General features: G+C 39.3%; 1 protein-coding gene across 1 annotated transcript; it reads left to right on the forward strand.

Annotated features, from left to right (window-relative positions):
• Positions 1 to 15159: 15159 nt before the first annotated feature.
• SLC24A2 (solute carrier family 24 member 2) lies at positions 15160 to 119337 on the forward strand. Its single transcript, XM_009093944.4, has 10 exons — positions 15160 to 16211; positions 68560 to 68598; positions 69413 to 69521; positions 84304 to 84354; positions 91682 to 91777; positions 93380 to 93465; positions 106959 to 107090; positions 113866 to 113955; positions 114367 to 114533; positions 116564 to 119337. The coding sequence occupies exons 1-10, from the start codon at positions 15279 to 15281 to the stop codon at positions 116811 to 116813; spliced, it is 1953 nt and encodes a 650-aa protein (XP_009092192.1). The 5' UTR covers positions 15160 to 15278; the 3' UTR covers positions 116814 to 119337.
• Positions 119338 to 144179: the final 24842 nt, after the last annotated feature.

Below are 144179 nucleotides of genomic sequence, written 5' to 3' on the forward strand. Positions count from 1 at the left end.
CAATGGCCATAGTTTCTATACATCAATAGACATAACACATTTGGTTGTTTGTTCATTTGTCCCTGTGATAGTTTTGAAACTATTCCCAGAGTCAGATCTAGTTGTTATTATGCACATGGAATTCATGATTATAGATTTCAGAATGGGTCATTTTCTCATTGATCTCAGTGCATTTTCAGTTCACTACATCAGTAAAACCAAAACAAATTTAAATGAATTAATGGAAACTGTCAAGAGGTATATTTAATGAAGTTTAAATTTTCACCTATCTTATTACCAAGTTTACTTTTTACATGTTTTTTCTTCTTTAAACACATGCAAGTACTAACTGTGCAGAACTAGGATGTTTTCACTTCATCTTGGTTCAACATCTACGTTATACATAATCACAGAAAAAAACAGGTCTATGTTATCCAAAAGACATTATCCAAACTTCATGTGTGATGAAACCAAGCAAAAGGATTGCCAAAAAATTTAAACTAATAATACTTTTCTGTGGGTTCCCACCTCCTCCCCAGTACGTTCAGTAAAGCCATTCTTCTGCAGTATTTTCAATCTTGACACAAAAAATTTTATATTAAAGAATAAGAACTTGATGTGAGCTTAAAAGTAAAGCAAAAGTAAAAAGAGCAAAATTATTTGGTCAATGTGTTCTTATTATTCAGATTATAAGAAATACAAGAAAAATATCACTGTCAATGATTAGGATTATATAAAATATCACAGGTAGCATGCAGTGAAAAGATCAGCAGGGAGAGAGTTCTGAAAATGTTATTTTTGCACAGACAGGCTGCTTGGCTGCTGTCCTAGATTTCAGCCTGCTCTAGGTGGAGGTCATGCTGTGGCTAAAGTATTTAGCAAGGTCAATCTGACCAGCTCAGTATAAACCTGGAATAACTCTGCAGAAGTGTAGAATAAGAACAACCAAGAAGAAAACATGGTATTTTTGTCCTGGTTGCAATAATACTAACCATACTAGCAATGACAGTAGTAGATTTCAGGATTTTTTGTCTTTGGGATGATCCTTGGCCATTTTACTTCACTGGTGCAGGATGTTATCTTTTGGGTGATGTTATTTCTTAATAGCAGTCTGAAAATCATTCTGCCACCAAGGTTTGATCCCTACCTTCTCTAGCAGTTAGGTTTTTGTCCTGCTTGGGTATCCAAGTGAAGGTAAACTCTCTTAAATTACAGAGGTGAACACTAAAGAGTTGTCTCAGTTCTCAAAAAATTCTTAGTGGGAGCAAGAGATGATACCTTTAATGATCTGTGTTAATTACATTTTCTTAACTGTATGGGATGAACTCACATATGCTTTTTACTTCAAGAGACAGAGCAGCAATTGAAAGCATCATGTATCTCCCTATATGAGAATGTATGATGATATCAGAATTTTTCCACAAAGGTTCAGATTTTTAATCTGATCAGCAAATTCATAGTTTATAATGTAAAAGTATGCAACTATGTGAAAACATGAACATAAAAAAAGCAGCATTATTGCATACCTGAAAAACAGAGCTTAGACTGCTGTGTGATTGTTTAACAAAGTCTTTCTTGCCAGATACTCTACAATGCATCTTACTTTTGTCTGTGTTTCTCTTGTAGACCTAAGTTTGATTTCTCCATAATGAAGCCAGAAGAGCACATGAGCATCGAAGCTGCATGTGTGTGTAGGGGAAATAATATTTTTAAAGTTAAAGCAGTGATCACCTTTCTAATCAGGAGTTGAAAATGCATTCAACTTCTGATTAGAAATTATTTCTTAGGCAGCCTTTGAAATTATTTCTTAGGCAGCCTTTCTTGGTTGCTTTCTGTATGCTAGGAAAAGCAGTGCAGTTTTGTTTGCTATGTTTCGAAAATATAAACATACTGCTCTTCCAACTTTAACTCTTCTAACTAGTATATAGGTTGGGGTTTTCTTCCACAGAAGGACAATTTTTTTTGTAAAAGCAAGAATTGCCATGCCGATGGTGTTGCACAATTACAGCTAAAGTGAAAGGTGTCATTCTTAACTCTGATTTCAATAAAATAAATTTAAATATTTCCTGTGCATCAGAGGTTCTGGCCAAGCCAGCACCAAAAATACTTACATTGCATATCAGGAAAAATTTGGTCCTTTTACAAAAGTTTGGCATCATTGATTGAGAATTGCATTAGTATTCTGACACCTCAGAAACACCTTTTGGGAAAATAGGTCACAGACCCCTATGTGATTGTTTACCAAAGTTTTTCTTGCCAGATACTGTACAACTGATGATGTCTGACTGTGGGATGTTGCACAATAGTCCTCAGTTTAAGGAATTGCTGGGAAGGTAGATTTCATATTAACAAACCCTGCTGAAACTGGTTCAAAACAGTTGGTGCAAAGTCATATAGGAATAATAAATCATCCAACTCAAATGACACTGGATGTCAGAGTGTGGAGGTAGTTAGCACTGTTAAATAGCAGCTCCATTAAATCACAGAGTGCAACTACAGAGGTTTTTGGTAACACCAATTTGAAAATGGGAATATGTTGTTAAACTGAGGTCTGGAACCTGACAGTTGGAAGAATTATGATGAAATGAGCAAAGCGGCACCCAAAAAACCCAAACAATTTGAAATTATGGGAGCTGCCACATATTTATAAACCTATGATGGAAACTAATGATTGGAAATCATAGGAGTATCATGTAGGCTTACTGAAAGAATGGCTGATACCATTTTTCTTCAGGAGAAAGGGGAAGAGACAAGCTATAGCACATGGGAGAGTCTAATGTTGGCAATACACACATCAACATAACTCAGAATACCAACTGCTACTAAATCACTACCTCCTGAAATTCTTAGCAACTGGATGAGATACTTAGAGACCAAATGTAAAGAGTTATAAAGCCTGATTGTATTTGACAGTGCATATCATAAAATGTTAAAGTAGTAATATGCTTTGGAGAAAACAGGTATGCTATTGGAGCTGAAGCTTTAGGAAGATTTGGAAATCTCGTGGAGGTCTGCTGTAGTGGTTGAACCACTGTGCATAAAAGCATGCATGCTTCCAGACCTTTGGGACCTGCAGCAATTTGTGGCTGCTGGTGTTTGCAAAAGTGCATCCCTCCTCTGGGAATTCACAGCAGTCCAATGAATGTCTGGAGCTGGTTCCCTCTCCTAGGGTAGTCTCCAACATAACGTGCAGCATCCATGGGCCAGGACACCTGTGAGGAGCAACAAGACTGGTCCCTGCCTCACGGCTCCTCTCCTCAGGACCTGTGCCTTCAGGCTGCTCACTTGCCCACAGATCCTCAGGACTGCCCCAGAAGCAAAGTCTGACAGGGCTGTCCCAATACCTACCAGCTGTGCACACCACTTGGCAGCTCAGGCTAGCTTCCTCCTCATGTCTCCATTTCCTCCTCATGTCTCCACTTCATTCTTCATGCACACAAGAAGATATACATATGTATACACATCCACAGAGAACGTGGTACTGCATGAAAGCAGAAGCATCCCGGTCCCAGCAGTCCCTTTCTCACACTTGTGTGTTTTACTTCCCTCTAAAATTCACGGCACATGTGCTCTGCTTACTTGTGGGAAATTTAAGTTTGCTGAACAGCAGATAGATACCGTCTGGCTCTCAAGTATGTTGATTTATTAAGAGAACCCACTGATTTCTGTTCCAAGTAAAGTTTCAGCAAATTAACTCCATAGAATCTGAATTTAGTATGCCTACATAAGAAGTTTAATTTTGGGTTTTAAAAGTTATAATCACCCGTCCAACAAAATTACAGACAGAAGGTGACTGATGAGAAAACAAATCCAGTGAATAATTACACTTCCAGCTTCTGTTGCCAGAAAAGTCCTTTGTTTCAAAGCAGCCAGATTTTCCCCTGTCACTCCCCCAAAGTAAAACATCCATCTGGGATAAAACTGAGTACCAAATAGATTGGCAGGAGTTAAACACCAAACACAAACCCCTGGCAATTTAGGTAAATCCCACAACTGATTCATCCATTTTGAAATCTGGGACTACCTAGGCCACAGATTAAATAAAACAAAACATTTTGTTTTAACAATCTTTATTAAATTGTTTCAGGCCTTTTAGAAGGGACAGAAATTACTCACAGATGGAGCAATTTTGCAGAAGTAGATTTGGCTCTTACAGTTTGCAGGCAAGCTCACACAGGCCACAGAATGGAGCTGGTTCCATTCTAAAGGCACCTAAACCACAAATCCTTTGTTTACTGTGTTAACTCTTACACTGACCCAAATGACTTTCAACCCTGCATGTGTCTGTTCCAAGCTTACTACCCACAGCTAGCATTCCTCCCCAAAATGTCCCTCCAGCAAGGTGCAGCCTCTGCCAGACTACGATTTCTGCCAGTCCCAAACCTTTTTGCATTGGTGCATCTGTACTTTGATACAATAAAGCAAACAGCCTGCACGCAAAGAATAAGATTTGAAAGAGTAAATTTCCATGGAAACCATGAAGCATCAATGCTCATATTAGCAAAGGCTACACAGATCTCTGATACACATGTAGGGCATCTACGAGTAATGAGACCCAGCCCTCTGTGCCTGAACACCACTGTTGGTGCTGCTTAACCCTACAAGTTCTTGCTCCACTTGAGGAATGAGAATGTCCCCTTAAAGGGAAAAGAAAAAGAAATTTGTCCAAAACATGTGAATTAGCCATTTGGCCTTCTTTTGCTGGGAGGAATTTCTCGTCTTTCACTTGACCAAAATTTCAGCTCACAGCCACCCTCTTCCCCAAATCATGCAAAATTGCCATTTGACATGATATTCTGTCCATTCACTGTTTTTCCAAGAAGGTTTGACAGGAAACATATTGCTGGAAAAAAAATAAAAATCATACTGTCATAGGCTGGCCTGTTGTGTTCAGTAGATGCATGGAAAGCAGCCACACTGTTCTGAAATAGCTGTGTTCCACCACGTTCATTTCCAGGCCTGTTCTTCCTAAAGAAATGACAGAAGTGCGCATTACAAAAGGTGAGAAAACTTCAAGAAGGAGCTAAAGCTTTCATCTCAAGACATCCTGCAGTAGATCTGAACATGTTCTTTCAGGTTTTAGGTTGTTCTTCTCTTGCTCTATGCCAGCAAGATGACTCAAAGAAATCTTTTGTTCAGCAAGGGTTGTCAATCATTTGCACTACGTGTTTAGAGAGAGAGGACAGGTTTAATGGACTTTCATTACCTGGGCTCTGCTGCAGCAGTTCCCAGGTGCATGGGGAGTACCACAAGGCACCACTTTGCTTTCTTGCCTCCCTGTTGCCTACAGGCACAGTATACAGAAGCAGACTTCTTTCTCCTTTTACAAGTGAAGACAATGCCCTTACACTAAGCATTTGTGTCTCAAACTCTCTACACAGCCCATACTAAGAAAAGCTGCTGTTTCAAACCCTAAGACAGAGCCTGTGTGCAAAAAGTTGCCATTTGGTTTTGTGAAGAGTATCATGTTTCTCATACTTTGTTGAAAAGCTTGTCCTTGTAGCATCAGCTGTAATAACATCACTGACAAAAAGTCTGTAAAGTCACTCTCCTTTTACCCACTTGGGAGTAGTCAACCTTAGTTCAGCAACAACTTTGATTAGACCCACTTACCCTTTCTCAGAAGACCCAAAATTTAGCTAAACTGATGGATCTAATGCTGTTATTGTCAAGTATCAAGTTTAAAACTGTTCACTTCCCTGCCAAAACATTACATAGTCAATGGCATACCTGCTTCTTACAAGTACGGACTTCCACCTGCAGAAACTATCATGGATGTGTGTGATAAAGGCTTCATAAAACATGTTTATCCTACTTTCCCTAGCTTGTGCTGAGAAATACGAATCTGGAGTACCAAGATTATAAGGGAATCAATGTGCATTTTATATTACACTTATAATGCTTGGCTTCATTTTAACTTGTGTGTAAACGTTAAGTCTCCTTTGACCTGGGGCATGGTGCATATCATTTACTATTATATGACAAGAGATCATTAAAAGGCTACTCTTTCCCAATGATTACAGAAATCAGTAAGGATGTTTACTCATTCTTGGCATTAAGATGGAGCTAAATTGAATACCTTTTCCACTTATATGTAAATTTCATATATCTTAAACACAGCTTAGGAAATAAACCAAGATGCCTCAAGCCAGTGAATATCAATGAGACAGACCAAAACTGCCTGAAAGCAGTAGTAAAACAAGTTTGGAGCAGCACCTTCTCAGATCTTTTGGCAAAAAATACTTATCACTGGAGACTGCATTCAAGGTAGCACTGGCTATTTGGTATTTGGAGGGAGACTTTTAGATTCTGCAGGAACTGATGCTGGTGGTCCAGCTGCAGAGAGTTGCCAAAGTCAACATCTCTTAGATGTGACATAGAACAGAGGTTCTTAGCACTAAAGATCACATATCTGGGAGAAAAATAACCCAACAAAGCCAGATTAAGTAATTGTATCTGTCTTCTTTAATTGTTCTTAATGTAATGAACATATTACAGTGACCTTTAGAATGTCTAATGGGTGATGCATTTAAGCTTTTTGAATATTTAAGCCACCTTCAAATTATGTTTCACTTGTTTATTTCTACCTTAGTCTGTGCACTAGACTGCATCATAGCCAAGAAAACAACCCAACTACTACATACAGATAGTTCCAGATCTCATTTTTGTATTTTGTCTTAAATCTCAACTATAGGGAAAATTCTCTGCAGGTTCTCTTGGACTACTGGGTTTGTTTGGTCTGTTTTTCTAATTCTTAAAAAAAGCTACTACAGTAAATATAAAAGGTCACTGCTCTTTATTTGTGATCAGAATCATTCTACACAATACAGGTTTGTAAGCTTCAGAAATTTAAATAGATTTTGGGTGCATTTCTCCAGAAATCTCTTAATGAATGAAGGAAGATTGCACACACTTCAATTATTAAAATGGTGACAAAGTCTTCCATTTTAAAAAAAATGTGTGTCTTCTAAAAATTTCTCAAATAATCAATTTATTTTGGTTCCAACTTCTATTTTATATTCTGGTTCCAGATCCCACTGTTTGTTTGACAGGTCTGTTTTTTTTCTTTTCATGGCACTAATTCCTTTGTGCTGCTTTAAATCATTCTTTCACCTTACTCTAAAATTCAATATAGCCCAATTCAGTGCTTTGACCACTGTACTAAATACAAAGCCCACTATGTCAGCTGTTCTTTGAAATATTTTTGTTCCTTTTGCAACCATAGCAAATTCTGAAATTCTGTCGATGGATGGGGTCTCTTGTCTACTGACCAGGGCATGCATTAGTCCATGATACAAGCACTTTCAGTGCATGTGTGCAGGACTCTTTAACTGAGCAATACTAATTGGTGCTACGTATGCAAGGACCTAACAATGTAAGAGGGAAATGACTCATTAATTTCTTTTCTTTTCATAGGCAATGTCAAGGGGTTAGCATTGACTTCAGTCATAAAAAGATTTTCTTATCTCTTTCATTTTGCTTCCTCTGTACTCCAACTCTATGCATAGTTAAGCATAGCTCATAAATTCTCAGTTTCAAACCCCACTACTTGAGGACAATTTTGAGTTCATATTTACTTCCCTGAAAGAAATCCAAAAGAGTGTAATAATTTACCTGATAACTTGATTACTGCAGAGATGAAGACAAATAACTTGTAATTCACTGAGTGCAAGGATTATGAGAATATAAGTATAGAGAAATGGTAGAAAAAAGGAATTTCTGTGTGATGATACAGCAACAATGACAATTTAGTTTGTGAGAGGAATATGGTCAGAGGAGACCTTCCCTTCCTCTGGCCAGCTCTTTCTGGCCAATGGCCTAGTCATAAATATATTCTGTGAGAAACCAAGAATTGTAACTAGTATTAAGTTTGACCTCTGCTCCTGAGGCACTCCTCAGTATTAGAAGTCACTGGGAACTGAGGCTTTAAGCAATGTGACACGCAGAACTGCTGGGCAATTGGCAAGGATGCTGGAGTTCATCCACCAAACCAACATTAGTTCCTAACTCTGCTGACTTGCCACCTTGCAGGTGTTCTTACACAGATTATAGTGAAATAAACATTCTTGTTGATTTCAGGTCAGCTCACTGGGGTTACATTAGATACAAGGCACTTCAGAGGAGCAATTTATCCCATCTGAAAGAGAATATAATGTGAAAGCTACAGAAACGTTGCTCCATACTGCTGTGTTTTTTCAGAATTACCCTGTAATTAAAAATAATCATCTGTGTATAATATACCCAGATTCTTTTAGTGGAATTCAATAATGATATCCCACAGAGTATTTTCTTCTTTTATAGCACTAACCATTAGGCTGTTGTGGCTCTGCTCTGAGATGGTCCTCTCAAGCCTAGGTAAAGAGATTTATACTTTCATTGAATTAGACTGTCCTTTAAGGAGACTGGCATGTTATAGTCACAACATTTACAATTGCCTTATGTCTAACTAGTAATTTAAATATTATATTTAAAAACCCATGTTATTCAGTGTTCTGAAAACATGGCCAAAAATCTTTTGTGTTTGAAGTTTATATATTCTCAGTTTATATATTCTCAGTTTATATATTCTTGTCACTTTATTCACTAGCAAAAACTGGTATTTAAAAAAAAGCAGTCAGCTTTAGCCTGTGCTTGCCATGGGGCTGAGTTGCCTGGCTGTGTATTAGAGTCCCATTGTAACTATAGAGTACAAACGTACAGTCCCCAGATTTCTCACCTTATTTATTTCTAAAGACAAACGAATAAAATAGACTAAAAAAAACACAATAAAACACCCAAACCAACAACCAAAGAAACAAACAAACAAACAAAAAAAAAAAAACAAACCCAAACAACCCAACTGGAAACAAACAAAAAACCTCCTCAAAAACTCTCAAAGCCTTTTAAATTAGTTATTTATTATTAAATGTATGTTTTCATTACAATTGATTGTGATATATAATAATAGTACCAAGGCTATTTCAAAACAGATGTGGTAGCAAGTAATATTTAACCCACTGCAAGCTAAACAGAAATCTCAGATGATCTTTGAGGCTTAATAGAAAGCAAATATTAACAGTTGAAGGTAAAGCACATATTTTGCATCTTTTACAGTTAAATCTCAAAGTCAGGCTAGTTGGTGTTATGACAGCAAACTACAATAGTTACAGAGTGATACCAGTCTACATGCCATTTTAGCTTGTGGTATTGACTCTAGTGAAAAATACGAACCATTGTGTATATGCTCATATTTTGTTCCCCAATATCCTGAGTGCCAATAAGTAACACACCTAACTTATGGCACTTGTGGCATTTTGCTTTCTGTATATTAACCTTAGATGTCCTCTTTATTACTGGCTACTGGAAACTTGTTGCTGCAGGTAATTTAAAGAAGTTGGAATAATTTTGCTCAAAATATTCCTCAAGAACATATTACTCAGGTAATATAAACAGTTTCTGCTCTTTAAACACTACGGTTTAGATGCAGTGTGTTTGCTCACTAACAATTAAATTATTCAACATACCAATAATGAAGACCATATCCATGTGTTCCAGTTTTTGTCTGGGATAGAGTTATCTATAAGGGCTGTCTTTCAAATTTGTGTTGGAAACAGTGTTGATGACACAGGGATGCTTTCATTACTGCTGAACAGGGCCGAAGCAGGGTCAGGCCTTTTCTGCTCCTCACAGCCCCCAGCCAGTGTGTGGGATGGGGATACACAAGGAGCTGGGAGAGGACACAGCTGGGACAGCTGGCCCCAAATGACCAAAGGGATATTCCAGACCATATGGCATCATGCTCAGCACATAGAGCAGGGGGAAGGAGAAGGAAGGATTCCTCACCCACAGCTACCATCCTTTCAGGAGCAAACTGCTCCAACATAACCTTACCCTTGGCTAAATACTGCCTCATGGGGCATACTTTCTCTCCCTGGCTACACACATTGAGGTGCTCCATCATGACCTCATGCACCCTTCACGGTGTTCTTGCTGCAGCATGGATTAACCCCTGGGCCACAGTCCTCTCAAAGGTGGTACACACATAACCATGGCCACAGATGCTTCAGGATGTACATACTGTGGCACCGGCATATCCATGGCCACAGATGCTTTGGGGTGCCCTGCTCCCTCCTATGTGTGTGTACATACTCACAGGTCACAGCTGATTTGCAGTGGAGCTCCTGCCGGCCCAGTACAGTAGCGCAGAATGAGCAGAGATGCCCTGGCCATCTGCCAGCCCACGCACATCACCACGGCTGTTATCAGAATCCCAGGTCCAGCAGAATAACATGATCAGCAGCACAGCCCTATGGCAAGCAGTGAAAAGCAGCCACTGACAAGCACCAGGCTCTAATACACAGCCAGGCAACTCAGCCCCATGGCAAGCACAGGAGCCTGTTGATTAATAGCTACGCAGCAAAACTGCTAAAAATTCAATCTAGCATTTTCCAATCAAACATTACCTTGCATCCTTTAATACTCATGCTGGGTGACAAAACGACTATGCTGGTTTAACCCCAGCCATCAACTAGGCCCCACACAACTACTGGCTTACTACCCTACATCAGGACTGGGGGCAGAATCAGAACTATAAAAGTGACAAAACTCATGGGTTTGCAATAGCAATGATTTAAACAATAAAGCAGAAGCTGCACATGCAGGCAAAGCAAAACAAGGAGTTCAATTGTCACCTCCCATGGGTAGGAAAGGGCTCATCCATCCCCAAGAAAGCAGGCCTCCATCATAAGTGATGGTGACTAGGGAAAACAAGGATAATCACTAAGAATATTTCTTGCTTGTTCACCCCCCCAGCTCTATATGCTAAGCATGACACCATATGATCTGGGATATCTTTTGGGTCAATGACATTCAGCCCTCTGAATGTTTTCCCTTCCAGCTCCTTGTGCACCCTCAGCCTTCTTGCTGGTGGGGTGAGGAACAGTAAAGGCCTTGACTCTGTGTAATAAAACCAGTAATAAAGCATCCTTGACTTATCAACATTGTTTCCACCACAAATCCAAAATATAACCCCATCCTGGCTGTTAGAAAGAAAATTAACTATATCCCAGCTGAAACCAGAACCAGAGTTTATATTAACTCTAAGTTGTCATCTTTTCTATCCTGTTTCACTTGTTAAAAATGGCAAAGTGGGAAATAATTTTGATATTTCAAATGTCACCTGTTCCCAACTGCAATTAGCATTTAAAAGCTTAACATCCATTTTCATTCAAATATGCCGCCTCTGTAGTCATGGTAACTTTCTCATCAGCTTTATCTTCCAGCTTTAGAAGGTACTGCCGGGGCACTTAGAGATGTTGTTATTTAGGATTTTTCATTTGACTCCCTCCGCCTTTCTTTTCCAGCACAAAAACCACTTCTGTGCTTGCTTTTACCAAGTCTAAGGTTTACAACAGCAACCAAACAAAAATCCTGTTCCAAATACAAAACAAAAAATCCAAAACAAACAAAAGTTTTACTTCTTGCAGCTTCCTGGAAATAGGAATTGGTAAAGAAGAGTGGCTTATGAATTCAGATGACTTCTCACACATGATGCAGTAAATTACAGATAAGGTATTAAAAAGTATATATTCAGCAGAAATCATCATCCTGAGACTCAACAAAGGCAAGTTGTGATAATCAACAGGCCCCTCTATCAACTGTCAGCCACTAATGACCACCTCCCAATATGAAACATGAAATAAAAGTATACTGCATGAGCAGACTCTGGCCTTAAAGTGCTTTGTGTGTGTGACTCAGCTGCGGCTCTCACTAGAAATCATTGAAATTTTGGCAATAACTTTGAAACCTTTTACATCTATTCTGTGGCCACACAGTTTCTAAGTACAGTACCTGCTGTACTTTGGTGTATCCCATTTTGCCATCTCCTAAGTCTTTGGAACTTATGAGTTCTAAATTAATTAAATTAATGCCAAGGGCAAACTAAGCAGCCCAACCAGCCCAAACAGTCCTACAAAATGCCAGTGTGGAAATATAAACACACTGTTCATGCCAGGCTTACCCTAACAGTCTTTATCTCTCATGTGATTCCTAATAATACCTATAATGTTCGTGCATTATCACTTAAGATAAACTCTTACATTTTTGCATTCTTTGTGAAGAACCAATTAACAGTTATTTTCTGTTTGCTAAAGGATGAAATCAGAGTTCAAAATGAAGAAAGGAGAAACTGTAAGAGGTTATTATTTACCCAAAGAGACTGAGAGTTCACCTCTTACAGTAGGGCTTTTCAGAACGTGCAAAGTATGCCACTGAAAGCAGAGAGGTGTTAGTGAGCTGTATACCAAACTTTTCCCACATGTCAATGGCTGTTCTTACCCAACCAACTCAAATATCCTTGCTCTTGTCTGGGCACTGCATCTTTCAAGGACTTCCACGTGAGGTTCTTCTTAAACTGCCCTGAACCAATCAGGGTCTTCCTGGGATGTTGGCCCGCCTACACTGGATTACTTTGGTTTATCCATGGATTACCAAATAGGTTTTTTTAACAATGGTGTAGAGGAGGAGTGCAACTGGTATTGCAAAAGAGCATCACCTGTGTACTCTAATAGATCTCCAGCATACAGCACAGGAAATTACCTATGGCAGAGCTGCAGTGTAACTGTTTCAATGTTTGTGAATTTTGAAGCATTTGCTTAATGCAGCACAGCTTTTTGGGGAACAACTAATGTTGAAAACAGAAGATCAAAATCGAAGGGGACAGATCTGGCTAAAGAATTCTCCTGTTTTCTCTTGTGTACAGGGCATCTTTATCCTTATCTTCAGCAACTTTGAAATGCAGTTTGAAGAAATTTCTGTTCAGCAGTAAATTAATCATGACAAATAACTTAATCATGGATATGTTGTCTTCCTTAAATCAAAACCAAAATGAAGCGTCCTTATCTTTCATTGTCTGATTTCCCTTCATTTGGCATAAAGGATATTTTGAGCAGAAGGCCTCACCTTTTTAAAAGAGCCCCGCTCTTCGAGGCTTATTACCTTTGCTAGATGCGCTGAATTTTAGGTCGCTTGAAACGGCGCCAGCTAACCCAGGATGAAGGGGAAAGAGAAAAAAAAATAAATTCCTTGCCCCCTTCGCTTGGCCGGTGACCCAACTCCCGTGGGAGCGCGGCGGGCGGGGGCGGGGCGCCGCCTGCCCAGCCTGCGCTGGGCGGATCCCGCTGCCGCCGCCCGCCGCAGTCGGTGCCGCGGGGTTGTGCTCGGGCCGCCCGTCCCCGTCCCCATCCCACTCCTTGCCGAGCCCCTGCCGAGCGGCCGCGGGCCGGCGCGCAGCGCAGCGCAGCTCCGGGTGAGCGCCGGGTGAGCGCTGGCGGAGGGCGCGGGCGGGGCTTGGGCTGCGGCGGTGCGGGGACTCCCATCCGCAAATTCCCGCCTCCATGGGCGGTACCGGCTGCCGAGGGGCGACCGGTGCCCCGAGCCTCCGGTCGGTACCTCCGCGGCTCTCCGCTCTTGGGGCTGGACCCGCTCCCCTTTCGGAGGTGGAAAAAGTTTGTGCGGCGTGGAGCGGAGCTCGGCGGAGCGGTGCGAACTTGGGCTGAGTTAGGCGAGGCTCTGCGGCATCTCCGTGCGGGGACGGGGAAGAAGGCGGGGCGGCGGGGGGCTGCGCTGCGCTCCGTCGGGGTCTGGGGTCCGCCGTGTCGGGAGCGGTCTGGCTGAGCTGTGCCGTGCTAGTGCCAGGGCAGGAGACAGCAGGAGCGCTTCTCCTGTATCCCGTTCGCGTAATGGTCAAGGGAGCGCGGACACCGGCCCGTCGCCGCCGGCTGCGCACGGCAGCGGTGGTAGTGCCGTTCCGGTGTCTTTCCTGCTAAATGTTTTTGTGGCAGTCCGTCGAGTGTTAACTCTGGGGTGGAAAATAAATATCTCTGCTGTGCTGCTGCATCTTGCGGATGAAGTATGTCTCTATGACATCTTAGTGTGGAAACTGTTTGAAAAAATCAGGGGAAACTGAGAATGACTTAATAACTTCTAGGGAGATAACTGCATATAATAGCTGTAATCCTGTAATACGAAGTCAGTTATTCTGCTGATTGACAGAATGTTCAGAATTCAGCACCTGCTACAAATGACTAGAATAAGAGATGTAACAAAGTATTTTTGGGCAGTAATTGTAAAGACTAACATTCAGTTTTATTCAGAAAGTATCTTATATTTTGTTTCATATAAAATACGACTAACTGTGAAAGACAGATATGTAACTAACTTCTACATTACAAACGTTCTTCAAATTCCTTAACTAAAACACCTGTTATTATCTAGAGATTTTTTTTCCTGTGTTAGGAGTGATGTTAGTCAAGAACGCTCATATCTGGCATATATGAATTGTCATTCTTGCATAATTCCTTACCATTTAATTTGTTTCAGGAACAACTCTTGTGTAAATTCAAACAATTTTCTTAAGTATTAGTAAGAGGAGCACTTTTAAAAGGTGCCACAGAGGTATTCTTAGTAACATCCTACATTTATTTCTGAATGCATGACATAGATCAAAACAAAATGAGGGGAGACTGGAAATTTTGTCTTGACTCATCCAAGACAGTGTCCTAGCTCTGATCAGAAGGAAACCAAGTTCTCTCTCTAAACCTGAGTCGATTTTACAGTGGAGCTAAAGAAACTCCCATTTCAATCCTGTTCCAGCATCAGAGTGTTTTGCTCTGTGCACACGTAACATTTCAATTAATGCTGCCTCAGCTGTCTAAAGATCTGATGAGATGCTTGTTACCACTTTGATTGCTTTTCCTGGCACTATTGTCCCTGCATTTGGGGTTTGGACATTACATGTTCATAGTGGAAAGTAATTACAGCAGGTAATAATCTTTGGTGTATCCATTAAAATAATAGTTTCTTCATTTTTGTACAACATCTGGAGATAGTTTTTACCTTCCACTAGGACTTTTTTTTTTTTTTTTTTTTTTTTTTTTGTCAGCAACTGAGGAGAGCAGTGGCTCAGGGGCATATGAGAGGCATAAAATGAATATTGGTAAATTGTTATCCATGGGGTTACTACTTAAACAAACATATAATTGCTGTGTCTGGGGGGATGTGACAGAGGTTTATGTTACATATTCTGCTTCAAATTTTAAATGTAACCCAGTCTGTAAAATGCTTTCATAAGTTTCTAATCACTTCCTGTTTCACTAATATGAATGTTTGTCCTTTTAAGACGAATGAAGAAAATACGTCCTGTGAAGAGTAAAAGTACTTGATTCTGGGAAGACTCTTACAGCATTTCTAACTTCAAAGCTGGAGAAAAGTATGAAGGAACAGTCCATCTGACTCCCTCAGCATCTCACCCAGAACACAAAATGGCTCTTCAGAAAAAAACTGTTGTTGGTGTCTTGGAGGAGTGGTGTTTGGCGGAACCACTGTTCGGTTGCAGGTGGCACCAGAATGTCAGGAAAAAACTGAGACTGATACGAATTGTAGGGCTCCTTGTCAGTGTAGTGGCCATTAGTACTTTCTCACTTTCAATGAGTGCCTTTTTCAAGATGGAGCCACATAGCATGGCGCTCATCAGCAGCCTAGATAGCCAAAAGCTGGTGCGTGGGCACCAAAGAACTCTCTTGGATTTCACAGAACAGAATGAAAATGGCACTCCAGATCCACGTGCTTCTATGAAATATGAAGCTGGACATGACAATGAAACAGATGATCATGCGAAGGGAGAGTACCCCGAGGACCTTTTCTCTCTTGAGGAGAGAAGACAGGGAGCAGTGATCCTCCATATAATTGGAATGATTTACATGTTTATAGCCTTAGCCATAGTCTGTGATGAGTTCTTTGTTCCTTCCTTGACTGTCATCACTGAAAAACTGGCCATTTCTGATGATGTGGCAGGGGCAACCTTCATGGCTGCTGGTGGGTCAGCCCCAGAACTCTTCACTTCTTTGATAGGAGTGTTTATATCCCACAGCAACGTTGGCATTGGTACAATAGTGGGATCTGCTGTGTTCAATATCCTGTTTGTTATTGGAATGTGTGCTTTATTTTCTAAAGAGATCTTGAACCTTACTTGGTGGCCACTCTTTCGCGATATGTCCTTTTACATCATTGACTTGATCTTGCTAATCATCTTTTTTCTGGATAACTTCATAATGTGGTGGGAAAGCGTAACACTCCTGACAGCATATTTTTTCTATGTGACATTTATGAAGTTCAATGTCCAAGTAGAAGAATTGGTGAAGAAATTTTTAAACAGGAACAAGGTTGAGAAGGTAACAACCGATGCTGAAGGAAAGGTTGGTCAATTTTTAGTTGAATTATATGTACTAATGTCCTTATAAGTGCTAAGTCCTTCTATAGCATAAGGTTTCTAATACAGTACAGTGGTCAATATAGAAAAGTTCCGTGTTTTGCTCAAATGTCTTTTTGTTTAATCAAACCGGTATTATTGAAAATAAAAAAAAACAAATGGCCTTCTGGTAAATCAATAGCTTTTAACTCCAGAATTATCCTGATCACATAGAAAGAAAGAAACAAAACGACAGCAAAAAGACATAAACCTTTACTCAGCATTTTGGCACATTGATGAGGTCTGAGCTATTTTTTCCCTAAGCTTTTGGATTAAGCAGTGACAATATCTGGGGAGTATCTTGTGACAAAATTTGGCTTTCTAAAGACTTTCAATGCACTTTTTTCCTCAGAGAAGATGCAAATAATTCAAAAGGTATTTTTATATGGGCTTTTCATCTACCAATGCTGATAGTGCAACATTAACTTTGTGTTGTAATTAGTGGTACTTACATGAAAAAGCTCATGAAAAGAGTGAACACGGTGGCAAAACTCATAGATTGCCTGTTTAAGGAGGATGGTTTCCCATATGCTATTTGCAACTATGCAAACTAATTTTTGTCCACAAGTAGATAATGAAATTTATGCACAGAGGGCTTGTTGAGTCTTCAGCAATTACGATAGTCTTTTAAACAACTTTCTTCTTAAAACAAGCAATATTTAAGGGATCTATGAAGCTGAGCTGGTTAATACTTATGCATATAGCAATGTGTTGCTTGGAATGTCTGGTTTTATTTAACTTTGGGTATATTCATCAGATAAGGTTTTATTATGCAGTAATTATTCAAATTATCAGGGACCTAGCTGCTCACTGGTTTGTTTCTTTTGTTTAGCAGCCATATATGAAATTGTTCAGAAGAGGCACAATCCACCAATATAAGTGTACAGACACATAAACAGGAGGAGAGAGGCATAACAGAGCTGGATATTTTAAAAGTTGTGACAGGCACATTCAGTTTTAGGGCAAGCCACAAACTACCAAAATTAAAACCCAAACAGTCTCATTTTTTTCCTTGTATTCTCTAACCAGGTTTAACAGCTGTACACTTACTTGTAACCTTATCTTTTCCTTTTTGGTTTTATTTTTTCCCAAAAATCAGCATGCTCATCTTTGTCTTTCTCAAAATGCATTATTGGGATTTTATAAGTAAATGAAAAGAAGGGTCCACACCAACAAAATGCTCACCCTAATTAGCAAGGGGCTTCTTTAACTACATTAGTTGGTTTCTAACTAATCTAAGAGTTCATAGAGCACTGTAAATCCTTTGACAGTTAGTGCTAAAAATATGTGATGATAGAAAGACTATGGTATACAAAGCAAACTTCATCCATCCAAAATTGGACCAAAAAAAAAAAAATCTGTAAATCTGGGTCTGAAGCAATTATCAATCTGAAAAGCAACTGCCTTGTGTTGTCCAGACTACAAGGTAAGGAAGAGTAGCTGTATATCACAGTGTTTAATTATTTTCGGCTGAGCAGGAGAAAAATCATTTGCAAGACATTTTGAACGTTATTTATACTTGAAGTACTCTAGATGGACTTGATTTTAAAAGGATACCTCTAGGACCACTCATTATTGTTTAACATTTTAATTACTTACAGTTTGTTTATAATAAAGGTACACAGATTTCAGATGGGGTGAAAAAAAAATCAAAAATTGGCTACTGTTCCTAAAACCACAAGCTTTGCATTTTATGTTTCATGAAAATAGTTTCCTGAATTAAATTTAATTAAAATGATAAAATAATGTATTCATAAATCATTGAGGGATAAAGAAAGATGAAAGATGTTCTAATTTTGCTGCAATTTAGCAAATACGTATTTTCTACTTCCTGGGAAAAATAGCTTCTCAAGGTGTCAGACCATGTTTTTACTCTGTGAGCTATGCTGTAAAGACATATTTTTGAATATTCCACTAACACTTTGAAATGATAAGTCATTATGAATTATTTTACTCTTCAGTTGAACAGCATTAAGCAGGATGAATGAAATTATTTTCTCATAGCAAGGATGTCACAGATTATGTTTTTTGGATAAAATCGCAGTGAAGTTCTCTCTTAATTTATTTGCTATTATTAGACTGCTTTTTAAATTAAAAAAAAAAAAAAAAACAACAAAAAACCAACAAAAAATCCCTCCCCAAACTATTATATATAGTCATAAGCCTGATAGAGATGCTTAGGACTTTCAGCTTGAAGTTATTGTCCAAAGCAAAGAATAAAGTGCTTTTATAGTCTCAGGTCTGGTGCCTCTTAGTGAATTCAGTGCATATGGATGTTTATTTCCTGAATGCTGAGGTTTATAAGTATCACAGATGTTATAGTCTTTTGGTGGCAAAAAACAATTTCATTCCTACAGTGGTAACTGTTAGCCTGGATTGCTTCCACTCATCAAGAGTGTGTATGTACAATTGTATGTATCAAATCAGCATAATGAACACAGAATTTGCAGTCTCAGTTGTTTCTGATGGGAACTTTTTCACTCTCTTTTCCCCCATTGAGCCAGAGAATTGCTAGGCAGCTAGCAATTTGGAACTGGGTGTGTTAAAATCTCTTGAAATATGTTAATTTCAGGAGAGTGGAGAAAATTCTCTTTCCTCTAACCAAAACTCCCTCTGCCTATCTGTTGTTGATTCAGCTGCTGCCAAACTGGCAAGTATTCTGCTAAAAAAACGTGTGTGTCGTATTTACCTTTAAGGCTGTTGTAATCTGAAAGCAGCTCAACAAATTTGAGAAGTCTAAATAAGGCATCATAAAGCAGGATAGTGAAGGGTTAGGTGGCTTATTAGCAAACAAGTACAAAAGAGTAGAAAACTGATCAGATGAGAAACCTCTTGAGATACTAAAATGTGTTTTAATATTAATTTCAGTGCTTTTATTTTCAGCCGTCTTGAGAGGTTGAAGAAAGTTTTACGTACTCAAGGACAGTATTTCCCATGAGGAAAGATATGATCTGCTTTTTTTTGTCTAGCTTTCATTTGCTCTAGGTGTATTCATCAGGCTGCTGGAATGCATGCATATCTCTGTAGATGCCTTTTAGATTCCTGTCTCCATTCTGAAAAATTAAAGTACATCTTTTTGTGCTAGAAGACTGTGACTATTTGAACTTCCAATCTTTTATTCTTTAGTGTGTTGGTTGCTTGTACAAATGTGAATGCAGACAGAATACTCTATATGAATTTCATTGTGCTCACTATTTTCTCTCACATGCTTTCAAACATATACAGTCTGGATTATTAAAGTGTCAGGTTGAGAAAATCTGGTAGCTTCAGTTTTTGGAACGATTTTGTGGCACTGGTGAGAACAGCCTGGAAATCTTTTTGCATTAAGAGTTCATAGGGTTCATTGGCAAGGCTCTCTTTGAACTGTGGATAGTTCTGTGCCTCATGCCACCCCCTAGGAAGCGTGATGGCAGTCTGATACTGATGAACTCCAGAGATCACTGTGAAAAGGATGAAAAAAAGGAGGATAGATGAAAAAGCAGGACAGCATTAAAAGACAGGATGAAAACCAGATGGCTGAGTTCCCCAGTGTAGGATGGCATATGGACTATGCAGATCAAGATGGGTCCCTAACAAGTCACACTGAATGGGACCCACAGTAGTAGGTGCCATCCTGCTGCTGGATATCCCCATATTTCCAGCTTTAACCTATTCTGTGGTAAGATTTTCAGATTTTAGGTAGCTATACTGTGAAGAACAGATAGGTAAGAACTGAGGTGGAGGCTTTGGTATTAATTTGGTATCTTCCTCAGCTGAACAAAGATATTTAAAAACATAAACCTGAAATTTATTATATAGACATGAAGAGGAAAACAGAATAAACTGATGGAAAAACATCTTAGAAATAAGACTTTTTAAATTTTTCTGGTAAGATTTCAGTCTATTCTTCATCTATGTTGGTGAAGATATGTTGAATGTATTAAGTCATGTTAAAACATCATGTGGCACTACATTTCAGTTTTAAGTACTTTTTTTCTTATAATGTAGCATGGAGATCATTGCAGAAATGATTGAATCTGATTGTTCAGTAAATAATTCAAAACAGTTCTGTTTGGCAACTAGGAGAACAGAATGTGGGTGGTGCAGGGATATTGTGCAATGACATCTGTTTCCCTGACAGTACCATTTTAGATGAATAGCTTATGGTATATACAAGACAGTTGCAGCTTTTCTACATTTACAGAGAACTGCATTTGGAAAATGAGCTATTTTTACCAACACAGCGTAACTATTATTTTATTGCCAATTTTGTTGTCTTAAGAAACTTGAATAGCTTGTGGGTGATAGTTTAGGATCCACAATGATCTCAACTGTTGCCACGGTGTACTTAATGACAGTGTTTGCATTCTAAAGGAAAGTAACAGTATTTTAGGTACTTTTTTGCTTGGTGGTTGTATTAGCCCTGCACATGCACATTCACTATTATCATGTCTGATGTAATATGTGTTCAAGGTACAACACAAATTACCTGCATGCACACAAGAAAAACTGAAACTTCATTTTTCAGGGCTTCATTTTGCATCCACAGACCCAGTAACTGTTATCCATAGAATAACCTTTCTTTTCTTTCTTTCTTTTCACTACCAAGAGAAGTTTTTGGTGTTAGTGTTTCACTCTTCTTAGGAAGATTTGACTTTTATTCTAGAGACATTTCTCAGTTGGTCTACTTGTGCAAGCATGTGTATGAGTACAGAGCTATGAGAATCTGGATCTTGCAAGATAGCTGCCTTGTTTTAAGTACGTGTTTGAAGCAAAAACCTCAGCACTGACATTGAACCATCTCTTGTTTAGATAAATGTCTGGTTTCGTTTTGTCATTTTTATCTGCTTTTATTCTCTCAGAAGCTTTCAATCCACTTCTGTTTTAATTTACTGCTAATCCAGTAGCAGTAACTATGAGTTAATTTGCCTTGAGTTTTTAGCATTGTTATTTCAATTTAGGGCTATTAACTAACATAACCATAGGCCGATACTTTATATATGGAACCGTTAGTACAGTGAAATAGATACTATTCTCAGTTTCTTTTAGTGCTTCTCATAATTTATTGACCACAAAGCAACGATTATAGTTTTCACCCCTTTTTGCTAACGAGCAAAAAGCAACAGCATGCAAATATAGTGTAGATTAAATGCTCTTAACGCATGGCCATCCACTAAGATCCCACCCTTGTTAAGTATGACGGGAGAAAGAAGTCTAGAACTGTGCTACCATTAATAAATAGCAAGGGGACAAAATATCCATCAGTATATTTAAAAATAAAAAGCATTTGTAATTAAAAATAAGTCAAATGGTACATCTTAGCGGCTGTGCAAAACTAGCTGTGCTGGCAAATGTTCACCATGCTGTGTGTCAGAAGAACTCCAGACATGGTTAAATTTGTTGTACCAGAAGCTATACAAAGAGAAGAAATCAGGGGACTTCATAAATGCTTTTCCTTCCATCATCTCTGTTTTGGATACTTTGTTCCAGATCCTTCACAGAATGTGGGAGGGAGACTGTGGGTGGAATTTCACCCCAAATCGGTTTACCAGACCTCAAAATATTAGCCAGCTTTGGGGTGCCTAATCTCTGGAGGAGCTGTATTTTAAAGTCAAAAAGAGGTTCAGAAGTCTGTTTTTTGCTTGGAGGCTTGTTCAGAAATGCCAGACACAGGTGCAGCAGTATGGTACTGCTTTTCCATCAGACCCATATTCCTCTACTTTTCCCCCCAATATAGTTCTCATGATTTACCTCTCAGATAAATATTTAACAAAATCCAAAGGCTTTTACAAAGTCTTGAGATTTTAGACATAAGAGTGCTCAACTTTTATGAAATTACATACAGATCTCCCGCATTCACTGCCCATTTTAAGTTGGTGCTGCACTCATCATGTAGAATTTTTGAGAGGCAAGGCACAGTTGGCTCCCCTGCTTTTCTGGTCTTGTTTAAAAGGCGATAGTGACCACTCTACAATATACGTTCTAGCTGTGGATGTGGTGTTTGGGTGGGGGAAGCTGCCCAGGGCAGTGCTTGTTGCAGTGTTGAGGGTGCCACATTTGCCGTGTGTGATGCTCTGATCACTGCTGACTTCAGAGTGACCTTGGCCTTTCTGAGTGGTGACATTCCCCAGGCAGCCAGCACTACACTGCCAGGGCCACAGGCCAGAAAATTAGGTTTGATGAAGTGCTTCTTTCCTACTAATGATCTGTGGTTTTGTTCGTTGTATTAGCAGGAGTCAGTTCTCCACTGCCAGCTGCAGAGGTGTGAAAATAGGCTTTTGTGTGTCCTTTCTCCTTTGATTTTTTTCCCCAAGAATTCATGGATTTTGCATTTGTAGCTATGGGATAAGATTATAACAAATTTGAATTTTTTCGTGGTAAGGGATAGTGTGTTCACAACAAAGAGAGCCCTGCAATAAAAGTGATAAAGAAGTGGAGATCAGGAAAGTTGTTAAAAATAAGGTATATGCCTATGCTTCTCTTGAAAAGATCTGTGTGGGATGAATGAGTATTAAAAGTGTTTTATACATGGCATATAGAACAGATGGGAAGATGTGTTGGAGATGAGTGTAAATGAGCAGCTGTAAAACCTGTAACTCTTAAGACGTTCTATCTAACAACCGCTTTTTCACTGTTTATAAAATAAACTTCAATATAAAAAATAAGACATCCTTATTTCTCCCCAGGCATGTACCAAGTTTTGTCTAACCTGCAAAAGGTGACTAGTGTGATGTTAATAACTCTGAAAAATAAATGGTATTTCCTTCACCTTGACCTAAATCAGCCATGTTCTGTTGTTTTTCAGCCAGCTTTTATTTAAACATCACTTTTTATTATTTAACTTAATGGCTGCTTCCATTAATCTTTGCAGTTGTGTGTGTGCTATTGGCACAAACCAGAGATTCAAATGCTTTCTTGGCACTGACAAGTTTTTTAGAACCTACAATGACAAGATTGACCAAATACTGGGTAATTATAATTAATTTATCGTGCACAGATATGTATCATGAGATATAGGTGGCTTAGAAAAAGAAAGGTGGCTGGTTTTGTGATTTTATTTTTTTTTTAAATTCAAAGCCGCTCATTACATACTCCTGAAAATCACTCTCTGTATCGGTGGAAACCAAATATCTAAATAATGCTTAGCTGTGCATTTCAAAATGCTGGAAATTTGGTCTCTCAAGTAGAATGCCTTACAAAATGCTCCTGATACTTTATTTTTCTGAGCCAGGCACATTTTTTTTTTACTATTTTTAATTTTCCTACCACAGTAATGAGATGATAACCTGGTCTTCCCCAGACTAGGTGCTTGGATAACTGTATGAAATCACTGTTTCCTTCCTCAGGGGAAAGAAATTTGTCATGGGAAAAAGATAAATGTGATTCACGGTACCTGATAGGAAGAATATGATTTGTCATGTATACAACTTTATGTACAGTTAGCATGCCATCAGTCTTTTCCTCCTCACCCAAGCTGTCATTGAGTTGCTGATTATTTATTAAACATGGATGTCCAAGAAGTGATTTAAAGAAGCAGCTTATTTCTCTGTATGATCTTGCAATACATCTTCGCAAGTGTCGTCAATGAAATATCTGGTAGAAGGCAGCACCTTTTTGTATTGCAGGACCTAAGTCAAAACAGTACTGTTGGTGCTCTATTTTGCTTTTGGGGAAAACAGTCAGATCAGATGGTTTGAATTTAGTTTGGTCTTGTTGTAAAGTTGTGTATTTGAAATTGCAATTGTATTGTTAAGTGCAGGTCAGTGTCAGAGGCAGACTGAAAATCCTAAGTTAGAGCAGCCTTAGGGCATACTTTTGGCAAACAAATTGCATCTGACAGAATATATATTGTAGTACATTACCACATTTTGTTATTTTGCAGGCAGTACCTGTACGTTTGAGGAAATTATTTATTTGCTCTCATTGGTGGTTTGTTCATTTACCTGTGTTCTGATCTGAAAAAAGCAAATGAAAAAAAAATGCTTTGTTGGAACAGCAGCCACTGTCTTGCTGGTAATAGAAGTGGGCCTCAGGGCTGGGGAGAGCAATGAGAATTCAGTGTGTTGATCATGTATTTGTTTCTGCAGCAGGTGGAGGGTTCAGAGCTCACGTTGCCTCTGAAGCAGCTTTATCTAGTGGTATAGCTACTGCCCTGCCCTAACCACTTTGGGTGGTTTTGGTGTCCCTGTCAGGTACAATTTCATTAGGGCAGCTCAAAGAACAATTACTGTGAAGTTACTGTGTTTTGCACTATTCCATAACCATTCCCTTGTCGTCCATATTGTGATTTACATGAACAGCCATAAATAGCTGTGATCTTGGAAGACTTCCTTTGAGGTGAGTGTGCGAAAACAGGCTTAAAGGTGTGTCTGTGCAATGATATTAGAACTATGAGGTACTACTCTTGAGGGAATAACAGATTGGTGCAAAATGTTTTCCTGTATGAGGAAAAATAAAGGTAGCAGGGAATTTGTACTACTAACTATGCTGACAAATTAATAAAAAAAATTTCCTTAGGAATTAATCCTGCTTTATCACCTCTTAACCGCTTAATGCTGCGAGTCTAGTCTGAAGTCAGCAGTAATACCAGTGACATTTATTGCATAACCAGCTAGTGTAAACTCTTCACCCTCTCACATTGCTGTAAAACAGCTCTAGCTGATATAGATCGCTGAGGAAAAGGCACGTCTGCAGTCACAGCCTGTGCTTGGTGACCTTCAGGGCATCATTTGAGCCCTGTCTAGTTATGTAGACTTTTACCCAAGGGAGAAGTTTGAAGTTTGCCGGGTTTGTAACATTAGAGGATGAGCACCTCTTTGGGGATTAATCAGATGTTAATTTTGTTGTTTGTTTGTGCTGCAAGCTTTTATCAGATTGCTAATTAAAAAGTCCTTCTTTTGCTACTAGGCGCAATCTCAAAGTTATCATCTAACTAAAATTTATGGCAATCAAATGTTTGAGTGGAAAACCCCCAGATTTTAGAACCCCAAAAATTTCTTTGTCCAGGAGTTGTTTGAAATAATTCATATTATTAGTTACCTATGGATTTTTAAAGTCAACTGAAATAATTTGAAAGCATCATGCTGTCTTACATCTAAATTTGTTTCCATATATTTTTATTTAAATATTCCTGGCTTTCTGCTTTATACCTAGTATTAATTGTATTTATTTACTACAGTTTCTTTTAATTTAGAATGTTTCTGGGTAGAAGCATATTCTGTTTGAAGTCTTCACCTTGGCTGGATTTTTAAATACTGCAGTGATATAAATGTTATCAAATACTCTGCAAAGTCTGAGTTAAGAAGTAGTTAGTGTTTCCTCTTTATATTGCAAGTCCTGGAAAGCTGTTAAGTTTTCCAGATCCGAATGAATTTTTTAGATACAGCGATTCTAGTTTCTCTCCAGAAGTCACAGGCAGAATACCTGAGTCTCCTCTCAAAACCCTTGGAAAAATTCCTTTGAAGTTTAGTCCCAGAATGATCCTGGGACTACATTGCAGAGGAATATTGCCATTGTTTTTTGTGTTCCATTTCTGAAATAAAATCACTACTTGCTGCCGCTCCGAACCCTACTCTGGACATTATTGTGCAGTGATTTTGTAGCCTTTTGATTGTCTCATTGTCAGTGTGTACCAGGGCCATCTCCCGTTCGTGTGTGTGCGTGGGCACAGCCCCGTGTGCGTGTGTGCACACAGCGTCAGTCTGAAAGGCGCCGCCTGCGCTGCACAGGAGGTGAATCAGAAATGGTGCTGCTCTCTAGGATGGTCATTCGCCTGCTTCCTACACCATCTCACCTGTCTTCTGCCTTGTAACCCTTTTCCGTAAGACTCACTCAAATACTTAGAGTTTGTGAGCAGCACATTCCTCATAGGATTGTTCCAGATGAGTTATTCAGGGAAAAATGTCTGTGTTTTCTTCTTAAATATGGATTCTTTCCAAGCAACAAACAACAATCCTGCCTGAGGCTGAGCGCACAATGTACTGAACTATGGACGTATTTTACTGTACCTAATGTATCACATTAATGATTCTTTATCCTGTACCTCTACAGAGATAGAAAAAGGAGGTCTACATCACTGTACTGGGATGATTTCTTGATTTCTTGATTTGATTCTATCATGGGAATGGCCTATGGTGCTATTCTTTGCTGTATGACATTTCCTGCAGAGAAAAGGCATTTCTTATTCAGGTGAAAGACCAACAGCTGTAATTACAGTAACTAAAATTTGTTACATAAGTAAGAAACTGTGCAGAAAGTTGGGGTGAGGATTTATTACTTTCTTCAATTAAAGTTGTCTGTAAGGTGTAAGACCTTTTAAGCAAAGTAATAGAAATGTTTCTGCACCCATTCCTAATTATCTCTTACAATATGTTTGCAAATATATTAGAAACTATTTACAAATATCAATCTTAAAAATTAGTATTTTCAAATATATTAGTATTGAAATTACTTACTGAATTATTTGGATAACTTCCTGTGTCCATTTTGTACTTGCAAGAAACACCATAAGTGTTTCCATAAAATATAGTTTTTGTGTATTTAGCATTAAAAAAACCCCACCAAACCCAAAACAAAACATGCAGCCTCTTCTTTTTAGGGCTGTGGGAAATAAATGGTGATTTATAATCTCATACATAGACATGTGTGAAGAAATACAGACTCTCATCTTAAAATAACAGCAATAGGCTTAGTAACAGGCTGGACTGAATTGCAAACTCATGCCTTAGCTTTGGATTTAAGGGTCAAGATGCGGTTCTCTCATTTAATTGTCTGAGAAACCTGTGGTTTTCAAGCATCATAGAGCATTGTACAGTGTGCTATAGGAAAGTTTTATTTCTGGTTGCTTGGTTGGATTACAGTACGCAAGGAAAAAAAAGATCGGCATATTGATGGCAGAATGGTCTTGAGGCAAAGCAAGAACATTGTGGCATCTGAGAAAAAGGTGGTCAGCCTTGCTGTAAAGAAGCCAGATAGCATAGGCTCTCATTTTGTGTCATCCTGGTTTTCGAGCATCTTGGTAAGCATATCCTCTTTGCCAAAGCTTTAAATAAATGTGAGTACATTTTCTGCTTAAGGATTCTTCCCATCATTAGTATCTCTGTCCTTCTTTAAAATGTTAGGAAGGATAGTAGGGGAAAAAAGTCAAATGGAACTTGAATAAATCCTAAATGCACAGATTTTTATAATTTTAATAATTATTTTTTTCTTCTTTTGTGAGGGAAAGGACTAAACTCAATGAAAGGTGGCTTTGAAGCTGATGACAAGTTTTCCTGTTGATTTTGATGAAAGTGAAATTGAGCCCAAAAGTCAGGACATTGAGATTTATGATCTAGATGCTTCTCTGATCTCTGTGTGCCACTCTATGATTCCAAGCTTCTGAGCTGCCCTCCCTCCATATTAAATCACCCCTAGCAAACAAAGAAAGCAATTTCTTTTGTACTTGTAGCAAGCAAAACAGGCTTTATCAGCTTTCTTTGCCCTTGGACTCAAACTGGAAAAGGGCACTCAGTGTTTCACAGCATGATCTGTCCTGTCATGTGGATTATTGATAAATATCAAAGCAATTATTATGTGGTGGGATCACAACTGTCTTTTTCCAGACCACTGCTAAAAACCACTGCTGGTTTCATCCTTCTTAAGGGGTGCGTCTGTTAAAGGAAAGAGTGGGCATGGGAAAAGTTAGTTAATTCCTTTCTGAAAGGTTGGAAAAGCCATTAGCTATTTCATTAATTAGGTACACATACAGGGACATTTTTGTGAGTGATCTAGTGGAAGAAAACTTTCCTCTGTGAATGACGTACTCTTCATATAGAAAACTACTCTGCAAAAATACAAAGACTAATTTTCAGATTTAGTTGATCTACATTCAGAATTAGCAATGAGAAGCTCAAGATGTAGACAATTGCAGAATCCAGCTCTCGGCTGCAGATTCACCTGGCTTAGGTGTGACCTATGAATATAGTCTCCTCATGTTACTTATGAAATCACTACAGAGAAATAGGCATTTTTATAGTGTCATGGATTCACTGAGGTTGGAAAAAGCACTTAAGATTACTGAGTCCAGCTGGTAACATCATCTGCTCTAGCACTAAACCATGTCCCTAAGCACCACATCTACACTGTTTTCAAGTATCTCCAGGGATGATGGAGACTTTCCTGGGCATTCTGTTCCAATGTCTGACCACCCTTTCAGTGAAGAAATTTTTCTTAGTACGCAGGTGCAACTTGAGTCCATTTCCTATTGGCCTGTCCACTGTTATTTGGGAGAATAAAATGGTGCCCACCTGGCTACACCCTCCTTTCAGGCTATGTAGTGAGTGATAAGGTCATTCCTGAGCCTCCTTTTCTCCAGACTGAACAACCCCAGCTCCCTCAGCCAGTCCTCACAGGACTTGTGCTCCAGACCCTTCCCCAGCTCCATTGCCCTTCTGCGGACACCCTCCAGCAACTCAATGTCTGTCTTGCAGTGAGGGGCCCAGAACTGAGCATAGGATTTGAGGTGTGACCTCACCAATGCTGAGTACAGGGGAACAATCCCTGCCCCGGTCTTGCTGGCCACACTATTCTGGGTACAGGCCAGAATGCCAGGGGCCTTCTTGGCCCCAAGACATACACACTGGCTCATGTTTGCCCAGCTGGGCCACTACTCCACCAATAGGATCATTACTGTAATGTTTGATCCTCTCCTGACCTGGAACTGGGCAAAAATCTGGGCTATCCCTTTCAGCAATAGATTGGTAAAACCTGAAAAGCCATCTCCTGTGCTTTTATTGCAACACTGTGAGTAATTACCACAGTGCTGCCTTTTCTACAACCTGGAATTAAATCAGGTTGTGTGAGGGTGATATCCTGGTGCCATTTAGCACAGGGTCACTTTTGAGATAGAGGTAATTTAAAGTAACTGTTTTTCTATGCTACCGCAGAAGCAAATAAAATATAAGCAAAATACAGTGCTTATATTTAAGTGTTAATCTAGTCTGTGAACATTTAATTTGCTCTCTTTCTATTCAGGTCAGTATGTAGATATTACATACAGTTCCAAACAGGTACTTGGGGCAAATAAGCAATTAAGTGAGTCTTACTGTTATTTATAGAAATGTTATTGGCACTGCAGCCACAGATACTGTTAATGTGCATGTATCCTTGCAGATTGTTCTGGATTATCTTTTTTATAAAATAAGGCATCCTTTTAAGTTTGAGAGAATTACAGTATTGGTTAACTACATAATCCATTCTTTAATTGATCACATTTCTAACCTTCCATGTGGATGACTGAACATTTACAACAAATTAATTAAATTGCCTAAAATAGCAAGGAAACCCTTGTTAGGATCCAGCAACTCCAGCTTCCAATGGAAAAAAAAGAGTGGTTAATTATAGAAATTCAGATTACATTGTTCTTGCTCCATCTGCTCATAACTGTTTTTGGGTGTTTTTTCTTCACAATTAAATGGTAATTGTTGTTTTCAAATATTTCACAATTTAGTGCGGGAGCAGAGCCTGCTGTAAGGAGGTGTGTACATACAGTCCTTAACAAAAGGAAATCAGTTTGCAGTCATGGCTCTTTCAAGCTTGTTTGTTGAATTTCAGCAAGTAATTGATTTTACAATGTCTTGGATCTCCTCACAGTTGTAAAATCCTATGCCTGACTTATTCATTTGTGAAAAAGAACCCAAACCCTGAATGTCCTTGGATGTCATCCCATTAAAATAATCAGTTTTACAACGTCTGTGTGAAGCAAGAAGACAGTGGCATTTCACTGATGAAATATGGAGCATCGTCTGTTTTTTCCTGTTGCAGTGGTTCTGACCATCACCCTATTTTGACATTATGAATGAATTGTCAAAGTAATGATTACCCTGTTGTATCAGTGTAAGGGTTAAAGAGAAAGGCATAAGTGTAGGAGATTAGTATTGAGAAATGGTATTTTTTAAAAGGTGAAATTCTTTCCATTACAATTAGGATTTCATGCCACATTTAATTGTTATACCTGTGCTACTTCATCCTCTGATACTGTACCATACATATCAGTGTCCATTAGTCATGGAAAACCTAAAATTTACTGTCTGCCCTTTGCCAATCCCTCCTTTGAGACATGAGTGCCTTCTTTCTAAATGCAGAGGATGGGGTATGGAGGACTGGCCAATTGTAAGCCTCAGTCCCTGCTCCCTGACCTCTTCTAAGGGCAATGCTGGCCAATTTGTTCACCAAGCTCTTAGAGCAAGGGAAGAATAAAGAAAACCATCAGGTTCTGGTCAAGGAACCATTACTTACCTGATTTCCTAGTATGTTGACATTTCTGCTCCAATGTGTCAGTATTGTCAGGTGCTGTCAGGGACTGAGATTGTTGCATTGCTCTTTCCCAAAGTGTGGGCCAAGAAACGCTTTCTGGCAGCCTGTGAAAGACTGCAATAGCAATAGCAAAGTGCATCTTGACATCAAGAGCAAAAGGATCTGTTCTTTCAACTGCAAATGTCAGCCAGGGATTGTGCACTGCAGAGAGCTGAACAGCTGCATGGGACTGGCTTTCTGCTCACAGTAGATGGATATCAGCATTGTTGGATTTAATGGGTTTTGGATAGATTCAAAGTGCTAGAAGGACTTTGTGTAATTGCAGCATATTCTGTGCAGAAAGTGCTGACCATTATGACATTGTTTGGCATCAAACGCTGCAGAAAAAGGAAGCAGTATTTTCTAACTCATAATGATGTCCTGTACCTTTCCAAGTTTTTGTATTGCAGGGGAGCTATACTGGCCAATATTAACCCCTCCAGCAAGGAGAATTTTGATAGAAATACAGTTTTTCTAGGCTTGAACTATTACTATAATTTACAGTGCTCCTGATTTAAGAAGCTTACCTAAGTTCATGAAAGCATGTGGGATGAATATAAAGCTGAGTGTTGAGCAGAACTGCTAATTTATATGATCTGAAATAACTATGAAATGTATCTGTGTTTATGAATTTTACTTTTGATAAAATGCAGCAGCCTTTCCTGTAAAAAATGCTGCTGCCTTTTTCAGTTTACTTCCAAAATATGGTGCTGCTATCTTGTCTGCTGGGTAAATTTATTCCTTGTAAAATGCAGGGCTCTCCCAGGCCTGTCATGGCTATTCTGTTGCTTTTTGTTAGTTCCACTTGGGTACTGAATGTCCAGGGAAGCGTGAACTCTCCAAACTGGAATTTAGGAGAAAACCTTTTGTTCAGATGACCAGTAATATTAGATACAATACTGAAAAACTAGGCTCCTTATCAGCATAAATAGTCATGCTTCTGGTGTTTGCAAGTGTTTTTCTTCAGCAAGGTTGCTAGCTTCTCCAGTGCAGAATGTATGCCCATAATACACTTGTCATGAAGTAAGCTTCTTCTATTAATTCTGCTATCACATGAATCCCATTCAAGATTATGAAAAGTGATTTCATTTTTTCAGAAAAAATTCAGTCAACCTTGTGCAGGTCAGGACTTCTTGAAACAGTTGGCCATTTCCATCCAAAGTTCATGACCTGTTTTTTTCCAGTTTCACCCTTTATGAGTTTGTTGAAGTAGAAGATATATTTAACAAAAAAAAAAAAAAGTGTAGCGAATGGGATATGTGAAAGCAAAATAATAATTTACTGAGTATTTTTCTTTTCCTGTGAGTCAGGAAAGAACTGTTAGGCAGCTTGTATAAGCTTTCAACAAAGCTGTATCTGAATGAAGCTAAAAAACATCCACAACCTTGAGGCATTAGCAAGTCTAAATTACTATTCTAAATTATGTTTCTAACAAGCTATAGAACTAATCATGACACACATATCAGGGGATCACAGATTAGGAGCCACAGAAATGAGCAAAGGTTTTCTGTTGTAAAATACGCTTATCAGGAGTTGTTCAGAACATCTGTACACACTGTGGCAATTAGGAGTGTTAAGGTTAATATTTCTGCTCATGTTGTTAAAAGATGAGCTGAGGACAATCAAGAGAGGTTCAAATGCCAGCTTTCATAGTGTGCAGTATTTTTCTGATAGGTGCGCAGATGCATTTTAATTTGGTCCAAGATGCACCTTGGGTATGCTGGCTGTCTGTTAGTATAATAGAAAAAAGTAAGTATTACAAGTACGCCTAGGGCTTTTGATCTCTCTGCAATGACAGCAGAGGGTTTCTGCTTAGCAAAGAGGAAAAATCAGCATAGGCAAATGTGTGTGTGTTCCTGCTGTGATGTGCTCCCATTACATGCTAGTCCTTGAGCAGAGAAATTCCTAAATAACAGAACAGTCCGTACCTTTCCTCTTTTTATGTCTGTATTTAAGCCTGCAAGAGAACATCTAGTTCTCAGAGGACAGTTCCTCTGGAAGAACTTGTTACAGCTGCAGAGATTAAAACAGAGATGCTACTTGTCATACTTGCCCCAAATAGATGTAATGCTACAGTAATAATAACACCAGTTCTTCCACAATTAAAAACTTTCTGTGTTTATTAAGAGACTGAAATCAGGATGACAATGTGTAATAGTGCCATCTGGTGACCTTCTTTCAGATTGTGCCGTGAAAATATGTGATTCAACATAAGACATTCCACTTAGAAATAAAACAAGCCTTTAGATTTAACTTTTTTTTAAATTCAAATTCCTTTGAAATTCAGAGTTATCAAGAGAAGATATTTTATCAGCTCATTAGAGATAAATGAGGTTATGCTGTTTAAGCATGTGTATAAAAAATTGGAGTGTTTGTTTCTCTAGTGATACTGATATTGAAAAAATACAATTTTAACGTATCCTGATAGGTGTATGTGTTTTCTTGCTTCAGCTGAAAACTGTGCCAGCCATTGAGTTTGATCAGGAATTCAGATTATTCTTAATGCTATAATGCTTGGTTCTTCAGCAAGTCAAATGACACCTCCTGTAGAGGCCAGCCTTGCTGTTGCTGATTAGGGCTGATCTGTCATGGCATTTGTCATAGGGCTTAATCTCCTGTGGGAGCAGCAGATTCTCCACGCTGCTGCAAGCCGTGTGGCTCTCAGTCTCTTCCTTGATCCTGAGATAATAGGGCTGAAGATCCTTTTCAACTTCTCAGCTGCAAAGAGCCACAAAAAAAAAAAAAAAAAAAAATACAGCCCCCTGGCTTTGCAGATGGGTCGCCTGGAGATCTCTGTATCCCTGCTGGGCCTGCTTAGAGACAAAACAAGAAATCTGATAATGCGTCAGCTAATTGCTCAGCAGCAGTTGGAAAACAAAAGATCATCTTAAACTTTTTCCTGAATATGTTTCCCATTTTCTCCACCTACTTGTTTCTGGAGCGGGGCAGAGGTAAAGGAGACACGGTTGAGACCTAAAGTAAAAGAAACGATTGCATGTACACTGTTATTACTGTAAAATATGGTATCACATTTCCTGCTCTGTAATTATAGTAATTTGTAATAGGGAATGCCATTTACCTGTCTATGCAGATAATTAGTTATCCATGCTTTAGGCCAGAAAGCACTAAGTCCCATCACAGATCTGTCATCAGGTGTATTGTGTACAACAAATAAGTTCACATAAAGGCCCAGATTTTTGTGGGGTGATTTTCAGTAGGTTACCAATGTTGCTAGTATGAACAGAAATGTGCAAATAAGTAACAACTTTTAGCAGGCAAGACTATACTCACAAACAGTGGTAAAAAAAAAAGCCCTGCAAAGTACACATCAGCAAAAGTATTTTGTCCTTCAAGTCCTTAAATTCTGGAAGCCAGGCACCTTTGTTAAATTTTGTAAGCTTGAAAGACAAAATGAATGTAAATTCTGGTTTTAGCTTTCTTTTGTTATTGAAGGAGTTTGATAGAATATACTGCCCTTCTGAGCACAGAGACTATAAGCAAGCTTATTGAAATAAACAGCTTTCATTAAAGTATCTCTAATGAGGTTCTCCATTTAGAATCACACCTGGGCTGAGGCTTACCTACCTCTGGAGATTGTCCAGACTCAGCCCACCTCGGGCAGCTCAGCTGCTATGGGTCGTGTCAGGGCCATACCTTGTTGAACTTAGGAACCTCAAAGGAGAGAGGATCCACACTGCCCTAGGAAATCTGTACCCCTGTTTGGCCACCCTCGTAGTTCAAAATAATTTTATTCCAAAGGCTAAGAAAAAATTTCTTGTATTTCAGTCCGTGCCATTGCCTTCTGTCCTTTCCCTGAGCACTGTTGAGGGGTCTGGCCCCTTTACACCCTCCTGTCAGGTCCTTATGCACATGTGAAAGCTGTCCCTGAACCTGCTCTGCTCCAGACAGACCAGGTCCAGCTCGCTCAGCCTCTCTTCCTATAACATGATCTGTTCTGCTTACTACCCTGAACATCTAGAATGGAAGCAGGCAATTATTCTTTTCTTTCCTATGGGCAAATTTGAGAGTTCAGCCTCTTTCCTGAGGCTAAAAACTGTCAGTATTTTAAGGAGTTATTTTAATGTCTGGGTATTTTTTTTTTTTAATCCCACTAATAACTTCATACTGAATGCCCTCATATTTGTTTTATATTTGAAATTAAAAGGAAGCAAGAAAGGAGATTAGTCTGAGTTGCATACACTACATCAAAGTAAGTATGTAGCAAGCAGAATTCTTGGTGTTAACCTCCCAGTCCAAAACCTCTATGTTTTTAGCCAGGACAACATCTGTTTATATATTGCGTATTAAGTGTTGTAGTTGCTCTTGCTCTAGATCAATGTTTTAGAATTCGCAGAAAAAAACTCATTCCAGTGTATTTCAGCTTAAATAACTGTTTGGAAAGGGCCAACTTGCTCTGCACAGCACAAGGTTTGGGGGAATGATATGGAGAGTTAATGGTGATCTGGACTTTATGCTGCCTGTTTGTGGTATCCTAGCAAAAGCATCAAAAAATGTGTCTATGGAGAGGCCATAAAAGCTCATTAACTGATGTCTGTGAAGAGCATGGTATAAGCCAGAGGTAAACATGTTGTCCTTGTGCAGATGGAATGTGGATGAGTAGGGAATACAGTACTTTTCTTACAGGGCCAATAAGTAAAAGATGTTTGTTGAAAATGCTTGAGATATGTTACTTTTTAATAGCTCAAACCTATTCCTGCGGGTCACTTTGGCTGTCTTGCTTGGGACAGTCTCATAGCTTTCTCTTGCTGAAGAAACCTTGAGTAGTGCAGAGATGAGTTGCTGAAAGAGATTGAGTTGAGATTGAGAGATTGATTTTTTTGAACAAAAAACAAGGTGCCCTAAAGCACCACTAATACCAAATTCTAGAACAGCTGATGTCCATTATAGAAATTGTTTTAAATCTCTGATTTCTGTTGTTTCATGAGCCTGGTATGAGATATCCTTGCAATTATGACAAAAAAAGTTTAACTGAGACTAGACCTACTTTTATTTTTTTTGCATGGTAGTATTTTAAACCAGTCAGCCTAATTGCAGTGTTGTGAAATTTTGCCTTTTTTAATTGTAGACATTTATATGAAATGGCAACAGTTAACATTTTGCTTGCAGAATCATACCTTGGTACCTGGCCAGCCATAGGAGAAAACATATGAAACAATGATGTGACTGTGTTCTGAAAGCAATTTGTTTACCTCCTCTCAAATCCCATAGAAAAATGTACCAATCTCTGATGAACTTTTCTTCAGGCACAACATAAAGAAGAACTAAATGAGCTGTTTGATTATTTTGTGCTGTCATGATGGGTGTCACAGAGGAAACCAAACACTTTCTCTGTGAGCAATCATAAGTATTAACTAGGACTAAGTCAGTGGGTCCATTTTCCATGGAAATGACATCTCATTGAAAACTTGGACTTTCAAGCCACTTTAAACAGCATTAAAATTCAGAGGTTTGCCCAACCTACCCCCATTTTATTTTTGGTTGAAATTACTTGTAACAGAGCTTATTCCTGAGAAGCTAGTATTTTTCTTATGATATAAAAATAATTTTATTATCACATTTATTTTATTAACTGTTTCTTCTGATTTATTCTCTGAGCCTCACAGATTAAAATACTTTATACTGTATATATTGAAATACTTCATATACATTTATAATGCATTATATTTACTCACAGTTTCAGCAGCATTTTATTTTGGAAGGCAATAAAAATACATAGAAAGCCACATGTGATTGCTTTCATGTACACTAAGATGAGATTTATCTGGCATAAGACTCTTGTAGTATGGATACTATGACCTGACTCTCTATAGTCCACAAATAGAAGTAATGAATCTGCAGCGCACATCTAAGACAAAAATTCCTGTGTCACACCAAGGAAGTGGTTTTTTATTCTGTGATGTGCAAGGAAACTATAAAGGTCCATCAGAGTTACATTACTACATTTAAACTTTCTCAGTGACCTGAGAAAAGTTTGTCTTTAATTATGTACTCTCTGCAAGGAATGAAATGTCAATCAATTTCAGGGCTAACTTCAATTCATTCATAGTATCAGCTGGTTTCCTTCCAGTTACTGGACACTTAGGGTCTGACAATCCCTAAATGTCCCTAAACATCCTCTGAAAGAGACAGATAATCAAGCAGGTATGTGAGACATGAAGTGAGGAGCAATGAAGTGCTGCACTTCACCTTTTTAAGGCCCGCCTTATTCCCCAGGAAGGCTCTTCAGACATGGCTTCAGACTCAGTCCTCAGAAGAGTGATCCAGGTTGCTAATACAGGATTGACCTGTGTCTGGGATCCTTTTACCTAGCAACCATGATGGGCAGGTAGGATACAGTTTTCTGGCTAAGGTGTGGCAGGTGTTAGAATCACATTGCCATGAACTCTTAAATCAGACTGAATTTCAGTTATTGCAAGAAAGTGGCGCGTACCTTCAGTATCTAAATCACAGTGCCACAAGGAATTCAAGAATTCACAAAGATTTACCATCCCCTTTGTTCCACAGCAGAAAGCACATCACATCAGAAAGAGTAGAAAGGATTAAAATAATTGACTAGCAATGAGTGATTGCCAAATTCAAACTGTAAATTATCAAGAGGTGGAAGAGGGAGTAAAAAAATCAGCTGGTAGATTGTTGTGGCATTGCTATGTTCTATCTTCTGTATGCTGATGATAGAAAAATATCCTAAATTTCTGCGAAAATAGAACTAGTTTACCGAAGAGTTAAGCAAGATGAATGGCAGCTGTCAAGCCAAAGGGTTAATTTCAGTTTTAATGAGTTATTTAGGAATGGGCAGAATTTATGCCTATGTCCTAAATACAGAAATATTTATAAGAAATCCTCTGTAGATACGCCAGTGCTTAAACTTCCGTAGATATGAGAGCACATTGTAAGCACTGGGACATGATACTGAGAGCAATGGAAACTGGTTTGCTCAGGTCTATCTCACCAATATTCAGTACACTGCAGCAGCAGTGTTCTTTGCATTCAGTAATCAAGGGGCATTTTTAAAGCAGTTGCCTTGTTCAAATGAGGTAGAATTTAAATTGTTCTAGCAGGGAGATTTCTCTGTGTAGGAGGCCTCACTGAATTAGAGCTAACTAGGCATGCTGCATAAATCACAGTGGGACCAAGTAATTTAGTAAAGGGCTCTATGGGGCTGTTTTCAGCAAGGGTGGCAGAAATGTATCTGTTCCACCAGGCACCCTTGTAGTCCTGTGAAGCAAGAACACTTTGTGACAAGACATACTTGCTGTTTGTAAGACCAGGTCCTTCTCTGGTAGCTTGTGCAGCCAGGGGCAGGGTGCCTCATGCTGATGGGCAGTGGCAGTAAATACTCCCATTTACTCAAACTTGATGGAAATGGGAGTATTGTTGTAAAAGCCTGCCCAAAAGCAGCTGTGCATCTGAGGATGCTTTGGCATTTTATCTTTATGTATTACTATAAGATAAAGGCAATGGATGAAGGTAATGGTGAGCTAAGACTATATGATACCTGACTGAAAATGTTTGGGGAAAATTAATTCTTGGACGAGACCTAAGTACTGCTGGATCCTATTTTTATTTCTTCTTTCAAGGAAATGTGCAACATATCTGGGAAGCAGGTTCTTCCAAATACAAATAGGTATTTGGTGGTTCTCTGGGTAGAAGATAATCTTTCTGTCCTCACAGGTAGAGAGTGGTGTTTCACCCTGGATAAAGAACACGATATAAAACCAGAGACTTTCAAAGCAATAGTACCTTCCATTTGTGACCTCTACTAGACTTAATCTTTTTAGGTTCTTATAGGAGGTTATTATATATCATTGTGTATGACAGCTGAGGCTTAGAATGAGGAGAATGTAGAGGTGAAGACAACTTTATTATAAGGGTCCTTAAAGAGTCCTCATCTCTTGGTTCAGGAAAGGAGTCCTCAGACCCTTTTGCATTATCATATTCTTTGCAAAAATCTGTGGAACTTTGGTGAATAATAGGTAATTAATTTTAAGGAAGCTAGCCAGCAAGGATAATGATCCCTCTGTCATATTAAACATATAAAAAGCCTAGTAATTACTTCAAGTGAGTATCTACATGACATCTAGGAATTCAAAGCTGAATTGCTTTATTAACCAGCAGGTATCCACATACCTATCAGGTTAACCTATGCTGGTTAACAAAACTGGGAAGGGAGGCAAAATCATGTTTCACAGAATATGCAGTTCTGAAAAGGTCAGTGTGTCCTGGTGATTCAAAGCAAAGCTGTCTTTTAACATGCCCTTGTCTTTCTGAAGAAGCATCATTTATTCCAGCCATCCAGCAGGAAGCACAAATACTTGATTTAGTATCATTTTAATCTCTTGCTACTTTAGGCACTGCTCTGCACCTTACACAGACTTAGCATTCATCAGCGCTGTTATGTAAACTGAATTATACACCACTTTGTTGAGTGGAGCTTAGCAGAGCAGCTTGCAGCCACAGTTCTGGTACCCGAACAAACACCACATTCTGTAGGTTTAGCTTGGAATGGAATTGTTGACACTATGAGGAGCTGTTACTTGTTTTTTAATTAAAGTCTATATTTGGCAGCACTGCCAATTTGGAAGGGTGATTCTTTCACAAAGTCAAACAGCTGTTTGAGTCTCTCAATAGAAGCAATAGAAACTACAGAATCTGTCCATAGAAACTATGAAATTTTAAATTAATTTTTAATTAAACTGCATCATTGCAGTATCTGTTATCTCATTTAGGTATTGTGCTGATTCTAACCATCAGATAAGCCAACAACAGTGCTATGATTCCTTCTATTCTGGAAACTTCAATATTATTTGGTCACTTGTAGGTGACTGATTTTAGCCAAGAGCAAATTTCTGAATTACAATGAATACTGTTAAGAGAGTTATTTATGTAGAAGTGTCTGCACCCCGTCCTTTTTTAATCCTTCATTTTTATGAACCTGGATTGCTCTGTTTGCAGGCAAGGGAGAGGCAGAGGATGCGGAGAACCAGTGAAGTGAACTCTATGTCAGGGGGGCTCTCCTGCTACTGTTTTTCCCGGGCAGCTTGGCAGCAGTGGCAGTGGTGGCTGCATGGTGCCTGCAAACCTGAGCTGGATTGCTGCACCATAGTGCTTCTGGGTGCTTCTGAAATGTGGGCAGCAGCAACAGAAGTGGCTCTTTGGCAGGAAGGAGCTTTCTCAGAGCCAGGGCTGACATTCAGGATCCAGCCATAAGCTGGGGCACAGAAGCAGAAAAGTGCATCTTCCTGCCACCTGGCAGGAAGGGTGAGGTACCAAAACTTTCTTCTGACGGTGTCACCATACTCACCATGTCCTACTGTCCGTCCCAGTAGGTTCCCCGCTCAGGAGCATGGACTGAGCAGGACTTCATTTAGATGCACTTGTTCCATGCACTGAATGGGAAGCCAGTAGGCCTCAGTTAGGAATTTGGTTCTGGGTTTCTGTCCCTAAGATCCTCCACTCTTGTGAGACCCCACCTGGAGTCTTGTGTTCAGGTCTGGAGTCCTCAGCAGAGGGAGGATATGGACCAGAGGAAACCACCAGGACACTAGGATGCTCAGAGGGCTGGAGCACCTCCTCTTCCCTGTGGAAAAGCTGAGAGAGCTGGGATTGTTCATCCTGGAGATGAGAAGGCTTTGGGGTGACTTACCTGTAGCCTGCCAGAACCTGAAAGGAGCCTGTAAGAGGAATGAGGAGAGACTTTTTAGCAGGGCCTGTTATAATAGAACCAGGGGTAATGGTTTTGAACTAAAAGAGGGTAGATTTGGATTAGATATTAGAAGGTTTTTTTTACAGTGAGGGTGGGGAAACCCTTGAACAGGATGCCCAGAGAAATTGTGCATGCCCCATCCCTGGAAACATTCAAGGCCAGATTGGATGGGGCTCTGAGCAATGTGGTATAGTGGAAGATGTCCCTGCTTGTTGCAGGAATATTCAAATCTACCATCTTTTAAAAGCCCCTTACTACCCAGATAAATACTAAAATATGCTCACAGGCCTGAAGACTTTTGGAGCTGTCCACAAGTCTGTGTAGTCTCAAGTATGCTTTTGCTCAGTGTATATTGCAATACAGCTTGTTTGCTGTGCTCTGCATGGTAGTAAGGGAAGATGTGGAAAGAGAGGTTATTGAAGGTGACATTACTTTCAGGAACTGATAAGCTTGCAGAGAAAGAGCCAAACAGATTTTTTTTCCCCTCATTCATTTAAAACAGGATGGTTTAATCAGGCCTCAAATAGTTCACAATGGCAGTTTTTGCTACAGTGTGACTTGCAAGATAGATTAAATGAATACTCCTGTTCCAAGAAAACGAGATGACGTGTTTAACTCCTGAAGTTCTTGGCTCAGAGGCAATATTTTTAACTGAGGATTTTCCAAATGCTGCAAAGAATTCTGGTGTGCATCTTTATGAATAACTCCTGTATGTCCAAAGTGCAAGCAGAACTCTTTGTAAGATGTGAAAAAAAAAGCTATGCTTTTATTGTTACAATGTATCTGATTTTATGATGTTTATTTTATTCCCTGAGTCTTTTATGTTTTCACTTATAATTCATGAACTCAGTTTGCAAATGAAAAGTTTTCTGTTATTTAATGTTACTGTTTGAATGCTCACTTCATATATAAAGAATATTGTAGATGTTAAGTAAAATTATTTCATGGTAAAATCATTTTTCCATAATATGACACAGTGCTTCGTGTGATTTTCCAATTTATATTAATTGCCTGTAGTAGATTTATGCAAGTAATTAACTGGCTGCTTCTATTGAAACATTGGCCATAAAATGTCCTTCTGTTAGTAAGATTACAATCTATTTTACTAGGTAATAGGCTGCAATAATACAGTTGGTTAGAGTTTGACTGCTTTTATAAATTACAGATTCAACAAAATATTTTAACGTCATTATATAAAACTGATTTGAAGTTAGTCAGCTGTTGTGGAAGTATTTAATTTTAAAAGATTAATTTATTATTTTTTTAATTAAGTGGAATCTGTTGAAATCTGTTAACCATAGGATTAGTTTAAAAGGATTAAAATTTAAAAGCTTACTTTAAAGTGGTAATGCAGCAGACCCATGATGATCCACATATTTCTAATTCACACAAAAATTGTCAGTGTCTCTCCTGTTCTCAGGAGAAGAGGAGAAAGACTTTCTCAGGAAAGACTTCACATCAGGTTTCTGTAGCCAGGTTTGCTCAGCCATTGCTTTTTGTTTCACACAGCTAGTGCATCCTGATGTGTTACCATAAATAATTGCTGAACAGCATGTAATTCCTTGTGCCAGTGTTCTTTGTGGCACCACAGTGCACCTGTGGAGGTGCTGAGCTACAGTTCCCTACAGAGCTCCCCATTACCAGCTCTGATGTTGAACTGGTTCATTTATTCTTCTTGAAATGTGAAATCCCATTTTTGCCAGCAACTGGAATAATTTTCGAGTATCCACATGAAAGGATCTCTCCCCTTTCTGCTCAGATTTTTAGGCCTCAGGTATTGCAGAAAAAACCATGAAATCACAGAATGGTTTGGTTTGAGAGGGACCTTAAAGACCATGACATTCCAACCCCACTGACATGGGCAGGGATGCTATTCTCTCACTCACTCACTCACTCACTCACTCACTCACTCACTCACTCACTCACTCACTCACTCACTCACTCACTCACTCACTCACTCTCTCTGCTCAGGGCCCCATCCAACCTGGTCTTGAACACCTCCATGATGGGGCATCCACAGTTCCTCTGGGGAACCTGTTCCAGTGTCTCACTTACTGTTAGTAAATAATTTCTTCCTAACATGTTATCAAAATCTCTCTGTTTTTTAGTTAAAAAACATTGTCCCATGTCCTATTGCCCTCTGCCTGTGTGAAAAGTCCTTCTCCTTCTTTTTTATGAAATCTACAAGTTTATAAAATATTGATGCTATTGATGTTAAAATCACAGGAAGGGAAATTATTTCCAGTAATAATAAGACTGAGGTGTGTCTGTTCAGTGTCACATAGTGCTTGGTAGTGGTTGTATTTTATCTCATTTCATGCATTCTTACATTCAGGTGCAATGATGTGCAGCAGTTTTATTAGTACATTTTATACCCCCTGTTTTATAGCAACACTAATGAATTATTTGCTCCTGTGATGCAATATTCTGGGGGTTTAGTAATATTGGAGGTTGCTACCTGCGATACTGTGTCAGCAAAGTGTCTCTGCTTGATTCGATGGGAGGTCCTAGGGGAAGGGCACAGAGCAGGCATCATCAGAAAGCTGTTGCACAATGGCTAATTGTGTCTGAAGCTCACTGTAAAAGTCATGAAATATAAATCAGCCTCTCTCACCAGACCTTGAAAAAGAAAAATAGGCATTCTAAACCATTCTTTTTCTAAAGAAACATTCATAGGTCATAATTTCTGATTTACTTCCTTCCCTCTCCTTGCTCCAGAGACATAACTGTTCACTGCTACAATCTATTCTAGCTTCCCACACACACACAGCCCCATCTTTGTAATAGCTCTATACATGCTTTTTGAAATATTAAAGCAAAGGTCACAGTTTTCTAGAAGTCCACGTCTCTGTCTTAGCCAAAAACTTACTACCATGCCACATGATCACATTGCAATACTATTGCTGGCAAAAGAATATAAAGGCAGAAGTAGTGAAAGAAGTAGATTGGCTATGCATTTTTCCCAGGACTATATATGTACATTTATAACAGAGATTTATAACAGAGATTTAGCTGCTATTCTTGCTTAAATTGATTTTCAGTCAAGGATTAAAAAGAAATCAATTATACATTTAAATAACTCTGTAGGAATGCTATGAAAATGTGAGTAGATGCCATCATCAAAAAAGCTTTTTTGCAGTAACTCCCTGCTTAAACAACAGACAGATAAAACAGCTGGAAAAAGGGATAGACACTGCTACACAGTGAAGCCTTGCAGCAAGTAATCTTTGAACTGCAGAGACTGAACTTTTGCTCCTTTCTGAAGAGAGGAGGTATAGAAAAAGGAGAGAATGGGGGGAGGAAAATTTTAGACATAGTTAACATTTTTCATGATAAAATTTACCCCTTACTTTTTATGCCTGAGAGATAAAACCTAAGAGAACAGTCTCTTAAGAAGTGGATTGGGACAGAAGAACATTTGGCCACTGGGAAAAGGAATATTCTCTTCTGGAATTTCGTATCACATGTGCAGTTTTCCCAAAGATGCATCTGCTTGAACTTTCGTTGATCCCATTTCCAAAAGTTTAAAATTCTGCCTTATCAGAAGTTTTGGGGAAAAGTGGATGAGGGTTTTTGGAGGAAGTGGCAGAGATAGGAAGGTTTCCTAATCAGTTTCCTTGCCTGTCTACTTATAAATCCTTAGCATCCATGGATTAGACTGCAGAAGTGTTGGTGAAGGAGTTTAAGGTACCCGCTGTGCAAGGCAAAATGCGACTATCTTAAAGGTGTCTTCAGCCACCCAGGCTCCTTAAGGAGCCTGAGCTTTTGTAGTTTTAAATGTCATCTGGTTTCCACAGTTTGATGCCTGCCAGACCCCAGTGGTATTACTCAGAACAGTACAATGAATGCTTACTTTAAAACAAGCATTCATTCAAACAAATTGAAGTTGGGGGTGATGGTGGGATTTTTAAATGGAAAAACAAAATTGAGAAATGGTGACATCTTCATCTTTTAGCACTCTTTTCAGGTGCACTTTCTCAGCATCACTTGGACTTAAATCTAAGCATTTAGGCATTCGGTGCTTGCACACTTTAGCACTAGTGGTTTTGATGTTTTATAAAATTAGATAAAACTGACTTATTAGAACTAAATGGGGGTTTATGAGTTGGGGTTTTTTGGCTTTGCTAACTCTTTTTAAAACCATGGACAGTGCACCAGTGCCCGTGTATAACACCAAGAATAAGGGGTTGCGACATTAGACTTTCAGTTGAAGGGTTACTTAAATATTCTCATGTTCAAATAAGAGTGTTCAAGGCAGTTGAATACTCCTGTTGTACAATGTTTTATTTCTTTTTAATATTTGAAGGTCATTATTTCATATGAAAGCATATTATATCAGTATGGCCATTTTGCATTCAAATTAATAATTACATTCTTCTTAAGTATCATACCAACTAATTTTCTCCATAAAACCCAAATTAAATAATCTGTTTTATTATTGAAGAATTCCATTAATAATTTTTTGGGCTTCTTGTCATAATTTTTAGTTTGGCCATGTGGGTTTATTTCGCAAAATGTGCTAGGTGAACTTCTCATTTGAACCCAACAATTCAAAGTATATTGTCAAGATACAAATTTTTAAGTAAATCATGTTTGTCCTTTAATTTTTGTTGTGACTTTTTAGTATTTTGTCAATATAGCTAAATGTTTTAGTGGACATACATTGTCATAAATTAAGTATAATATTGCATTTATACACTTGACTAAGTCAACCAAATTATTTCCAAGTAAATTATTACTGTTGCAACATATCTACATACGTACTACCCTTAATTTCAAGTGCTAGTATAACACAGTAAAGATGGCCTTTTTCAATTGCTGTGATGGAAGGATTTAAAAGGCAATATGTGTATAGTCCCCTTCTGGGTCCTTGAAATAGTTGCTGTCTTCCATGGCTTTAGAACAAAATAACCCACCTTGGTAGACATGAAATTTCATGTAATCTTGAATTAATGGTGATTGTCACTTCACATCTAATTCTAGTTTGCCCATAGTAATTCTGACTATAGTAAAAACCTGCAGAGGTTTTGGTTTCAAAATTACAATTTGGTGTACACAGAGAAAGTAACTATATGAACCTTATTGCTCTTCCATCATGAAATAAGCAGATTTCTCAAAGTGACACATGAGCATCACTGAGATGCAAAAATGTACTCACTTTCTGTCACTGAGATTTATTTTTGTAGATGTCTATAAAGCTTTCTAAAATATCCTTTCAGTCCAGAGTTCCTTCCTGGGAAATAATTTACCCCATTTTTTCAATCTTCTCTTCCCCATTACCATACTCTAAATGGGGAACAGTGACAAGATCCCATCCTACCAGGAGTCTGCAGAAGTCTAAAAACTGTTGAAGTGATGAATCACCAGTGAATTGTGTTGACTAGGAGACAATTCTGAAAAAGAAGGTTTTGCTTATTGAAATAAAATGTTGTAGTAATAATAATAGCAAAAAAAACCCACCAACAACAATAACCTCCAAATCAAACCCACAAATTCTGCTTCAATCAAAATGTAGTGGTTTGGAGGTCAGAGGGGGAGTGTCTACTTACATGTTTTGAATTTGCTTTTATGAATATCAGCTGTTAAAATTAACAAGAATTCTGTTACTTGCATGTCACCAAGTAGATGAAATGCTCTTTTGATAAGTCCTAGTAAAATTCAAATCTCCTGGTTTTTCATCAGGATGTGCTGCAAGCATTCATTGCAGAACCTGACAACATAGCACTGGTGTGGACTTGTCCTGGTGCAATCAGAGGCAATTATTTTATGCTATCCTCTGTAAACACTTCTCAAAGCCACAGGAAAAATGCAGATTTAAGTATGGGCACTCAGAATTTGCCCATTCCCATATGCCAATCTTCTCCTTTCAAGACTGTTTCTACGACCAGCTTACAACCTTTTGTTCTGTCCTTGTTTCACTGATAAATTTTGAAAATGCCTTTGTGTTCTCATTCTCCCATTTTTCCTATGTAGAGAAATAAAGCTTTGAAGTCTCCTCTTTTCTCCTGTTCACTGGCGCCCTTCCCAGCTCGTGCCCTAGTCAGAACCCGTATTTCCTCTAGGCATAAGACTAGAGCTGTTCACCATCTTGCAGTTGAGCCTTTGTCAGTGCCTTTTTGAAGGGCTGCCAGTCTCTGATGGAGAGAGAGATGTGCCATTTATTGGCACATCCTAGCGTTTAGCTTTTCCACAGTGAAAATGTACTTGGCTCATCATCATCCTCTGACAGAGACCTTTCTCCTTTTCTGTAATTTCTTACTGATAGTTCCTTGCCACGGTTATGTTGCTACTTAATGAACTGTGATTCCCTAGGTTTTGATCAGTTCTGCCTGATTGAGGTAATGGAATGTCTTTATAAAACCCTTTCGCTATATGGGCATAATCGTAGAGACCTATCCAAAATATGCAATCTGTTATTTACTTTTCAATTTAATTTCAGTGATTTTCACTGCTCACTTACTGTAGGTGAATTCCAAAATCAGATGGCAATCCTTATTTTAACAGCAAGCTGCTGAAGCCAATGAAGTTTTTCTGTGCACCAAAACATCATTAGAAAATATGCTAAAGAATTCCATCATAATTTTGCTGAATTTTAACAATGTTAAAAAAAAAAAACCCCAAGATTACTGAGTTCACAGATCTTATTTGAATCAGGTTTGGCTTCATCAGTACTGAAGGGCATGAAAGTGCTTAGGCAGTGAGACAGGGACATTATATCTTGATTTGCAGCTTTCTGCCCCAGTAAGTGTCTAAGGACAGACAGCATGAACAGACTTTTATTTTCCATTGTCTTCTCAGAGGTGTGGTTGCTGCTGTGTATTTTGTCACCAGCATGTACTTTTTATAAGGTTGTAAATTAGGTTCTGTGAAATTATCAAAAGCTTTACAAATAATAAAAAAGTCTAACTCTTCTCTCATATACTCCCTTTTTCAGTGTCACAAAACAATTCAAGTGAAAAACAGTAATATCTGAATATAACTGAGTATTTCAAGGCAACATTCAGTCTCTGACCTTTTCCTGTCCATTGGGAAACATCTGTGCTGCTTTAATCAAACAAGGACAGACTTAGGCAGTGTTGTCAGCCTTATCTCACAGCAAGAGCCATATTATAACACATGCAGGGAACAACATGGACTGATTTCCAGCACATCATTGGTACAAAGAAGTCATCAAATAACTGATACTACCAAATGCATTACTTAAGCTTCATTATTCTTCATGAAGTCCAACACACCAAAAAATTATAAAAGACAGTTTTATCAGAAAAAAGCTGTAACATTGTTTTGGGAGAATGAATAAAGTATCTACTTAAACAAAATAAACAAGAACAAAAATAAAGAACCTCCCAGTTTTGAGTTTTCTTAGCCTTAAATCAGTAAGTAAAGCAAAAAAACTACTCAAGCAGTTGGAAGATGCACTATGCACGCACCTGTGAATGTAGTAATTTGTGCAGAGCAAGAAATAGCTATGATCATGCACACACATTTTAGTAATCAAAAAGTATACATATAAACTTATGGAAAATGTGAAAAGAATGTTAAACATATCTATTTTAACAGTCTGGTGATGAATGCTTACATTGATTTTGTCCTTGCTTATAACAGGTTAACACATTGGTACATGCTTGCTGCTGGTCTGACTTATATTGCAGTATAGAAAGGAATGTTTGGCAAATTTCATACCAGGAAAAATAAATATTTCTGAAAATATTTCTAAAATGCATTGAATCTTTTCAAATTTATACAAGCATTGCAACAATAAAAGGCATTCTAGGCATCACACAGAAACAGTAGTTCTTCAAATGTTTGTTTTCATCACCGACCAAAAAACACTGTCCAAGATGCATGGGATCAAGCCAGAAGCAGATGGAATTAAAAATATCTATTAGCAAGGGAGTAATGAAGATGCTGGGTGATTAATCCAATATTTAGTTCATTCTTTGCATTTTTTGTGTGTAATTGGCAGAGCTCTTCCCAAAAAGACTATATTATTATCTTAAATTTGCAGATGGGGAAACAAACAGCAATACAGTACCTCAAAGAGGGTAGCCCTTTGGTGTCAGTAAGTAGTGCTAGTTTATAGAAATGCAAAACTCTAGTTTGTTCTAAATCTGCAGCAATGGTGCAACACTCTCCAGGAGGAAAATCATTACAGAGGGGACAATTTTATCTCTTGGCAGGTTGCTGTTGTTCTTGTAATATTTTCTGTGGTTAATAAAAAAGCTGCATATTCATTGAGGACCTGCTTCACAAAGGTTCTTAAACACACATTTTCATGGGATCAGAGATACACTTAATAAGATTTTCAGTCTCAAATTTTCCAGCATTTTGAGCAAGCATTCTGTGGGGCTGCAGGGCCTGAACACAGGAAACAGAATTTGCCAGTTATAGGGAGAGGCAGATTTGGTTTTAGGGTTCAACTAACATTGTATGGCCTCAGTGTTTTACTGTATTCTGTTAGATATATCACACAAAACACTTATAAATACCTCTGTTCTCCATCTCTGCTGGGACTGCCAAGGTCATCCAAGTCCTACCTGTCTTAATAAACAATAAAGCTCTCAAAAAAGCCAGGATTCTCCTGCTTTAGGTCACCATTGTCCTTGCAAGACAAGAAAAAGTGGCTAAAGAATATTTTTAAACCTTCCTTTTATTGACAAATGAAGAAGAGCTTAGATCAGTTTCCTCCTTAGAGGAATATAACCATATTGCCTCACATAGTAATGCTCATCATTGAATCAATAGTGGTTTTCATTCTCCATTTTAATGAATTAAATAAATCCTTATACAAATTCTGCATAAGTGCCTGCTTAGATACTTTCAAACTGTAAAATGAAAGCTTTCAGTAGCTTGTATGACCATTTTCTGCCCTCAGAATTGTAGAAACTCTGTCCCTGCTTTGGCTTATAAAGGTTGAGAAATGATAGGACATACAAGATTCAGCAGCACTAACTGGTGCTGTGTGGATCTGTTCTATTTAAACCAAGAATTTAGCCACAGCATAAAAAAATGTAATTCCATTTTCTGCCTAGAAACAGGAAAATAAGGTCTAAATCTAGATCAAGAAGTTGACATGGTTTTCATTAGGTTTCACTTTTATTTATAACTCTTTCTTATTGTGCATATTTGAGACCATTTACCTGCCCAAAATGAAGGAAATGCTAAAATGCAAAACCTATAAAGCGCTGGTATGAAGCACTGTTGCTGCACTCCTTGCAGCTGCTTTAGTGCTTTGTCTGACCACTCCCCCAGCTCTGTGACTCTCCCTTCACTTGTAAACAGATCCAACCATAATGTACAGGCTGGCAGGAGCCTATACATTTTTTTTCTTTTTAAAGAAAATGTTAGTAAGATACAGTGTACTGAGCTTCATTCTGTAATTATCGTGGGAAATCTGAGGCTGCTTTTCCTGAGGTGAATGGGGGTCCTCTGTGCACAGTTGTCTGGCATCTAAGTAAAATTGTGAATTATCATTGTTTAAATAAGAATTTGGTTATATTGAGGGGAAGAGACCTCTCTTATTATGGAGCTAGCATAAGGCTCCCTTATCTCCCAGCAGACCAGAAATGTAGATACATAAGGCTATAAGAAATCGTGGTGTGGGAGTAACTTTTGTCTTTAAAAAGTAAATGAAAGAGCTTTGAGGCTTTTAAGAGAAAAGTGCCCACAGACCTGTGCTAGTGCACTCAGGAGATGTCCAGGTATAAATACATTCTTGTTCTAATAGAAGAAATGAAAGCAAGGTCTTGTTCTCTCCCATCTGCCAGGCAAAGTTATGCCCCAACTCTGTCCCAGCAAATCTCAGGGAGAAAAGAGATGTCACAAATTTGTCTGGTCAAATGCCAGATCCTGATTATCCTTTCCATTTGCATAAGGGACAGCACAGCTGATCTAAGCTGACTGTAAAGCACCTATGGTAAGAGTGATTTGGATAGCCTAAGGATCTTATATTTAAATGCGACTTAAGTCCACTACTAATTTTATTCCATTTGAAGGAAAGATATTTATGCAAAATTACTTAGAATTTATCTAACTTGTCTGGCACAGCAAAATCCACATACCAAGGCAAGTGATATTTCATCTTACATCATCATTGTTTCTGTGGTTCCTTCGACGTACTGTAGAAACAGTTTGCAGTTTTCTTCACTAGCCCTGCTATTCCCTTTCGGTGCTCATCATCTGTGTGGGAGAAGCAGCAGATCAGTGTTTGCTGCCAGTCCAAAGAGGACTACCCTTGTTCTCACTTCAGTGGTTCATAGCCAACCTCAGTAAACGAGTCTTAGCCAGGTTTCTGGTATGTTGGTCCAATCTGGTGATCTGCACAGACATTCATTGTATTTAGATGTGGGAGGGGACACCGCAAGGAGAATTATGTGACTCCTGCCTTTGGCTGTGTGTAGCTGTACCAGGGATGCTGTGAAAATCAGTCCACAGCAAGGAAAAAAGCCTCATTAATCACAGTGTGGACGTGGGCTTCCACTGAGATTTGGCTTAGTCTTCTTGGGACTTACATAAAAGTCTTTTAATAAAATATTGGAAGGAGCAATTCATGTTATCCAGAAAAAGATTCAGTATGAGGAGCACTGTAAAATATATGTAGAGTACCTCACAAGCTACTTAACAGATGGGCAAAATTCAGGTGAAACACAGCAGCCATGTGACAACATACTACAGCAGTGTGTGAAAATGTAAATAAAGATGAAGAAAACTGTCACACTCTTCAATAAATATTTAATATAGACCAAATAGCTCTGGTTTTCTCAAGCAGTTTTTTATCCTCTCTCTGTCTCGAATTACTATGTTGTTTTACAGTGAACTGTGGCTGTCTTTCAGAGAGAAGGAAAGGGATTTTCTTAGATAGACAGAGAGAAGTAAAGGTGTTAAAGTCAGTAGAAGTTTAACTTCATGAGCAGGCTTAGTGGTTTTCAGTCCGCTCTTTCAAAAATTCTTTGTAAAATAAACACAATCATTACCTTACTTACATAAGGAAGAAAACAAAATTACTGAAATTTCAATTTCAAGGAGTCTCTTCTCCTGCAAACTCTCTGACTGAACAAATCAAAGGCTTGGTGTTGGGATGTGGGTACTTTATTTTAACTTGCACTGTAAAAATTTTTATTAATTTTGTGTGGTTGAGACCAAGCCTGGAGTATCTATATCTGAAAAATATGAAAACCATCTAATAGTACACTTAATAAGTTCTTATAATATATCCTCAAGAAATCCAAACTCACCATGCTCAATTTTTCTGAATCCTACTCAAATGTGCAGATGGTGAGCACTATTTAGTGACAGTAAAAATTATAAATATGGTAAAGAAATTAGTTTTGTATCTGCTAAGTTCATTTTCCAAACAAATGGTCTGAGCCACTAGTCTTTGTCCTCTAAGACTTTCTGACACAGACTGTCATTTGACATGGCGTGTTGTTACAATATCAGCTGGCATGAAAAAAGTAAAGAGGAAAAATAATAAAACCAGTGTTACTTGAGAAGATCAGCCCTGGCCAGTTGTTGGAGTCAGGCAAAAGATGACTTAAGTGCAGGCTTTGTTTATTGCTGCAGTACCCATGTCTAATGTGGTAGTTACATTTTACCATGGAAACAGACTCATCTTTTTATTTCCAATCACAATCAGTATAGTATTGTTTGGTTGACTTATCTGTAAAGCATTTCTAATTGTTATTTTTGGATTATAATTGCATATGGTCTTGAAAGTTAAACTTTCCCAGAGCTGGGAAAGGAAAGGAAGTTAAAATTGAAGAAAATGTAAAGAAATAGTTTGCCAAAATGGGCACTTCACAATTAAGTGAGAAACAGTGCATAATTTTACTGAATGGCTTCATTTTAACCACATTTACTAAAAGGACAAAAGAATGGCATTTCCGTGACTCTGGAATAACAAAGTTTTAGAGATGAGAAATACCAAACTTATTTCTGCCATGAATGCTGCAGAAATTAATGAGTGGCATTGCAGTGATGAATACATTACCATTTTTCCTGTCATTTGATTATGATTATTTTGAGATATGTGTATGAAATCTCAAGTCTGAGAATACAATTTCACATTTATAAAACCAGTGCTGTAAACCATTTTCATTCAGAGGCATGAAAGTTAGGTTGTCAATATAAATTAATTGACTGACAGTGAGGGTAGCAAATATCCACCTATTTGCTAATGGCAGAAAAGCTAGGATTATTGCTTGTGATGTTAGCAATGACACTCTACTAAAAATTATAAGAAATGTATTCTAAGATAGCCTAACCCCTGTGATTGGCCCAACTGGATGTAACAAAAGAAAACAAAGGCTGAGGACATTACCACTTCATTGAGTAAAAACAAAATAGCTAGGATACAAAGTGGCAACCTCCAAAGAACATTAGCTAAAAAGTTCCTTTTAATTGAGTTTTGTTGAACTTGCTGGTTATGATGAGCACAGAAATTTGCCTTTAAACAGATTCTGAATGAAAGTGAGAAGAATAAAAAGGAAACAAATGCTTGTGGAGAACATCCAGAAAAGAGTTTGGAGCAGTAGTCACAAGTAGTAAGTGGAGCAGAGTTGGCCATGGGAGTAGTGTGTCTGATGCATTTTGCAGCAGCTGGAATAGTGCAAACAACTAAAAATGTAAATAGGCTAAAGGAAGTAGTGTATTTTATCCTCTGGCTTAATGAATGAAACATCATTTTAACAGAGAAGGCATTTTCAAATATTTAAAGTATTGCACTGGTATAACATGTAAGAACAGAAGACGTTTCTGGGATTTATATTCTTTTATAACAGAAGCTGAAGCATGAAAATTTGTCTTACAGAGAATGATTTCTTCATTCTTCTTTTTATCACTAAGGAGGCTTCATGCTGAGCATTTAGATTGGAGACAGATCAAAATGCAGATGCTTTATTTGGTTACCTTAATAGCTTAATAGGCTTTATGGATTATTAGTCTCACAAGCCTTTTTGAGCTTATAAAATCCCAATGTATTTGCTATTAGAAATTATGAGCTCAGTCCCAAAAACTCTTACTTGTATGAGCACCTTGGTGACTTGCCTGATCTTTAAGGGTCTGCAAGACGGCCATTCTGTGCTTACAAAAATACTGCAGAAGACAGAAAGTGCAAGAAATTCCCAAGGGGAACCAGTTAGCCTATAAAACTACCTTATTCCACTCCACTCAGTCCTTGCTAAGGATTTTTGCTCCATTTGCATTCATGCTAACCAAAAAACAAATGGATTTGTGTGGAAGATGTTCACCAAAACTGTATTTATTTAAAAACTGTGGGTTTCGGTGAAACTGATGAGGAAGAGAAGTCGTCACCTAGAGTAGGAATATCTGGCTACAAAGTCTGTTCAACGGCATCAGAATTCTGAAATCCAGCTCTTCACATGCAGACGCAAATCTACTCTGCAATACATCCCCCCCAGTTTTGCCATGGTTTTCCCAGGGATAAAGTTACGCTGTTATCCCCTAAATTGCTGGGTGACCTTCTGTTTGTGTATTCTAGCCTTGCTGTTTGTTTTGTTTTGACCCTGAAGTTGATATTAAGTCCCTTTATATTGTCATCCTTGGTTCAAAACTGATGTTCATGAGAGTTTTGACACATGACTACACTTCTGGCTGGAGCTACTACAGCAAATGCCTTAAAATATCTTGGAGTGGAGTTACGTGGAAAGGTGTAATGAAGAATTAGTTATGAAAACTACTTATGAAACTTGATGATTCTTCAGTGTTCAGGGTTCTCCAGTTGACAGTCTGCTTTTTGGGTTAACCCTGACAACTGTTTATTCTTTGGGTATTTTTATAGGTTTTTTTTCCCATATGTTTCTTTCACTCAGTGGTGTAGTTCAGTGAGGAGAGAATGACCAACCATCGCTGCAGGATGTTCTGGCTCAAGTAGCGCGAATGTGTACATTTTAGGGTGAACCAACAGGGGTTATAATTGCATCTCTCCATGACGCCTATTCAAATCAAATTCAGCAGACAGATTTACTGCCAGCAGAGCAGTTCAGTCAATCTCTTTTGAAGAAGTGAGATTTGCACTGCATGGCTTTTCCCACCCAGGTATGTAAAGTTCTGCCACATATTTCTGACCACAGCAATGGTCATATGTAAATTTTAGTCCTATAATCAGTGACAGACCTTGCAGAAAATCCAGCAATTTTACAGAGAAATGCAAGACAAGACAGTGAATATGTTAGTGCCATAAAACTTACAAATGAAAGAGAAAAAGTAAGAAAGAAGTAAAATTGATTCACAAGGTGTTGAGGGGGAAAAAAAATAACACAATTAATTGGTCCTTCTGAGAGTGTCAGACTGAAGACCAAAACAAAACTAGACTAAGAATCCTGAATGAAACCTTTTCTGCAGGAGATTCTGAAACCTTTTTCATTAAGCATGTGGAATGGGATTATTCATGTTTAAGACCTGAAAATAGTAATTCTCTTTAAAGAACTTTAAAAAGGCATAGGAAAATGTGCAAGAGTGAGTCATGTACTACTGAGAGCTGAAGTTTCCCTTAGAAGAACCTAAGAAATTAAGAAAAAGTAGCCATGAAGAAGCCAATATGTTTTACCCAAAACCTTTTAGGGAACTGTTGCTCTTGGTGCAGTCATTGCTGAAAAGTTTTGCTAATACTTTGGGCGAGATACATACAAAAATATGGGATACAATACATAAGAAGAAGGTTTCCTTCTCAGTGTATACTAGACTAGGTCTTGCATGTTGCCACACCACCATGCTCACCATTTCAGAAATGAAATTTGCTTGCTTTAACTTGTTTAATCCTAATCAGTGGTTTATGGCTATCTACATTTACAAGGTTACCCTCACAAGGATAAAGCAGCAAAAATAGAATTTTATAAGTGAAACTGAGACTCACCTTCATAGTTTCTGAAATCAGAAGAATTTGTAGGTATTAGACACTAGGCCTGACTTTGATAAGTGATAAAGGCAAATTTAAAAGGATGTAAATGACCTAGATACCTTTTTTTTTCCTCCACCAGGAGAAAACAGTTCATAAAATTTAGATCACAGAGCAAGTTTTCTCTTCAGCTAATGAAAGAAGGGAACAAATAAATTAAGTCAATCTAATGTATTTTTTTCTACAAAAGTCAGGCATGCAGATGCCACAAACTGTGAGGTCCTACATGGCAAAAACAAAGTGCAGAAATTATTCCTATTCTCCTTTCTGTAGAGGGCTACACATTCTGAGAGACAAAATGCCTGAACTAATTAAACAAAATAGTGCTCCAATTATCTGTTGGAAGAATTACATGAAAATGGATAATAAAAGACTTGCTGCAAAGGCTTTAAATCTCTCTATTTCAATTAAATAGCAAGTAGGGTATGATTATAGGAAATTCATAGTGCTGTGATGCCAGTAAAAAAAATTCTCTTTCTAAATACAATTTATATAAGTATAATCCACACTGCTACATCAACTCTGTGTGTAATATGACTTTTTTTTTGCAGAATATGCAATGGAAGTGATTAGGTTTTGTTTGTTTGGATCATTTCTACTTCTGGTTCTGTTGGTGTTCTGATATACTTAATTGTCTTTAGCTACAAGATATGCAGTGTCTTTCTTATTAGGTTTTCATGGTACCTTCATCAGAGACATACACAGACCCCTTTGTTGGGTATTCTTTGATGGCCCCAGAAAGCATAATTATGATTAAGTTGTGCCACGAATTTTTAATGATCACTATGGTTTTCATAGAAAAAGATGCAATCATAGATCTCAGGGTTAGTCTTCCTTGGGAGGTCATGGTTGAAAAGATCTAGCCAACAGGTCTACATTTCTCTGGAAGATTTCTGTCCTGTGTTTCTGAGAGATAAATAACATAAATCAGTTCCTTCCCCCAAAAAATCAGTTTTTAGAATTTAGCCTGCCCCTTGGTCTGTGATTGCTTCTCAGGCAGAAAAGAAACACTTCACATACAAAAGAATATAGGCAGTCATTGATCTTTTATTTAATTAGATAGGTAAGAGAAAAACACCACTGATTCTGTGGATAGCACATTTTCTACAGGCACACAAACATTTGTACTTTCTGTGTCTTGGAAGCACTTCTGTTTTAGTTTTCCGTCTCTTGACTTATTTTCATCCAAGATACCATGTCATTTTATGTGGCCTAAACCAAAGAATGCCCTTTTCTGTATTATGTACAATTGCAAATTAAGCTGGTATAGTTGTTTTAGCCAATTTATTTCTACCAGTGGAATTAATAAATGTAGCTTCTCCACAGAACTAATGAGAATCTGGAGACCAGTTTTTCCAAAGAGTGTACCAAACCTTCCATTCTATGTTGGCTTTTAGGTCCAAAGTCTTTGGTGAAATGACCAGTCCATCCCAATGAAATCTGTACTTTGCTGTTCTCTAGCTGTGCCCAAAAGATTGGTAGGGGTTGGAAATGCTGTGATAGATTCTGCTAATACAGCAAAATCACTCAGGTCGGTTCTCCAGTCCTTTTTTCACAGATGGCATTACTAATCCAGCAGACAGGAGCAGCTCTTGTTTATACCCAACCTGAGCAAGCCTTCAGCTAGAAATGAGACATGAAAAGGTTGGAATCCTGTTATAGTTCCTGCTGGGCCATCCTTTAATGAGCTCAGAGAGTAGTTTATAAGGTTGTCCTTACTTGCCTGAGACTCTGACTGCGGCGGAGGCCAGGAGTGAAAGCAGTGAGTGGTGGGGCACGTGGCTGAGCCACAGCGTGACTGCTTGGGGCTGTGTGAAGCTGCTCTGGATGCTGCTTTTGGGAATGGCCTGCCATTCCTTCATCTGGGAGAAACACCAACACAACTCAATTTGCTATAGCCTTAGGAGAGCAATTTTTGTTGTGTATTGTTTTTCTAAACAGCCATTGCTGCAAGAGCTGACTAGCACAGGTAGGATATGAAGTGATTTAAATGCTTTTTGCAGAAATATTTGGGCAGTTGGCCTTGTTGGAGCAGATCATCAATGCAGTTTGATCTGGCTTGTCAGGGTAAGTAACTCGACCTTGAGCCCTCCATTTTCCCAGCTCTCAGTGTTTAAAGGTAGTCTCAGTTACAAGTGTCAGACACTTGTAACTTTAAACTACACCAAAGTCTTCAAATTTTTGCATCTGGCTGTCTGCTGGGAGAGGCTCCAGGCTGAGCTGACAATATCCCCACAATCTGCAGGGTGAAAGTAGAGCCTGACTGCATGACTTCAAAAGCCCTTGTCAGGAAAGGTCTGGGAAAAGGTTTGAAATAGGAGCACATCCTACAGATAAACTTTATTATAAACATAATAAAACCATATTTTGCATTGCAAAATGTGTCCTTTTTTTCACTGTAGTTTCATATCTAACAAACTATGAGATGGACACCTTCTTTCAGCTGTGGAATAAATATCACCTCTTCTCCTGCATGCATAATCAGATCCTGCTCTCAATTAATTTAGTTTTATGCTAATGCCATGAAATTAATTCCAAGTGGTGTGAAATCAGACTTTGAGCCAGGTTTTTTTTGTTTTTTTATCTGTTGGGCATATGCCAGTGTCCCCTGTACTTGTAATTTTTTTATTAAGAATATGATTTTACCTGATCTTCTTACTTTTTTGTCATGTAATCTCTATGAACCAAAATGCAGAGATTTTGATTAAGATTAACTAAGATTTAACTAGAATTAGAATCTTATTTTTAATTAAGATTTAACCAGAATATTGAAAACCATTGAAAGCCATGATTGGTTTAAGAGAAGATTTCTGTGATTGCAAATAGGAAATTCAGTTTGCAAACAAAACACTGTTAGCAGGAATTGAACAGTGACAAATCTGATGATTCTGTCTCTTTCAATAAGGATGGTTTTGAACCAAAAGAAAAAAAATTAATAATAAAAAATTATTTATTAATAAGTAAATAAAATAAACCAAGCACACTTCAGGTATCACCATTGATATCCACAGCACACAGCACACTAACTGCATACCTTTTATGAAGCATATTAAAAATGTACATACACAGAGATGTCTACTGTAAAACTGCCAGCAAAGCTACTGTAAAGCAAACAGGAGGCAGACTTTGGGAGTTCTAATCAGTGTTTCTCCTCATTCTGTCCACACTCTGTTTTAGAAAGGGAAATATGACTCTGTAAGATTCAAATACATTTGTTCATTTGACTCTCTTAATCAGCATTACAAGCACAAAAGGTTAATAGAAAAGACCATGTGTATAAAAAATATGAAGACCATATAATAAATAAAAGACCATATAATAAAAAATAACTTCAATACATAAAATCCTGATAGGATACTCACTAACTCCCCTGTGAAAGAACCATGTTTACTGACAATTTAGCTTGAAACAGACTGCAATTGTCCAAATCTCAGGTGAATATTGTAAAAAGAATCATGCATGCATTGTTCACTGAAGTTTTTATATTCATGAAGAGTGATTGCAAAACTAGAAACATATAGATTCATAGCAATGGGATTTTCCAGTTTATGGATTACTTCCAGATGGAGTAACACTGCTCAGCATATAGTGATTTCTGTTTAACTAAAAGTTTTCTTTTTATGACTAACTTAATTTTATAAAAATTGTACCCTAGGGAACTAGATTGTTCCCTCCTGGAGCAACCAGATTTTGTAGATCCAACAATATGTGCACTACCTGGACACAGATTTTGGGATGTTAAAACCAAAAACATGCTAACCTAGAACATAGCCACAGGAACTGGCTATTAAATAATCCACAAATATATATACACTAAGGCTCAGAACATGGTTTTATTTGTCATAATAGAATTCTTACCCAGTGTATTTCATTAGGAGGGTCCAGCTTCACTGTGCAAGTTCAGCTCTTAGTTTCAAATCCCCTCTGTATTGGGCGGCTTCACTCAATGCAAGGGTGTAGTTTTTGTTAAAAGCTCTCCCTAGTCCTTCCATTTGGTGTGCCTTTTACACTGAAGAAGGACTGTTTGGGCTGGGCAGAATTGAAAATAGTCGGATAAAATAGCCCACTTGTTGCTAAGTGCAGATAGTTATGACCACCTTTCTTATTGAAAGCAGATAGCTGAAACAGTGGGAACATCCCTCTCAGGTACAGGGATGTGCTATTCCCTGAAACAGAAGTGTTCCTGATGGGTTTCCATGAGCAGTGTGATGTGCCTGCCAATGAGATAGGAGAAAAGAAAAGGCACCAGGAAAGTCTAAGATACAATGAAAGAAGCACAGGTTCTGGAGGAAAAATCATGAGAGGAAAAGACCTCCTCATCACTGTCTACTACTTCCTCCCAAGGGGAAGCAGAGGGCCAGGCAGTGATCTCATCTCTCTGGTGACCAGTGACAGGATCTGAGGAACATCCTGAGGTTGTGACAGGGAAGGTTTCGTTTGGAAAAGGTTCTTCACCCCGAGCATGGCTGGAACAGCTCCCCAGGGAGGTGGTCACAGCACCAGCCTGACAGTCCAAGAAGCATTTGGACAGTGCCCTCAGGCACGTGGTGTGACTGTTGGAGCTGTCCTGTGCTGAGCAGGAGCTGGGCTTGATGGTCCTTGTGGGTGCCTTCCAACTCAGCATATTGTGTGATTCTGTGAGTGTATGATAGAGACAGACTGCATTTGGAGAGTGAATGATGGTTAAAAGGATACTTACAGCTGGGAGTAATGGCATGGTCTTGTGCTTGTGACTTCTGCAGTTGAAGACTGCAGACTTAGAGATCCCAGACTTTAATTTTTATTGTAGTGGAATGGAATTACATAAGAGATGGATGGAGCTGCTGTGAGTTTCTCTTTTCTTGCTAATTGAAAGACCTTGCAGATTCTGATTTTGGCTGGTGTCCAAAACAGCATTTCTCAGCAAAATTCTCAGAGAAACTTCACGTTTTGCAGTGAAGCTCATCCAGCAGCTTACAGGTAAAGAAATGCTTTTTCCATAGGCTGTAAATGGGATAAAGGGGTGAAACACAGTTAAGACCTGTACTTCAGTAGTGCCAGTACTACCACCCTCACTACTTCACCATGAACTCTCTCTTGCTTTCCTGTAGCTATGGCCTCCTATTACATCCATGTAAGTCCTTCCTAACTCCAGCACATCTGCTTTCCTGAATACCTTATTTTCTTCCATCACATGGGGACTTATCCTTGGAGCTGTGTGTTTAGCTTAAATATTAATTGGAAGCTGTTTTGGGAGTACCAGACTTTGCAGGGAAGAGAAACAGAGACACTGGCAATGATTTCCCTGCAGGCATCAGGTTCATAGTTGTAGGGACAAATCAGTAGTGTGAAAGGCAGTGTGAAATAGCACTGATGAAGGAAGGTGAGCACAAAGATTTTCTGTCTATCCTCAGTTACATCATGAAGGACACAATTTCTTTAGTGATCCTGACACTGAGAGCCAAAATGTGGAAGGTCTGGTTGAAGGTCTGAATGTTGTAACCCTTCATTTAGGAAGAACAGTGACCTTTAGTTCTTTCTGCCTCAGTTTCATCTCTTAGCTCTAAAAGAGTTAAAAAGTAACCTGGCACGTGCCTACTGCAGATTGTCCAGAGCATGTCTGTTGGTCTCTAGAATCCCAGCACACAGGGATGCTCTTGATTTCAGAGTCACTAATCTTAGATGTCTTTCATCTTAATGCCAAGCAGAACACTGTAGAAAAATAGTTAAAAGCAGGTGTAATCAGAGTAAGACAGAAGCTAATGTAGTCCTCTTTTTTCTTCTCCTAATCTGAAGAAGACTCTTTATTTTATGGTTGTAGATGAAATTTGGAAATCTGACTTGCTTTTCTGCCCACAGCTCCATCAGGCACACTTGCAGTACAGTGCTGGTTTCTTACCTGCAGGTTCTTTTGTAAAATTTCTTCTCTATTTCTTCATAAAATATTTTCTCCCTACCATTTCTTACCCCTGCACCAGGTATAAGACAAACCCTTAGATGGCATTTCCATGTTTCATTTGGTAAGAAGGACCTAAGAGGCAGCGATGGAAAAGCTGAAAAGAGTTATTTGAAGGATTAATATAGAGGCAAAGAGTATTCAGTGTCTGTTAGGAGAACAGTGAGCCTGAAATACTGTTGAGTCAAACAGGTAAAATTAAAATACTTTATTTTAGTAGTACTTTGTCCTTGAACTAGACATGATATCTAGTTTCACATTGTAAAACTGAGAACATGTAACATAATACAGTTGATGGGTGAATAAAAAAAATTAAACCATCATATTTTCATTTGTTTCCCTCTTACAATGTTGAGGAATTAGTCTAACATCCTAGAGGATGTAAAAAACACTTCTACATCCTATGGGATGTGCAAGTGTTATGAGTGCTTTGATTACATTAATTCTCATATAAACTTTGAAACCCTAATCTGGGTTCAGACTCGCTAGAGACAAAAATAGTGCAAAAAATTTTAAAATTTTAGATGTTTATAAGAAAAAAAAACATTCTACAAGGTACATATTGATCCTTTAGCTATAGCTATTGGAGACGTTGCTCTGAAAGAAGATTTGCTTTGTAGCTTGTTGAAATTAACCTCTATGTTGTGCTCAGCAGGAGGTACAAAACCCAAATGAGATCAGTTAATTTCTGTAGAGAGGGCAGTCATACCCAGGAACCTGCCCCTAAAGCAATCAGCCTTCTCCATAAGAAAAAAGTTTAAAAGTTCTTCACAAACAATGTGTCTATGCCTAGTTAACTAATGAGGAACTTTAAAACTGATACCCATGTTCCTGCAGCCCATAGCTGCCATCATGCTCCCAGGGATGATGATTTTACATTTTGAAACACAGTTATTTGGAATGTTTGTACCTCTTTTTTTTTTTTTTTTTTTTTTTTTTAAATGTGTGAATTAGACTTCTTTTAATGTTATTACTGTTTCATGGAAAAGGTAGTCCCACAGGATAGCCGAGACTTTCCCTTTGGCCAGTGCTCTATGTTCTAATCTCTGTCCCTTTCCAACTCCGTGGGAAACATCCACTGTTAGCAATACTCAGCTAGTTTTCCCAATCATTCATTGTTGTACATGTCCCTCACAAATTTGCTTATCCAGAGAGCTCGACCAGGCATTTCTGCCAGCTGACAGTAAAGTCGGCAGAGATCCTGGTAACAAAAAAGTCGCCTGGAGGGAAGGGCAGATGTGCAATAAGATGAGAGAAGTGAGCAGATCCTGGTGGAACAGGGACATGACCAGGGCAGCTGAGGATGTGTTGATTCAGCATTTCCTTCCTATGGGCTGTGCAGGCTGGTTTCTTCTCTGCGGCTGGGGCTGTCCTTCAGGATCTCCACGGTGCTCGATGTGGAAAGGCAGTGGAACTGCAGCCTTTTTGCCCATGTGATGAATCCTCTGCAGTATACAGCCAACTGACTGCAGTGAAATGTATTCAGGAGCTGCAAATCAGCGTAGCAACAGCCACAGTTGAGATTTGTCAAACAGTTTCCCCTCTGGGAATTATTGTGACCACTTCTAAGGCAAACTCTGAAACCTCCATTATCTGTAGCAGATCCTTTGTGTGTTTAGGCAAGGAGAAGTACCAGGAAATGCTTTCTTTGCTGGCTTCTTACTAAGCCGCTCAGGTTTGATTGAGTTACAAGAAATTAAGAGCAAGTGTTTCCTGTCAGTGGTCTCTGTGGTGTAGTTGCAGTTCAGATTGAAACCTTCCCAGTCCCCTCTTTACATTTTGCTTCTTGTTTTTTAAGTGATTTCACTTCCAAAATTTCTCAAGTTTCAAGAACTTATACTAATGCACTCACTTATGCTTTCTCATGTAATGTTGATGCAGAGGCAGCATATTAAAGACTTTAAATCCATGTATTTTGAAGTTATCCACATAAATCCATACTGAAGTACTTAAACTGTCACTTGTGAACACATGTTTTGTGCATGTGTATCTAATGACTGCTAAGTACCTAGATTTATTTATTTATTTATTTATTTATGGATTCTTTTGCCCTCTTTAAAGTTACATAGACATACAGAGCTGTGGTGCTAAATTATTTGACTCAAAAAATAGCAAAAGGTGACTTCATTAGTAAGTCTTGAAATGAGGATAAGAGGGACAACTTGAAACTGCATAATTACTTTTGACACTAAGGTGATTAAAAACTCATGAAGTCTTTAAGCCTGAGCTATTACATTGCCACTCTAAGCCAAAGATACCTGACTTTAAGCAAGTTCAGAGAAGGTAAGAGACATGGGGCAGACTCTTCCTTACACATGAGTGACTAAATACCATATAATTGGTTATACAGTCTGACTAAAAGAGCCTTATTTCACACAGTGGGATGCACAGATATCTGGAATTAAATCAGTTGACCTAACCTTAGCATGTGATTTAGCAACTGATGGCTTACACCATCTATTTGTCGCTGCTCAAATCAAGTAAGATGCATCTCTCCTGAACATTTATGAGGATTCACTATGTGTATGCGCATTGGGTAATTGCATGAATAGACTGGCATAAAAGAGACAACTGATCTGAAATAACAAAGCCATTTTGCTTGTTCCAGAGCTACAGCTTTCACACTTGGTGCCTCTAAACAAGCAGTTATAAATGTAGCCAGATATTCAATTTTGGGGGTCCAGGTTTATGTCTTTGGAAGTTCAACCTCTAATTTAATAAATTCTTCATTTTGATGAGTAAAGCAGCTTTAAAACCTCAGGTTAACTTTGGATGTGGTTTTGTGAATCATATTTTCTTCAACAATACAGAAATCTCCTTCTTTAGGTAAAACTCCTTGTTGCAATTTACTTTTAGGAAAGGGAAAGGTGAAAAGAAGAAAGAAGGCAAAGTTAAAAATAACTAGCTTATTTTTCTACAGTGTAGTTACTAAAGCATTTTATTCCTCTGTTTTAAGTAAGATCCAGGGTCATGTATGTAAATTCACAATCTGGATACAGATCCTGATGTCTAAGCAGTAACATACAAGTTAAAATCTTTACCATCAGTTTACTAGAGAGGTATTCCCTTGCAACTACTTACAGCCTTTCTACAGAAATAACCTAGAGAGCAGGGTGTGTCACCTTCAGTCTAAAGTTGTACTGGCCCCACTGCAGCACCTCACAGGGGTTCTGCAGGTCGTGATGGTCAACTTTTATTTTCATGGATACCTAGAATTTTAGTGTAGGTATATTGACTCCCCTAGGATTTGATCTTTTAAGCATCAAGGCGGCAAAGGTTATAGCTTTGGATTGTTTTGGAATATTCACAGAAAGGAGATCTAAGGGGTTCTATTCTGGTAAAATTCAAAGATGTATGTATTAAGAAAACTAGATAAAGCACTAGCTTCGTTTTTTGGTTCCCTCTCTAAGCTTATTAGCTTATTCCTGAAATCTGCCTAGCTGAATTTGTTGCTAGGATTTTAGTTATGTCTTAACTTGACTTACCATATCATTTCAAAGAAATACAGAACAGTTCTATTCCAAGTGCATTACTAACACTCCTGAGGATACTGGTTTTTACAAATTAACTAAACTGTCTTAGGTTAACTAGATTGGCTTCAGTGGCTGGCTTTGAAATCTATCTCATTTTTCTGCAGTTCAGTCTAACAAAATACCCTGCAGACCTTAAGTGTAAGATTAGACAAACCTAGACAAATGCTCCAACAAAGCTTATCTTCTATAATTCACTTGAGAACTTACAAGTGGTGACTCACTGCCAGCTGTAAAGTTGCTGTGTCCAGATGCCACTTTTTAAAGCAGGCATACGAGAGAAGAGCAGAAGTCCTGGGCTGGAAAGCATCTTGAGGCAATTATGCAAATTCCTGTCTGGACTCATATAATACAATAATTGGAGACACCATGTTGCATTCAGCACCACACTGTGAACCAACAAATATCACTAAATGCCATTATTGACAAAAAAGCTGATTGATTGATTGATTGATTGACTGATTTTTAACAGCTTTTCATTATCATATTTGTAAAATATTTATCCAGCAGAAGAGAGATGTGAACCCACACTGCAGAAGAGGTGTTGAAATCCCATTACATTTTAACTTGCTTTTGTTTGACAGCTTGCTTTTCTCATGTTAGGAGAGGAGAATGTGCAGTCCAGTTCACTGATTGTTCCTGGCTACTGAACCTTTAACATGGAAGCTTAAATTAGGGCAGCAACTGCTCGAGCTGCAGACAGTCAGCTTTCTGATTCTGGCTGAGGGCTACACACTCTAACAGATGATTCTAGTTACTAGCCATCTTTTGTTAACAGGGATGTTCTGTGTCAAATACCTGGAGCTTTTTATAGATTCTGCTCCTCCTTTGACTGTCATGATGCCCTTCATGTCAAAGGAGAGCACTGGGAGACTCACCAGGCTTTTAGTGAGCCATCACCTCTTGCATGAATTACTCAGAAGCCTGGTTTTCAACAACATGTGTTCCCAAGCAAGGCAAGGAGGTTGTCAGGCTCAATCACTGATGAACCTAGTTCACTGAGGAAGAGAGACGTATAAAAAGAATTCCAGAAACATTTCTCCATTGCAAGTAGACATTTTTAATGCATCCTTCCTGAAACAAAATGTCTTAAGTCTTTTAGCTCACCTGAAGCAAGATTGAATACATGATAATTGATGGCAGTAAGAGGATGGACAAATTCTTATGTCCTGCCATGGGGAATGGGGGAACTAACAAATACTCCATTGAATTCTCTAAAAATAGGAGTGATCTGTCTAATTATTATTTGTTTTATAATTCTGATTGAAAAATGGATAATGGATTGTGCCCCAAATATTTTGAATAAGAAGGTATGCTAGAAGGCATTTTTTTCACTTTGCAGAATCATAATAGATTCATGGTTTTAAATAAAATATGCAATTGCAAAAAATAATTTTTACTAGTAAAATCTTCAGATAGGTTTGTAATTTATATTTATTAATCTACAAACTGTTGCATGTTAGGTCCCTTAGGATCTCTTTCTGATCCTAAGGGAACTAACATGCAACGGTTGCCATGATTTAAGAACAAACCTATCTTTACAGAAACCATGTATTTTCTTTTAAATATCATTGCTGAATGTGTCCCCAAATGCAGTATTTGCCCCAGTGCAAAGAAACACCACCAACTGGACCAGTTTTTAAGTGTTGCCTCAAATTAAGATGGCATAAAATGCCTGAATACTCAATGTTTCTGCAAGGGAAAAATTATACTTTAAGATGCTTTCCCATGCAGTGTATGATACCAAAACTAAGTAGCAAAGACCATGTTCAAAACTTGCTGTGAGCAATAGTAAAATAGTTTAATTTTTCATCCTGGTTTGGACAAAGTGCCATCCAATACTGTAAACAGCAACAAAGCTGAATTTTTCACTACCATAGTTTAGGACACTATCTAAAGGTGGGGGTTTTTATTGTTTCTCCAGGATAGAATCCAGGAAATGTAAGTATTTAGTGTCACCAAAATGTCAAACAATTGTTTACATTCCTATTTTTGAAATTGCCCTGAATATTTCTGCTAGAATATAATTTGACTGGCAAGTTAAACTCAGAAACCATTGCATGTCAAATCATGTGTGGAAAAAATAATTTTAAAAATCCATTTCATGGTGTATGCCCCAATTTGTATTGGCAAATAATTAAATTATTTCACACTTCTGTTTCCTTAATGCATATGGAAAATGTGTTTCATCATTCTTTCTCTTTTTTATATCGTTATCTTTTGCTAATTATGTGTTGCAAATTATCAACTAGTGGTTTTTATGCATTCATTTAGCTTCACCTCATTCTTTTCAAATAAATGGGAAGTATTTCATTCAACATGAAATTTTGAAAAGTGATAGTCTTCAGACCTTTGTCAGGTAGAAAGTACAATTTACTCAGTTTCATCAATTATCCATTCCCATATCTTTCAATATTAAAAATAAAAAATGGATTTCCTATCTTCAGAAAATCAAAGTTCCAAATAATACATTTTTTAAACTTCTAGTCAAGTTCCTGTTCTGCACATTCATCCATCTATCACAGACTCTACTTCTGTAACTATAGCCACTGATCCTTGGGACTCAACTACTCTGAACTCCTTTTCTTTGGAGAAAATAAAAGCTCTCCTCAGCTTGTCCTTTCTGCCTTCTTGCAAATTTTGCTGTAAGATGAATTTTTTTTCCATGAAGGGTCCTCAAAATACTCACATATAAATTGTGGATTTGCTCATTTTTGTGTGTTTGTATGTGAAACACATGAATATGTAAAATATGTAACCATACATACGTACACATTAAGCCAACATTTTCTGAGATGCATCTTCTTTTAAAATAACATTTTTGAACACAGATTTTGTGTTTTCTTTTTGTTTCCTTTTCTTTTTATTCCTTTCAAAGTTCTTTTTGTGATAGTTTTCTTCAATAGAGCATAAAACTTTTTTCCTATTATTTTCTTGTACAAGGATAGATTTAATTTAGAGGTGACAGGTAGTCCCTTTATTAGAACAGAGGTGTTTTTGTTGTCTGATTATCTTTTCTTTGAGTTAAAAGTCAGAGCTGTAGCAGTACATTTTTGACAAAGAATTTGGTTCTCATTATTCTCGTATTTATTGTAGAACATAAAGGATTTGCTCTGTTTATCAGTGTTTGTTCATGGCTGCTTGCCTTCCACTTAACCTTCAAAGCCAGTTAACCCAAAGGGCATGCCCAAAAAAAATCACTGTTGATGTGTGTCCAAAAACTGTGTTTCACTAATGGGAGAGATTGTTCCATGGAACTGTTGTGATGTAATTTGTTTTCTGTGTATTACATAGCACTAAAGAGCCTTTGAGATGGAGAAAATAATTTAAGTCCCATTCAGAGTCTCATTTTCCTTCATGGCAGGGCAGTGTGTGCCATGCTGCTTGCCCTTCAGTCAGAGCTAAATGATAATTTTTAGGGAGTTGTTAAACTGAAACGGATTTTTTCATTTCCTTGCTTAGTCTCTTCTTGCAAAATACAAAGGTTACTCCTTTTTAGGTTTTTTGTGGAACAGTTGGTCAATCCTGAGTTTCCTGTTGCCCTTCATCTTCTATCTTCACTCTCTCAAACTGGTTTCTGTACAGGGAGTTTACCTCCCTGGGTAATTTGTATGAAGTGAACATTGTGATCTGCCACCCAGCTGCTGTGCCAGGCCCGAAATGACAACAGCTCCTGTCCAAGAAACTGACAAGAGTAAAAGGCGCCTGCACATTGCAGTGTGCCTTTACTCTGATTTACTGCATCAGTAGGATGCCTTGAGTGGTTCAAAAATCTATCACAACAGAATTCATAGGATTAGACGTGTGTGATGTTCTACTGCCTTCCCATTCCCTGTGTGCTCTCTCTGACACTTCTTTTTGTTCTTTTTCCCATTCATGCAGTCACCTAATGCTGGAGACAAGGATGACCAGACGTTGACGGTAGGCAGCAATTATGCATCTGAGCATTTGTTTCTCAGGAGGGTGGTGAGGCAAGCCTTACATTAGTTTGGCTCTCACTATCCTTTTTATTGAAACAAACAGCCACAAAGCAGTCTTTCTCTGTGAAATATATACAGTGCAATGATTGCTGTACTAGACAATTGCATGGGGAACAGAATCTCAGAGTATGTTTTGTATTTCATTACAAGCATGCAAAAGATGCTTTGTACATTAGAGTCATTGCTGTAGATGTTTGTACTGCCTTACCATGCTTTCAATCTTTTTGCCATAAGACTTCAGTGGATCCAGCCAAAGCAAGGGACATGTTTTTGACTGAAAGTTGGAAGCACTGAAGCTGAGTGCCATTAAAAAAGAGTACTGGTCTCTGCCCTCTTTCTCCATAGTTTTGATCATAGGCGTATTTGCAATGTACTGAAGTAATGAAAATTATAACTTACTTCAGGGATTCAAGCAAAAGGTTCTACAAAGAAACAAATTGTTAGTTCTTCCTGATGGGAGTGTGAGGTTTTAATTTTCTTAACACTTTATGAGTTTTCACAAGGAAGGATTCTTTTTGCCATGTTTTTTTCCCTGAGTCCTGGGAGACTAATGGCTGTTCTAACAATCCATCTCCTCCAGAGAAATTATCTATAGTGATGGCAATGGGTGATAAAGTCTGTAGCTTAACATAACCTGCTAAAGTCGATAGTTCAAAATGTGCAGTGAGGTGTGAGATTAATTCATATTGTTTCAGACATCTTTCCACACAAAAAACAAAAAGACCCTAAATTCTTCTTCCTATTTTTTACCCTAGACCAAGCCACGTCTCCAGCGGGGAGGAAGCTCCGCATCTCTCCACAACAGTCTGATGAGGAACAGCATCTTCCAGCTCATGATTCACACACTTGACCCACTTGCTGAAGGTATGCCTATTAATTCCTTTTTTTTTTTTTTTTTTTGCTTTCCTGGTGCAAAAGCAAACAAATGCTTTATTTTTCCTCTCTCTCCGTGAAACTGTGTTTTGCATTTCTCTTGCTTTCATCAGTCTTTTCTGAATGTGTCTGGATTTTCTGGGAGAGTTACACACTGTTATGGTGTGAAATACATACTCCTACCAGGACTTTTAACTTAGGAAATGTGTTCATTACAGTAAAACTAAAGCTGGTCACTTGGTCAGTGCATAAATACTGATTCTCTTCTCTCCTGGCTTCAGCAGCAACGTAAAAGCTACACAAACTGCATTGTCCTGAACTTTCATAAAGATTTTTGTTTGTTTTCCTCCCTGGTTTTGATTTTATTTAAAAATGAAAAGTCACAATGACAGATAGTTTGTCATGTGCACTGTAGAATAGAATGAGAATCTGTTGATTTGACTTCAGGTTGTTTAATACTGACATTAATAAAAATGCCCCCAACATACTGCTCTATTACATGTAAGTAAACGGTTTACTGCTTTATACAAGTGTGCTGTAATTTATTGTTTCTTTGACAAATTAGCAAGAAGACCACTGCTTTGATCTGAGAAGCTGGCAGGAAAACCATATTACCTTTATAATGGTGGGGTGATCTTACTCTCAGATTCTAGCAGAAGAACAAAAAAAATTCAAGGCCATGTGTTATTTGATGTCTGTGCGTGTGTAGGACTTCTCTTGCTGCAGTAATAGTTGTCTTGAGAAATAGCACTTGTGAAGGAATAGGGATGTTCTAAAGAGACCTAAATTATTACTGACAGACCTTTCAAACTTCAGTGACTAAAAAATACGTACAGCACTTCACATGAGCACACGTGGCAGATTGAAGACCACAATAAAGCTAGAATTGTTGACTGGAGCACAATTTGAACCTAATGTAAATTGAGAATAAGGTCATCTCTCAGGTACTTTTCCATTGGTCAGGCTTATTTCACTTGTTTCCCATACATAGCTTGTTCAGTGTTCAGACCTGTCTACTTTTCTGCTGTAGTAAGCTTGCACTGTGTAGTGTGATCCAGAGGCTTCCCCCTTCATGACAGTGAAGGACAAAAGGGGTTTGAAATCTGAAATTCATCTTCAGAGAGACAAAAGCACTACACTTCTGACAAACAGGTATTACTTATAATTAAATTTGTCAAGTAACTCAATTCTGGTTTTCATTATGTCAGGAAAATTATTGATACAATTGAAACAATGGATTGATTGTGGATTGATAGAGATGTTTGCAATGCATAAATCTTACTTAAATTAATCCAGTAACATTTTCTTTGGGGTTTTTTCACACGTAGTACTTCACTGCTTACAGATTTTTTTCCTTTCCAACATCTTATATTTGTCCTGGAAGTAATACTCTTTAAAAAAACTGGGAATAGAAATATATTCCGACCTTAAAGGAAGTGTAAGGCAGTAGCCATTTCATTATCTAAACTTTTCATTAAAACTAACACACTGAGTTAAATTTACAAAGGAGAAAAAGAATCTACTTACATTTACAGTAAACTCTATATTTTAATGCAAAACTTCCATGAAGAAATGGCCAAAAAGCTGCTGGAAAATAGCCTATGTATGTGCAGTTATTTAAGTTGGTATAGATAAAGAAGCCAGTATTTCTAGCTTTTGCTGACTTTACAGAATTCAAATTTTATTTCATGGGCATGAAAGTGCAATTCATTCAATCACTTGTTTTTGCATATGGAACTCTGGTTTTAGCTTTTTATAAACAGACTTTCAACTGTAGGAAAAATCTGAGAAAATGCATCCGTGTTTCTGTCACACAAAATAATAACCTTTTCTGAGGCACCACTTCATTTGTACACAGACTCAGCTTTCAAGATCTTTTGCACAGCAGGCAGTTTCGAGGGCAAACAGGAGGAGTAGTGGATGTCTCCACTGAACACACTCATGTTGTTTTAAGCTTTTGAGTGTCTGTGTTAATTATTCTGTACTCAGCTTATTCTGCAAACTTCCATGAAAAAAAAAAATTATTTTAGGTAAATACTATGTCAGGTTGAGGCAGGTAATGCTAGTTAATACATTTGGATGTCATTGTATTTTCATCTTACATTCACTTAAAAAGTATGTGTGAAAATGGATGAGAGTACCTACTGTATACAAAATTAATTATCTACTTGGATCTGTATGAATTTTACTGACCAAAATTTCTCCCCATCTTTTTGTGTTTTAATCTGCGTATAAAACATTGAAGAACCAAATTGGTGCATCATCTTTATTTTAAAAGTCTTTTACCATGCCAGCTAAGTAATTTTTTAAGCTGATAGCATTTCATTTTTACAAATTGAAAGAAATAGTGTTTATTAAGTGTCTGGGAAATCAGTCCTTTGCTCTATAATCCCATTATCTGGGGAGATGTAGAAGTGTAAAGGAGTAGCTGGTGCCTTTCTCTGGCCCATGTGGCTTTCTCCAATTTACATGTCCTTTACCAAAAAAAAACCATAACAGTTTTGAGTTTTGGGGAAGCAAAGAAAATTAGCTCTGCTGTACTCATGTAATGTATGTCAATGGACCTGCTGCATGACCTCTGAGGCTAAAGGGTTTCTTCCAAATCATTTGATGCAAGTGTGGAGCAGACTCAAAGGAATAGCAGAAATATGTTATAAAAATTTTTCATTCTTCCTTTAGCCAGCTTAAATTTCCTCAGTATTTCTGCCAGATGATGACTTAGATCAATAGGTCAAAAAACATTGCATCATTTGCTGAATCTGTTGGATTTGCAGAAAAAGAACAGTTTATGAGAGCATTAAAAAGTGCCACTGTTAAATAAAACAAAAGTTTGAAAGGTGTCTATCAAAGCTACCATACACACAGGGACTCTGGCAGTCCCTGCGCTTGAGCATACTCCTGACATCTTCCTCCTTCTTGTCTCATTTCCTTTTTCTGCTTTTCTCTAGCATTTACTTCTTGGCCTTTCTCATACTGGATCTCACTCACCTGCACCTGCCTTCTTTCAGCCTTTTCCCATAAGATGGCTTCTTCAGCAGCTGCTGTCTTTCTGGGCTGCTGTGTCCGTCAGTCAGATCGCTTCCCGATCAGACACCAGCAACACTGCGGCTGTCACAGCCAAGTGAACTCTGTTTTCAGTGGCTGGAAAAGTGTGGCTAAAGTCTGGGAGCTCTGCCCTTGATTCTGGAGGGCTTCTAGATCAAATATTGCCTTTAGAAGTTACATTTCTAATTTTTGCACTGCTGCTGAGAGATCCAGATTTTCTTTCTCTTTAAGTCAGTAATAAAATTCACCGTTACATTCCATTGAACAATTGCAGGGGAATTTGGGGCATCAGAAGACACACTGCACTGTCATTTGGAGTTATGTGGATTTTGCAGGAGTGACAGAGAAGAAGTCCCATCTGTATCCTCTTGGTAGCAAAAGCTGTATAGAGTGTATAAACAGGCCATGTGACTTAAAAATCAGCTTGACCTACACGCCATTATTGCTCCATTAACATTCAGTGTATTTATAGAAAACCAGCTCATCAAATTTACTTCTGAATAATTCATTTGTGAAGTCAGAACCAACCTCGACTGCAATTGAAAGCATATTAAAAATGCACTTGATTGCAAGTAGGATAACGTGAAATGAGAGAGTAAGATTTACTTTCCAAAAATGTTGATAAACAGAGCAGTCCCTATGTACTACTACACACTTACAAACCTATCCTTCCTTTTCCCTTTTCACATAAATGTGGCTTTGTATGGCTTGTGGCTGTCTTGTAAAAGCCAACTTGCAAACTCTCCAGAATCAGCAGGCTTGCAAGGTGTTCAGCCCACCTCTGACAGATGAGTAATATCTGAGATCAGTGGGAGCTGCTGGATATTTGGCTCTTTATATTCAGGCAGGTGTGCAGTCATGCTGTGGATTTAGCAGTCTAGACAAGGAAGGCTTCTCCCCTTCAAAATCTTGGACTCAGCATAAAGCTCATAAGAAGATAAGAGTTCAGCCACTCTAGCAGGTGAATGTGTAGGATGTTTGCTAATGGGACATGAACTTTACATTACAGCTGAGACATCATTATTCATTAAAAATATAAATATATACATGGCATTAGGTATTTGTTTGCTTTTATCTTATTACAGAAATAATGACCTTGATAGACATCATTTCCTGAGGATTAAGAATAATGACTGCCTGTGTTTCTGGCTATCATCAACTCTCAGCCAGTCATTAATCCCCAGGAAATCCTATGCCATATTTGCTTCTGCTTAAGTGCTAGTCTTGCAATCCAGCTGGTCTGCTCATAACAACATTACCCGTATGAATAAGGATGCCATCATCTGACCTGCTGTGTTGGTCAGGCCCAGTCCAAAATCCCAGCAACCCGAACATAAATCATGAGAATCATTGATCGCTTGTAGCTGTTTTCTTCTGAGTCCTGTACCTCAGATACCTTTGTCCTAGTTTTGAAAGGGATATTCCTGGGTTATGAAAATGTAGGTTTTACGAAGATCTCTTTACATTTTTTGTTAGAAGATGGCTGTTGTTTTGGAGTAGGAGCAGGGCAAGAGTAAGATGGTTAAGTATTTTTCACAAAAGTGTGCCATGAATAGTAATCCTACCTTCTCCTTATAAACTGAGGGTTGATGTAGAGATGATTCCTCCAGAAATGTGGAGGGAGCATTTTCTCTCTGGAGGCTTCTAGAGGTACTCTGTTGAGCAAGGAAGATACCGGCACTGAAGTGAGGATTTGGAGAGCACCAGTGCAATCGGAGGCTACATTGTTTTTGCACAAGGTTTATCAAGATACAGGAAGAATGAGATCTTTTCATTATCATAGCACCCCTTTGCTGCCTGCTGATAAGGTGCCACAGGCCAACAAAACATCTCCTACAAGTGAGGATTTAGCTGGTTGCTGACTTTCTTGCTCTGTGTGACAAGGCTATAACTCATATGCAAATGACATCCTCTGCATGAAAATGGGTGTGATATAAATCTCTGTCATGGCTTAGTCCCCAGTGAGAAGTAGGTATCTTTGGCAATTTTCTCCTATTCCCATCTTCAGTCCTGTTTCCAAAATGGAAAACTACAGGACGTACTTCTGCAGAAAAGGAATTGTTTATCTTATAACCTGTACTTTTTCTTTTTTTGAAGATATAAATATGGTGCATGTTATTGGTGAGAGAAGTAACCTTCTGTTACATAAAGCTGAGCTTACAATTCTCTCACTTCCTTCACTGAACACAGAAAAATACAGTACTGTCACTGTTCTGTCAAAAAAAAAAAAAAAAGAAAACCTGTGATCATACTTCTCAGGAAAATAAAGAAGAATACTCAAAGTTTTTGACATAGTAGTGAATTATTTATAATGGCTTGGTAGATGCTGTTGTGTTCCTACATATTGGTCTTAAGAATTTTCCAGCTTTTCCATTCACTGCAAACTGTTCTGCTTCATTTGCTCCTGCTGCTTGGGTACTTTTCTTAGATGTCATGGAATCTGTCAGCTCACCCAAAAGACATCTGGCAGAGGCTGAGTAGCCTTTGCCTGAATGATTACTCAGCAGCCATCTCAGTTTTGTCTCATTTTGCAAAAAATCATGTTCTTACCCTTCCCATGGCCTAGGTGAGATGCACCATCATGTCTGTGCTCTCTGCCATTGGTGCCATTGGAAACCTTGTTTGCCTGAAGCTGTTTATTTGCTATATCCCCAGAGGAGTAAGGCCAGGCAGCTCAGCTTACACCAACTCATGGGTAATGCTCAGCTCTTGCACAGCTGGAGTAGCCTGAGCACTTCCACTTTCCTCATCTCCAGAACATGGGTCTCAGATATCTTTTTCAACCTTAACCATTCTTTGATTCTGTTATGCAGCAGGACTTGAGTGCACTTCACAGAAGAGCAGAATCAGAGAATCACAGAATGAACTAGGTTGGAAAATACCTCTGAGATAATAGAGTCCAACCTATCACCTAACATCTCCTCATCAACTAAACCACAGCACCAAGTGCCACTTCCAGCCTTTTTTAAGTAACTCCATCGACACTGACTCCACCATCTCCCTGGGCAGACAATTCCAGTGCTCAATCATGCTTTGTTTTTGACATCCAACCATCCATCCAGCTTAAGACTGTGACCTCTCATTCTGTCAGTGGTTGCCTGGGAGAAGAGACCAACCCCCACCTGACTACAGCCACCTTTCAGGAAGTTGTAGAGAGTGACAAGGTCACCCCTGAGTGTCCTTTTCTCCAGGCTGAGCCACCCCAGCTCCCTCAGTCGTTCCTCACAGGGTCCAAGCCTCTCACCATCTTCATTGCCCTCCTGTGGATGCACTGGAGTGTCTCAACGTCCTTCCCAAACTGAGGGGCCAGAACTGGATACAGCACTCCAGGTGTGGCCTCCCCACTTCCTAGCACCATGCCAGAGAAGACAGAAATGCATCTTCAGAACTATATAGGCACAAAAGTATTTTATTTAACATGAAGAACTATGGAAATCTAGGCAAAATCTCTAGAAGTAATTTTGTATGTTATTAACGATCTCTGCTTTAAATCCTTTATCCATCATTCTTGAGCATCCTTTAGGCATACCCGTAGGCCTGTAAAAAGCTGAGCATCCTTCTTCTTGTACCTTTGTTCTTACCCAGCTTGTCCTTGGCTCTTCTTCTGTTCTATCAAGGAAAAACAGTCCTCTGAGCACAGTCCGCACACCATTCTGGCTCTCCTCTCAGCTGCAGACCGAAATGTTTGCAAGAGATTTCTGCCAGAGAAGATGGGGGCTCCCTGCCAGGCTTGGATACATATTAGTAGCTATTAATTATAATACAGTGTTTTCTCTTTAATTCCTTCCTATGGTATTTCAGTCTGATGTGATGGTGGGAAACCAATGAAAAGGACAATTAGACTAACCTTCAAAGTGTAGTGTCATGTCAGGCAGATACTCATACTCTTTTTATGTGTTTAACTTTCACAAAAGTGATGTGTTTTTTCTCATTTAGGTTGAAAGTGACTTTTTGCATTACAGAGTCCAGCTAGTCCAATCCCCTGCTCAAGCAGGATCAGCTTCAGCAGGCTGACCATGACAGCTTCCCGTCATGATTTGAAAATGTTCATAAATGGAGACTCCACAGTCTTTTTGGGAGGCGCATTTCAGTGTTTGCTCATCATCCTAATACGTGTCTGGATGGAATTTTCTGGTTTTTAGTTCATCTCCATTGACTCTTCCCCTGTCAATGGGCACTTCTGAGGGAAGTGTTGTTCCCTCTTGTTCTTTCTGTCCCACCACGTATAAATATATTTATGCCAGGCTGAATGGTCCTAGCTCTCAGCTTCTCCTCTGATGAGAAGTGTTCCGGTCCCCTCATAATCTTTGTGGCCCAATGCTGGTCTGGTTCTGGTATGTCTAAAACTGGTGACCCTGGGACTAGTCCCAGCACCCACCTATGTCTCATGAGCCCTGGTGGAAACAAAATACCACCTCCTTGACCTGGTGGCAGTGGTCTCCCTGGTGGAGCACCCTAAGGCTGCTTGCTGCTGGTCACCATTGCTGACGTGGCACTCTTCTTGCATTTGGTGGCATGACTCTCCACACAGTCATTTGCAAGAAGAAAGGTATTTCCTGGGGAAGTATTCAAACAGCTAAATGAGATAGGTGGAGCAGTGAAGCACATCTTTCTCCAGCAAGGCCTTCTTTCACCTTTTGCTATGTTTCAGCTCTGGTAGAGACCACCAAAATTGTGCTCCTAACTTAGGTACGTGAGTTTCTGTGATAATGGAGATGAGATGAGTATATTAAAGGTATCTCCAACATCAAACACCCCACAATGCCAGAGTCAGGAACAGCGTAGGTAGAGTGGAAACCCATATGGGTTACATGCAGCTAAGGGCACATCTATTTAAATAGGCAGAGACAGTATTTTAGGTAGCCTAGTTCATATCTGTCAGAGAGGGAGGGAGAGAAATTAGATAGCTCTTTCCTCCAGTATTACTTAGGACTTCAAAGCCATGAATGGATTGCAGTTGTATTTACAAACTTCTATGTAACACACAGAAGACACAAATGTCACTGTAACAGCTGTGGAACCTGAGCTGTCTATAAAAATGTGTGATTTTGGCATAGAGAAAAATGATGTCTTGGGCTAGTGAAGAGAATTCTATTACAAGGTTTTGGTTCCGCTGACTTTTTTATATGTCAATCATAAATATATAGTGACAATATATAGTGACAATCAAAGAAGTAAACATTCAAAGTCTAAATTATTTTACTGAGTGGATCTATTTAGCTTACAGGAACCATTTCATTCTTGTCATACTTTGGGCATATAGGTCTTGCTTTTTCTAGGTAACAGTCTGCACTTCCATGACTATAGGATTAGTGGGCTTGCAACTTTTATCCTACTCACAGATACGAAAAACTCACCATGTTTTTGTTATACATAACTTTGTGGGCAATGAAAGCCTTGCAGATTTCTCTCAGAAAGGACAGTTCGGTGTTAATGCTCTTTGTTAATGCTCTCCAACTCTGTAGCTGTAAGTGTCAGATGTGGTTATCTTCAGAGGTTCCCAAGACTCAGAGAGAAGGCACAACTCGTTGTTGAAATCTTCATTTAGAAGATTTCTACTTACATAAAATTGATGCATAGGTCTCCCTTTAAAATCCATATTGATCTTTGTAGGTGGAAAATGTCAAATAATTAAAATTTTATGATGCCTTTATAATTTAGTTTTGACTCTGAAATGTAATCCTTGTGTTGGTTTTGTTGTCAGTTTTCACAACATTTTACTTCTGCATGACCTCTTTTCTTGTTTTAACTTTAATCTACTCAAGCTGTACACTGCAGGCAGAATTCTTGTTTCTCTTTTCCATAATTTTTTCCAGTGTTGCCCTGTTCTTCAGACAGTATATTCTTCTTGGGGTTTCCTACAGAGAATGCAAGGAAGACATGAATGTTTAAATACAAGCATGATCCCAGCCAAGTACCTGAAAGACTTCATTTGTATTATTTTCTGTGTTTGTTTAGGACTATTAATAAAGCAGCTCTGGTAGTAGTATAAGCAAAAAAAGATGCAATTCTGAAATTCAATACAATTTTAAACTGCATTACTTATATCCAGAAGGGATCTTTTTGTATTTTCCACTGAAATGGCTCAATGACAAAGCCTCCATTTTTAAAGAACTGGCAGCTGGAAGATCCACAAGTGAAAATGTAGGGGACAGCATCTGATTATCCAGATGTCGTAGGAGAATAAGTATTTTGCTTTTTAAAGGAATGTTTGTTTTCTCTACTCTGCATTCTGCAATGATACTACCTACAAACTCCCCCAGCAGTCCCACTTTTCAGCAGATGGGATATAATTACTCAGGGAGAAAGCTAAGAGGTTTAGGAAGTTTGTAAATGATAGGAGTCAGAATAAGATGAGATTTGCTGAAAAAAATCATTTCGAATAATTATTTCTTTTTAAAATTCACAATTCCCGGTAGCCTTCAGTTGATGGGAATTTTTTTGTGTGTGTTTTTCCTCTAATAGTATAAGTAAAAAGGCATTTTCTTCTGTTAAAGATCTCTTAGAGGTTAGGACTCTAATTTTAAAATTGTAACATTTAACAGTTTTAATCTTCACTAGATCTTTCACAAGTTCTTAGCATCACGAGATCTTTGTTCCTAATCTAACATCATTGCTGAAACCAAATCCAACTTTGATTCCAATTTAGTTTGGATAGTCACTACAACTTATCTATAAAAGTTTTAAAGTGGCCTCTTTTTTCTGGTTTTGGATGAGACTGATCATCTAATTAAATTTTCTCAAAACCTTGATGTCTGGCAGAAAAAACAGTAAAGACATCCTTGTGCTCCTTGATATTATCATATGAATTCCTCTAATTCCTTTGACCAGTTTTTTGGCCTTCTTTTTTAAATATGCAAATTAAAAAAGCCTTGACACTGTCATGACTATAGAAGTCAAACAAAAGGAGTGTCTGGTAAATACATTTGTGTAATTGTGCTAAAAATTATGGGGTTGCCATCAGCAATTTCTCTTTACCAGTTTTGTTTTAAATAATAGATATATCAACTTTGAAGCTTTTATTGAACTTGGAGGAGTATGACATGAATTCTCATATAAATACATTTTTTATGCAAAGTGAAAGTCTCATGCTTGTTGAAGAAATACACAGTTGGTCTCTTTAATTTGAGAGTCTGACTTTACACGAAGGGATAAATTTCTGACAAAAGTCAGAGTCTGACTTTTCCATGAAGGGATACGTACCTTTAATAATGCAGGTTGCTGTCTCTAAAATAGCTGTATGGCTTATGAGTAGCTCTAGAAACTCTGAGACAGGCTCATTTCGGCCTTACTTGGGTCAGCTGCAGTCTGTATCCGAGATCTTAGTCGCAGGAGAGTGAAGAGAAATATTGGTTCTGCTTTTCTTCCATGGTAGCCTGGGGCTATATACTTAAAAGACAGAAATGAGTATTTCATCACAGACAGTATGTACTATAGTTAGTAAGAGTAAAATAAATTGAGTTATTAGCTATCTTATTTCATAGAATCATAGAAGAGTTTGGTTGCAATGGATGTTTAAAGATCATCTACTGCAATCTCCCTGCAATGAGCAGGGACATATTCAAGCAGTCAGGTTGCTCAGAGCCCTGTACATCTTGACTCTGAATGTATCCAGACATGGGGCATTTACCTCATCTCTCTGAACAACCTGGGCCATTGTTTCAACATCCTCCATATAAAAAAAATACCTTCCTTATGTCTAGTGTGAATCTACTTTCTTTCTACCACAGTAAGTCCTACTAAAAAGTTTGTCCCCATTCTTTTGCAGTTCCCCTTTAGGTGACAGGCTTCTCTATGGTCTTCTCAGAGCCTTTCCTTCTATATGCTGAACAACCCAAATGTTCTGTCTTCATAGGAGAGGTGCTTAGTCCTTCTAATCATATTGGTGGTCCTCCTCTGGACTCTCTCCATCAGTTCCATGTCCTTCCTGTGCTGGGACCCCAGAGCTGGATGCAGCCCTGCAGGTGGGGTCTCAGCAGAGCAGAGCAGAGCAGAGCAGAGGGGCAGAATTCCCTCCCTGGCCCTGCTGCCCACACTGCTCTGGATGCAGCCCAGGTCACCTTTGGCTTTCTGGGCTGGGAGTGCCTATGGCTGGGTCATGTCCAGCCTCTCATCCCCCAGCACCCCCAAGTCCTTCTCAGCAGGGCTGCTCTCCATCTACATCTGTTCATCCCCAGCCCATGTTGGAACCAGGGATTGCCCCAACCCAGGTGCAGTGCCTTGCACTTGGTCTTGTTAAACTTTATGAAATTCCCATTCCCATTTGTCCAGGTCCCTCTGAAGGATATCTTGTCCTTCAGATGTGGCAACTGCATCAGTTAGGTTGATGTTGTTTTCAAACTTTCTGAGAATGTGCTTGATCTACCCTGTCAATGTACTTGATGAAGATATTAAATACCACTCATTGACAGCATCCATCAGGACTCTGAGCAGTTGACCATTACACTCTGGATACAACCATCCAGCCAATTTTTTTCCACTAACACAGATGCATCTCTCTCCAATTCAGTGAGAGGGGGCATGAGGGGTTCTTACAGAAGTCCAGATAAGTGACATCTGTAGCTCTTCCCTTGTCCACTGATGTAGTCACTCCATCGTAGAAGGTCACTAAGTTGGTCAGGCAGGATTTTTGACACCTACAAACACAATAGAGAACAGGACGTAGTAGACAAATGTTGCTGTAATCCTTCAGGAATGTCAGTCAGGATTACTAGGAACCTTCTGTTCTTTTCTGGTGTAAAAATACGCAGAAGGGAACAAATTAATTCAGTGACTCTGTTACTGCTGGGGATCAGCTGTTAAGCTGCATCTCTGCATCCTCTTTGTTTCATGTGACAGCAGGGATGCAGGTACTGGCTGCCATCCAGTCTATCTACTATGACCTCACCATAGGAATTGCATAGCATGTTCACAAAAATTGAATTGTCAAATTTTAATTGTATTGGGTTTGGGGATAATTTTTCAAGTACCCTTTTCAATTCCATGTCAAACAAGTTTTCTTCTAAAGCTGAGAAATTTTTCCAATACAGTATTTTTTTTTTCTGAAAAGTACTTCATTTTCTGTTTACTCAAAGTTATATTAAACAGGGTATAACAGGAGAAATCAAAAACAAAGAGGAGATTTAGTCCAAATTTTACAGCAGAAGTAACCATATATTGGGGGCAGACTGTGTAGAGGCAGATCTGTCATGCTGCCAAGCAGCACTGACCCAAGTAATCTTAAAACCCTCAAATATAATACATGTGAATACATGCATCTGATGTTTTCTGGGTAGTGCATTGCAGTCAGTGGGCTGATGATTGTATAAAGAGTTCCACTCTGAGTATAGGACTATAAGCTTTGGAGAACATAATCTCACCAGCAAGATTGGAGTTTTCCTGGAAATAATTTTGCTTGTTAACTGCAGGAATTAACCTAATATAATCCTTGGTGTGTTGAATTGCTGAACTTCCCAGAACATGATTATCATCAGCATCATTCACTGTCATGCATCACCTTGTTTCTCATCTTTTTTGGTCCCTGTAAGGTCAGATCGACCCTATTTTTTTCTTTACTGTTTGTCTTTTATCTCTCCCTTCAGATGGGAAGTAAATGGATTTAAATGGGATTGCCAGTGTGGGAAATGTCCTGCCTTGCCGCCACCCCATTTTTTTGGGTTTTTATTTTGAGATTTAGAATTCACAGTTGTTGGTTTCCTCTGAAATCTCTTCTGCTTCATCTGCTGAGTCAGAAGCTTCTTGCTATTCTGTTTATTCTGAAGTTTGTGGCTGTGGTGCAATGCTCTTCTCAACTTCATTCATGCAGTCTCTCTCTGCCAATGTTTTGTTCTCCACATGCCTCCATTTCTTTATTTACTTTTACCCTCCTTTTGGCAGACTCTTTCTGGCATGTGTGTTCCAGTCCTGTCCTCAACCTCCAGTGAATGCCTCAGCCCAGGTTCTAGCTAAGCAGACCCCAGACACGTGAAGGCAAAGATCAGTGAGGATAAGTACAAGCAAAGGTGCTGCCCGTAGAATCAGCAAATACTGAGCCCTAATTAAATAGGACAAGTAGTTCCAAATGCTGTATGTAGGGGCGCCTATATTGAATTTATTGGGAGCTCTTTCCAGGTGAGGACTAAAATTAGGATGGTAGGACAATCCTTTCTTATATGTCCTAACAGCTGCAAAGATTTTGTTGCAAGACTAAGACAAATTTTAAAAACCGTATTTGCATTATTTCTTGCTGTAAAACAATATATTAAATTCTATCTTTAAATTACATTTTTCTTTGCTTGAAGAGAGACTTAATGACCTATTCTATTTGGCTTACTTACGGGCAAGTAAGACACTACATTTTACTAGCAAGATTATATGAATACTTTTAAGTTTCTTTATAATGTGCCTATGAAAAATCATTACAATCCAATCTAAAACTAAAAAAAACAATGATAATATCCTGTATATTTTAGTTACATGGCATAAGGCATTTTCTGTCTCTGCAAATGACGTAAGATTTCTTTTTTTTTTTAATGTATCTCTCAAAGTGTCAGATTTGATATCATCACAGTTTCTTACAGTTAGAAACTAATACCATGTCTATACTGAAATTCACCTTTGTGAAAAATTGTTGAAAAATCATCATGCATCACTGAAAAACAAATAATTGGATATCAGTTTTGCATTTAATTGCTTAAGGTGTTTCATAAATATGAAAGAGAATATTTACAAAGAAAAAAGCATCATCAAACTGTTAAGTATCCACTTTTTAATGGTTACATTCTGTCAAAGGTCAGATGCTCAGAAACTCTGTTGCCAAACTTTTCATAAAAATGATGAGTGGTCATCCACAAATTCCTCAGCCAGACCATTTGCAAATTCCTCCTTGAGACTAATTTTTCATTGTCCTGTTTTGTAGGTTTATATTAATAATTGTGTTTATACGTACAGTAACATGTATGCCAAATGTTAAGAAAAAAGCACTTCAAGAAAAGTAGTGTAAAGCCACATATGGAATAAAAAGGTGATTTTATGCAAGATTTTATCACACAGAAACAAATACTGGTAGCCCTACAGACCTGGAGACTCTGCATTCCATTCCTTTTTCTGCCCTGATAGAATCTAGTAATGCAATATTTTCAGACAGATTGAATGATTCAATTAATTTAGGTGTCATATCACCTGATGAGGCAAGTAACTTTTTTCCTGATTTCACAAGTGACAAGAGAGTGGCTAAATTAGGTAGCCCCTCTAAAGCCAGTCAAAATCAGCACTGGTATCAAAACAGTGTTTGGGAGACAGTATTATGAACAGTTCCTAAAATTATGTGTTTCGAAACTTTTTTGTTTAATTTGGATACAGACATATTTGAATGTCTGACCTAGGGAATGATAAATGAGCTTAGTTTGCAAAATTGCTGCTGTTTGAGTACCTCGAGGTACTCTCAAGGTTTATTATCTTTTCCCAAATGTAAAGGCACCAAATTTGCAAGAAACTTGAAAAGGCTAAATTTTAGATTTCAGTGCTTCTCCTACATCTCACTTTAGCAAGTTTAACACCTTAGCTAAAGTCAATGACTTGTGAAATTTTGGAGGGGAAAACAGTGCCATTTCTGTAATCTGTGTTTCGCTGTCCTGGAAAATGTTTTGCATAATCACTGTTCCAGTTTATGAAGCACATGCAAAAACATGTACATTTCTTTAATGTCTGCTGGTTCCTTATCTCTGTGTCTTTTACTGTGATGTTATAGAGCTTGGATCATATGGAAACCTAAAATATTATGACACAATGACTGAAGAAGGTAAGAAATATTTTAGAATTGTTTGTATGAGCTTTTTTTGAAGCCCTCTGAGTGCCTTTTTTGTGTTTACATTTTCCTTTGTTTTTCTTGGTCCTATTTTCATTTTCTCCATTTTTGAATAACTCATTTTTGCATGTGTTTATTGGTGGCTCAGTCAGTTACAACTCTTTTTTCAAGTCTTTGTTTTCAACATTTCAGTTCTGCTATTTCAGGTAAGAAAATACAATGGGATGCTTTTAGCAAAGAACATGTGCAAAACCATACTTGCAAGTTCTGTGGCGCAGTATAACATAGATTGTAGTGCTTATTTGATGCCATGTTTTACGATGCATTCAAGAAGAAAAATTAATTTATCGATTTTCAAATCACTCAGAACAATTGCTTAGTGACTTCAGTTTACTGTATTATTGAAAAGCCATGAATAACCTTTAAAAACTAGGCATGTTTATTCCTGGAGTATTAATTGTGTGCTTGATTGCAATGCAAAAAATTTGCAGTTTGAAATCCTCATTCTAGCAATATAAGAAGGAAGTAATTAGAGCCTGAGTCAGGGCTCAGTGAAATCTCAGGAAATTTTTCTGCTGATTCAAAAGCACTGCAGTTCTATCATACTAATTCAGGAAAGCAGTTAACTCCATACTAAATTTCCAACACATGCTTTTTGTCCTAGTGCGATCAGCATTTCTACAATTTGAAATTATCCCTGAACTGAGACCTGATTGTCTGTAGGATCAAGGCCTCTTGTCCATCCTTCTGATTATAATTCCAGACAGATGTTTTCATTATGTTAAATTTGGAGATTAGCAGCATGTTTGGGGATGGGGAAAATCTTGAGGCCTGTAAAAATGTTAGCCACCTATTCATACTTGGTTTTAATCTTAGGAATTTAAGATAAATACTGTAATTCTCTCTTTTTAAAAACACAGTTGCTTTCTAGCGTTGAGCAATCTTGAAGGTTTTAAGAGAATCTTCATTGCATGACTTCCTCATGATCATTCCTCAGGGAAGAATGGAAAGCGATAACGCCTTTTTCCCTTGGTGTAGAAAGGGAAACCAATTCTACACCAATAGAACCCTCTGGTTCTAGGGCTGGCTGTGGGAGGTGATTCCATGCCCCTTTGCACCAGGTGTTGGCAGATGCTGTTTTCATCTCTGGCAGGCCTGAGCTCATAGAATGGTCTTGCCTCACTGTGCTCCATTGCCCAGATTAAGCATCTGGTTCACAGGGGTGGTACCGAAATAAGAAAAGATGCCTGAAAGTAGATTTTAACAGGCAAACAGTGGTGTCTATGTTGTTTAAACACACCTCTCAAGAGCCTGTAAGGAGCCATTAACCTGGGCCACTCAGATATGGCTACCAGAGATAAAGCTTTTGCAGTATGTTTTACCTCAGTCTTCATTACAGTCAAGATAAAAAGGTAATTTCTTATTGTAGCCTTAAATGTGGGTATGTTAAGGTTTTTATTTTTTATGGTGAAGTATCATATCTGTTGTTTCAAAAGCAGCCTTCTGAGATTCATAAATACTCTATTGGCATCTAAATGTAGTTATTTGTAGGGAAACACCTGTTGCAGTGTGTATATAGATGTATATTATTCCTGTGCCTATGGAGAAGTAATGCTTTTAATATTCAATGTCACCTCAGAATGTATTTCTCATGAATAAATATTTCAGAACCATACTGCAGCAACAGGAAAAATCCAGGAGCAGTTTACCTTCTCAAATACAACCACCATAATTTTCACTTGTCTTTCACGAGGCAAGTAATGATTAGTGTATGTTACAAGTTGTATTTTGATCAAAGTGTGCCATGTTTTCAGCTTTCTGTTTCAATTTTCAGAAGTTTAGTTGCTATCACTCTGCATCACTTATTTGAATTACCCATTTACTTCTTTCTCTTCCTTTTTGTGACTGAGGGTTTTGTACCTTTTGCACAGCAACTTAGTCACAGGAATACATAAATCCAGTTACAAATCTATTGATTTTTTTTTTTTCTGTAACATCCTTATGTCCAGTCCTCAAGCCTGGAGTGGAGATAGGGAATATTCTTTCAGTTCTCCAGCAAAGAAACTCAGGTGCATTTATTCTTCCTGCTGCATCAGAACAATGCATCAGGGACCAGAATTAATGGATAAATTATAACACACAATCAGATTCATCCTAATGGCCAGAGATCCATTGTGTTCCAAATATTAGAACCTGATTTCTATTGTTTTGATCATTTCTCCTTGGTCTGAAAGTGACTTTAAATTAATTTTAGATTAAACAGGTCAAACTGAGAGAGTAAATGTGCCCCACGAGATGAGAAGAGACCCTCGCTGTAATCTTGTGCTCCACCAATAATCTACAACATGACAAAACTGCATGTTTTTGTTTGATTCTTCTGCTTGATCTTAAAGGAGAAAGCATGTAAGGTGGATTTCTGGATTTAGATCAGTAATCACTCACTAGTTATCTTCCACAGCAGGTCTTAAGCAGAATTAGTAAGTACAGTTCAGAGTGCTCAACAGCCAGAGATTTGACATGTTCAGACTCATGAAAGCTTGGCTACAGCTAGATAGATGCAGTATGTTTCCTTTGATCACAGACTGAAAACAAGGCAAGTGATAGAGTCTTGAATTTTTTTAATGAGGGAATTTCTGAAGAACTGTTTTCACATCAAATCAGACATTTTTCTGACCCAAGGAGCCTGTAGACTGCCATTTAGTTTGTAGATAAATGATTGGCTTTTTAATATATCCTTTATCAAGAGGAGAATCTCTGCCAACTGATGCCAGCTGGAGTTACTCATGCAGATCAACCCATATCTACATTATACAATACTGATTTGCTTCTATCTTTTCAAACAAAAAACAGTGTAGTTTTAAGCGACCTTCTTTGGTAATCATCTGGCCTTGATCACCTCTTCCTTCTACATCATTCTTTGCAAACTAAAATAAGCTGCCAAATCTGTTGGAGTTTAGCGAACCTAGATTAACTAAGAATTTTCTATAGCGATCTGTCCTATTTTAGGTCCACGGAAGCATGCACTGTCATTCATCTAAACCCTCATTTTACCACCTGTGGTGAAAAGCTCTGTTACATAGTCAAACCATAGGACTGTTCCAGAGGAAACATAGGCATCTACCTTCTGGAAATAAGAACAGTGACATAAGATGCTTGCTTTATTTAATGACCCCACCTAAAGATAAGAAAAAAGACTCAAGAGGAGATCTGTGCCTAAGATTGACCTCGGTGGCTTTCTGAAAATTGGAATGACTTAGATCCATCCTCAGCTGGTCCTTTTTCTTGGTGGCTCTGTGCTTCCCCTTCAGTGAACAAGTTTTGGTTTGGTTTAAAGGAGGAAAATGGTAGAGAATGGAGGAAAATGGTAGAGAAAGGGAGGGAGGGAGGGAGGGGGGATTGCTCTGCTGTCTTTTCTACATTTCAGTGTCTTCATGCAGGCCAGTACTACTGCTTTTGACAGCTTCATGTTTTTGATAGTTAATAATGGTTTTTAATCATTTCCTTGCACTTTTGTTACCTGTGTTGAGTGAATCTAATCAAAGGTAATGGTGTAAAACAATGTAAACTGAATTGTGCATCTATCAGGAAATAAAAATAAAACAAAACACATTTTCCATTTCAAATGTTGATTTTAACTTCCATGACAATGACTTACATCTGTGGAGCAGTCTCCTGACTGAAATGGTGTAACTTAAAATCGCTAAAAGTCAGTGTCAGAAATTCTTTCTAAAGATGCTGGGAGGTTTTTGTAAATGTGAAAAAAAATGGATGTCACATTCAATTAAACTAATCTAAACCAGTGTGAATCTCTGCTAAGACATTTTCTTTTCAGTTCAATAGTGGCCATGTTTCTCTGTTAAGAAAACCTACATTTTCACACAGTCTCAAATAAAATACTAGAATATCCTTAGGTTCTTCATCATTTTAACTAACCTCTAAAACTGGACCTTTAATTGAAAGATCCTTCACCATCTTGGAATAGGTGGGGACATGGATGGCTCCACAGGTATTTTTCAGAAATATGCCAGCTGCATCATTTTCATTGCTTGCATAAAATGCATTTCTATATATGTGGCATCGAACATATAAAGCTGAGTTGGAATCTGAAAGCTAGCAGAATCCTTTAGGAGACTGAAATTATATCAGACACCTTTTAATATCTACTCACTCTTCTGGATAAGCAGTTTTAAATGCCCCTGCTCTTTCAAAATAAATTAGGAACCACAATGACTCAGCATTTCGGCCTAAAATATTTGGGGATATGATTTGTATTTTTTCTGGGTTTTTTCTCCTTCATCTGCTATCCAAGAAAATTCCTGTTCTTTATCTCACTCTCTCTTTCTTTAACTCTTTGTTACGTCTTCCCTTCTAACTGGAATCTCTGCCTCTTAACCCTGTGCAGTGAAATAATGAGATGCCTTGTTATTTATGATTGTGTTCTTTACTTAAATGCTATTCTGCAGGCGTTCAACTCTGAGTGCCAAAAAAGATAATATTTGCAAAATATTGTGAATTGCTAATTTTGGTTTTTGGTTTTTTTTTTTTTTTGGAGCATGATGTATTTGTGAAAAGGTAGAGACTGCAGAAAGGACAGTATGGCTTATAAAATATTCGTGGTATTTTTATTACTTTCCAAGTGGTATGCTGTTGAGAAATTAGTTCCACTTCACAAATGATGGCTGCTAGTCCCCGCGAGCTGCTCATATGCTTCTCCACGTACAAAAGTGTGGGTACAGGGGTGTGAAGCTTCCATTTTAAGGAGGGAAGAGAGAATTTCTTTCCTGACTAATGATTTATCCTGGTATGCTTGGAATTTCTCCAAGTTTTTAGCTTGGCAAAAAGTGACTGTTACCCAAATAACTGAATTAATTAATGACTTCTTACTTTTACTTTCTGCTGTTAGTCTTTTATATAATTCCATTGAAATATCTTCTGGTCTTAAGTCTGTGTTGGCTTTGCTGCAGCCAACAGTTTTCAATAGAATTTTTTGACTGGAGATGAAGAATTAAAAAAAGCTACAGACCCTTTTAATAGTATTTTTAATTAGAAAATGTGGTGTAAAATAGCCACCATTTAAACTTCTAAAATATTTTAAAATGCTTAAAGGGCAATAACAATCAGGATAAGTCAGTAAAGGCAGATACATCAACTTTCTACACATCATAGGCTGTTAGAAGATCTCCAAAGAGTCCTTACATAGAAAGATCTATGAAGGCAGAAAAAGGTTTAGTTTCACCTCAGATTGATATCTTTGACATTGCCTTGTTTTAGTGAATCATTTGGACACAGTGGTCAATAAAGAGTGACAAAAACTGGGGCTTCTGGTGAGTGTCTTGCCCTAGGGAGTGTAGAGGTTGACCTGCATGGTTAACTTCATGGGAGACAAAAAAAGCCCCAACCTGGCAGGTTCAGAAGAAAAATTACCTTTAAGAATCTGATATGAAAATCATGTTTTCTGGAGACTTCTTGTTCCCCTTCCGAATCACAGAATCGCAGGTCAATTCTTGTTCCTCTTCAGAATCACAAAATCGCTGAGTTGGAAGGCATCCACAAGGACCATCAAGTTCAACTCCTGGCCCTACACAGGACAGCCCCAAGAGTCACACCTGTGCCTGAGAGCACTGTCCAAATGCTTCTTGAACTCTGTCAGGCTGGTGCTGTGACCACCTCCCTGGGCAGCTGTTCCAGTGCCCCACCACCTTCTGGGTCAAGAACTTTTTTCTAATAGCCAACATAAACCTCCCCTGACACAACTTCAGACCATTCCCTTGGGTCCTGTCACTGGTCACCACAGAGAAGAGCTCAGTGCCTGCCCTTCCTCCTCCTCTCGCGAGGAAGTTGTAACTGCAATGAGGTCTCCCTTCAAGTCTCCTCTCCTCCAGGCTGAACAGAACAAGTCACCTCAGCTGCTCCTCATACACCGTCCCCTCAAGGCCCTTCATCATCTTCGTAGTTCTCCTTTGGACATTCTCTAACAATTTAGTATCTTTCTCATGACACTCCAAACTGCTCGAGGTGAGGCTGTCCCAGCTCAGGGCAGAGCAGGACAATCCCCTCCCTTGCCCAGCTGTGATGCTGTGCCTGATGCCCCCCAGGACAGGGCTGGCCCTCCTGGCTGCCAGAGGGCAGCTGACCCATGTTCAACTTGCCAGGACCCCCAGGTCCCTTTCCATGGCACTGCTTACAGCATTTCATTCCCAGTCTATCCTTACATCCAGGGTTGCACCATCTCAGAATCCAGCACTTTCTCTTGTTCAGTTTCATATGGCTGGTGATTGCTCAGACCCCTGATTTGTCAAGGCCTCCCTGCAGGGTCCCCCTGCCCTTGGGGCAGTCAGCAGCTCCTCTCTTTCTGGGAACTTGCTGAGTATTCCTTCCAGTCCTGCTTCCATGTAATCTGTGAAGATGTTGAAGAGCAGAGGGCCAAGCATGGGGCCCTGTGGAACCCCACTAATGACAGGTCCCCAGTCTGATGTCACCCCACTCACTGTAACCCTCTGTGTCTGACTTGTGAGCCAGCTGCTCACCCATCCCCGGATGTGTTTATCCAGCTGTGGGCTGCACATTTTGTCCAGAAGGATCCTGTGAGAGACAGTATTGAAAGATTTACTGAAATCCAAAAAGATCACATAAATTAGTTGCCATTTATCAACAGGATGTGTTACCTTATCATAAAAGGAAATCAGGTTTGATAAGCAGGACTTTCCCCTCATGAAGCCATGCTGGCTGTGATAAGTGATAGTGTTGTCTTTCAGATGTTTTTCAGTAAATTCCAGAATAATCTTCTTCATAATTTTACCAAGCAGTGAAGTGAGTAGAAGTCACAGACACATAAATAAGTCCAAAGTGACAAAACTGACCACACTCACTCTAATACAATATATGCGTTAATATGAAGTTCTGTTCTATTGTACTACTAATTGAGAACCAAAACTGTTTGTTCTTATTTATGGTATCTTGATTCATCTGTATTCATCTTCTGCTTCAGCTGAAACCTTACACCAGCATATTTTTAGGTGAAACTTTACTGACTTCTTCCAAAGAAAAATCATAGCTTTTGGTTTCAATTCCTTGTTCTATTCATTGCTGAGTTCTCAAAAAAAATTACTTTTTTATTTCTACAAAAAGAAAGAAAGAAAGAAAAAACTCCCAACCCTGTATATGGGAACATGAAATAATGTTTAATAGCATATAGCATATTTGCTATTTGAGGAGGAAATGAAATGAAATATCAGCAGTGATCTATGGAGACTAAGCTATGGCAAATAAACCTTGCATCTCAAAATGGCTGCATTGTAATAATGACAATGTTTTCTTTTAGGAAAGTTCAAGGAAAGAGCCTCAATTCTGCATAAGATTGCCAAAAAAAAGTGCCAGGTGGAAGACAGTGAAAGGCAGAATGGAGCGGCTAATCATGGTGAGTGCAGCACTGCAGATTTATCACCTGTGCCTGAGAGTCTCTTTCACTGTTTTATTTTGTTTGAAAATTGTTAATTACTTTCTCCTACATTACATGTGCTATTTTAGTAAAAATACTCTGATTCTCTGTACCAAAGAATATGAAATTTATGGATGGGACAGAAGTTAAATGCAAGAATAGAAAGCCGGTCAAGGCGTATAGAAAGCTTTCTAGGCAGGTTGAAAAGAAAAAAGCAAAGCTGATTTTGGTTATGTGTTGAAGTGATAGAGAGGCAAAATTTTTCCTTGGAGTATACATGGAAAAATTTAATTAATTTATTGAAATGCTGTAGTAGAATATGTGTTTTATATGGTACCACACTCGTCACAAAAGCACCAATTTCATATTTAAGATTTGATTTGTCTGTATACTACTTTCTGGGAGTCATTGAGGCCCATCTATGCTAATTGTGGGAAATTAACTTACTAGAGTTTGCCATTAAGGGAAGAATTTTTATTTTAGTTCCAAATTTCCTATGCTAAATTAAAATCTGTAGCATGACCTGTTTTCTCTACTTTACCTCATCATATTATCTGCATTAAAAAACCAGATACAAATATGTCCAATAAAATCTGAAACATTTTTTTACTTGACACTTTTTCTGACCTTCTGTTATGTTTACATAGTATTTGCTTCCAAAATCAGGCAGTTGGCTGGGGTGGTCTGTTAATAACCCATAATGCTGACTGTGGGGTTAAGAGACAACACACAGATACTGAAATTATTACAGATAGTCTGGCACTCTGCTGTGGCTGTGATCTCAGATTTTTAATTTAGAAGAATCTCAGGATAGCAGTAATGTAACTAGACAGCTGTATTTACTTCTATGCACAAGAGCATACCATAATGCATGTTGAACTTGAGTAAGGCATTTCATATTGCTATTCCCCCTTACTTTGTATTGTCCAAGAGATTTTGGGCCATTGACACATTTATGTACCACATACTTATAGAGGTAATTACAGTTCAGAGAATTCCAAGATAGTCAAAGTAAGAATTAATTTTAATAAATTTGGCATCAGAAACCTAAGGCCCAACTTTATCCCTTTAACTCCGGTGGAAGTTTAGCACAAGGACTTACAGAATTCTGATTTATATATCATCCTCTATTACTAGATGTTGTTACACCATATGTTTTACTCTTTCCCACATTTTTGCGTGGAAGACAGCAGAATTACAACCTGGAAGCAGCTTTACTAATTGCAGGGGTTAGTGTGTTATAAAATTTTCACTAAATGTATCCCCTCCCTTGTATTCAGCACGGTGCATTCTATAAAGTCAGGGGTGAATGCTGCATGTCACTTTTTACCTGAAGTATTAGGCTCAGTGCATTTAGCATAAAAAAAGAGCACTGAATATTGCAATGAACTTAAATATTTCTCAAAATGCTGGCTCACTGCTTACAAGATTTTTATTGAAAATGTGTACTAGACAAATTCTTTTCTTTCTCTTTTAACACAGATGTTGACTAAACATTAGTATTTGATAATTTTCTCAGACTGAGTAATTTAATATTCTGATCTGTTGTTTTCCCTCTCTTATCTATGGATGGTGCCACAGAGAAAGGTGCAAAAGTGGAAGTTGCAGTAACACCACCGAGTGATTCAGGACCAGTGCAGAATGGAATCGCCCATAATGTTGACGAGGTTAATGACTTTTTTATTCTTCTATTTTTATTCTTGTGCTAGCAAATACATTGCATGTTTGATTGTGCTTTTCACTGAAAGCAAACATCTTAATAGAAAGATGCTGACAGTGTGAATTGTCTACATAATATAATGAAATTTAGTTTCATTTACAGCTGAATCCAGTGTACAGTTTGCCATATGTAAAAGATCTTGCCTTCTGTCCCTGCCCTTTAGTGTAAGGTAAGGTAGGAATCTGGAATCTATTCTTTTGGGAAATGTATTTTACTTTACAGATAAGATGACTGAAGCTGTAAATATAGCTAATAGAAATTGCTTGTCACATTGCACAAAACCTGTTATCTTAAGAGAACCTGTCATGATATGCATCATGAAATAGTCAAAATTCATTATGAAAGAGGACGTTTACACAAACTTCTGCATCCTGCCTTCTGTTATCTTGCTTCATAAGATTTTTTTCCCACTGAGTATGTTCAGTGAAAACAATGAAGAAAAAGCTATCTTAAGCAATCACATATCACAGCAATGTCCACATGCTTTTAATTTGCATTGTAATAAAACATTTCCTAGGCTTCTGGAAACCTGCAAGGTCAAGGAGCTTTATCATTTGAGATAATGTTTGCAGTCTCAAGCCACTGCAGGGGAAGAAGGGAAAATTATTGCAGGAGTACATTACTCAGCAATGTGCAATTCCTTTCATCTCCCTTTGGACAGTTTAAATTTGCAGTTATGCAGGCTTTGGAACTTTTATGTTAATTTCAGCAAGTATTAGGACATTCTGAACAATGATTCTGATGTATTAGACGTGGGATACATTATTTATCCTTATCCAAATGGCACAATAGAGCAAAGCAGGGCAGTTTGTTCCTCCTCTGGTAGAGGAATGAGTCTGCAGATTTAGCTTCATCAATCTGAGTGAAAGGATTTCAGGTATCTGCTGTCAAAATAAAAATTAGCAGTCTACTAACAGCGTTTTGAGATGGTCCATGTTGGATTCCTCCTCAGTGGCCTTTGCAATTTTGGCTTCTTCCAGTGGAAACCTGGCAGCTTTCTTAAGCTGCTTGAGTATTGCTGAATTATATTTTGTAATTAAAAAGTACATACTGGAATTTTTGAGAAGTTGTAATAGAAATAGTCTACTCATCCATGGAACAAGTAAATAGGTTTCCATAATACTTAGGACCGTACTTCATTGTCAGGGTCTTTGCCAACTCGGTAGTGTTCCAGAGGCTCTCCTCAATGTATTGCCTGGCTTTTTGTACATAGCTTCCTTAAACACCTTTCCAAACTCTAGCATCACTCTGAAGCTAACACTGGTGGTTCAGTTTCTTTCTGCTCTGTATATTGACTTAGTGGACACTAGTAAGATTACTCTCGATTTATAGAAGAAAAAAATATTTGCAGGCAACCACAGAAGGCCACTCACAGCATTTCTGTGACCATTTCTGTTGATGAATATTGATATTTGAAGAAAAGAACTTGGTCATTGCCTTCCTAAGCCTTCTTTTTAGCTTTTCAAAACTTGACCTACAAATGGTCTTGAATTTTGATCTTTTTGTAACCAAGTGTTCTCCATTGCATATTGATACCATTTGCTTCTGTTTCTAAGCAGAATTCAATTAAGTAGCTTGAAATTTAGATTATTTTTCCTTACTCTAATGCAAAAGGAATTGCTGTAGTGCCAGAATTTGGAAAGACAGTATAAAATTGCTTGTCTCTGGTTTTCGACTTGTATAGTCTAAGGATAAGGTTTTGTGATCCGTAAGTGCTGCTTAGAAAAATCCCTCAAAAAAAATGTTAGTGCCTCCATGTTGTGGTAATGATAATTTATAACTGAGAAAACTAGACACACTGTCAGTCTGGACTGACAAAGCTTCAAGTGTGCCTTTAGGGGGAAAAAAATGCTATGCTGAAAACTGCAGGATGTGAAATGGCTCTAGTCACATAGCAGGTCATTGTGAAGCCTGTTTGCCATGCTGATACAGAAGACCTGCATAGGCATCTAATTCTTTCTCCTCCCTTGTCAAGTTCCACTATGGTCTTCATGCTTTCCCCTATTGTAAAACAAGCATATTTCTGGAGTTTTTCTTACCTTTCACTGATGCAGATTATAGTGTCTGAGTCTAAATCCCTGGAAACAAGCATTTTAGAATATCGTCTCTATATTGGAGCTAGAATTGTCTGAAAATAAGTACATTAAATATTCTGTGTTCTTCTGGTAAAAACAGAATATGCACATAAGTCCAATTTACTTATAAATTCCCCATTATTTTAAAATTACAAAGGTGAGGCAAAAACCCTTTGAAAAGATGGTCTCAGGCTAAGACTGCAGCAAAGGAGAAAAAAACAGCTTTCATATTGTATTTTGATTTTCATATACTTTTAAAATATTTTTTTTAAGGATAATACACCCAATTGCCATGATATAGTTTTCCATATACCTCTCCTGGTGTTTTTAGAGACCTCTTTATATTTTCTCCCAAATTCTTTTTCTTTCCTCCTTTCCTTCTTTTTCAAGAAAGAAGGAAAGGCTTACACAGAGCTGAAACACCACACAAGACAGATGCTAGGACACTGTCAAGTTAATGGCTTCTGCAAGGAAATCGTGACTAGATGGATTTCACCTAATTTATTTGGGGTTTTTTGTTTGTTTGTTTGTTTGTTTTATTTTTAATTTCTTCTTTTCTCTCTTCCAAACTCCACTGTCTTGCTTTTCCCTTCCCCTTTTCCCTAGGACTTTAACTCCTATTTTTCTTACTCCACTGTCCTCTAGGGAAATTCAGCTGTTCTCTTTCTAGCTCAAGCCCTTGAGCAACAAGAAAAACTCTCTCCTAATGCTGCTTGCAGAAATTCAAAAAGGGTGTCCAGATAATGTACCCAGCAACATTGGTGCCAGATAGCGAGACTCTTATCACCCCTCTTTACTATAAGTAGCAGCTGATATCCTACTCTCTGATACAACTGGAATCATCAGCTAAGAAGAACAGACAGCTGTGGTCTCCTTCCTATTTCTTAGCCAGCACAGGAGGGAACAATACCTCCTCCCACCACACCATCTGTAAGACATTACTGCTTTATTTGAAGTCAGAAATTGCCTTCCTTTCCCCTGGATATTGCATCTTCCTTGGGGATTTTGTTCTACTTACAGCATTCTGTCTCTTAACCTTTAGCAGGTTGCCACAGAGGAGAAGACTCTGTTATATAATACCACTTCATAGAGTGGTACCAAACATGTACAAGAAAATGAAGGAGGGCTGAAAGAACACTTACTAGCTCATTAAATGTTTTATAAAGTGCCCTTCAGATTGCGATCCTTCTGAGAATTCCAGTTCCACCCCCTACCACCTTCTTAACTAGCATTTGGTAGCTGTTTTAACCTGTGGCTTACCTAAAAATAGTTTCCAATCTGAAGATAACACCTTTTCCTCCCACCCACCCACACACACGCACACATGCACGCACACACACACACACACACACACACACATGTACACTGTTTTTCCTGTTTCCGTGGAAACCCCGCCAGAAAGTATTTACAATGCCAACCATGACTGACATAACTTTTCCATGAAAATATAAGGCAATTTTTATGTCATAGGAGAGTGGTGCAAGGGCTTCATTGCTTGCATTGGATTTAATCTGCTTACCTGAGCAACAGTCTGGCAAAGCATGTTTTGCCTTCCCCACTGAAGAGCAGCCACACCATTTCAGGACAGAGCATTGACTGGGACATATCTTCCCTGCCGTGGAATACTCATTCCATTCACATCAAATTAGCTTGGTGAGAATGTGAGGAGCATTGCATTCTCTGTCTCAGGGTATTAATCTGAGCTATGTTAAACATTACTATTTCAAAGAGAGAGGGCATAGAGAAGATTAGGGCCGCCCTCCTTGTAAGGCTGTGGTATATTCCAGCATCCCTGGTAGTTGTTTGATTCATCATAAAAAGGTTGTTTTCCAAAGCCCAAACAAAGCCCAAATACTTACCCAGTTGCCACACTTGGTCTAAAGGAAATGTCTGCATCTTGTTTGCTCATTGTAACTTAAAGAGTAGGCACTGCTATCGAAAGGGAGTTGATCTTTATTTTCACAATGCTACTCAGTTGCCTACTCCACATTTTTTGCTGCTTTATGACTTACTTGAAAATCAGGACTGTGCAAAATGGCATGAAGATGAAGTCTTATTCTTTAGAAGTATCTCCATGATACCATAGCTGCTATTTCTGCAGGTGAGCTCTCTGCAGTTTTGTGTGTTACATTCTGAGAATTTCTTCTCAGATTCGCCAAAGAGTGCTGGCAATAACACAGCATAAAAACTAGCATATTGGTTTTGGAAGTTGTAATTTTACTTATTTCTTCAATTGCCCAAGAGGACATAAGCAGCAAGAGGAGAATCTGAATCAAACACCTACCTGATCTTACTCCTTCCTGTAGGGTCCACTCTAAAGGTTGCTCTTTTCAGCTTTTTTCACTGATGGATTAGCACAAATTAGCTGTCCTAAGAAGAGTATACACATATACAGAATGCATTCTGAAAGCTAATGGATTTAATATTATTGCCTGCTTGAATTTTACTCAAGAATTTGTGAGGAAAGATGTTGCTTTCTTAGTCACCCCATAGAAATTGCATACTCCTGTACTAGCTTACTATCTCACCTTCTTTCAGTTTTTTTTTTTAATTACTTGTAGGAGAAGATCAGTGAGTGATGTGGCTTACAGATAAGAAGCCGAAGGCAGAGACTTGAGGCTTTTCATAGTGTATTGCGTATACTCTCTGCCCTTCTAGTGAAATAGATTAATGTGAGATGTGCCCTTCTAAAGAAAAAATAAACCTCAATTTTGAACATCACTGTATACCTCTGGGACAGAGAACATTTGAGATGACAATCACATCTGTTTTTCTTGACTTACTCATTGGCTTCTACAGAGCTCATTTCCAAAAAAACCCATTGGTTTTGTTCCAAAACAAACAAGCAAACAAGCAATCAAAAACTCACCCCAAAACAGAAGAAGACTTGAGCAGTCCTTTGCAGCAAAGAACAGAATTTCCTCTTTATAGGTGGTACACTATCCATACTGTAGCACAAGCAAATGGAACTGCACATAATTCCTGTCTTAAGTTTCCCTTCTTCTGGAGACCTCATGCTAATTCCTTATTGATTAATTGTAACAGCATTCAAAATGCACAAGAAATGTACAAGCATGTGAATTTATAGCTTAGCTCTTCATTTTAGGTGGACTAAGGTTTATCCTCAGAATATGGTATTTATAGTTCATATGTTATTGCTGTTATACAATATGATTAGTTGGTGAACAGTGGCAGATTCAGTATTTCTGGTAAGTTTGAGGTGCTTCTTTGTACTTGTTTTCCATTTCCTCCTAATGTGTGGAATAAAGTGTAAAATTCTGTTTCATGTTGTGCCAGAAAAGCAACTGGTTTTCCTATTGTAATACAACTGTAGGCCTCTATAGAGACAGTGATTTTGTGATGTTTGCTAGGAGTGACTACCTTGTGACTTTGGCAGATGGAGTTTTCTATAAGCTGTTGTTTATAAACAAAATAATTGTGGATGAAATGTCACCGTATGTTTGTATGGTTTATATAATGTGAACACACCATCATTTCCTCAGTTTGGAAAAATTTTACTGGGAAAATTGGATAGGTTTAGATTAGATATTAAGAAGAAATTTTTACTGTGGGGGTGGTGAGGTACAGGAACAGGTGGAACAGGCTGCCCAGAGAAGTTGTGAATGCCCCAGCTAGAGCTGTGGAAGTTGTCAAGGCCAGGCTGGGTGGGGCTTTGAGCAATCTGGTCTAGTGATAGAGGTCTCTGTCCATGGCAGGGGGGTTGGAACAAGGTGATCTTTAAGGTCCCTTCTAAGCCACACCACTGTTTGTTTCTGAGCAAACCAGTAAGCTTTCTTCCCTGGGATTACAGGCAAGTATTTGATAGATGCGCTTGCATAAAGAACTGTGAAATATTGAACATTGATAGATTTTGTACCCTTTTATTTGTTTTTAACATTTTAAATAAAAGAAGAGCTGAAGTAGCAAGAATAGAGTTTTGAATGATTGTAGATTCGTTTAAAAGAGTATTTGTAACGGATGTATGAAAGAGAACACCGAGCAGAATAACACTTCTAATCTTATTTCTTAAGATGCAAAGAGGGCATTTTCCTAATAGAGGATTCATTTCCTTATTATCATTAATAATAATAATAACAACAATAAAATATATGTCAGGATACCACAATTATCCCATCTAGGCATTAGTATACATTTGATATTCAGCACTGCAGATGTCTCTGTAACAAAAAGACAGTCTCAAACATCAGCAAGAAGAAATGAGGATCCTATGCATAAAGAGTAAAAACAATTACAACAGAATTAGTAAGAGTTTCATAGAAACACAATAATGACTATTATATGTGAAGATCTAATGTAGCTATGCCTAAATCTTTAATGACTGGTTAAGAGATGAGGGGCACAATTATGTTATTCTGTATTCTTCCAGTTGCAGAACATGATGCTGGAAGAAACAGGAAGACTCAGAAGGTCAATAAATTGCCCCAGGAATTGTATCACCAGCAGAATTTTAGGGGTTTTATCATGGCTTGGCTAAAACAAGTCTGCTGATGACAGACAGGGTACACCTGTCTCAAAGGGGCAAAGGGTTAGCAGGGCTTAGTGGAAGAGCCTTAAACTAGATTTGAAAGAAGAAAAGGATGAAACCAGGCAAGCTAGAGATAAGCCTAGGAGTGGCACATCAAGGTTTGAGGGGCAGCATGCTATTGCGGTCCTTTGGTCTGCTCCGTCGTGTGCTGAGTACACCAAAGCACATTTGAAATGTCCCTGTACTAATTCACCTTGCACCATCACCATCTCAGTGGAGGTGCTAGGTCAAGTTCCATATGCAGCTGCAAAGACCTAATCATCATCAATCCATTAGAAACAACAGAAGCACCTGAGAACAGTCACACCTTAATTAAGGCTCCTTCCCACCCAGCATATGACAGGACTGACAGCCCACCTAGAGTACATCTACACCACTGTATGCAGCATCCACAGCAAACAGGAGGGACTGGAAGCCATTGAGCAGATGGAAAACTATGATGTAATTGCAGAAACATAATTGCAGTGGGGTTACTTACGCAACTGGAGTGATGCAATAGATGGCTATAAACTCTTCAGAAGGGATAGGCAAAGAGGTGTGGTAGCCCTGTATGTTACGAAGTATTTGGCTTTCTAGAGCTTGATGATGGTGATGAAAGGGTTGAGTTTGTATGGGTAAGACCAACAAAATCATTATCCTGGTGGGAGTCTAGTACAGACCATCCAACCAGTTCAAAGAGGAAGACAGAAATATACTATAAGCAGTGAAGGAAGTCTTACAATTACTGGACCCTTTTCTTCTTTGGACACTTCAGCATACCAGATACCTGCTGGAAATACAACATAGCAGAAAGGGAACAGGAGGTTTCTGAACTATGTGAAACAGGCCTTGGTACTTCTCTCACAGTGGGTGAGGAAGCCAGCCAGGGAAGGTGCCCAGCTGGATCTGCTGCTTGTGAACAGAGGATTAGAGGGAGCTGTGGTGGTCAGAGGCCATCTTGGGCACAGAGACCACAAAAGGAGAGCTGCTTTCTATTCTCAGAGCTCTAAGGAAGGGGTCAGCAGAGCTGCCAGAGCTGCCTGGGACTTCCAGGGGGCAGACTTTGGCCTGTTTACAGGACTGGCTGGTAACATTCCTTGGGATGTGGTCCCAAGGGGACAAGGGAGTGCACGAAGGCTGAACATTGAGAAAGCAATCTTAAAGGTGCAGGAGCAGACTGTCCTTATGTGCTGAAAGAGGAGCTGTCTGGGAAGAAGACTGGCCTGGCTGAACAGAGCTCAGGCTGAACTCAGGAGAAAAAGGAGAGTTTATGACCTTTGGAAGAAGGCACAGGCAGCTCAGGAGGACTACAAGGATATTGTGAGGTAATGCAGGGAGAAAATTGGATGGCCCAAAGCCCGTCTAGAACTTGATTTGGCTTCTGCAGTTAAAGGCAATGAAAGGTGTTCTAGACAGACATCAGCAGCAGAAGGAGGGCTAAAGACAATCTCCATCCTTTCTTGGATACAATAGCAAACATTGCAACAAGGAATAAGGGGAAAGCAGAGGTATGGAATGCCTTTTTTTGCCTTATTCTTTAACAGCAAGATTGGCTGTCGTCAGGGTCAATCAGATGCCTGGGCTGGAAGACAAGGATGGGGAGTAGAATGAAGCTCCCATAATCAAAGGGGAAATGGTCAGTGACTTGCTTAACACACATGAATCTCTGAGGCTGGATGGGATCCACTCAGGAGTACTGAGGGTGCTGATGGAAGTGCTCACAAGCTACTTCTGCATCATTTACCAGCAGTCCTGGCTAACTAGGGAGGTCCCAGCTGACCGGAGTTGGCAAATGTGATGCCCAGCTACAGGAAGGGTGGGAAGGAGGATCTAGAGAACTACAGGCCTGTCAGTCTAACTTCAATGCCGGGGATGGTCATGAAGAAGGTCACCCTGAGTGCCATCACAACAGCATCTGCAGGACATCAAGGGCGTGGTGCCCACCAGCCTGGGTTTGTCAAACGCGGATCCTGCTTGCCCAACCTGATCTCCTTCTATGACAAATTGACTCATGTAGTAAATGTGGGAAAGGCTATGGATGTTGCCTACCTGGCCTTTAGTAAAGCATTTGACAGCATTTCCCTCATCATTCCACTGGAGATACTGGCTTTCCATGATGTGGATGGGTGCACTGGGTAGGGACAGCAGGGCTCAAAGAGTGGGGGTGAATGGAGGTAGATCCAGCTGACCACCACTGGTGGTGTCCTACAGGACTCTGTACTGGGGCCAGTCCTGCTTAATGTCTATATTGATAATTTGGATGAGGGGATCAAATACATCGTGTCATTTTGCAGATTATGCAATTTGGGTGGGAGTGTTGATTTTCTGGGAAGTAGGAAGGCTCTTCAGAGGGGTTAGGCAGGCTGGTATGAGGTTCAGTAAGGCCAGATGCTGGGGCCTGCCCTTGGGTCACAACAATCCTATGCAACAATGCTACAGGCTGGGGAATTAAAAACTTCATGGTGGGAAAGAAGGGGTCATGAAGTAATTTAGTCTAGCTCTCCAGAGGTCCTTTCCAACCCTGACTGTTCTATGATGCTGTGATTCTGTGCTGGCCTACAGCGAGCACAGCTGGCCTAATCATGAGCCAGCTGTGCCCAGGTGGCCAGGAGGTCCAGTGGCATTCTGGCTCATCCTAGCAATAGTGTGGCCAGCAGGACCAGGGCGGTGATTTTCCTGCTGTACCCCTGGCACTGGTGAGGCCACATCTCAAATCCTTTGTTGGCTTTTGTGCCCCTCACTGCAAGAAAGACATTGAATTGCTGCAGTGTGTCCAAGAAGGACAGTGGAGCTGGTGATGGGTCTGGGGCACAAGTCGTGTGGGAAGCAGCTGAGGGAGGTGGGTTTTTCAGCCTGGAGTAAACGAAGCTCAGTGGAGACCTTATCACTCTCTACAACTGCCTGAAAGGAGGGCGTAGCCAGGTAGGGGTCAGCCTCTTGTCCCAAGCAGCAAGTGACAGGACAAGAGGAAATGGTCTCAAGATGTTTCAGAGAAGGTTAGATCAGAGATTACAGCAATTGCTTCATGGAAAGGGTTATCAAGCATTGAAACAATTATCAAGCATAAAAGTGGTTGTCACCATTCATGGAAGTATTCAGATTATGTGTAGTATGGTGGCTGGGGACATGATTTTGTGATGGAGGTGGCAGTGCTAGGTTGATAGTTGGACTTGATGATATAAAATGTCTAAATATTGCTATGATTCTGTGAATTTGTGGAAGATTAAAAATATGCTATATATCAGTACTTAGCCTCTGAATGCCTAGGTCTGACCATTGCAAGGTACTGGAGTAAGCTGGCTTTTGTTCTGACCTAATGCAGCAGTTTCTTTCAAATGGATTATCATCAGAGTTCATCATATCAGGTGATGCAGCTTTCCCATATGTCCAGTCCAGTATCATTGAAGTTAATTACCCACTGAGTCATAGCAGGGAATGAGTTTTGGAGTGGAGATGGGCACTTTTTAGGGCACTTTGGCTGCCCTAAAAAAATTGAGATCTTTGCACAGTGGTGGCAGGTGTGTCATAAAGTGAGCAGAATGTCCTTCACTTCTGTTAGAGCATGTGGAGGTCAAGGCAGATAGCAGAAGGTATCTAAAATGGTACTATCATATGTGTTCAGGCAATTGAATTCCTCAGTATATATCATGTGATAATTGCATTTTCTTCTTAGCATTGCAGAATATAAACCTACTGAGCATTGCAAGTACAGAGTTTTCATCATACAGACTGAAATAAAACTATATTCTCAGGATTAGTTTCTACAAACTGTGATAGTGCATATTCAGTATGTACGTGGCTGGAGCCACAGACAGTGCATGCAATCTCTGCCATAAATCTGTGCTGAGTCATTTTCTGTCACTGCTGCTTGGTCCACAGCATGACACTCGCATTTGTGTGGTTTTAGAGCTGCCAAAATTATTTCCCATTCTTTTCTTCAACATTGGTGGATAATTTAGTATTGCTTTGAAATTCGTGGAAGCTAGATCTACAAATACGTTGAACTTCATTACTTCCACTGATTTCTGGAAGGTCAGCGTTGAAAATCAGATGCCAAATCCAATTTTCAAAATGGGAAAAGAATATCCATTCTGCAACATCTGTAATATATCCTCGAGTTAAACTAGCAAGAAAAAGTGTTTTGCCTGCACTGTGATCTTGTGGTTGACATTATTATTTGAGGATAATTATCTTGGGGAAAGGGATGATGGAGGACAACTGGAGGGGGGAAAGATCTTGAACAGATAGATCAAGGTTTCTCGGGAAACATCTGGCAATGTCCAAAAGAAATTCTTTATGGTTCTTTGCTACAGCCACTCATGTTGCCTCTGTGCTTATGCACACCCAGAGGTGTTTGACACGGACATGAGAATAGAACAAGGCCCTGTGTTGAGCCATATGTGTGTACTGCACAGTGTTGCATGAACCAGCATAGGCATTACTGTCTAGATATTTTTAAGACTTATGTGCAAACTCAGACTAATGTAAAGTTTTGTTGTGATTAAATATAATTGTTAATCACGGCTAATCTCTAAAGATGGCAATTCAGGAAGTACTTTGCCACTCAGTGCTGTTAATGCAGCAGTCACTTAGAAAGCTTTATTCCAGCTGAGTTGGCTGATTGAATTACACAGAGGCCATTCAGAAAGAGTTACCTAGGCAACCCTTCAACCGGTCCTTTTGTGTTCAAATTTTATATCAGTCATCATAATTCAAAGCTGAGCCTGTGTCTCAGGTTGATTTTCCCACCCCAAAAGCATCAACCAGAATGGAAAGCTAATGGATTTGGGTTTGGGAAGTAGCCTCACAAACTCCTCCTCCAGCACAGTTCCCCTAAAGTCAGGTTTCAGTAGATTTCCAGCAAGGAAGCATAGTGTGTCCATTTCAGTGAGGATCTGGAAGCTAAAGGCAAAAGCTAGCTTTTAAAGCAGCTCAGGAGCCTCTGAAGTACTGTGTTGAGTGCCTCAAATTGTGGTTATACATTTTTAAGATATTTTTAATGATTATAACCAGTATGACCTGTTTAATTTATGCTGTCATACAACCCTGCAGCTTGGGAGTTTCACAAAGAATAGGGGTTAGCAAAATATTGTCCTCTGTTAACACTAACATGCAACTGAAAAGCAGCTGCAACTTGTCAGTATGTCAAGAGGTAAATAGGAGTTTGCTTCAAGTCCACTGATGTCAGGTGATACCTTCATAGTGAAAAATCCCAAGCTAAGAGCTGAGCTTGCTTCTGTAGGTAGTGATCAGTTCAGGTAGTTCAACCATTCTGAAGTTCACAATAGTAGAATAATCAAGATCAGCTCTTCAAAATTAGCAGTAAGTAGAATGTTATTAACAGTATCAACATATGGTGACATTTCATCAATAACTCTTTTGCTTAGAAAAGAACAACTGGTGTTAAAATTTAAATGATTGCTTTATATAGCATTGTCACAAGATCTATGTAAACAATCTTAATACAGGGCAATAAAACTGAAAAGAAACTGATTATAAATCTGAAGGAGGAATAACATGCATATTGTGGACATGTCTCTATTATTATTTTTTTTTTCAAAATTGAAACCCAAGAACACTACCTAATGAAGTCATCATATATCACTCATGTTGTCAAACAGCTGTCACTGGGTGCACTTTTTCAGACTTTTTTTAGCTTTCCTTGAGCTCCCTAGGAATCTCTCCAAGTTTAAACAGCATTTATATTATACACATCTGTGTGCAAGTGTTATTCAGGCAGTTTTTTCAGATGCCTGATTCTGCAATTTATGTGCAGTTCTGGAGACATCACCTACCTATGCTAACAACTTAAAAGTTATTTTAATACCTGCGTGCAAAGACTGAGTCATGCCCACTCTGCTTGCTCCATTTTGTTAGCAGAAGCAGTCTAAGGAAAGAGAAGTGTGTGGAAGCCAAATGTTTGCTGTCATAGGAGAGGGTTCCTATACACCTACTCTATAACAAGGATGACAGGTGGGCAGCTTACACATAAATGGAAAAAGGGACTGATGTAAAAATTAGTGACACAGATTGGAGAGGAGTGTCTTCAGTTTTAGCACCAAGTTGTTAGGAACACTGCTGTGTTGTGACTGGTGTGAGCATGGGTCTTTGGGCAGAGACAAGAAGAAGCCCTTTCCTTGTGTGGACAACCTGACAACAGTGTTGGGGCCCAGAGAAGCTGGGCCATCACCGTCCTTGTTGGTTTCACAGTTTGAATGGGCAGAGCCCTGAGCAGCCCAGTCTGACCCCAGCAGCTTGGCACTAGAGCTCCAGGTGCCTGAACTGCCCTATCTCCCCATGGAGAAGACAACACATTCCAGTATATGTATGCATGTATATTTGATAGCAAGGTTTCAAGTTACTCTCAAAGGCTTAAGAAGTTAGGTGCACGTGCTCATCTATTTGCACGCATAAAGGTGCGCGCTCGTGCGCGTGTGTGCGCGCACACCGGCACCTATGTGCACACGTGCTCTCTCTCTTGTCTGTGTGGCCAGCCTTGATGCAGCCCAGACAACTCTTAACCTGTGACTAGACTAGCCCACATCCCAAGGGAGGACTATGGGAACACTTGTCAGAGACGCCCTGTGCATCCCGAGGGACCACCCACATTGTCAGCAAATGGACATCCTCAGGCAGCCTGTGCTGTAGGGATGTCTCGCAGTCTGGCCAAAGTCTCTTTTGGTGTGTCCTGGCTAATGTGGCTAGGTAGGTGTGGTGTTAATGCAATGTTTTCAGACACCATAGTTTTCCCTGAAACACAAGTCCTTGAACTCCCTTTGAAAGAATCCCTAACTTCATTCATCCACTTCGATAATCTGCTCACTGGAGCTTTTCTTACAGAATGAAGAGGAGGAGGAGGAGCAGCCTCTCAGCCTGGCCTGGCCTGAAACCCCACGCAAGCAGGTCACCTATCTTCTGGTGTTACCCATTGTTTTTCCACTGTGGGCTACTCTGCCAGATGTCAGAAAACCTGTAAGTAACTGTTGCTGTAAGTCAGTGTGTACTGCCCGAAAGGGTGGCTCTCTAGTTAACTGCTAAAACGGAACTTAGAGCTATTAGGTTTTTCTGATTGTTTCTTCTTTGAAGAAGAGGTCACAACCTTAATGTTAAAATCTTCAAATGGCAAATGGGTGTTTATGAGCAGCTGGTCGTTAATAGCTCTATAAAGATTATAATTTGTATTCACATGTACTTTATGGTATAAAGTGAATGGTCTGAAAAATTCTTTGGGGCCTTCACATTTGTATTTTTGAATCTCTGCAGAACACGTGAGTCCTGAGTATCTGTCTATCTGCAGTGGAAGGCTTTTAGACTGTCTAAATCTTTTCTGTAGTTCAAACATAATTTATGGTCTATTAGACCTTTTTTTTCCATCCCTAATAGTGTAATTTTCATACTAGGATGAGATGTGTAAGCCCTTTCATGTACTTGCTAGTATTGTCCTAAACACAGCTTGAAGTAATGTAAGACTGACAGGTTACCAAGGCTTACCACTTTTATACTTACATATACAAATAGACCTGACTGGGAATGCTCATGGAAAGTAAAAGAGAGAGCATCAAGACCTGAAAAAAAAAAAATTAGTGGTGTTTTAATCTCTTTTCCTTTCTGGATCAAAAACAGGTTTAAAACTGGTGCAAGAGAGGCATGCACAGCATGTAAGTTTATAAACCAACACCCTGAATTCTTCTTTCCTCTTCACACACAAAAAAAAAAAAAAAAAAAACCTTCCTCCCATCCCACACACTGAAAAGCTGCAATTCAGTGCAAGAAAGAAGCTAAAATAGGATCTCTGACTTTTTTTTTAGATAAAAGGTTCCAAAGGCTATAAAGTGACATTTAACCTTCTTTCCCTTCTCATGCTTTTTCCCTTTCCAATTTTTAAGCTTTCTTTTCCTTAAAGATTCCAGAAAACTCTGGAAATCACTTTTCTTACATAAAACACAGAACATACTGCATGAATTTCAAGATTATTTACTTCTGAATTTATGCCCTCCTTTCATCATTCAAAACCATCCTTGTAATTTTTTTCATAGTTTGATATAAAACTAGTGAGAAATATTTGTGGGCATTATTTTGAATTTTGAAAATCTGAAGCTAATATAAGTAGACTGTAGCTTTATCCAATATTCTGTACTGTACAAATGAGAACATTATTTCAATAATAGCTTTGGGAAGTGAATATCTTGACAAGCTGCCTGCAACTATGTGATGCTTGTAATTATTAACACTAGTACCATTCACAACAGAACTCCATGCTGACATCCAGCAGCTGGAACACCTTGCCATACCACTAAAGATAAACATGGATGTATGTTCCATATAGCCAGGTTTTAAAAACAAAGTTTTAAAACTCCATTCACTGAAAGGAGTAGTTTATACAGGGGAAAAAAAATTTAGTTTGTGATTACATGTAGATTAACAGAAGAGGTGATGGGCTATATCAATATGACAAGCTGCTTACTTTGAACATTGCTGTCAAAGAATTAACCAGATAGTTTATGCAACTATCTAACATTTTAAGTATGCTTCATTAATGTATCTTCAAAATATTCTCACTTATTTCTGTGTGCCATCCCCACTAATCCCTTCCTAACAAAAATGATGCCAGAAAACAATTTTCAATGAAATGTGTGCGATAGAAGTTAAAGCAAAGCTAAAATAATACTCAGCTAGACTCTTCAGACAAGTCTGCCATCAGGGGCTCGATTTGCAAGTGTGATAATTTTAGTCAGAAACCCAAATTCTGCATCAGGATGCTCAGATTAGCATATGCATATATAAAGTGAATGCTTGTGTGCTGTATACTGATTTGAAAGACCATATTGAGCCTTTGGCATCCTCTGTGGGTGTCCACTTTTCAATAAGTTCTTCCTTCTATCTAGAGTCTTTTTTCTAGTGTATTTTATCTCCATACAAAGGAGATGGTTTCCCTGCATTTATTTGTACTATTCTGAGATACATTTAGTTCCATGAAACCCAGAAGCTCTAGAAAAACTATTTTGTAGACAAGGTCTCTGGTTCTAAAGTTAGCAAAATCCTGCTGCCTTATTAAGCTGTGGTGCACACATATGCAGATTTTTATATACTTAAAGTAGATTATGCATTAGTTCAGCTGTCAGCTGATTGACCAGCTGAAATGTTTTAATGTGTTTAGTGCCTTAATAACACCTGCTCACATTAAGCCAGTATATATCAAAATCCTTACTATAACATCAATAATGTTGTTGGCATGTCCCAGAGGTAGGTGTGCCCTCAGGGAGTTTTTTTCCTGAGCTCTTGCTCAGGTGTTTTGAACACTAATGGCTATTTTTCCTGTACTAACAGCTTGTTTCCCCAGTGGCTCTGTAAAGGCCACGTATGTAACTACCCATCTCCTGGAGTAACAGGTACTGAAAGACTGAAAGAAAAATTATGAGACCAAGGTGCCCCAGTAGGTCAGGGGCAGATACTGAACTCCACCTCTTTTATTATACCCTTTCTCCATTGTACATCCCTTTGCATTACAGGCCAGAAAAATGGCTCTTGGGGCTCCAGTCCTGCCATCACTGGACCCATATGGGGGAGTTCCTTGTATCTCTGCAAATTCCCATCATAAATGAGGAGCTACAACTTGCATGAACTCTTGTTGCCATACAGAGATGCACTGTTACCAAGGGGACAAGGACAACATGTTCCTGTACAGATCCAGTTAGAAGAGCAGATTCTGAGTAATCAGAGTTAAGCACTGTTAAGTGTGAGAGAAAGATCAAACTTTGCAATGCAGATACATTTATGAACAAGACAAACATGTGAATCATTCAGGTTAAAGATGTTAGTAATAATGCTGGCTAAAATTAAAAGAGTTACCTTTCACATTATTCAGCACACACTACCTTCCAGGATCAAGCTCTTAGAAGAAAAGCCTTCATATCTAGGTTATTTTTGCTACTTATAGTCCTGTTTTTCAGACACTGGCATTAAATAAATATATAGAAATGTATCAAGAAAAATGTTCTTAAGGTTTCTAGTAGACAGGAACACTACCAATCCATCTAATCTACAGTGGAACTACAAAATCCTTTTGCTTTTGTTAAAGGAAAATAGCACATGAACTGAATGAGCCATGGCTTCCCTCCTCTGTCTGTTACTTGAACCACAAAAGAGCCAATTGCTAATAAACTCTGCGCTCTGTCTTTACAAGACAGCCACCACAACAACTACTGAAAAAGATGGAGAGAAGTATTGCTGTCTGCTGTCTCTGACTAATTCTTCTAGGAAAATGCTTAGAATTGGCAGCTTTCTGTATTTCAAAGAGCTAAAATCTCAAAAGAATGCTGAAACTACTTACAAAACAAACATTATATTGTTACAGTCTGGAATAAAATCCAGCATACAGAAAAGAATCAGCAGTCTGGTTATGGCTTTTTCAAATTTTCATCTATATGCATATTATAGAGCAGTGTCTGTGTATTCCGTTTTTTATTTCATCTCCTGCAAAATGCACAAGCTTTAAATTTTGCCCTTTCTGAATTTAAACGCTCCCCATTTTAAAATAGGTAATTTAAGTGTTAAGCCTATTAAAGTATCTTGGACTGCTGCTTATCAGTTAATTTTAGTGCAAGAGGATTAGCTAAGACAGGCGAGGAGTACACATGCTGCAAAGTTACTGACTCGTAATTCTTAGCCATCCAAATTCTGTGGGTGTCTGACTCAGATAGGCAGTGTCTCCTTGTTCTGCAAGAACCATTTGATGTATATAATCACACCATCAGTGAGCTATTACTGACCAGCACATATTGTATTAGTTTTGCTTAAGACAGTGGATGCTTAAATCTTGAGTATTGTGCAGTGATCAATTAAATTGCGTTGCTGCAAGGTGCTCTGTGCAGATTTTGTGATCAGTTCCAACAAGCTTATTGCTTCATTGTCTCATTAACCAAAAATCTTGCCAAAAGATCGGAGCTTTTACAAGGAAGGTGAAAAATGTTGGAAGCTGGAAAAGTTGACTACAAGGAATGGTGAAAAAAAAATGCAAGCTGCTTGGTTTTAAAAGAGAAATGGCCATTTAGATTCATTTATTTCTACCAGTTCTAATTCTGCTCCCACCTGTGTCAGATCATTACAACAGCCATTGATATGTTTCTTTCAAATTGTGTTCCTTTTCGCTTTAAGGTCTTCTGTCCCCCAATGCATATAAAATTTTGATTTTAAACTTAAAATTCCATCGGAGTAGGTTTTAAATATCATAAGCTCATTATCGTATTTTCTGGTTTGACAGAAATTTTGAACTCTATTTTGAAAAAGTAACTCTCTAATGAGTTGAGAAGCAATTTAGAAATATATCACCCAAAATTCCCTGAGTACTTCTAAAAACAATGCTTGTGACAGTATGGAATTTATATGAAAAGGATGTTTCCAGGTGCTGTGATGGTTATTAAGGGTAATTTGTTTAAAACACCTACTGGACCACTTTTACTCCAACAGATGTTCAGTTATTTGTATTATGAGGGAGTTTAGAATCACAGATTCATAAAATGGTTTGGGTTGGATGGAAACTTTAGAGATCATCTAGTTCCAACCCCCATGATGTGGGCAGGGGCACATTTCACTAGTCCAGGTTGCTCAAAGCCTGGTCCAGCCTGGCCTTGAACACTGCCAGGGATGAGGCATTTGCAACTTCTCTGGGCAGCCTGTTCCAGTGTCTCACCCTCCTCATCCTAAAGGCTTCTTCCTAATGTCCAATCTAAACCTTCTTTTTTTCTACTTTTCTAGTCCTCTTGTCCTGTCACTACATGCTCTTGTGAATAGTCTCTCTCCATCTTTCTCAGAGGCTCCCTTTAGGTATTGGAAGACTGCAATTTGATCAGCCCAAAGCCTTTTCTTCTCCAGGTTGTACAATCCAAATTCTCTTAGCCTTTCCTCACAGAAGAGGTGTTCCATCCCTCTGGTAGTGTTGTTAAATCTGTACCATTTTTAATGCGTGTTCCTGTGTATATTCAGTTGTGAAATTGTCATTAGTCAACATGCTCAGTTTTCTGGAGGATATTTAGCATTATGCGGAGTACACACAGGCAGTGAGTTAGTGCTCTGTAGCACAGCCAGCAGCTGCACCTGCTGCTGGAGCAGATATGGACTTACTTTCCATTTGTCCCATGCTGTAGATGAGTGTGCACAACTGGCCTTGCTGACTTTGCCCTTTCTACCTCAGTTAATGTCCCGAGCTCATTCCAGTTACATTGGCTTAAAGTCTGCACAGTCTCAACAGACCAGCCTCATTGTTTCCAGATTCAGCTGGCAAAACACAGTGACATTCCCGCCTGACCAGCTCTAATGGCCAGCCCAATGCACTGATCATCTTTTACAGCCACCCTATCATTCTGTGCTAATCAGTTCCTAAATGTGAAACTGTTTCAAACAAATGTCTTTCCTTTGTTATATAAGGAAAGCTGACTGTGCAGCTCTGTAAACTCCCTAAAAAAAGAAGTGTTTATTACGTTTTGAAAAATCTAAGTCAGAACAAATGGTATTTTGGACACACTGAGGGAAAGCCCTGCGATCCCATATACTTCCACAACACCTAGGAATGATCCACAGTCTTAATGAGCCCCCTGGTGCAGCAGGGGCATGACCTGCAATGAAAGGGGGCACAAAAATTCTGGAGTGGAAGTGGATTTAGTGAGGACCAAATGGAAAGAAGTACTGCAGGACTGAACAGCAGCTGCAAGAGGCATTCCTAGTGGTATAACTTACTTCCACAGGCAGTCCTACTGGTTATTCATGCAAATTTGTAGGCTGCTGCTAGTCACATGTCAGAAATCATCTGGGGTAAGACCTGCATTCAGAAGGTCAATGACATAAAGAAAGACTGGTAGAATTCATTCACAGGACAAATTGAATTTTAAGTACTAATATGATTTAGACAGTGTTTGCCTGGTGCTGTACTGCAATTTTGTTTCCTTCCTTTAGTACTTATCTTGACTTCTTTTTGTAACATAGATTGTTAGTCATTAGGTAATATGGAAAATGCATAAGACTGGAAAGAACAGAAACCAAAATAAATCATTAATCTGAATAAAGTTCCTTCGATCCTACAGAGAGTTTTAATTCACTGAAGGGCCTGACAGTATGTTTTGCATGGTTTTATGACATTATAACATTAAATTTCTCTACAAACTAAAGCATGGAAAATATGTGCTTAACATATCTTCTATTGAGAAAGTGAGTAGTTTTTACAAGCAGAGTAAATGCTGTAATAAATTTTAGGTGTACACGTTTTTAGCTCTGCCATATGGCAGTCTTTTTTATACGGACTGTGAAATTTGTTTCAAAAAGTTACTAATGTAGGAAGGAAAGATAAGGGCACCTGTTGAAGCAATTTGTAAACATTAATTCTGAAGAAACCTGAAATTATTAATAAATTTAGAAGTCAAACCACTATTGACCTGAGCACAAATGCAGACTGTGTCCTAACAAATTATGATAAAAATGACAACCCAGAACTTGCCATTCATCATACAAGTTCTTAGGAAATGTTATTTTATAACTGAAGCAACTGGAAGAATGAGGTACATATAAACCAATGTCAGGGCATCTGTTTCTTACCTTTCTTGACAGGTATTTTGATCATCTGATATGAGCAGAACAGTTGCTTAGAAGAGGCCATCAGAAAAAATGAGAAGGCACTCTCATATTGAAAAGGAATTAAGAATTTGGAATTTCACCCTTCAATATAGGTTTTCACTGTTTCTCCTTGTTTCTGTTTCAGACATCAAGAAAATTTTTTCCTATCACATTTTTTGGGTCTATCAGCTGGATTGCCTTCTTTTCTTACTTGATGGTCTGGTGGGCACACCAGGTAAGGAGGTGATACTGGTACAGAATAAAAGCCCTGCGTTATGCTTTGCACTGTAAAAGATCATTTCTAATCAGAGTCCATCTATCTCATGCTGGGTGCTGCTTTTAGCTTTAACCATGGATAAAGTAAATCAGTACCCACTAAATGGAAAGTAGTTCAAAGAGCTGTGGTTGGTCTGACCACAGGACTTGATCACTCTTGTAACATCAGAACCATCAGCAGCTGCCTGTCAATACCTTATGCTTCTATTTTAAAGCCTTACCTTTCTCCTGATACAATGAAAAATCCATGAAAACTAGTATTTCTCTGACCTTTCCTGGTATTCTGCAAGCTAGTGGGAAAGTCCAGGACAGTTGAAAACATTTCTTCGCTGCAGGACACTTTTTTCTGGTTTTATTTAAACCCTTGCAGGTTGGAGAGACCATTGGTATTACTGAAGAAATCATGGGATTGACTATTCTAGCTGCCGGCACATCCATTCCTGACCTTATTACCAGTGTCATTGTAGCACGCAAAGGTCTGGGGGACATGGCTGTATCCAGTTCTGTTGGTAGCAACATATTTGACATCACAGTGGGGTAAGTTCTACACCAAGAAAATTGTGTCTATTTTAAACAAATCTTTTGCTCTTAGCACATTGCTGTGGTGTTGCCCACAAGCAGCAATCTTTAAAAAACAGAGCAAATACAAAGGGAATGTTACTTTGGCAAGTGCTCTGAAGTTTATAGATGTCTGCATGAAAAAATGTAATAAATTTGTTGCCTAATCCTTGCTTTGATATGTTACACAGAGACTTAGGCAAGTGAATTGCACTTTAAAATTGTGCCGGGGCATTGTTCCGAAAAGGAATTTCAAAGCTTTTTTATACTTTTGTGAGGTTGCTGTTTGCTTTCTGCTACCACTCATTGTGCTTATACTAGAGCTTTCTTTATAAATGATGATCAAGACCAATTCATTGCCTCTGCAGTATTCAACATGTTTGCTGTAATAACAAGAGAAAGTCATTATCTTGTGTAACTGGTTTAGGCTGCTGTTGACATGTGATTATTTTTTTTTTTATACCTGACAAGTCCCAAATTACAAACCAATTCTCTGTTAACAAAAAGGACTTTTTTTATAGCTCTGACAATGTGAAGCTACATGAGATTGTGCAGAAGTTTTCTGTTTACACTTCACTGCTTCATGGCAGCTCTAGGGTAATGATTTGTGGCATAATGTTGTAAATCAAATTATTTTTTGATCTTTTGAGACCAAGGTAGATCAGGTTCAGAAATAGTGTAATCTATGCCTCAATATTTAAAATACACAGATAAATTCTGTCTTTGTTCCCACATTCCCATCTTCAACACAGGAGGGAAGTACTGAGAATCATGTCCATACTTCCAACTTCTCCATCTTTGGTTGTTTCTTGTTATCACACACAAACAGAAGAACAGGTCTAGTCATAGTTACAGTGCCAGACAGCCTGGTTGTAGAAGAGGTCCTGGTTTTCACAGCTGAAAATATACCAGCAACTGCATAAAGGTACAAAAAAGGATCCTGAAGTTAGAATGTATAGGAAATGTATTTTTTACTTTATCTGTTAGCTAATGGAAGTACTTTAGACATAGTAGGAAAACTTGGCCAATTTTCTATTATTCCAGAAGCATTAAGTCTTTGAAATACCTGTATGCAGCAAACATGTAAAATGCTTGAAAACCATGTCCTCCAACTTGGAGTACAGAGGATGCATTACAAAATTATTTCTATTTTGCAGTGCTTTCTTACTTTTAAAAAAAATGTTTAATCTTCCTGCCAAAGCAAATGGTTTTGTCCTGCACCACTCTGCTACACTTACAACAGAAATGGAACAGTTGAGCTGTAGACTTGTGTGGTTAGTACTGCAGCTGTAATAAATTATTCTCTCCTGAGCTGCTTATTCCAAGTTTTAATGTTGTGAGCTTCTGACAACTCACTTCATACTTTCTAAGCCTGCTAAGCTCCAGTCAGGGTCTTAAATATTTATTTCAGCTTGACATCTTGCAGAGGGATATTGTCTCCTTCTGTGGCGTGAGAGATGAGAAATGCAATGACAGCAAACACAGAAATAGAAGTTAAGCTGAAGTTCAATTGAAGTTCAGAGTTTAACAGAGGTTTATACAGTAAATGTGGACAAAGATATTTAAGGCTGAAATTTTGCAGGCAGTGCCTTGCAGAGTGCTGGTTCTTCGTGGCAAGGACATGTTTCTTTCCAACCCACCCTCCTGCCAGGCAGGCTCTTGGAAAGCGTGTGCAAATAGCTTCTGCAGAAAGTGTGAAATCTAGAAACAAATGAAAGGGGTTTTCCTCTTCACAGACAGGATGCCAGGTGATCTGGCAGCCAAGGGAAATATAATTCACTAGTATAATTGGCAGAAGAGTGGGGGGCAAAAAATCCCATGTTTTCTCCCCAAGAACCATGAGAAAGCTTACAATTTATACTTACGCAATTATTAGCAGAGTTGAACCTCTTCCTGCATCACTTTGTGCAGGAACCCTTTGGTTGTGTTTGATTTGTCACCAGAAACTTTCTAGTGCTCCTTTCTGCACTTCTGCAATGTTTTAAATTAATTTTTCTGTTTCTTAACAGCCTTCCTCTTCCATGGCTCCTGTATGCTGTGGTTAACGGCTTTGCCCCAGTGACAGTCAGCAGCAATGGTCTGTTCTGTGCAATTGTCCTCCTCTTCATCATGCTGCTCTTTGTCATCCTCTCCATTGCTTCCTGCAAGTGGAGGATGAATAAAATCCTGGGTTTCCTCATGTTTGGGCTTTATTTTGTGTTCCTGATTGTCAGTGTCCTTCTGGAGGACAAAGTGATCCAGTGTCCTGTCTCCATCTAGTGGAAAGTTGAGAGTGGAAAGCTTTTTTTTTCTCAACAGAAGAAAAAAAAAAAAAAAAGAAAAAGCAAAACATATATATTTATTTAAGAAAAGATACATAGGTCAAAACAAAACCGTGGGAAAAAAACCCACAGTGGAAAAATGCAGCGGGAATTACCCATGGATCTGTAAATTTCCTCTTCCTCAATTTCAAAAGAATGAAAGAAAGAAAAGGACACAAAGAGTCAGTCTCAGAGCTGAAGAATGGCTGCTGCTGGACAGTGCAGTAACACCTGAAGGGCGGAGTGTGGGTGCACCGAGGGCTCCTCTGCTGCTGAACACCCTCGCTGCTCAGCACGGGACACGCAACGTGCTCACGGCAACAGGGAAAGTTACTGCTTCTCCTCTGCCTATGGTACCTACCCGCAGACTGCTCCTTCTCTGTAGTGGTATACACAGACACACAGTGTGCTCAGTTATTGAAGCTCTCCTCTTCCAAGGGGAATGCTAATATTAACTTTGTGGAGGCACCACCCCCCCACACACCCTGGTACAGGATTTTTCCGATAACCTGCTGAAACTCCTGAGTGGAAAGCGTACACTAAGAGATGAGTCACAAACAGGGAAGGGCTTGAATGTCTCTTCATGTAAGTGGATTTATGTGATGTGATTTCAGCAAAGCCAGGGAATTCATCAGTGTTTTGATCATCTGCATCACAGGTCCATAAAGGCAATCAGCAGGATGTCAATGGTGGTTTTTACATCTTGCAAAACTCTTCAGGTTCCAGAAACTCTGGCACTGAAGGAGCCATGATGCCTGACCATTTTGTAACTGGTGCAGATTTTCATTGCATTCTCATGCAAAGACCAGAATGGGGATAATCTTTCTTCTCTAATAGCAACGCAGCATGCAGTGACATCATACAGCTATGTAAACACACCATTTTTTCTAATGCAGCAATATCAACAGTACCAATGGCTTTCAGATGCTGTTATGAGTTTGCCTTTTCATGCCAGAATAAAAAGGCTAATTTGCTTATGCATAGTATTTCATACAGAAAATAGAAGTAGTTATAAAATGGCAGCCTAATTGCTAAGTGAATATATACTTTATAGGCTTTCACTATTACTTGGAGTGTAAGGACCTTCACAGCTACATATAGTTATTGCTGGAAGAGATCTCCAGCTGTTGTATAAAGCTGGGGAAGTTCACATTTGCTGTTATAAATCTTGAAACTAGGTAGGAGAAACACAATTTAAATACAGTGGAGCTGCAGGAAACACATGAAAATTCTTCAGTATTGCTGGAAGTGTACATGTCTAAAGGAATGAAGGAGTGAAAATGCAACATCCTTTTTCTGAGATACTGAGAGAATGAGAAGGTCCAAACCTAGAGCAGAAAAAAACAAGGGAGAAATCAACTAACTTTCTGTAGTTTGGCTGGTTTTTTTAAGAATGAGAGGACTAGAATGAATGTTAAGAAATTATTTCAGATAATCATCATTTGTTTGTTCAAGTCTTTTGTGAAATTAAGAGTTCATGAAGTTTGAGTGCATTTCTGTGACCTGTTTCAGCATTGTTTTATATGTGTATTGTGCTCACAATGGCAATGCCATTCTCACATCTGTGTAACAGAAGTCTCAGCACAGTTTGTCTTGGCTGTTTTTCGCTGCTCCACACTGTTCGTTTCTCACTCATCCCCTTTGTCCTTTACTGTTTTCCTGTTATATGTGTTTTTTGTAACAGTGTATGATTAGAAAATAAGGACTTGACAGAAAACAATGGTAGAGAAAACAGTACAAAATTCATATTAGGAATATTAATATTATGTGATATCATGAAGAAAAAAAGTGAGATGTTAATGAAATAAAGGAAGGATACTAGGAGTTGCAATGTCGGCTACTCATATATTGTCCTAAGTCCTAGCTACATGCAGAATCAGTATTTGATCTTAACCATAAAACAAGCAACATCTTCTTAGTGCTTTTTAGAGTGAGCTTCTCACATTGAGAGCAAAAACTTGTCTTTGTATTCAAGATCCTTCACTGGTGCAGAATCCTTACCTCTCTTAACGATAGTGCTGCCCATCTGTAATGTTTGTTCCTACGGGTGTGCGCGATGGAAAGGTGGGTGGATGTACATAACTGTGGTGCCCTCTACTGACAGAACAGCAACCTAAAGCAGTTGTGACCCAAATTCTGACCTCGAACAAAACGGGTGTCCCAAAATACAGAGCTGACTCCGCAGTACAATCTATTCCAGAGGAGTCACCAAATGCTTTTGTTTCTGATGACAGTGCTCAAAACAGGCAATCCTTTCCCAAGTAAGCAGAATCATGCATAGGAGTGATCTAAAGGAAGGGTTGTGTATGCAGGCAAAATACCGCAATGCCCAGATTTCACTGATCTGACATTTCAAATAAGGAAGCCAGACCAGAGTCCAATCTCTATTTAGTACACTACCTTTTTTTTTTTTTTTTTTTTTAACTTCATACCCACACTGAAAAAGGAAAACTCCTACCTGACCTTCTAAGAGCACTCTGGTGCACTCAGGCCATCAGCAGCAGAGGCTGCTGCCCCACTGAGGGCAGGTAGGGAGTAGAGAGTAACTGGCATCACCAGCTGATAGGAAGACCTTTATGTACACCATTAAGGACTGATATCCTGTAATGGCATTTCTATATTGTCTTAAAACGTGTCTCATTTCTTTCCCATGTCTGTTTGTCCCTAATACATCTCTATTTAAGAAGGTATTACAAACAACTTCTCCTCCTCCAGCGTAAGACACCTCATGGCTCCCACTGCCTTGTATCTATTGGGCAGATAATTTTTCAATAGGCTGAATAACTGTGACAGTGGTACCTCAGATCCAGAGGTAATAGGACAGATTTCAATTGTATGGTGCTTTCTGTGAACAATGTTTGTACTTGCCAAGGCACCTTTCAACTGCTGGGGTAAACTGTTTGTGGATACTTGGATGCTGATGTGCTCTTTGATTACAAGACAACAGGTCTGCTGGCTAGTAGAGAAAAAGAGGAGTGGGATGGAGGGAGAAGCTTAGTCCCTTATCCTGTACAGAAAGAATTCAATCTTAAACTAGAATGCAGTCTAACAGAATGAGAAAACAGTCAAAAGCTGCTCCAACCCAGTGACCGGATGTCAGTGAGTTGTCCAGACTCAATGCTGCCAGAAACACACACACTTGTTGAAACATTCCTATTTTACAATTTCAACAAATTTCCCAGCATAAAGTATTTCTCATTGTTCATAATTATTTCAGTGTAGGAACACAAACTCTTCTCAACATTGCACACCTAGAAGTCAAAGTTCTATTTTGTTCAGCCAGAGTTCTGAATTATTTCACTAGGGATCTGGTCCTTCACACTGCCCAGATTCTATAGTCAGCTGATTGGTGTTGAAGCCTTTTCCACCTGCCTGTATGCCTGTGCTCACTTACTCAGTCGCTACTGCTGTCTGCACAATACTTATGAAATATAAATGAATAATTAAGAGAAAAATTTGCATTGATAAAGATCCTGTTCTAGCTGAGCACTTTCAGGACACCAGCTTAAAAACACAGAAGATAAGAATGCAACCTCAGATTAAATAACCAACCCTCTGTGGCCAACCATCATCTCTGAATGGAATCAGTGTTGAACATAATTTTTGGAAGAGATTTCTGGTAGCATTTGAATAGGATCATGGTTCAGATTGTAGCCAGTTTTAAAGATCATCTGCACTAACTTCATTGGAATTAAATATGAGATTGGGCCCCACTGGTACAAAATACCACTGGAGTTCTATAACTATTCTGTTTTCCCTCTGCATAAGCCACCCTGGTCACAACTTGGTAAAAGCAATAGAAGTGTGATTAAAAGTGTGGTGTGAAGATTCTCTCCTTAAGAACTACATGTAGACATGGAAAATCTTTCAGCAAAGCTCTATGTATTTTAAATTAACTATTTTACTGAAAGCTAGTGCTTTCTTATAGTGCAGACAGGCTCTTGTGTCTGTATGCTTCTGCTTATGTATCCAGTTGATGTGGCTGACTGCATAAACTTCATGAAGCATAAAGCACAGTGGGTGACAAGCAACCTTATCTAGGTGTCATTTGTTTGCAATGGCAGTGAACCTACCATATAATTTCAACATACAGTACTCTGAAGTAGTTTATGGTCACTGTCACTCATGGTACTGTTGTGTGTGGATATGAAGGTCCACAAAGTGGTAAGTTAAACACGTAGTTAATCCAAGTACAGTGAAAAAATAGATGCTTAGAAATATTATTAATGTTTGGGTGTTTTTAAGGGATTATTTCTCTGGTTGTCTTTTACTTCATTACATATTTTGCAAAAAAGGGGATATTCAATGTTTTTTAATTATTATTCTTTCAGCAGTAATTCCTTAAAATAGCATCTTGTGGTCCATATAACTTATGTTCTGAGTCGAGTATGAGTCTGTATCAGATGGTTTTCTTTATTTATAACAAGGAAATAATCCCTTCTCTAAGAACTGACCCAATGAAATACAGAAGAAATCTGCCATTAACCTGGACAAGATAGAGACTTTTATCTTAAGTTCCCGTATTTCATAAATGCAGTTACATAACATACCTAATTGTCCTGGGACCTAGGTGCAAAGAGATAAATTACATTCACTTGTATTCTTGGAAACAATTTTACCTCTTGTAAATAACAATGACACAAGTAACTGAGAAAGAGACACGGTTTGAGCAGGTGATTCTCTTTTTTCCTGCTATTCCTGGAAAGTTAAATTGAAGAAAAATACTTGCAGAAAGTGAATTTGAGATTATCAAATGGGATAGTTTGCACTCAACAGTGTGGAGAAGAATCCTGCTCCAGTCCTTCAAAAGCCATGGGTTTCATTCCTGGTTGATGTTAAAATTATCCTTCTTGGGTCTGTTGCCATCAGTAACAGGAATATTGGTATTGAGATATCTGTCGATTCCACTGGAACTGGGAGAGTCACCTCCAAACTGAAGTTCTTAAGTTCAGTGTGCCCATCAAATGCAGCAGCCACCTATGGCTCACAGCCCTGTAGCTCAGACAGGCCACCCTGCAGGTCTGCAGTGTGTTGCTGGGTGTCAGTGTGCAGCATTCCAGGACTTGTCTGCCTGGATGGGTGCAGACAGTTTCAGCCTTCCCCTGCCTGTGCTCCTGCCTGACCAGATGCAAGCCGTGTCTTTTCCAGATGTCATGTTGTCACATTGTCACTGACATCACAGGTCAGCCCCAGCCTAGAAGCCATGTAATCCCTTGGAGTGTGGGTAGACCAGGCACATAATTGGCCATATCATTCCTCCATGAGCCATAAGTGAAACAGCCCAGGACAAGAATGAGTAATTCAAGATTGGTGAATGAACTGTAAATTCTTGTAGATTTATTGTAAATTCTCTGCTCATGAAACACAAAACCAATCCCAACAATGAAATTTGTACACATTTATAAAGATCGTGCACTTTACTATTTTATTTTTATTTTTATGTTATGTCACATAGTTGTCTTAATGCAAAAAGAAGCCATAAAGAACCCAGAAGACTAGTATGGGGTTTCTCAGTAAGGGGATCATTAATTTTAAAGCAAAGAATCAATTCCATGTCTCTGTTTAAGGTATAATGTCAAATACTGACAAATAAATGTACAGTACAGCAGGATCTGGTTTCGCCTTAGTGATGCTGTGAGGAAGTTGGGGGAGTTTGCTCCTCATCCTCTTGAGTTTTCCTGTGGGGCTGTACAAAATGCTGCACACTACCTTTGCAGTAGGGACTCAATCCTGCTACCCTTGTTCACCCCAGGAGAAGGAATAAAATGCTTGCAGAGTCAGGCCCAATAAAGCAATTAAATCATTCTGCTACTTTGATGTTTTCTCCCACTGAGATCACAGTAAAGGAAGCTCCTTATGTTTTAGTAAGTTTATAAGAAATGAGTTGCTTCTGTCAGTTTTTCAAAAAGTTTTCAGGGTCGGATTATCCAGTAGAAATCAATCATTTATTTTAATCCCTCATCAAAATTAAGTAATGCCAAAGGATTTCACTTGGTTTTGTGTTCATTTCCATTATCAAGATCTCTGTTGCAGTTTTAATTTTGCAATCCTGACTCTGGGGAGTTGATTTACATGAATTAAAATTATTTCTGTCACTTAAGATGGCAAGATCAGGACATGGTATTGTGATGTGATAGTAGAGTGTTATAACTGACAATCAGAGGCTATTTTTGTAATAAAGTGTTTCTAGCATGTTTGTTTCACTTCGTAGTTTTCATACTCTTATCATCCATAATTTTCAGCCTATTGTAAGAAAAATCTGAAGTCCCCATCTTTACTCATTTCAAACTTTAAAAGTAAAAATACATTTCCATGTATTTTTTATTTTGCAAGTCCAGGCAACCCCCTGAAAATTCCAATTTTTCTCATGTGTTTAAGTGTATGGATCATTATTCACTAGATGATACTCTTGTATCTCTGAAGCAGTATATTCTCTGTGAATATAAGTTTGTATATAGTATGAAAGTTATCTTTATTTGTACATAGGCTCTTGGAAATAATCCCTTCTATCACGGTCCTACTTCACTATCTACAGAATGTTTCACTGTGGCGTGTACACTTTCTCACCTTATCATATTAATACAGAGTTCTTCATATAAATCACTTAATGTAACTGAGTTGTCTAAGTGTGAATAACAATAACAATAAATACTAATAAAAAGAATGAAGAGTGTGTAAATTTGCTCAATATCTTTTGTCTTTATGGTCTTGGGTTTGCTGTTGCTCTGAAAATACTATCTGAAGTACCTTCTCCAGGTTCAAAGATGATCTGCAGTGCTGCTCATCATTGCTGGTGTTCAAGCTGTGCTGCTTGTCTCTTGCCATGTACCAGTGCTAACTTCTGTATATACACAGAGTAAGGAAATTGCCTGTCTTTCAGTGAGCTTAAAATTTTGTTAGACAAGGATTTTTCATCTACAGCTCAATGTGAATCCAAACTACCTGGAGCTGTGTATGTACAGGGCACTGTTGTTCCATTCAGGATCAAGTTCCCTTACGTTTCTTTACTGATACATTTCATCACAAGATATTTTGAATGCCATTCTTTACTTTGACACCTTGTTTAATCTCCAGGCTGCACAGTTTATTGTCCTTGCAAGCTAGGCTTTTTTGGTTTTGTTTTTTTTTTGTCTGTCCTTGGGTGAATGATGCCTTTAAATAAAAGAATGATCTCAATAAGTTACTGTAAAAGAAAGTCAATAATACTAACATTTTCTCATAATCAACCAAAATTTTCATTTTCAAAAGTTACCAAATATTGCACATGGACATTACTACTTTATATTTCTCCCATAGTAGCCCCAGGAAGTCATCCTCCTCCATTATTTAAGGTGTTTTTTGTGAGGCATCATGCCAGTGCTGAAGGTGTGAGCTCAGGAGAGTGGTTTTTCATTCATCTTTAACCTTACTAGAGCCTTAAAATTTTAGACTGAAAACAAAAGAAAATTGCAGATAGCTTAGGAGTTGAGAATGATGATTGTCCTGAGACATCCATGCCTGCCAAACAACAAAAACCAACAAGGTCAAACACATCCTAAAAAACCTAAAATTGGTGTAGGCTCCAAGTCACGGAGGCACATGTGGGATGTTTCAAAATTTATATTGGAGATAGAGAGTTTGTAAAAAGACATTTAGTCTTTATCTGAGAAGTGAACATGCATATCTACACACAGAGGTGTTCACAGCTTTGCTCTAGGGGTGTGTGTTTTCTTACCCTACTTCTTGCTAACATTTGATCCCTTCCTCAACTGCAGTGATTTTGGTAAAACTGAGGATTTTAAATGATGCTATATGACTGGGTTGAGCAGGCTGTGATGCTATATGACTGGGTTGTGCAGGGAGAAAAGAAAAACACATTATATATCCACCACAATCCTGTCTGGGGGAATGAAGGCAAGTTGCCTTACTATGTGTCCACAAGCAAGTATTTCACTGCCTTACCTGTAGTGCTGAAAAAACCATTTACTATTACTTTTTTCTTTTAGAAGTAATTGCATTTGGAGTGTTCATTGACAAGGAGAAAAGCAATGTGCACATTAAAACTGAGTTCAAACTTTCCGTCCCTGGAAACACTTCAGAATTTCCCTTTAAAACAAAGAATTTCTTTTCTGTCAACACATAACTCAGAGAAGTAAATATTTGTGCCAGAAACTTGCAAAGAGTACAGATTTTAGCCCTGAAGAGATGTTCATCCCTCCATCTCTTATTTATGCAAATTTTCACATCACAGTTTGAACAACATATCTATTTTATGGACAAGGGGGTGTTTCTTGGCAGGATGATGAAGTACTAGCAATTAGTTGTAAATCTACAGTATTGCTTCTGCGGCATCAAACCCAAACCCAACCATTTTTTGTTAGCTAAATATGAGGAAAGTCAGAGAAGTTACCAGCATCCTGTAAGTTTAAAGCACTCCAAATAGGATGTTTGAAAAACATTTTTACAATGAATGAAACTTCAAATGAAGAGGTGCCACTTGCAATCACTTTTTGCCTGTGCACCAGCAATGATGAGCAAATACTGGCCTTCAGCTACAACCTTCCACTAACTGCTGCTAAAAATGTGAAACTGCATGTGCTGGCTCTGCTGTGTTGGAGGACTTCCTGCGGTGGGGTTGTGTCCGAGCAAAGAGCAGGTCTGGGCTTGCTGAATGGGGCAGAGGGGGCACAGGAGGAGCTGGGTGGGAGGCTGGGCGCAGTCTGGCGTGGGAAAACAAGCCACTACATTGGACCTTGCATTTGACACTGTGATCCAGAGAGCAGGGCAGGAGGGAGGACCATGAGAAAAACTGACATAAAAATCCGTCACAATTTATGTCTAAAAGGACACGTAACAGATGGTTTTCCCTCCCGGCTCTCTGCAGCCCAGTTTAATTTTGCTGTAAGATGAAGGAGTACAACCCCGAGTAACATCCTCTAGGGGACACTGTGTAAGCAGGGAGGGTGGACCCGATGAGCCCACCGGTGATGCCTTCCAACCAAACTCAGTGATTCTGTGAATGGTTTAGTGAAAAAAATGCTCCCACTGCCCGCTCCTCACCCCCACTTATTTCCTATTCTTTGTTACCAACTAGTATGAGGGAAAAGGGAAACTACTCCCAGAATTGTCAAATTCCCTGTGAAGATCTGGACCTGCCCATGTATTGCCTGGCTGCTTGCCTGCCTGCCTTGATACCATGCCATACTGCTGGTCAGAATTTGCCTCTCACAGCAGCGACCCACTCTTGCCAATTTGGTAGCTGGATTTTCAAGAGATGGTAGTCCTCTGGAACTAGGACATACTACTGAAAGCTCTAGAGTTTCACTGAAGTTCACAAAACACAAGACTGTTGAAGAAATATCAGCTTGAGTGTTGGAAAAATTGGCTTGCTCCAGGCTAACGTGCTGTAGGAGTCAGCATGTGTGCCTCAATCAAAAGTATTAGTAAACCCATTTTCTGTTATATTATATAATGAATTTTTGAAAATTATTCCTTATTCCCTAAAATTCACTTTACTTTCCACTCAGAAGAATAAATTTCAGCAAACCTTTTACCAGAAACTGACTGAAAACAGAAATTGCTAAAAGTTCATGATTGTTAGTATGCAATTTTTCCAAAAACAAATTTCCTGGACAGCTTTTCCCCACCACCTGTCCTGCTAAAAACCTATTTAAAACATGCCAGGGTGTTGTCCTGAGAAGAGCTGGGACAAACATGGTGAAGCCAAATCTTCCCTGTCCTCAGGCCTGTTTTTCTGCCCTGGCTTCCTCTACTCTCCTATGCTCTCTGCTCCTCACACTACTCAGCATCCAAAAGAATTCCTGTCACAAATGGTGCCCCAGCAAGTGGAGGCAGGTGGTGCTCAGAGTGAGGAGGTCTCAGGCCAGGCAAGGCCAGTTTGTCCCAGCTGGCACCACAGCTGGCACCACTTCTAGCTGTCCGTGGGATCACTTGGCAGCTAAACATGGAGTGGCAAGGTCAGCTCTGCAGGCACCACCAGGCACTGTGGGGAGCACCTGGCAGAAGCAGGGCACCCTCAGTTGTTTCACAGTGGGTTTGCACAAAGTCTGGGTGCCAGCAGAGAGGTGATGCCATGTACATGCACCCACTGCCTCACCTGCCCTGGTGAGCTTTACCATTCTTGCCCTACAGAAAGAAGTTTACTGGCATGAAGGTACTTTGGCACCTGTACCAACTTGTCTAGAGCTGCTAAAGTAACAGACCCCAACATGCATGCCTTGTGAGTGGACACTTCTGGAAAAGGGAAGAAAAATTAAAATCTCTTAGTTACCAGGTCTGCCACAAAATCAGGAAGAAGTGAGCACAGTGATCTCCCAGAGAAACATTAATCTTGTAGAACGCCAGGGGAGGTAGGTGGACTGAAACACAAACAGGTCATGTCCTCAGTACATGGAAGGTGGCTTATCTGTATTAATAACTTGTGCTGGCATGGTTGCTGAAGCTTTCATTTTCTTGGAATTACCTTAATAGCAAAGTGTCTGGTAGCAGGTGTGCTTGCGGACATTTGCAGGCAATTATCTCTGCTGACAAGGAGATATAATAAAACCCTTAATGCAGGAAGAGAGCAAGGCACAGCCAGGCAAGGACATTAAGCAGGGCAGTACATCTCATCTTGTCCTTGTTCCAAATATATATTTAGCATTACAGCAGCTGTTCTCCAGTCAAAACCCCTGCTGGCCTTCGCTGCAACAAAAGCATCCTCCTCTGGGCTGATTTCAGTGCTGAATGTTAAAGAATAAGGGCAGTGATAGAGATCATAAAGAGTGCAAGAGTATTACATTTGCCAATGCAGGGCTGGTACCTAAACAAATCTCTAGGTTTCTCTAGGCTCCTGCACCAGCCCAGGTACCATAAAGAGCAGCTGGGCTTGGATGGAAGTTAGCCTTTTGTCGGAGGGACCCACGTAGGGAATGTCTTCCCACTTAACGCCCACATGGGGTGAATTTCCTCAGCCCCACCACATGCCTCTGAAGAGCTGTGGATTGTATCTTCCTTCTAGACTGAGATTCAGCAGATTTCCTTCTGTTCACTATGTGTTCTGGTTGCCATGCCAAGTAATGGAGTGAATCCCATCATTTCCTGGGGAAGGGATGGTGAAGGTCTCTGCACCCTCCAGGAGGGCTCGGGGTGAAAGCACACGTCTGCTCAACATTCCGAGCTACACAAACCCACTGTGCAGCATGCAGCCTGCCAGCAGGCTGCAGGGAACAACTTGTGCAGACTGCTTGCATCTGAAGGCCCTGCTGATTTTGATCTGTGTTCTGACCACTGACTCAGCAGCAGAGTAAAAATCTGATGTCTTTGAGAAGCTTGTCAAGCTACACAGAGCTAGAAACTGCAAAGGAAGGAGGTTCAATTAACCTCTCTCTCTTCTACAGGGCTGTCTGGTTTTATTCTAGGTTAATATGCAGCTGATTTGAAAGAAATAAGACCCAGGAAAGTCAAATTCACATAGGAAAAGTAATTTTTCTACCCTAAACTGTACTTCTTCCTTAATTTCTCATTTACTCGGTGCAGAGTTAGTCTGAGAAGATAACACTTTCTTTGGCACCAGAAAAAACAGCCTAGCCTCAGCTAGGTGAAATGAAGTGAGGGTATTTAAACTGGCTTTTCCGTGGAATTGGGAGACAATATCTGGGCATTAATTTCTTGTTTGGCAGTTCAGCTTTGTGTACTAATATGGAGATATTGTCACCAAAACTGAAACTTTCCAACAGCACCTTTTCGCATTCTAGCCAGGATGTGCAGCTGAAATCATTCTGTGCTTCTTTACCAGACTTTTCACATACCTATACAGACAAAAGAAATTCTCATAGATTTTTCTTAAATTACAAAGTTCTTAGTATTCAGTTTCCTATTGGTTATTGTTCCCTTCACCTCCAATGCTGACTTGGTCCTCATTCTATGGTTCTCCTATCAATCTTTTCCCAGACCAGGTGTCTCTGACCTCTCCAGAGGGTGATGTTTGGGGTATTGCTCATTAATGTTCATTTCTCTCTTGTGCATCTTCTGGCTACTCCCAATCCACAGATCCTAAACTCATCATGCCTCTCCCTGAGAACAGAGTCTTTTGTAGAGAAGCTTCAATTCCCCTGCCTCTGGGCAAAGGAGAACAAACCCTTTACTAAAGCTACAGTAATTTTTTTTTTTTTTTATGTTATATACCATTCCAGGCATACATCTATTTAGAATATCGGAAACAGTGCAAATGTATGTTTGTTTCCACCAGAATTACAAAAGAATTATTAAAAATATATCTGGCTTTTATTGTACTTAGTGCCCCTCACTTTGAATAAGACTTGTCCTTAAATAACTATGTCCCTTTAATATACCCCCTCCCCGTCCCTGTCTCTCATGAACCAGAAGATGTTGTAATTACAGGATGTCTGACAACTTGTTTCACATGCACTGCTGGAAAATAGCTTATGCTGCAATTTTCAAGCATTCAGTTGATGCCCTGCTTCTGATAGAAAGGATTGGTGCTTATCTCTCTACAAACAATTCGATAGGTGAGGGTCTTAAAGAGAAATGGGTTTTAATGTCTTTGAAATGGATCTTAATGTCTCTTGTGTGACCCTCGAGCCACACAAGTTTGTTACAGAACCTAGTTAGTTTGACTCCTGAACTTAGGCTAATAGACAAATGGGTCCCCACAAAGTCTACTGCAGAACCCAGATAGCCTGAATTTTTAAACATTGGAGGAAAAGTACACGTGCAAGGGGGGAATATGTGGTAGGTAACCACATATTCATAACACCCTGGAAGGCTGTACCTTCCTAGTACCTCAGCCAACGTGGGAAGGAAGGGGGCAACATGTGGCTAAGAGCTGAGGATAAAAAGAGGCTGCATCCTCTGAAAGCTCGAGAGAGGGAAATCCCACAGGACCATGCCCCAGTGGATGGGAGCTCTTCCTTTATACAAATAAAGGTGCAGGACTCCTCTGTCTCCTTTAGGGACTGACTTTTCATAGTGTGATTTTCCACACATTTCCTTTGCACTACCTACATCAGATTGCTGCAGTAAATGTTTTCCAGGTGTAACTAGTCTTGCCTGCCTATTTTTTGACAGTGACACAGTGAGTTCCTGAGGTTACAGCTCCTCATCTTCCTCTGGCTTATGAAATGGTTAATCTCATGTTTTGTTCTATTGAAAGTCATCTTCCAGAGATTCTCATCTTTATGTTTGTAAGCATTTGCTTTAAATAAAACCCTATCCTGGCAAAAGGTATCTGCTCTCTGTGGACTATGACAAGAAGAGATAAAGAAATCTATGGGAGAGGAACACTTGGATCCCTTGCATTGACAGGCCCTGTTGACATCTTTCTGCCCTTACACCTCACCAACTAGGATGTGATAGCACAGGATCTGAAAATCTAGCAGAACAATCATGTTTTTATTAGGCTGATAGCGTTTTTCAACCATAAAAATCATATACTGCTGGAAACCACTATATATTTCATTTTTTCAGGGCAACATATAACAAGCTTCCTCTGCCAAAACAGGTTTGAGGTAGGTGACTTTGTTGGAAAAGATATGATTTTAAATATTCTTTAATGTCACTTTTGTAAAGGGTTTGTTCTCCTTTGCCCAGAGGCAGGGGAATTGAAGCTTCTCTACAAAAGACTCTGTTCTCAAGGAGAAGCACAATGAGTTTAGGATCTGTGGATTGGGAGTAGCCAGAAGATGCACAAGAGAGAAATGAACGTCAATGAGCAATACCCCAAACATCACCCTCTGGAGAGGTCAGAGACACCTGATCTGGGAAAAGATTGATAGGAGAACCATAGAATGAGGACCAAATCAGCATTGAAGGTGAAGGGATAAATAGCCAATAGGAGATTGAATACTAAGAACTTTGTAATTTTAGACGAATGTATGAGAATTTCTTTGAGTTTTGTCTGTATAGGTAAGTGAAAAGTCTGGTAAAGAAGCATGGAATTATTTCAGTTGCACATCCTGGCCAGAATACAGTAATGCCTTGACTGAAAAGATGTTTTTGGAGAGTTTCTGTTTTTCCCAGTTTTGGTGACAGCTTGACTGATAGCATTTCTGCTACTGATTTTTCTTTAATCTGATACCACAAGCTCTAACATGCATTTCAGATTGCTATCCACAGCAGTATGACTGAGAGCCCACGAGGAATGATGATCTCTCCTTCCTGAGACACCTACCTGAAGCAATACATAGCACATTTTTGTAATCGACAATGACTGTCTGCAGGAAGGTATTTCTGCTCTGTATAATCTGTGCTCAGTCCTGAAAGCTGAAAAACTGCTGTGAGTTCTCCTAACTGTAGGATGTTATTTGGGTCAAGGGCAATACTGGGAATCATAGGATTAACAGAAAGGAGGGGAAAATGCTCCTTCAGCAGCTGCAAAGAACAATCTATTCATTTTATCTACAGTGCCTTGGTCAGGAGGACAACTGGGAAAGTTCAGGCAGGAGACTTCAATGAGAGAGCACTCTAAAGCCCTCAAATCAAAGCCACAGACAGTACAGCTGTGCTGCCTGAGTGATGATCATCTTATAGCTGCAAATAGGTCAGGGAGAGAATGCAAAAGGGAGTTTTCTTCAATGACACGGTCCCTTGTCTTGTTTCTGTCAGGTCTACAGCTCTTTGTTCCTTTAAACTGTTGTTCCTTCATTAAACTTTGTTCCTTCATTACTCCTACTGGAGTCTGCATTCCCTTAATTTTGTAGTGCAGCCTGAGTTAACCAATCTAGTTTACTTCACAGTCTGAACAGTGTCTAGGACTGGCCTTGCCCTCAGTCATAGCAAAATCCTCATGGACTTCACAGTGGGAGATGAAGTAGATGCATGAAGAGTGAGCCTAAAAGAGTCACTTCGTGTCTTGCTGGACTGCTGCTTTCAGAGATTGCATAAGGAGAACTAAAAGCAAGATAAATCTATTAGTGCCAACAAAAGATTAAAACTACATTCAGATGGGTATAATTTGTGCAGAACTTCATGAACAAAAGGGCTAGGGAGACAGTACAGAAGTTCAAATTCATTGTGTTGCTGTAGGGGAAAAAAAGACAAAATGCATCCTGTGGAATAGTAATTGCTGATTTTAGACAATTACCTCAGTCTTCCAAAGTATAATAAAGAAATATCCAGAAGGTATGAAGTCTATTGCAGTCAAAACAACAATAGGGGATCAACAGAAACAGATTTCCCAGTATCTCAGTTATCTCTCTTTCCTTTAAAAGTCTGATATGATTTCCTTAGAAAATACGACAGGCTTCCTGCCTCTTCCAGTGATGACATATTCTTGTATTTTACTCATCGGCTAGTTTCACTCAGATTTGACAGAAAGGTGAAGATCCCAAAGTTTCCAGTTTCCATGAGCTACCTGAAAGCAGCTACCTTAGTGCAGAGCAAATAGTTGCTATCAAGGGCCTCTGTTTAAAAAGAGGTCAATTACCTTCTGCACTTTTAAGCGTAGAGAAGTCATTGGAGGGAGAGACAGAGACATTATAAACACCTTAACAACATGAAGGCTTTCAATTTGTAAGGCAGAGAACTGTTCTAAGTTCAACTTCTTCAGCTTGTGGAGCTCCCTATGTTTGCTTTTCCCGCCTGGCTAGCCAGCTGGCTTTTACAGTAACTAAAGTCTTTTCTGTAGCAGCAGTCATGCAAGTGTTGGGGTTAGCAAAACCATGGAGTGTTGGAGGGTACGGTTCTGAAGACACAGATTGCCTGCTACAAGCTCCTACCCAGAGACCCCAGGCTGGGGCTGAGGTAGGCACCAGTCTGGTGGCAGTGCCAGCTATAGGCTGGCAGCAGGGGCTGGAGGACTGATTGTTATCCCAGGTGACGGCTCCCCAGCAGGTCTAACAGTTTAGCAGTTCTGCATATACAGTCAGCCTCCTGAGCCAAAGAACTAGATGAATTTTTAAACAAGAAAAACCCATCCTGGGTATCATGCTCCATTGCAATGGGGTAAGTAGATGCCCGAGCCCGTGGGACATGCCCAGAGCCTTGAGAGGATACAGAGGTCAGCAGGACAGCAACACCAGCAACACCAGACAGAAAGTCAGCCTCATTGGGGGCCCAATTTAAATGTCTCTATGCTAATGCAGACAACAACATGGGGAATAAACAGGAGGAACAATAAATGTGTGCCCACCTGCAAGGCTATGGCTTTATTGGCATCACACAAACATGGTGAGATGACTCCTATGACTGGAGTGTTGGTATGGAAGGAACAGGCTCTTTAGGAAGGATGGGCAGGGGAGGAAGGGAGGCAGTCTTGCCCTCTATGTCAGACACCATCTGGAGTGTGTGGAGCTCCACCAGGAGCTGGATAAAGAGCTTAGAGCTTATGGGTCAGCAATAAGGGAAGGCAGGAACAGGTGACTTTACAGTGGAAGTCTGCTACAGGCCACCTGACCAGGAAGACTGGGGCCAATGAGGCCCTCTAAGACAGAGAAGAGCAGCCTCATTCACAAACCCTGGTGCTCATGGAGAACTTGAACACCCTGACATCTGTCAGAAGGAGCCTTGGTTATCCAGGAAATGGAGAGGGCCAAGGCACTCAACAGCTTTTTTGCCTCCATCTTCACCAGCAAATGCTCCAGGTTGCATAAGGTGAGATCAGACACTAGGAAAATTAAGAACTGTCTGCTCTGGAAGACTGAGTTTGAGACCATTCAAGGAAAATGAAGGTTCACAAGTCCATGGGACCTGATGAGATACATCTACAGGTCTTGATGGAACTGGCTGAGGAAGTGGCTAAGCCACTATTCATCATATTTGAGAAGTCATGGCAGTCTGGTGAAGTTCCCACAGAATGGGGAAAAGAGAAAGAAGGGGAAAAAAACACCCCCGCTTTTAAAGGGTAAATAGTCATGCATGACATCCATCTTAGTTGGAAAGACACGGATTTGACATACCGACTACTCAGTAGATAAGGAATTTTCTGGAGTTACAATCAATGGTTCGATGTCCAAGTGGAGACCAGGGATGAGTGGTGTTCCTCAGGTGTCAGTATTCGTAGCAGCCCTGTTTAACATCTTTATCAGTGTCATGGACAGTGGCACTGAGTGCACTCCCAGCAAGGCTGCTGACAGCACTGAGCTGTGCAGTGTAGTCAACATGCTGGATAGAAGGGATGCCATCCAGAGGGACCTCGACAGGCTTGAGAAGTGGGCCAGTGTGACCCTCATGAAGTTCAATTGAGCAAAGCACAAGGTTCCGCACCTGGGTCAGCGCGACACCAAGTACAAACACAGGCAGTCTGGAGAAGGACTCGGGGTTGGTGATGGATGAGAAGCTCAGTATGACCTGGCAATATTCTGCACTACACTACTCTATACTGCAGCTCTTGCAGCCCAGAGACACATCTGCATCCTGGGCTGCATCCAAAGCAGGGTGGCCAGCAGGGCGAGGGAGAGGATTCTGCCCCTCTGCTCTGTGACACACCACCTGGAGTGCTGGACACTCATATAAAAAGGGCATGGCCCTACAGTAGCAAGCCCAGAGGAGGGGCATGAAGATAATTAAGGGGCTGGAGCACCTCTCCTGTGAGGACAGGCTGAGAGAGTTGGGGCTGATCAGCCTGGAAAAGAGAAGGCTGTAGGGTGACTTAATTGTGGCCTTCTAGTCCCTAAAGGGGCATACAAGAAGGCTGAAGAGAGACTGTTCTCAAGGACATGTAGTGATAGGAGATAGGACAAGGGGAATGATCTTAAACTGAAGGAGTGTAGGTTTAGATTTGATATTAGTAAGAAATTCTTTACTGGAAGGTTTGTGAGGCACTGGAGTGGGCTATCCAGAGAAGCTGTGGATGGCCCACTCCTGAAAGTGTTCAAGACCAGGTTGGATGGGGCTCTGAGCAACCTGATCTTGTGGAAGGCAGAGGGCTCTAACTAGAGGATCTTTAAGGTTGTTTCAATCTAAACCATTCTATGACTCTATGATGATTCTAAAATTCAATCCATTGCTCTGTGTGTATTACACCACACATATCTCTGAGGTATATCCTGGCTCAATATGTTTGGGGAGAATTTAAACACCTTTGAAACCTTAAGTTTGTCAGAGACTTTAATTTGTTTAACATGGTAGGATTTTTCATCTGGATACTGAGCAACTTCAGACATTAAATAGACTGAGAAATGCCTCACATTTTAGAAAGTTTTTCCACGGTCTTTATTAAAAAGGGTATCAGGATTATATCAAGAAGGAAATTTGACATCTGTTTTCTACTATTGAGGACATATGGAAAGAAACATACAGAAAGACAGCTGACCTTTGTATTTGAACTGCAGACTTCATACTGATAGAGGGTAACAGTGTTGTAAAGTCTTCCTTCTCCAGTGGTTGCCTATTGGATTAACTCCTAATCTTCTGATTAAAGTTCAACTAAGCATGTTTTGGGGGACAAAATATACACATTTTCTTTCTCTAGTGATAAACTTCAACAGAAACGTGTGGTAATCTCCCACTCCTTGTGGTTTTATCATGGATCTTTAGTGGCTGAGAAGGCATTTCCAGAGGCCTTTCCCCAATGCTGACTGAAAGCAGGAGAATCCTTGCAACCTGTCTTCCTCCTAGTATCCAATCAGCAATGGCCTGAGGAATTTACATCATAATCCTCACTGACTGAGGTTTTATTTGCTTTTAATGCCTTCCTTCTTGAAGGTGTCATGATTTGACACTGGCCAAAGGCCAGGCACCTAAGAAAAAATTATTCAGCCATTTGCCTCTGCTACAGTTGAGCAGAGAAGGGGGAAAGAAAAACCAAAGGGCTCATGAGTTGAGATAAAAATCAGGAAGAAACACTCTGAGGGAAAAATGGGCTCAAATTTAAACTGTATAGATAAAATTTATTAATAAAATTAAAAGAGGTTAATGACAACTAAATTAAACCTTTATAACACCTTTTTCTCCCAGTCCCTCCCTCTTTTTCATCGACAGCATAGAGAGATAAAGCATGAGTGTTTAGTCAGTTTGTTATTTCTACAAATCTTTCTTCAATTTGCTTAGGGAAAGGAGGGGTTTTTTCTGCTGTGCTCTGGGGTCCTTCTCATGGAAGACAGTTCTCTGTGAGCCTCTCCAAAGTGGTTTTAATTTTTACAAGGAGCAGTCCCACCCAACCTGCTGCAATGTGAGTCCCCACCATGGGCAAACACTCTTCCCACCACTGTTCTGCATGGGTCATTAGTCCCTTTTCAGGATGAGCTGTCCTAGTTTGGAAGCAGGGGTCCTCTATCTTCTCACTCAGTTAGAGTTTCCCACTAGATTATAGTTTTTCAGCATCAACTCCCTCCAGCATAAGTGTGGCCACAACTCTCTTCAGAGAGAGCAGCAGGCGCAACTTTCTCAGAAAAAAATCCTGGGGAAGGCTGTGAGAAAGCTCAGAGAAAGAAGAAAAAACAATTTGTATCTTCACTTGCTGCATCTGTTGTTTGGCACATGTGGAAGGTGTTATGGAGATTGTTTACCCAAAAGGGATTTCTTAGTTGCACTCTGGTGACGGCTGCTATCAATCTGTGACGGACTGATTGACCAGGTAGGTCAATCAAAGCTGTGTTGTGACTGTCTGTGAGGGGTCACAGGTTTTTCATTAGTATAGCAGGAGTATGGTGTAATGTAGTATAGATTAATAAAGCATTGAACAGCCTTCTGCAATCATGGAAGCAAGGCTCTTTATTCCCCTGCTGAGGGTCGCCTTGCAACAATACATAAGCACCTTTACTCACGGGCTGCAGGTGAGTTCTGCATCCCTCCATGCACTCCCTGAATTACAGGGGAACAGTTTGTTGTGTTATAGTCCTCATCACAGTTTGCAGAAGAACCTCAGTTCCAATGTTTGGAGCACCTCCTCTCCCTTCTTCCCCTCACTGACCTCATTCCACTTTTTATTTTCTCTGACTCGGGAGAAAATTGTTGTCTGTAAGTTTGTTTGTTCTCAAGTTCCATCAACTGAAAAGTTCTCATAGGGTTTTCCAGTGCTGAAAGGTTGATCTCCTCTGGGCTGCATATCAGGGAATTGCTCACCTTGCTCCTTGCCATTTGGCCATGTGGTCCCTGCCAGCACCAGATGGGCAGTGCCAGCCACCGCAGCAGCGCCTCTCTTCATGCGGGGCGCTGAAAGGAGAAGATGCTGCCACTGCTTCTGCCCTTCTGCTTGCAGCATGGCTGGTTAAAAGAGGCTCAGCAGACAAATCACATCACGAGCCATGGCGGTGGCCACACGACCCCGGGTGCATGGTCCCTGGCCGTGGCCGTGTGGGTCCAGCAGCCATGTGGCTGCTCATGGTGCTGGGACAGCCCGGGCGTGGCACCTCCCCACCCCTCCAAAGGAGAAGAAGGACTGTGCGTGTTTTTTCCTTCTTAAATATGTCATCACAGAGATATTACCAACTTCTCTAACATGTCCATTGTCAGAGCCTTCACAGATTTGCTCTGCTGGACATAGTAGAAGCTTTGAGGAGCTTTCTCTCTCAGAGGCTGCTTCCGTGGTGTCCTCCACCCCCACTGAAAGGCAGCCCACAAGGAATGAGTAATCTGCCTCACAGAGAACCTATCCTGCATGCTATCAACAAGACTTCTCTAACAGCTAGCATGAATTTGGTACTCAGGTACTATGGTATGTACCAACTGTCTTGACCATTTTTCTTAAAGCTTTGACCTTATAAAAGCAACGTCCAGGACTGTACAATTTTTCACTTTCACATTTATACAGTCACAAATAATGCCATTCACCTATGCTTTACATGTCCAGTATATGCTTTACATGTCCAGTATATGCTTTACATTTATGGTTTTCTATTGTATGAGCCATCCTTTTCCTAAAATGAACATTTCAGGTCAGAGAAGGGAGGAGCAATAGGAACAGAGGGAAAAAATGAGACCACTGCAGAATGTTGCAATTTTTTTTTTTTCTGTCAGACTATCCATTTTTCCTGACAGTGTGGTTATTGCTAGTAACAGTTTAAGGGTCAATCATATATTTCATTATGAATGGAGGAGCAAAGAGCTGGTTTCTCACAGAGAGAGCCTGATATGAGGTCTCCTGGAGCACCTAAGCTGTCATTCAGCTGCAAATGTGTCAGTGATTTCAAAGTTGTTCCACAGTCAAGGCATTTTTTTCTATGCATTTTCTTCACACTATTAAGATGCTATCACCCACATATTCCAGTTAAATGATATAAAAAAATGACAGCTCACACTGCAGTTCTGCCCTTTCCATTTCTGATTCCAGCTGAGATACTAAATGGACTGAAATTCCCAAGGTTACAGTTACTTCCTAAATGCTGCTTAGGTTCAAGAAATAACATCACCAATACTGCATACAGGGTCTTTTCTATGATGTAATACTTTTTTCTGCCTCAAATGCCACCAGGCAAAAAGACTTCTGTGATTTTTCCTGGTCCATCTTTCACTCTATGTTGCATTTGCCAATGTCCTGCCTATGCTATAGGTTTGATTGCTGCAGTAATCAGCTACATCACAGAGTGACTTGAATTACTAATACCACATCTAACCTTCCCAAAAGGAAATACCAATCACAGCAGATTATACTCTTATCTACTGTAAATATGCTAATAAAATGTGCTTAATTAAAATAGTAAGAATTATTTGCTTATCTAAATGCTCAGCTTCATTAGAAACAGTCAGAGAGCCTTATAGCAAAAACTAACACTTTCATTCAATTGCTGACCAGGATGAAACATGCATTTTTAAGTTATCTTTATTATTATTCATATTGAAGATAATTATCAGCTATAAAACAGCATGCTACCGTCTGAGGACTGACTGATCTTTATTCCTCAGTTTTCCAAGATGTCTTGGTTTAGAGGGAATTTGGGAGGAAACTTCCAAACGGGTCCCTCTAGAAAGCAGATTCAAGAAGCCCCCCGCCACTGGTTCAGGAAAAAATTTCACCTCATGACACAAGTATAAAAATAATGAATCAAAAAACATTTAGCACTCGTAAAAATGAACAAACTCTCACATTTTACAATTAAATTCTGATATTCACAGTTAAAAGGTATATTTGATTTGAGGTCAGGCATTCATCACCAGTCCTCAGTGGAGGACTAGCCTTTCATATAATTTACTGCAATGTGCAGTATTAAGATAACAGTCTTTAGAGAGCAGCTGATCTTTGCCTTTGCAAGTGATGCAACACCTTTCACTTTAGGCAGAGCACTGCTTGTGGAAAGCTCTTTGTATTACGATATACATTAAAATTTATTTTGTATGCTCAGGTCCAACATATATTATGTATTTAGACATTTCTATGCTGCTAAACACTGCAGCCACAAACTACCACCAGTATCAGCAGGTTAGGAGGTATCTAACAGCTCTGCTGTCTGTATTAGTTCTCAGTGCTGCAATCACTGGCAGTGGTTGCAGAGACAGCGAATTGAAAATTTAAGTAGTCAGTCTAGGAGAGGTATGAGTTTGAAAGCCAAGACACAGCAGTTTTATTTGCCTTGGTGACTAAGAGAGAGAGAAAAGGAGGAGAACTACAAAGACACTGAATTGTGAGAGCACACATCAGGTTAACTAGCAAGGGAAGATTTGAAGAAAAAGTAAGGTCAAAGGACTGCTGTGCCACATGGTCTGCGATTGCAAAACACCATGAAAGTGCTCACCGACATCACTTATGATACTGTGAGGTATTTTCCTTTCCTATGCATTTTATTCCTTGTAGTGTTTCTCCCTTTCTGCAGTCAGGCTAAAACTGGTATCGGCAATGCACATTGCAGCTCTTTTCTGGCACACCAGGCTTCTTCCTTCCCCGGGTGATTTATTCCTTTCCTTCAGTGGTAAGATATATGGCTATCCATCACAGGTCAGGGAGTGACACAAAATTAACACAGAGGATGAAGTAAGAAACACTTGTTTGTTAGATAGCAGATGCAACCTTGCCTTCGGTGGATGCCTCATTTCATGCTCCATGAGGTGTTGCAGTGCCATTAACCCTCTCCCCCTCCCTTGTGCCTGTGGAGAACACATCAGCCACTTACCCAGTTTGCTCCTTACGACCTCAACTTAACAGATTTCCTGTGACAGACACCCAATGCAAGGATTTTTGTCTTCAAGAGAAGACCTTTTATAAAGACACCTTAGTTTGACATGGGTACAGCACTACAGTGTGAAAAGAAACAAGCATTAATCATGAATTGATGCCATGCTACAGTTCAGAAACCAGAAGACCCAAGTAAGAGAAGCTCTGGCTTCTTCATTTCATTCTCCTGAATGGGTGAAGGACAGGTCACCCTGACTTCTTAATGGTAGGCCTCACTTCTGCATATGGATTGTGATGTCTGGCTCCACACAAGCAACATGAACTGTTGACTTTAGGCTCAAAGATATAGCTCTTACTTAAAACAAGGAATGGAAACATTGCGTGAGTGTGTAAGGTAATACCAGAAAAAAGTCTCACTTGCCTGAGCTTAAAATAGTGTAGTTTCTGACACAAACTTCATGATCTTGGGGAAAGACTGAAAATAACCTATATAGAGCCTGATTGGCTTGACTTCATACCTGCTCCTCAGATATCTAAGATATAGGAGAGTGTCACTGACTTAGAAGGGAATTTACCTAATCACCTGCAAGCAGAGTTGGATAGCAGCATATCAGCAAGACTCTGCAGGTATGGGAATATGGTTACAGTAGCATTTAATAGGATTCACACAAACACATATTTGAATATGCCAGGGTGGTCCTGTTGTGGTATGTTTTTAAAGGTATTAGAAACTGATTATGCACTGCCAGAGGAAGGATTTACTTTCAAAGGCAAGACAGCACCTTTACACAGACAAAAAAAATCAGTTCAGCAGCCCTTCATAACACTGCAGCTTCATGACTACCAGGAAAACGACAAGTTAGGGCATCTAGAGATAGAGAATCCTGCTCACACCTTTTACATTTTAGTCTTCCAGTGGCCCTAATAACTGCCAAGAGTTTACAGTAACCATTCAATTTACAAAACTAATGCAGGCTCTGGAATCAGACTGCTTCAGTCCAACTTTCAAATTAAACTTTTCTTCACATCACTGCCTCTTTATTTATTTCAAATACCATAATAGTAATACAAAGATAGTCCAAATTATGTACTTCATTTTTCAGGACCAGGGTGTATTCAGATTACGGAAGTGGATTAGTAAAAGTCCTGTTGTGATTATATCTCTTTATTTCTACAGGAAGATATAATAGGCATCACTAACATATTGAGTGACTTCTGCGGTGGCTTTTTTTTGTTGTTGTTGGTTTTTGGTTTTTGGTGGGTTTTTTGTTTTGGTTGTTTGTTTTGTTTTGTTTTGTTCTTGATTTTTTTCTTTGCAGTTTGTATTTTTTGGTTGGTTGGTTTTAGGGTTTCTTTTGCAGCTAAATTCAGAAGGTAAGCCTAAGTTAGCATCTTCTCACCCTTAGCCTGATCCACTCCTTTCACTGCAGTTCACAAAGGTGGCAAACCAGCTAGCATGTTACCCAGGGGACTTCTGCACCATCAAAGCCCTGATGCAGCCAGACCAGTGAGTGCAGGGCCAGCAGGAAGCCTCCCCCTACGATGTCCTTCTTCCTCATCCTGCACAAATGTGCTGGTATTAAGTCTTGCACTCTGTCCACTGGTCCCTTCTGATTGCGTGACTGGAACAAAGGGAAAATGTAGCTACTGCAGCACTGAAATTTTTGAACAGCAGGCTAGGCAAAAACCTTCCTGAGGCCTCTTTGAAGTGCTGAGCCTGCTTTTGAGCTGCTGTTGATTTATGCGACTTCCTGAGATGATTTCTAGCCCTATTTTGCCATCATTTCATGACAACAAACTTTACACATAGGTTTTGCTGTATTGATCAACTTCTCTCCTTTTAGCAAAGCAGGTTAGCAACTAACAAAGGTGGTCCAGATACTGTGGTTAGTGAGATAGACCACATCACTTTGCTGTGGAGATATTATGTGCAGCTATGGCAGTATAACATTGAAACACTGAATTTTCTGTTTGCCTAGGACACTGCAATCCTTGTTTGGTGCACTGAATTTTCTGTTTGCCTAGGACACTGCAATCCTTGTTTGGTGCACTGAATTTTCTGTTTGCCTAGGACACTGCAATCCTTGTTTGGTGCACGGCCAGCAGAGAAGCAGATCACAGCTCTGTAGACAGACTCATAAGGAGTACATCACTCCAAAATGTCTTTATGTGGAGAATCACGTTGCAGTGCTGTATGGGTTTCTACAAAAAACTAGGTAATCTTCCCTCCTCTGCAGTCCTCTAACGCCCACATTTTGTTTTAGGCTTTTCCCTTCATAGTCTCTCCCTGGGCAGCTGTCTGCTTGTGACTTTCCCCCTCCTGCCTACCAGTAAGCCCATCATTCACAGTTTCCTTCCCACTTCTCTCACAACTTAGCAGTTACCTCTTGTCAGTGGAACATCTTCCCTGAACAGGCAGTCACCTCCATCACAGCCCTCTGCTCCCCACAGATGTCTAGTAAGGCACTTGTTTTGCATCCCAGCTGTTAAGTAATTTCTCCAAGCAGTCATTAATGTCAATAATAGATATCACTTCTATACACACACAAGATCCAGCCTTGTGCAGATTTTGCCCTCTGGTTCATTGTTCAAATATGCACTCTTTTTTTATTTCTCTCGAAACAGGTTTTTTCAAGATCATGTCACTTATCACTGTAAACTAGGGGGCTTATAAAAATCTAAACTGCAAGGGCTTGTAACTTCCTTTTCATTGGAGAAATAGTACCTAACACAACATGGTCACAAATGATACATTACAGAGTGAAGTCCCACAGCAAATTACGTAAAAATTGAGTGTATGTAGTGTTTTCAAATAACTTTTATCTTTTGTCATTAAATATGGGCTTTTTTTATTCAAGTGCTTTTGCTCTTATTTTGTAATTTGTGGCTGCTGAAGACGTGTCCTTCAATACTTGAACTGTTCATGCTGTGACCATATTGCACTGTTCTTTCTTGTCAAAATATGTTTTACCTTTCATCCAGTCCCATGAAAGTCATCCAGAGAAAACTTCCAGACCTTTTATATTCTTTGAACTCTCCACAGTCCTCATTGATACCAAGGTTATGTGAGTACATGAGAATCAAAACAAACTCAGAATTTTGTTCTTGTTTTTGTAGGTTGTTGATATTTTTCTTCTTTAGTATTTGTTAAATGGATCACTTTCTAATTCTAAGAATTAGAATAAGCTACATGAAAAACAAGTTTTACAGAATTAACTGACTGTGTTGGCTTGGCACAGCCTGGTTTTTGGTAACAGGGGGGCCACTGTGATGAGCTGCTAGAATCTTCCACCATGTGTGACAGAGCCAATCACTGATGGCTCTGAAGATGGACATGCTGCTGGCCCAATTAGAAAGGTTGGTAACGCCTCTGTGATGACATATTTAAGAATAAAATCTTAATAGTGCAGGCAGTTTTTTTCCAGGGGTGGTGAAGCGCCATCCCTGGGAGCCATCCCCAGCGCGGTGCATGGCAATGCGCTGCTGCAGCCGCCACCATCTCACTGCAGCCCGTGCCTTCTCCTTGCCTGCCTGGCTAGCCTCGCCAGCTGGCTGCAGGTGAAAGGGTGGGATGGCAGTGGTGGCAGCTTCCCCTTCCCGGCGCCCCACATGCAGAGAGGTGCTAAATAGCACCAGCACCACGGCAGCCACCACTGCCTGTGCAACGGTGGTGGGGTCGCCTGGCTGGCAGCAGAAGCATGACAAGTGATTCCCCCACACAGAACCTAGACAAAATCAGCTTCTCGGTGCTGCAGGATCTTGCAAGAATCTTTGAATTAGGGGAACTTGTTGACAATGGTGCCTATAAACAGCAGTTTCTCTTCTAGTCAGAGGAGGAAGTGAGGACATGTGAGGGAAAACAACACGGTGACACCAAGGTCAGTGGAAAAGAAAGAGGAGGAGAAGGTGCTTCAAGTGTCAGGGCCAAGATTCTTCTGTAGGCCAAGGTGAAGACTATGGTAAAACAAATTGTCCCCTTGTAATGCACAAAGTCCATAGTAAATGAGGAGATCCACCCAGAGCCCATGAGAAAAGCGTTCCTGCTGGAATAGGTGGACGTTAAGAGAAAGCTGTGGTCTAGAGGGACACCCAAACAGAGAGAGAGAAAGCGAGAGAGAGAGAGAGAGAGGGCCTTTGCTTCAAAACTTGAGCAGCCTATTCTTTGAGGACTGCACCCTGTGGTCAAGTGACCCACGCCACAACAGTTTTGAGGCTGTTTGCCTGTGGGAGGAACCTTGCAGCACAGCAGAGAAATGACTTTGTGAGTGAAAAGAAAAAGATCTTGAGTGATGAACTGCCCAAAACCATCATGCCCTATCTCCCTGCACTGTCAGAAGGAAA

Source organism: Serinus canaria, chromosome Z (assembly GCF_022539315.1).
Source record: "Serinus canaria isolate serCan28SL12 chromosome Z, serCan2020, whole genome shotgun sequence".
NCBI classification, from domain to species: Eukaryota; Metazoa; Chordata; class Aves; order Passeriformes; family Fringillidae; genus Serinus; species Serinus canaria.

Coding starts and splice junctions, on each gene's coding strand:
- SLC24A2 (XM_009093944.4), top strand. CDS start 15,279: ATGGCTCTTCAGAAAAAAACTGTTGTTGGTGTCTTGGAGGAGTGGTGT. Junction 93,466..106,958: donor TCGCCCATAATGTTGACGAG/GTTAATGACTTT, acceptor CTTTTCTTACAG/AATGAAGAGGAGGAGGAGGA. Junction 113,956..114,366: donor TGGTCTGGTGGGCACACCAG/GTAAGGAGGTGA, acceptor AAACCCTTGCAG/GTTGGAGAGACCATTGGTAT.